Below are 144179 nucleotides of genomic sequence, written 5' to 3' on the forward strand. Positions count from 1 at the left end.
GTATGTGTGTATAATGTGTATACTATGTGTGTATAATATGTGTGTGTATAATATAGAGATGAGCGGTTCGGATTCTGTGGAATCCGAACCGCTCCGAACATTGGGGATCCGAGTCCACCCGAACCCTGTTCGGGTGTTCACCGCCTGACTCGGATCCCCGTTCGGGGCCGAACGGCGGCCGCCTGATGTCGGATTCTCACTAGAGAATCCGACATCAGGTCTCCTCGCGTGTAGGGCAGAGCGCAGTGATAGCGCTCTGCCCTACACAGACACAGACACACAGCCGCCAGCGGCAGCTGTGTGTTTGTTACAGCAGCCAATGAGAGTCACACAGACTCTCATTGGCTGCTGCACGGAGGGAGCCGGCTGGAGCTCACACATGAGCTCCGTCTTCCGGCTCCCTCCTCAGCGTGTGACAGAGCGGACGGCGCGGGAGCGGGGATACAGGTAAGTTTTATTTTTTTTATTTTTTTACTTGTCAAAGGTCCGGGGGCGCTACTGGGGGGGGGGGTCTGCACTACTGGGGGGGTCTGCTACTGGGGGGGGGCTATACTACTGGGGGGGCCATACTACAGAGGGGCCTGCTACTGGGGGGGCTATACTACTGGGGGGGGTCTGCACTACTGGGGGGGGTCTGCTACTGGGGGAGGCAATACTACTGGGGGGGCCATACTACAGAGGGGCCTGCTACTGGGGGGGCTATACTACTGGGGGGGGGTCTGCTACTGGGGGGCCATACTACTGGGGGGGATCTGCACTATTGGGGGGCCATACTACAGAGGGGCCTGCTACTGGGGGGGGGCTATACTACTGGGGGGGTCTGCACTACTGGGGGGGGTCTGCTACTGGGCAGGGCTATACTACTGGGGGGCCATACTACAGAGGGGCCTGCTACTGGGGGGGGGCTATACTACTGGGGGGGGTCTGCTACTGGGGGGGCCATACTACTGAGGGGCCTGCTACTGGGGGGGGCCATACTACTGGGGGGGCCTACTACAGGGGGGGCCATACTACAGGGGGGGCCCATACTACAGGGGGGGCTACTACTGGAGCAGCCTACTACTGGGGGGGCCTGCTACTGGGGGAGCCATACTACTGGGGGAGCCATACTACAGGGGGGGCCCATACTACAGGGGGGCTACTACTGGGGGGGCCTGCTACTGGGGGAGCCATACTACTGGGGGAGCCATACTACTGGGGGGGCATACTACTGGGTGGCATGCTAATGGGGGGCATACTACTGGGGGGGCCTGCTAATGGGGGACATACTACTGGGGGGGCCTGCTAATGGGGGGCATACTACTGGGGAGCATTCAACTGGGGGCACTGCATAGTGGACCGTACTACTAAGGGGACTGCATAGGGGGCACCACTGCTGGGGGACATTGTGTAAGGGACACCGCTACTGTGGGCATTGTGTAAAAGGGTCACTACTGTGGGCATTGTGTAAAAGGGGCACTACTGTGTGTCGTAACATAAATAAGAGACACTACTTTATGGTGTAATGTGAATCAGGCCCTATGTGCGGTGTAATGCTAATAAGATTGTGCACTGTGACTCCTAGGGCCGTAGCCCACTTTGTAAACAAGTACTGTGACTCTGCTGGCCGTACCCCACTGGGTGGGTGCACTACTTTTCATTTCTGCCACTGCTGTGTGGCAATGTGTCATAGATGTGCTTTATACTGTGGTGTCTGTGTCGTTGTGCCGCTGCTTTGTCGCTTAGTAACCAGTCAGCTCACTGCAACCTTTGGCCAATAATGTTGAAAACAATATTATAAGCTGTGATATGGTCTAAATTGACTGGAAATTAATGTTATTGAGGTTAATAATACTCTAGGAAGAAAAAAAAGACCAATTTATGTGATTTTAGCTTTTTTTGTCAATTTTTGTAAAAAAATCCAAATCCAAATCCAAATCCAAATCCAAAGCCAGTCACCGCAGTTTGGCAAATCCAAATCCAAATCCAAAGCCGGACGACGAATTAGAACCAAATCCAAATCCAAATCCGTCAAAAATGGTCCGGCGCACATCCCTAGTATATACAGGCAAACACATATTATACACACACATATTATACACATTATACGCACATACTGTATATTATACACACACATATTATACACATTATACGCACATACTGTATGTTATACACACATATATTATACACACATATACACACATACAGTATATACAGGCACACACATATTATACACACACATATTATACACATGATATGCACATACTGTATATTATACACACACATTATACGCACATACTGTATATTATACACACATATATTATACACACATATACACACATACAGTATATACAGGCACACACATATTATACACACACATATTATACACATTATATGCACATACTGTATATTATACACACAAATATTATACACACATACAGTATATACAGGCAAACACATATTATACACACACATATTATACACATTATACGCACATACTGTATATTATACACACACATATTATACACATTATACGCACATACTGTATATTATACACACACATATTATACACATTATACGCACATACTGTATATTATACACAAATATATTATACACACATATACACACATACAGTATATACAGGCACACACATATTATACACACACATATTATACACATTATATGCACATACTGTATATTATACACACAAATATTATACACATTATACACACATACTGTATATTATACACCAGGGTTGCCTACCTTTAATATTCTCTTCCCGGGAGAAGCCCGGGTAAGAGAAGCAGCAGGGGGCCGACGGGGGCGGGGCTTGACAATTCGCGTCATTAAGCCCCGCCCCCTCATGGTAAAATTGCAGCGATTGGGGACAATTTACTTAGGGCGCGGGGCCAAATGCTGTGATTCATGCAGAATCACAGCTTAAGCCCCGCCCCCTTCACAGAGACCCGCGATTGCTTCGGGAATTCTCCTAATTCTTCCCACTTCACTAGGAAGTGGGCAGAATGCGGGAGAAATGCCTACCCTTCCAGGTGTGCGGGGGGTTACCCGAAAAATCGGGAGCCTCCCGCGAAAACCGGGAGGGTAGGCATGTATGTTATACACACACATATTATACACACATACTGTATATTATATACACAAATATTATACACACATACTGTATATTATATCATACTTGATGACAATCAGCTCCAGCCTTCCAGGAGGGAGCCAATTGTTGGCTAACAGTGGGGGTGGCCATTGACATCACATTGGGCGCGTAGTTGCGTGATTGCGTCATCGTGGCCTTGCCCCCTCTTCACAATGCCGTTATTTTCGGCATTGTAAAACAGGGGGCGGGCCACAATGACGCTACACAGCGTGAATCACGTCACCCCCCCACTGCGGTGGTTTATATTTTTTTCTGGGGGGAGGACGGGACGGTCGCAGGCTTCCAGGAGGCTTGCCTGCCTTTCCGAGGGGCCGGGAGCGGCACCTGAAAATCGGGAGGCTTCTGGCCAAATCAGGAGGGTAGGCAAGCCTGTATTATACACAAACATATTATACACACATACTGCATATTATACACACACATATTATTCACACATACTGTATATTATACACACATACTGCATATTATACACACACATATTATACACACACATATTATACACACATACTGTATATTATACACACACTACTATACACACACATACACAATCATATTATACACACACATATTATTCACACATACTGTATATTATACACACATACTGCATATTATACACACACATATTATACACACACATATTATACACACATACTGTATATTATACACACACTACTATACACACACATACACAATCATATTATACACACATACTGTATATTATACACACACATATTATACACACATACTGTATATTATACACACACTACTATACACACACATACACAATCATATTATACACACATACTGCATATTATACACACACATATTATACACACATACTGCATATTATACACACACATATTATGCACACTCATTATTCACACATACTGTATATTATACACACACATATTATACACACTCATATTATTCACACATACTGTATATTATACACACACATATTATACACATACTGCATATTATACACACACATATACACATTATACACACATACTGTATATTATACACACACTACTATACACACACATACACAATCATATTATACACACATACTGTATATTATACACACACATATTATACACACATACTGCATATTATACACACATACTGTATATTATACACACACTACTATACACACACATATTATACACACATACTGTATATTATACCCACACATATTATATACACATACTGCATATTATACACACATATACACATTATACACACATACTGTATATTATACACACCCTACTATACACACACATACACAATCATATTATACACACATACTGTATATTATACACACATATATTATACACACATACTGCATATTATACACACACATATTATACACATACTGTATATTATACACACACATATTATACACACTCATATTATTCACACATACTGTATATTATACCCACACATATTATACACACATACTGCATATTATACACACATATAGACATTATACACACCTACTGTATATTATACACACACATACACACTCATATTATACACACATACTGTATATTATACACACATACTGTATATTATACACACACATATTATACACATACATACACACTCATATTATACACATATACTGTATATTATACACACATACTATATATTTTACACACACATACACACTCATATTATACTCATATTATACACACACACACACACACATATTATACACATATACTGTATATTTCACACACACATATTATACACACATACTGTATATTATACACACACATATTATACACACTCATATTACAGACCCTCCAACATGACCCCTGCCATCCGGTACAAAATGCTCTGCTCCTGGACTTCCTTCTTAATTGATGACTCCAGACACCTGTGGTGAAACACCTGTCTCATCTATTACCTAGTTAAACACAGGTGACTGCAATCATACATTAGGTGGGAAGTCCAGGAGCAGAGTGTTTTGTACCTGATGGAAGGGGTCATGTTGGAGGGTAGGTAATATGTGTGTATAATATGAGTGTGTATAATATGTGAATGTGTATAATATGAGTGTGTATAATATACAGTATGTGTATATAATATGAGTGTGTATAATATACAGTATGTGTATATAATATGAGTGTGTATAATATGAGTGTGTATAATGAGTGTGTATAATATGTGAATGTGTATAATATGAGTGTGTATAATATACAGTATGTGTATATAATATGAGTGTGTATAATATACAGTATGTGTATATAATATGAGTGTGTATAATATGACTGTGTGTATAATATGAGTGTGTATAATGAGTGTGTATAATATGTGAATGTGTATAATATGAGTGTGTATAATATACAGTATGTGTATATGAGTGTGTATAATATACAGTATGTGTATATAATATGAGTGTGTATAATATACAGTATGTGTATATAATATGAGTGTGTATAATATACAGTATGTGTATATAATATGAGTGTGTATAATATACAGTATGTGTATATAATATGAGTGTGTATAATATGAGTGTGTATAATATGACTGTGTGTATAATATGAGTGTGTATAATATGTGAATGTGTATAATATGAGTGTGTATAATATACAGTATGTGTATATAATATGAGTGTGTATAATATACAGTATGTGTATATAATATGAGTGTGTATAATATGAGTGTGTATAATGAGTGTGTATAATATGTGAATGTGTATAATATGAGTGTGTATAATATACAGTATGTGTATATAATATGAGTGTGTATAATATACAGTATGTGTATATAATATGAGTGTGTATAATATGACTGTGTGTATAATATGAGTGTGTATAATGAGTGTGTATAATATGTGAATGTGTATAATATGAGTGTGTATAATATACAGTATGTGTATATGAGTGTGTATAATATACAGTATGTGTATATAATATGAGTGTGTATAATATACAGTATGTGTATATAATATGAGTGTGTATAATATACAGTATGTGTATATAATATGAGTGTGTATAATATACAGTATGTGTATATAATATGAGTGTGTATAATATGAGTGTGTATAATATGACTGTGTGTATAATATGAGTGTGTATAATGAGTGTGTATAATATGTGAATGTGTATAATATGAGTGTGTATAATATACAGTATGTGTATATAATATGAGTGTGTATAATATACAGTATGTGTATATAATATGAGTGTGTATAATATGACTGTGTGTATAATATGAGTGTGTATAATGAGTGTGTATAATATGTGAATGTGTATAATATGAGTGTGTATAATATACAGTATGTGTATATGAGTGTGTATAATATACAGTATGTGTATATAATATGAGTGTGTATAATATACAGTATGTGTATATAATATGAGTGTGTATAATATACAGTATGTGTATATAATATGAGTGTGTATAATATACAGTATGTGTATATAATATGAGTGTGTATATGTAGATGTGACAGTGACAGATAGACCATGTGGCAGAAGATCAGGACATGCTCAGAGCAGCAAAGTCTGTTTCTCTGTTTCCTGCTAATAAAGCTGATTGAACAGTGTGACCACTCATAGGAAGTGATGTCAGCAGTGGTCACATGACTCTTTAGGGAGAGAAGAAATTTCTTGTGATGGTAATGTATAATGTATATAGTGTGTGTATAATGTATATAGTGTGTGTATAATGTATATAATGTATATAGTGTGTGTGTATAATGTATATAACAATGTGTATAATATATATAATGTGTATAGTGTGTGTATAATGTATATAGTGTGTGTATAGTGTATATAGTGTGTGTATAATGTATATAACAATGTGTATAATATATATAATGTGTATAGTGTGTGTATAATGTATAGTGTGTGTATAGTGTATATAGTGTGTGTATAATGTATATAATGTATATAGTGTGTGTGTATAATGTATATAACAATGTGTATAATATATATAATGTGTATAGTGTGTGTATAATGTATAGTGTGTGTATAGTGTATATAGTGTGTGTATAATGTATATAATGTATATAGTGTGTGTGTATAATGTATATAACAATGTGTATAATATATATAATGTGTATAGTGTGTGTATAATGTATAGTGTGTGTATAGTGTATATAGTGTGTGTATAATGTATATAATGTATATAGTGTGTGTGTATAATGTATATAACAATGTGTATAATATATATAATGTGTATAGTGTGTGTATAATGTATAGTGTGTGTATAGTGTATATAGTGTGTGTATAATGTATATAATGTATATAGTGTGTGTGTATAATGTATATAACAATGTGTATAATATATATAATGTGTATAGTGTGTGTATAATGTATAGTGTGTGTATAGTGTATATAGTGTGTGTATAATGTATATAATGTATAGTGTGTGTGTGTATAATGTATATAACAATGTGTATAATATATATAATGTGTATAGTGTGTGTATAATGTATAGTGTATATAGTGTGTGTATAATGTATATAATGTATATAGTGTGTGTGTATAATGTATATAACAATGTGTATAATATATATAATGTGTATAGTGTGTGTATAATGTATAGTGTGTGTATAGTGTATATAGTGTGTGTATAATGTATATAATGTATATAGTGTGTGTGTATAATGTGTATAATATATATAATGTGTATAGTGTGTGTATAATGTATAGTGTGTGTATAGTGTATATAGTGTGTGTATAATGTATATAATGTATATAGTGTGTGTGTATAATGTATATAACAATGTGTATAATATATATAATGTGTATAGTGTGTGTATAATGTATAGTGTGTGTATAGTGTATATAGTGTGTGTATAATGTATATAATGTATATAGTGTGTGTGTATAATGTATATAACAATGTGTATAATATATATAATGTGTATAGTGTGTGTATAATGTATAGTGTGTGTATAGTGTATATAGTGTGTGTATAATGTATATAATGTATAGTGTGTGTGTGTATAATGTATATAACAATGTATATAATATATATAATGTGTATAGTGTGTGTATAATGTATAGTGTGTGTATAGTGTATATAGTGTGTGTATAATGTATATAATGTATATAGTGTGTGTGTATAATGTATATAACAATGTGTATAATATATATAATGTGTATAGTGTGTGTATAATGTATAGTGTGTGTATAGTGTATATAGTGTGTGTATAATGTATATAATGTATAGTGTGTGTGTGTATAATGTATATAACAATGTGTATAATATATATAATGTGTATAGTGTGTGTATAATGTATAGTGTGTGTATAGTGTATATAGTGTGTGTATAATGTATATAATGTATAGTGTGTGTGTATAATGTATATAACAATGTGTATAATATATATAATGTGTATAGTGTGTGTATAATGTATAGTGTGTGTATAGTGTATATAGTGTGTGTATAATGTATATAATGTATATAGTGTGTGTGTATAATGTATATAACAATGTGTATAATATATATAATGTGTATAGTGTGTGTATAATGTATAGTGTGTGTATAGTGTATATAGTGTGTGTATAATGTATATAATGTATAGTGTGTGTGTGTATAATGTATATAACAATGTGTATAATATATATAATGTGTATAGTGTGTGTATAATGTATAGTGTGTGTATAGTGTATATAGTGTGTGTATAATGTATATAATGTATATAGTGTGTGTGTATAATGTATATAACAATGTGTATAATATATATAATGTGTATAGTGTGTGTATAATGTATAGTGTGTGTATAGTGTATATAATGTATAGTGTGTGTGTGTATAATGTATATAACAATGTGTATAATATATATAATGTGTATAGTGTGTGTATAATGTATAGTGTGTGTATAGTGTATATAGTGTGTATATAATGTATATAGTGTGTGTGGATAATGTATATAACAATGTGTATAATATATATAATGTGTATAGTGTGTGTATAATGTATAGTGTGTGTATAGTGTATATAGTGTGTGTATAATGTATATAATGTATATAGTGTGTGTGTATAATGTATATAACAATGTGTATAATATATATAATGTGTATAGTGTGTGTATAATGTATAGTGTGTGTATAGTGTATATAGTGTGTGTGTATAATGTATATAACAATGTGTATAATATAATGTGTATAGTGTGTATAGTGTGTGTGTATAATGTATATAACAATGTGTATAATATATATAATGTATATAGTGTGTGTGTATAATGTATATAACAATGTGTATAATATATATAATGTGTATAGTGTGTGTATAATGTATATAGTGTGTATAATGTATATAGTGTGTGTGTATAATGTATATAACAATGTGTATAATATATATAATGTGTATAGTGTGTATAATGTGTGTATAATGTAATGTATATAACAATGTGTATAATATATATAATGTGTATAATGTGTATAGTGTGTGTATAGTGTATATAGTGTGTGTATAATGTATAGTGTGTGTATAGTGTATATAGTGTGTGTATAATGTATATAGTGTGTGTATAATGTATATAGTGTGTGTATAATGTATATAGTGTGTATATGTATATAGTGTGTGTGTATAATGTAATGTATATAACAATGTGTATAATATGTATAATGTATATAGTGTGTATATGTATATAGTGTGTGTGTATAATGTAATGTATATAACAATGTGTATAATATATAGTGTATAGTGTGTGTATAATGTATAGTGTGTGTATAATGTATAGTGTGTGTGTGTATAATGTATATAGTGTGTATATGTATATAGTGTGTGTGTATAATGTAATGTATATAACAATGTGTATAATATATATAATGTGTATAGTGTGTGTATAATGTATAGTGTGTGTATAGTGTATATAGTGTGTGTATAATGTATGTGTGTATAATGTATAGTGTATGTATAAAGTATAGTGTGTGTGTATAATGTATATAGTGTGTATATAATGTATAGTGTGTGTGTATAATGTATAGTGTGTGTATAGTGTATAATGTATATAGTGTGTGTATAATGTATAGTGTAAATGGGTATAATGTTTAGTGTGTGTATATGTATATAGTGTGTGTATAATGTATAGTGTAAATGGGTATAATGTATAGTGTGTGTATATGTATATAGTGTGTGTATAATGTATAGTGTGTGTGTATAATGTATAGTGTGTGTGTATAATGTATAGTGTAAATGGGTATAATGTATAGTGTGTGTATAATGTATATAGTGTGTGTGTATAATGTAATGTATATAACAATGTGTATAATATATATAATGTGTATAGTGTGTGTATAATGTATAGTGTGTGTATAGTGTATATAGTGTGTGTATAATGTATGTGTGTATAAAGTATAGTGTGTGTGTATAATGTATATAGTGTGTATATAATGTATAGTGTGTGTGTATAATGTATAGTGTGTGTATAGTGTATAATGTATATAGTGTGTGTATAATGTATAGTGTAAATGGGTATAATGTTTAGTGTGTGTATATGTATATAGTGTGTGTATAATGTATAGTGTAAATGGGTATAATGTATAGTGTGTGTATATGTATATAGTGTGTGTATAATGTATAGTGTGTGTGTATAATGTATAGTGTAAATGGGTATAATGTATAGTGTGTGTATAATGTATATAGTGTGTGTGTATAATGTAATGTATATAACAATGTGTATAATATATATAATGTGTACAGTGTGTGTATATGTATATAGTGTGTGTGTATAATGTATATAGTGTGTGTGTATAATGTATAGTGTATAATGTATATAATGTAATGTATATAACAATGTGTATAATATATATTATGTGTATAATGTATAGTGTGTGTATAATGTAATGTGTATAATGTATAGTGTGTGTGTATAATGTATAGTGTGTATAATGTAATGTATATAACAATGTGTATAATGTATATAGTGTGTGTATAATGTATAGTGTGTGTGTATAATGTATAGTGTGTATAATGTAATGTATATAACAATGTGTATAATGTATAGTGTGTATAATGTGTGTATAATGTATAGTGTGTGTATAATGTATATAGTGTGTATAATGTAATGTATATAACAGTGTATAATATGTGTATATATAATATATATATATAATGTGTGTGTATAATGTATATAGTGTGTTTATACTGTATAGTGTATATAATGTAATGTATATAACAATGTGTATAATGTATAGTGTGTGTGTGTATAATGTATAGTGTGTGTATAATGTATATAGTGTCTGTGTATAATGTATAGTGTATATAATGTAATGTATATAACAATGTGTATATAATGTATAGTGTGTGTATAATGTATATAGTGTGTGTGTATAATGTATAGTATATATAATGTAATGTATATAACAATGTGTATATATAATGTGTGTGTATAATGTATATAGTGTGTGTATAATGTATAGTGTGTGTATAATATGTGTATATATAGTGTGTATAATGTATAGTGTGTGTGTATAATGTATAGTGTGTGTGTGTTTAATGTATATAGTGTATGTGTATAATGTATATAGTGTGTGTATAATGTAGTGTATGTGTATAATGTATGTAATGTGTATAATATGTATATATATAATGTGTATAGTGTATGTAATGTATAATATGTGTATATATAATGTATATAGTGTGTATAATGTATATATAGTGTGTAGAATGTATATAGTGTGTGTATAATGTATGCATATAGTGTGTACAATGTATATAGTGTATTTATAATGTATATATAGTGTGTAATGCATATAGTGTGTATAATGTATACAGTTTGTGTATAATGTATATATTGTGTGTGTGTGTGTGTATAATGTATATATTGTATTTATACTGTATAGTGTGTGTATAATGTATATAGCGTGTATATAATATATAGTGTGTCTAATGTATATAGTGTGTGTATGTGTAGTGTTCCCTCTAGCTCCGGCGGCAGGCAGGGCGCCGGAACTGGAGAGGGCAATCTTGTGCGCGCGCCGAAGGCGTGCGTACCCGAAAAGGGGGCATGGTTATGAAAAGGGGGCGTGTCTATAATACACATCCCCTTTTCGTCATACTTGGGGGCGTGCCCGGCGCTTACGGACATGCCGGGCAGCCCCCAAGCGCTGCAGAAAGGGAGAATAGATGCCGGGCGCATGCGCCCGGCGTCTATTCTCCGGCGGTGACCGGATCACCGCATGTTTGTCCACCCGCGGGACACTGCGTCCCGCGGGTGAGAACGGCTCCCGCAGGCTGTAAGGGCAGGGCGCTTTTTGCCCTCCAGAAGGAGGGCAGGGCGCCGTGCCCCGCTAAAACAGCCTAGCGGGAACGCTATATGTGTAGTGTGTGTGTATAATGTATACAGTGTGTACAATGTATATAGTGTGTGTATAATGTATACAGTGTGTGTTTAATGTATATATGGTGTATAATAATAATAATTATTATTATTATCGTTTATTTATATGGTGCCACAAGTGTTCCGCAGCACCTTACAGAGTACATAACCAAAAAGTGACAGTAAAATACTATACAATGAAGGACAGGGACATGGATAATATACATTGATACGTAGGTGGCCATAACACCCAATTAAGCAACAAAGCATAGGCACCAAGTGTTAGGTGTTCTAGTGGTGAGTAAGAAGTAGATGAACATAAAGTAAGGAGAAGCACAAGAGGATAGAGGGCCCTGCTCGTAAGAGCTTACATTCTCAAGGGGAGGGGCAGACAGATGGGGAAGACAGGGAGGAGGGAGCATGTAGCAGCAAGTTAGGATGAGAGCTGGAAAGTATTAAAGTAGGGGGTCTTGAGAGCCCGTTTGAAGGATTGTAGAGAGGTGGAGAGTCTGATGGGGAGGGGGGAGAGTTCCAGAGGTGGGGAGCAGCACGGGCAATCAGTTGGCATGAGAGGCAGTGTGCATAATGTATATAGTGTGTGTGTAGTGTATATAGTGTGTATAATGTATATAGTGTGTATATATAATATATAGTGGGTGTATAATGTATATAATGTGTGTATAATGTATATATAGTGGGTGTATAATGTGTATATAGTATACATAATGTGTATATAGTGTGTGTATATAATATATAGTGTGTGTAGTGTATGTATAATGTATATAGTGTGTGTGTATAATGTATATAGTGTGTGTAGTGTATATAATGTATACAGTGTGTGTAGTGTATATAATGTATATAGTGTGTGTATAATGTATATATAATATATATAGTGTGTGTAGTGTATATAGTGGGTGTATAATTTATATAATGTGTATATATAGTGGGTGTATAATGTATATAGTATACATAATGTGTGTGTGTGTGTGTATGTATGTATATATATATATATATATATATATATATATATATATAATTAGTGTGTGTAGTGTATGTATAATGTATATAGTTTGTGTATAATTGTGATAGAAGGACTGGAGAAGTTTGGGATGGCATGTATATGTATCCCAGATTCCTTTAATATGTATCTTAACCCCCAGGAAGAGTCTGTTTTACAAACAGATCTGAGTGTTGGCTTTAGATAGAAGCCGGAGAATGGAGCCTGGGGGTGTGGATGTGAGAGAGAAGGGAGGGCTCCATCCACAGGCCATTTCAGGTGTTAGGCCTTCCAGCCTGTGAGTAGGCTAATTAAGGGATACACCTGGAAGTGGCTTATAAGAGCTGTGTAGAGTTTTGATGCAGTGTCTCACACACCCTGGGGGAGAACAGACATTGAGGTTTTGTTCTGTGACACTGGTATGTAATATGTTTGTGGTAAGGCAGAAGGCTCTGTCATATGTAGAGAGGGAGTTACCTGTCTAGTTAGAGCCCAGATGGGCTAGGCTTTATTTTTATGTTTTGTTTGTTTGATCATTGGTGTCACGCAATAGAAACTGGTGCCGACCAGCTTACTTGAAAATCCACGACTAGCGCTGTTTCCTGGCTGCTGTGTGTAAGGAGGTGTCCACCTACCCCAGGAGAGGGACCCCTATCCCGACTGTGTCACAATAATGTATATAATGTGTGTATAATGTATATATAGTGTGTGTGTATAATGTATATAGTGTGTGTGTAATGTATATAGTGTGTGTAAATATGTGTATAATGTAATATATTTAATGTGTGTAGTATATAATGTGTAGTGTGTATATATAAAGTGTGTGTGTACACTACTGTAAGTTTGGGGTCACCCAGACAATTTCGTGTTTCACATGAAAACTGACTTTTATTTATCAAATGAGTTGCAAAATGAATAGACCTTTGGCACCTAGCTGTTACTTTGGGGAGGTAATCTGTAGAAATGTCACCCCACGCTTCCTGAAGCACCTCCCACAAGTTGGATTGGCTTGATGGGCACTTCTTGTGTACGATACGGTCAGGCTGCTCCCACAACAGCTCAATGGGGTTGAGATCTGGTGACTGCTCTGGCCACTCCATTACAGACAGAATACCAGCTGCCTGCTTCTTCCCTAAATAGTTCTTGTATAATTTGGAGGTGTGCTTTGGGTCATTGTCCTGTTGGGGGAGGAAATTGGCTCCAATCAAGTGCTGTCCACAGGGTATGGCATGGCGTTGCAAAATGGAGTGATAGCCTTCCGTATTCAATTCCCTTTTACCTTGTACAAATCTCCCACTTTACCAGCACCAAAGCAGCCCCAGACCATCATATTACCTCCACCATGCTTGTCAGCTGGTGTCAGGCACTCTTCCAGCATCTTTTCACTTGTTCTGCGTCCAGGGCCGGTGCAAGGTTCCAGGCGCCCTAGGCAACATTTCACCAAATGCCCCTGCTCCCTTCAATTTATAATATGCCTTGCATAAGTCTCCCCAGTTAAATATCATGCCATACAGCAGTGTCCAAAATTCATAATATATCATATAGAATAATACACACAGCAGAGCACCAAAATCATATTGTACCTCATAACACTGCTGCAAATTCATAACATGCCACAGAGCTGTGCCACAGATTCATTCTATGTCACTCAGCCATGAATTATGCCATTAATTTTTTTTTTCTTTGTGGGCTCAGCGGTGCCCTCCAGTGGCTGGTGGCTGACTAAGGGTGCCTAATGGTAGCACCGCCCCTGTCTGCATCTCACAAATGTTCTTCTGTGTGATCCAAACACCTCAAACTTCCATTCGTCTGTCCATAACACGTTTTTCCAATCTTCCTCTGTCTAATGTCTGTGTTCTTTTGCCCATATTAGAGACTCTAATGTACTTGTCTTCTTGCACAGTTGTGCACCGGGGCCTCCCACTTCTTTTTCTACTTTGGTTAGAGTCTGTTTGTGCTGTTCTCTGAAGGGAGTAGTACTCACCGTTGTAGGAAGTGTTCAATTTCTTGGCAATTTCTCGCATGGAATAGTCTTCATTTCTAAGAGCAAGAATAGACTGTTGAGTTTCACATGAAAGTTCTCTTTTTCTGGCCATTTGGAGAGTATAATCGAAACCCACAAATGTGATGCTCCAGATACTCAACTAGCTCAAAGGAAGGCCAGTTTTATAACTTCTCTAACGAGCAAACCTATTTTCAGCTGCGCTAACATAATTGCACAAGGGTTTTCTGATCATCCATTAGTCTTCTAACACGCTTAGCAAACACAATGTACCATTAGAACACTGGAGTGATGGTTGCTGGAAATGGGCTTCTATACGGGAAACAGTCGGAAAGCCAGCAGACAAAATCCTGACCGCTGGCTTCCCGACTTTCTCATCCCGGCAAGTGTCTAATGACAGGCGTCGAAATCCCAACGCCTGTCATTAGACCTACGCCGGGAGCCCGACACCCGGCTCACCGAATGAAGGTAAGCTGGGCGTGGACAGCTGCAGGGGGGGAGGGTTAGGTTAGGGACTCCTGGGGGGGACCTAGGGTTATGCACCCCCCTGAGAGGTTAGGGCTAGGCTAGGGGAAGGGGGGTTAGGGTTAGGCACCCCTGGGGGGGAGTTAGGGTTAGGCACCCCCCTGGAAGACAGGTTTAGACAGCATTGAAGGGGGGGGTAGGTTTAGGCACTTAGAGGGGGGTTAGACACTTAGGGGTGCCTAACCCTAATCTCCCTCCCCCCCAAGAATAAATGGAAAATAAACTTCACTGCTGGGCTTCCGCTGTCGGGATTTGAACTGTGTGGCCGGCGGTAAATTGTACCGATTCCCTCTATACACCTATGTACATATTCTTTTAAAAACCAGACGTTTGCAGCTAGTATAGTCATTTACCACATTAACAATGTATAGTGTATTTCTGATTAATTTAATGTTATCAGTGCTTTTCTTTCAAAAATAAGGAAACTTCTAAGTGATCCCAAACTTTTGAATGGCAGTGTATATAATGTGTGTGTATAATGTATATAATATATTTGTAGTGTATATAATGTAATGTATGTAGTGCATACAGTATGTGTATTTAATGTGTGTAGTGCATATGTGTATATAATGTGTGTATACTATATATAACGTGAGCATATAGTATGTGTGTGTATAGCGTGTAGTGCATGTGTATTTAATGTATATAATGTGTATAATATATAGGATGTGTGTAGTGCATATGTGTGTATACTGTATATAATGTATGTAGTGTGTGTGTATAATATACTGTATATAATGTGTGTATGTGTAATGTATATAATTAGTGTTCCTGCTAGGCTGTTTTAGCGGGGTGCCACACCCTGCCCTTTTTGTAAAGGGCAAAAAGCACCCTGTCCTCTGGCGTGGTAACCCGTTGAAACAGCCTGTGGGCGCCGTCCCCTCCCATGGGTCATGAAAACTGTGCTTATGCCCGGCATCCATTCACACTAACAGCAGAGCTTGGGGGCAGCCCTGCATGTCCGTTAGTGCCAGGCACGCCCCCAAGAGTGATGAAAATTATAGTTATGGTAGACTTACCTAGATAACTCCTTTTCTTCAAGGTTCAAAGGGATACCATGGGAAATATTATGGTTGGAAGACTAGGTGCAAAACAGTTAAAGCTTCTGCTCCCAGAATGCCCCGGGTCCTTCCCCATATATACCCTAGCCATAGGATTTCTGTTTAGTTAACAAGCCTCAAGGCAGGAGAAGAAAGACAAATCGTACACCAGAAACACTTACATAAGATGAGGGAATCTGTGACTGAAAGAATATAACCCAATGAATCGAAGTGCATCAGGGTTGGTGCCCTGTGGACCCTATGGACATCAAAGAAAAGGAGATATCTAGGTTAGTGTACCATAACTCTAATTTTCATTGGTGTCCATAGGATACCATGGATTGTCATAAAGCAGTTCTCCTAAGGAGGGAGACACTCCTGAGCAGAAAGAACTCGTTGCACAAAGGAAGCATCCTGAGGGCCAAAGGCATAAAGAAAAGGGTGGACAGAAGACCAAGTGGCTGCCTTACACAACTGTTTAGCGGAGGCACCATGACTAAATGCCCATGATGGCCCTACAAACCGAGAAGAATGTGCTGTCACTGTGATTGGGACAGGGAGATCAGCCTGTGTGTACACCTGAGAGATAGTCATGCGTAGCCATCTCACCACAGTCGGCTTATTAGCTGGACATCCTTGTTTGTGAAAACTATATAATATAAAAAAGAGCATCTCATTTTCGAAAAGAGTTTGAATGATACACATAGATACAGCGAGCACTAGCTACAACCAGGGAGGCTTCACCTACAGAAAGGTCTGGAGCCTGAAAAGCTGGAACAACAATCTCTTCATTCACATGAAAACGGGTCACTACCTTAGGAAGGTAACCCTCCCTAGTATGAAGAACAGCTTTATCTGGTGAAAAATAAAAAATGGGGGGTGACAAGAGCTCTGCCAAATCAGTGACTCTGCGAGCAGAAGAAATGGCAAGAAGGAAAAGTGTCTTGGCTGTTAACCACTTCAAATCAAGAGAGTCCAAATGTTTAAATGGGGAAGTTTATAGTTCCTTAAGAACCAAAGACGAATCTCATGGTGCTACCGGTGGAACAAAAGGAGGCTGAATTCGCTAAACTCCTTGGAAAAAAATTCTAACATCTGGTAATGAAGCAATCATCTTCTGAAACCACACTGAATGTGCAGTCTCAAAGTGGCCAGGCGTAGACCCTTGTCTAATCCTGCCTGAAGAAAAGCCAGTACCCTGGAATTCCTGAATATCTTAGGATCATACTTCCTACGGGAACACCACTGACCAAAAGAATATCAAACTCTGTAATAGATGCGGACAGGGGAAGGCTTCCATGCCCTAATCATCATTTGAGTCACAGAACTGGAAAAACCTTTCGCTCTTAGGATGGAAGATTCAAGAGCCAAGCCGTCAAAGCCAGATGGGGTAAGACTGGATGTCGGCAGGGACCCTGCTCTAGGAGATCCTGCCAAAGAGGAAGAGGGTATGGACTGTCTATGGACAGATTCTGGATGTCGTTGAACCAATGACATCTGGGCAAAGCCGGAGCCACCAGTATTACCATTCTGCCTTCCTGTTTGAATTTCTGTGATCTCTTGGGAGTAGAGAAATCAGAGGAAAGAGATACGCCAACTTGAAATCCCATCTCTCTGCCAGTGTGTCCATGAAGGCTGCTAATGGGTCTCTGGACCTGTACCTGGGGTCCTTGTGGTTGTGGCATGATGCTATGAAATCTATCTCTGGCAGACCCCATTTTTTTACCAAGAGCTGAAACACTCCCAGATGGAGAGACCACTCACCAGAGTATATGTCCTGGTGACTTAGAAAGTCTGCTTCCCAATTGAGTTCTCCCAGTATGAATATTGCTGAGATGGCTGGAAGATGACGATCTGCCCAAAAAGGAACATTTGTCACTTCCTTCATGGCTGCATATCTTCTTGTGCCTCCCTGATGATTGAGGTAGACCACTGTAGTCGCGTTGTCTGACTGGATCTGGACAGGACTGCCCTGGAGCAGGTCCTGTGCCATAACAAGAGCTCTGTATACTGCTCGCAGTTCCAGAATATTTATTAGCATATGACTTTCTTGATATTTTCATCTTCCCTGAAAGGTGTGATGACCTGTCACTGCACCCCATCCACGAAGGCTGGCATCCATGGCGAGAAGCACCCAATTTGGAATCCAGAACGGATGCCCTTTGTTTAGATGATCCTTTCTCAGCCACCACTGGATGGAGTGATGAACCTCTGGAGTGAGAAGGATCCTCTGAGACCTTATAAAATGATGCTGTTTGTTCCACCTGGAGAGAACCAATCTTTGTAGAGGCCTGGAATGGAACTGAGCATACCCCACCATGTCGACGGTGGATACCATTGATCCAAGGACCTGCATTGCCAACAGAATAGATATCCTTCTCTTGTGTAGCAGCTTGCATATTCGTAATGATAGATCCACAATATTGTCCTCTGGCAGAAACACTCTTTGTGCCCGAGAATCCAGAAATGCTCCCAGATGTACCATCTGCTGTGTTGGAGAAAGTGACAATTTATTCCAATTATCCAGCTGTGCCCTTGTAGGCTATGGTTATATGAAGATGGTTTTGTAATATAACCAGAATCTGTGCCAATATCAGATGGTCGTCCAGATATGACAGAATTCTGACACTTGAGAGAAGCCGTCATGACTGCCATTATTTTGGTAAATACCCGGGGAGCCGTAGATAGGCCAAAGGGTAGAGCCTGAAATTGGTTATGATGCTGATGGACAGCAAACCATAGGAATTGTTGGTGGGATGGTATAACAGGAACATGCAGATATGCATCCTGAATGTCCAGAGAAACCATGTAATCTCCTGGCTCCATTGCCAAAATAATTAACAGGAGAGTTTCCATATGGAACTTGGGCACATGAATAAACCTGTTGAGGGTTTTAAGATTTAGTATAGAGTGATTAGCCCCATTTGGTTTCTAAAACAGAAACAGATTGGAATAATAACCCCTTCACCGTTGAGACACAGGAATTGGGATTATTACCCCTGCCTGCAGCAGGGAGTAAATTGCTTCCTGAAGGGCCAAGGCCTTGACTGCATCTGATGAAAGATATTTGTGCAAAAAGCCTTATGGTGGGGGATGTCTCCTAAAAGTGAGGGCATAACCCTGAGATACCAATTCATCGCACCCAGGCATCTGTAGTTGTCTGATGCCAATAATCCACAAACTGAAGAAGTCAGCCTTCCACCATGGGATCCCCCAGGAGAAGGCCGCTTCATCAGGGCAAGGGCTTGTTTTCTGGCTCAGAAGCTGGACGTCTTGCTGGGCCAGACCTCTTAGTTTGTCACTTTGACTTGCAGAAACTATTTGGCCTAGAGGAAGGCTGTTCCTTTGCTCGTCCCTGAGGACGGAAGGACTGGAAAGAAACCTGCCTAAATCTAGTCTTTGATGTAGATGGCAAACCTGCAGATTTTGAAGCCGCCAGAGTAGTGATTATTTTATCCAACTCTGCTCCAAAAAGTACTTTTCAATAGAAGGGTAAAACTTCCAGCGCCCTCTTTGATCCTGTATCCGCTTTTCCAAGATCTTAACCAAAGGGCCCATACGAGCCACTATTGATGCTGCTGATGCCCTAGAAGCTAAAATTCCAGCATCCACTGCAGCTCCTCACAGATAGGAGGCCGCTTCTCGTATATGGGAGATAGTCATCATCTGTTCTCTAGTAGCATCTGGTAGAGTGTTTTCCAATGCCCCTATCCGTTCTACAACAGCTGTGGCTATTCAGGCTCCAGTCATAGCTGGATGAGTAAACGCTTCAGATGAAGGAAATATTGCTTTATCACAGGTTTCAATCTTTTTATCTGTGGAATCCTTAGCATTTCTAATTAAATGTGTTACATGAGCATCCACAGTAGGAGGTACCTCCCATTTTGTACATAAGGTGGAAACTAATTCAATGATGTTTATTCTTTTATTCACATAAAACTGTTTATCAGAGTTACCCCATGCCTCCTCAATAAGCTCTGTAAGCTGATCAGACACAGGGAACTCTGTTTTGACCACCTTATGGTGGTGACTAAACATTGGAGCCTTCTTACTATGAGCTGGTTCATCATCCTGAATATCTAGGACTGATTTAACCGCCCTCACCAAAGAACATCTTGTGGATGGATGATCCTCCTCCCCCGAGCTAGATCCTGGAGAGGAACACTGCACATCATCTGATTCTCCTTATGATGTGTCCAAATCCATATGTTGGACAGACTGACAAAAAGATAACTTGCGTTTAGGCACTTTGGTCACTACCGGTCTGTTATCAACATTAGATGGTGCCATACTCTGACTAGAATGGCCATAAATATCCTTCCATGAAGTTCACATAGGAGGTGCAAACATAGTATACTGTGAACACCCATCCAAGGAGGCATCATAGGAGCAGCCATACGATCCACAACCTTCATCATAAGCTGGGACAAAGAGGAAAGCCAAGATGGTTCTTGAGCAGGGACAGATAAACTGGATTGGTAAGGTGACTCTTTATAACAGACAACACACAAACCATCCTTTACATCCTGCATGGACACACAGGTCATACATGACTTACATGGAACCAGCACAGACGGCCCCTCCTCCTGTTTACCTTTATCTTTTGACATGGTCAATAAAGGCAATAATTGCAATGTTATGTGACAGCCTTCACACAATCTCAATGAATGCGATGTACTCAGAGAAAAACCTCAAGAGGATGGAGAGAAAACACCGTGGACAATCCCGGGCCCTGACAGCAGCGGTTTTTGGTGCATCTCTGATAGACAGAAGCAAGGACTGCCATGTGCGATTCCTCATAAGCGAGGTATCGCCTTAGCTGACATCTCTGATCATCCGGTGCAGTCCAGGTCACAGCATTGCTGCTAGCTAAGCTCAGCTGTGTGTATTGCGGCCCGGTGGAAGCAGATGGAGTCGTATTATCTAGATCTTAATACAGACACGGAGTACTGCTGACTCAAACATAATAAAACATAACAAATATAAAAGCTTAGCACTGCCAGAGCAGTCCTGTTACAAAGGTGCGGTTTGATCCTGCCGCACCAAACAAACAACTGAAGTTCTATGGCTATGGTGGGTATATATGGGGAAGGACCTGGGGCATTCTGGGAGCAGAAGCTTTAACTGTTTGGTGCCTGTTCTTCCAACCATAATATTCCCCATGGTATCCCTGTGGATCACTATGGACCCCGAAGAAAAAAGGGGATGCATCTTAAAGACACGCCCCTTTTTCCTTAACCATGCCCCCTTTTAAGGTGCATGCCTAGACCTAGAGTGAACACTAAATAATGTGTGTATGAATAATGTATACAGATGGGTCCTCGTACATCTAGCCTCCTTGCATGTTAAACAGCCTTTCTAATCATGCCATGCCGAGGTGAGACTTGGTAGTGCCGAGCATCTTTTTGTGCATCGTATTCACATAGTGATATACATATGTAGCACAAGCAGCTAATGCTGATTACAATGATATACAGCATGCCTATGATCTCTGTGTGACTGTGGGTGTATCTGCATGTGAAATGCTACGTTAGCGTTAAAGCCGCTGACCGTGTAGCATAGCGTTTAGCATGCAGATACACCCGCAGTCACACACAGAACATAGGCATGCTACATATCATATTACTCAGCAGCAGCTGTAACACTAACGTTTAGCATGCAGATACACCCGCAGTCACACACAGAACATAGACATGCTACATATCATATTACTCAGCAGCAGCTGTAACACTGTAACGTTTAGCATGTATATACACCCGCAGTCACACAGAACATAGGCATGCTGTATATCATATTACTCAGCAGCAGCTGTAACACTGTAACGTTTAGCATGTAGATACACCCGCAGTCACACACAGAACATAGGCATGCTGTATATCATATTACTCAGCAGCAGCTGTAACACTGTAACGTTTAGCATGTATATACACCCGCAGTCACACAGAACATAGACATGCTACATATCATATTACTAAGCAGCAGCTGTAACACTGTAACGTTTAGCATGCAGATACACCTGCAGTCACACACAGAACATAGACATGCTGTATATCATATTACTCAGCAGCAGCTGTAACACTGTAACGTTTAGCATGCAGATACACCTGCAGTCACACACAGAACATAGGCATGCTGTATATCATATTACTCAGCAGCAGCTGTAACACTGTAACGTTTAGCATGTATATACACCGGCAGTCATACACAGAACATAGGCATGCTGTATATCATATTACTCAGCAGCAGCTGTAACACTGTAACGTTTAGCATGTATATACTCCCGCAGTCACACACAGAACATAGACATGCTACATATCATATTTCTCAGCACCAGCTGTAACACTGTAACATTTAGCATGCATATATACCCGCAGTCATACACAGAACATAGGCATGCTACATATCATATTACTCAGCACCAGCTGTAACACTGTAACATTTAGCATGCATATATACCCGCAGTAATACACACAACATAGACATGCTACATATCATATTACTCAGCAGCTGTAACACTGTAACGTTTAGCATGTATATACACCCGCAGTCACGCACAGAACATAGGCATGCTACATATCATATTTCTCAGCAGCGGCTGTAACACTGTAACGTTTAGCATGCATATATACCCGCATTGACACAGAACATAGACATGCTATATATCATATTACTCAGCAGCAGCTGTAACACTGTAACGTTTAGCATGTAGATACACCCGCAGCCACACACAGAACATAGGCATGCTGTATATCATATTACTCAGCAGCAGCTGTAACACTGTAACGTTTAGCATGTAGATACACCCGCAGTCACACACAGAACATAGGCATGCTGTATATCATATTACTCAGCAGCAGCTGTAACACTGTAACGTTTAGCATGTATATACACCCGCAATCACACACAGAACATAGGCATGCTACATATCATATTACTCAGCAGCAGCTGTAACACTAACGTTTAGCATGCAGATACACCCGCAGTCACACACAGAACATAGACATGCTACATATCATATTACTCAGCAGCAGCTGTAACACTGTAACGTTTAGCATGTATATACACCCGCAGTCACACAGAACATAGGCATGCTGTATATCATATTACTCAGCAGCAGCTGTAACACTGTAACGTTTAGCATGTATATACACCCGCAGTCACACACAGAACATAGGCATGCTGTATATCATATTACTCAGTAGCAGCTGTAACACTAATGTTTAGCATGTAGATACACCCGCAGTCACACACAGAACATAGACATGCTGTATATCATATTACTCAGCAGCAGCTGTAACACTGTAACGTTTAGCATGTATATACACCTGCAGTCACACACAGAACATAGACATGCTGTATATCATATTACTCAGCAGCAGCTGCAACACTGTAACGTTTAGCATGCAGATACACCCGCAGTCACACACAGAACATAGACATGCTACATATCATATTACTCAGCAGCAGCTGTAACACTGTAACGTTTAGCATGTATATACACCTGCAGTCACACACAGAACATAGACATGCTGTATATCATATTACTCAGCAGCAGCTGTAACACTGTAACGTTTAGCATGTAGATACACCCGCAGTCACACACAGAACATAGACATGCTACATATCATATTACTCAGCAGCAGCTGTAATACTGTAATGTTTAGCATGCAGATACACCCGCAGTCACACACAGAACATAGACATGCTACATATCATATTACTCAGCAGCAGCTGTAACACTGTAACGTTTAGCATGTAGATACACCCGCAGTCACACACAGAACATAGGCATGCTGTATATCATATTACTCAGCAGCAGCTGTAACACTGTAACGATTAGCATGTAGATACACCCGCAGTCACACACAGAACATAGGCATGCTGTATATCATATTACTCAGCAGCAGCTGTAACACTGTAACGTTTAGCATGCAGATACACCTGCAGTCACACACAGAACATAGACATGCTGTATATCATATTACTCAGCAGCAGCTGTAACACTGTAACGTTTAGCATGTATATACACCCGCAGTCACACACAGAACATAGGCATGCTGTATATCATATTACTCAGTAGCAGCTGTAACACTAATGTTTAGCATGTAGATACACCCGCAGTCACACACAGAACATAGACATGCTGTATATCATATTACTCAGCAGCAGCTGTAACACTGTAACGTTTAGCATGTATATACACCTGCAGTCACACACAGAACATAGACATGCTGTATATCATATTACTCAGCAGCAGCTGTAACACTGTAACGTTTAGCATGCAGATACACCCGCAGTCACACACAGAACATAGACATGCTACATATCATATTACTCAGCAGCAGCTGTAACACTGTAACGTTTAGCATGTATATACACCTGCAGTCACACACAGAACATAGACATGCTGTATATCATATTACTCAGCAGCAGCTGTAACACTGTAACGTTTAGCATGTAGATACACCCGCAGTCACACACAGAACATAGACATGCTACATATCATATTACTCAGCAGCAGCTGTAATACTGTAATGTTTAGCATGCAGATACACCCGCAGTCACACACAGAACATAGACATGCTACATATCATATTACTCAGCAGCAGCTGTAACACTGTAACGTTTAGCATGTAGATACACCCGCAGTCACACACAGAACATAGGCATGCTGTATATCATATTACTCAGCAGCAGCTGTAACACTGTAACGATTAGCATGTAGATACACCCGCAGTCACACACAGAACATAGACATGCTACATATCATATTACTCAGCAGCAGCTGTAACACTGTAATGTTTAGCATGTATATACACCGGCAGTCACACACAGAACATAGACATGCTACATATCATATTACTCAGCAGCAGCTGTAACACTGTAATGTTTAGCATGCATATATACCCACAGTCACACAGAACATAGACATGCTACATATCATATTACTCATCAGCAGCTGTAACACTGTAACGTTTAGCATGTAGATACACCCGCAGTCACACACAGAACATAGACATGCTACATATCATATTACTCAGCAGCAGCTGTAACACTGTAACGTTTAGCATGTATATACACCCGCAGTCACACACAGAACATAGGCATGCTGTATATCATATTACTGAGCAGCAGCTGTAACACTGTAACGTTTAGCATGTAGATACACCTGCAGTCACACACAGAACATAGACATGCTACATATCATATTACTCAGCAGCAGCTGTAACACTGTAATGTTTAGCATGTAGATACACCCGCAGTCACACAGAACATAGACATGCTACATATCATATTACTCAGCAGCAGCTGTAACACTGTAACGTTTAGCATGTATATACACCCGCAGTCACACACAGAACATAGGCATGCTGTATATCATATTACTCAGCACCAGCTGTAACACTGTAACATTTAGCATGTATATACACCCGTAGTCACACACAAACATAGACATGCTGTATATCATATTACTCAGCAGCAGCTGTAACACTAACGTTTAGCATGTATATACACCCGCAGTCACACACAGAACATAGACATGCTGTATATCATATTACTCAGCAGCAGCTGTAACACTAACGTTTAGCATGTATATACACCCGCAGTCAAACACAGAACATAGGCATGCTACATATCATATTACTCAGCAGCTGTAACACTGTAACGTTTAGCATGCAGATACACCCGCAGTCACACACAGTACATAGGCATGCTACATATCATATTACTCAGCACCAGCTGTAACACTGTAACATTTAGCATGCAGATACACCCGCAGTCACACAGAACATAGACATGCTACATATCATATTACTCAACACCAGCTGTAACACTGTAACATTTAGCATGCAGATACACCCGCAGTCACACAGAACATAGACGTGCTACATATCATATTACTCAGCAGCGGCTGTAACACTGTAACGTTTAGCATGTAGATACACCCGCAGTCACACACAGAACATAGGCATGCTGTATATCATATTACTCAGCACCAGCTGTAACACTGTAACGTTTAGCATGTAGATACACCCGCAGTCACGCAGAACATAGGCATGCTGTATATCATATTACTCAGCACCAGCTGTAACACTGTAACGTTTAGCATGTAGATACACCCGCAGTCACACACAGAACATAGGCATGCTACATATCATATTACTCAGCAGCAGCTGTAACACTGTAACGTTTAGCATGTATATACTCCCGCAGTCACACACAGAACATAGACATGCTACATATCATATTTCTCAGCACCAGCTGTAACACTGTAACATTTAGCATGTATATATACCCGCAGTCATACACAGAACATAGGCATGCTACATATCATATTACTCAGCACCAGCTGTAACACTGTAACATTTAGCATGCATATATACCCGCAGTAATACACACAACATAGACATGCTACATATCATATTACTCAGCAGCTGTAACACTGTAACGTTTAGCATGTATATACACCCGCAGTCACGCACAGAACATAGGCATGCTACATATCATATTTCTCAGCAGCGGCTGTAACACTGTAACGTTTAGCATGCATATATACCCGCATTGACACAGAACATAGACATGCTATATATCATATTACTCAGCAGCAGCTGTAACACTGTAACGTTTAGCATGTAGATACACCCGCAGTCACACACAGAACATAGGCATGCTGTATATCATATTACTCAGCAGCAGCTGTAACACTGTAACGTTTAGCATGTAGATACACCCGCAGTCACACACAGAACATAGGCATGCTGTATATCATATTACTCAGCAGCAGCTGTAACACTGTAACGTTTAGCATGTATATACACCCGCAATCACACACAGAACATAGGCATGCTACATATCATATTACTCAGCAGCAGCTGTAACACTAACGTTTAGTATGTATATACACCTGCAGTCACACAGAACATAGACATGCTACATATCATATTACTAAGCAGCAGCTGTAACACTGTAACGTTTAGCATGTAGATACACCCGCAGTCACACACAGAACATACACATGCTACATATCATATTACTCAGCAGCAGCTGTAACACTAACGTTTAGCATGCAGATACACCCGCAGTCACACACAGAACATAGACATGCTACATATCATATTACTCAGCAGCAGCTGTAACACTGTAACGTTTAGCATGTATATACACCCGCAGTCACACAGAACATAGGCATGCTGTATATCATATTACTCAGCAGCAGCTGTAACACTGTAACGTTTAGCATGTAGATACACCCGCAGTCACACACAGAACATAGGCATGCTGTATATCATATTACTCAGCAGCAGCTGTAACACTGTAACGTTTAGCATGTATATACACCCGCAGTCACACAGAACATAGACATGCTACATATCATATTACTAAGCAGCAGCTGTAACACTGTAACGTTTAGCATGCAGATACACCTGCAGTCACACACAGAACATAGACATGCTGTATATCATATTACTCAGCAGCAGCTGTAACACTGTAACGTTTAGCATGTATATACTCCCGCAGTAACACACAGAACATAGACATGCTACATATCATATTACTCAGCAGCTGTAACACTAACGTTTAGCATGTATATACACCCGCAGTCACACACAGAACATAGACATGCTACATATCATATTACTCAGCAGCAGCTGTAACACTGTAACGTTTAGCATGTATATACACCCGCAGTCACGCACACAACATAGACATGCTACATATCATATTACTCAGCAGCAGCTGTAACACTGTAACGTTTAGCATGCAGATACACCCGCAGTCACATACAGAACATAGGCATGCTACATATCATATTACTCAGCAGCAGCTGTAACACTAACGTTTAGCATGCATATATACCCGCAGTCACACACAGAACATAGACATGCTACATATCATATTACTCAGCAGCAGCTGTAACACTAACGTTTAGCATGCATATATACCCGCAGTCACACACAGAACATAGACATGCTACATATCATATTACTCAGCAGCAGCTGTAACACTAACGTTTAGCATGTAGATACACCCGCAGTCATACACAGAACATAGACATGCTACATATCATATTACTCAGCAGCAGCTGTAACACTGTAACGTTTAGCATGTATATACACCCGCAGTCACACAGAACATAGACATGCTGTATATCATATTACTCAGCAGCAGCTATAACACTGTAACGTTTAGCATGCATATACACCGGCAGTCACACACAGAACATAGGCATGCTACATATCATATTACTCAGCAGCTGTAACACTGTAACGTTTAGCATGTATATACACCCGCAGTCACGCACAGAACATAGACATGCTACATATCATATTACTCAGCAGCAGCTGTAACACTGTAACGTTTAGCATGTATATACACCCGCAGTCACGCAGAACATAGGCATGCTGTATATCATATTACTCAGCAGCTGTAACACTGTAACGTTTAGCATGTATATACACCCGCAGTCACGCACAGAACATAGACATGCTACATATCATATTACTCAGCAGCAGCTGTAACACTGTAACGTTTAGCATGTATATACACCCGCAATCACACACAGAACATAGCCATGCTACATATCATATTACTCAGCAGCTGTAACACTGTAACGTTTAGCATGTATATACACCCGCAGTCACGCACAGAACATAGGCATGCTACATATCATATTACTCAGCAGCTGTAACACTGTAACGTTTAGCATGCATATATACCCGCAGTCATACACAGAACATAGACATGCTACATATCATATTACTCAGCAGCTGTAACACTGTAACGTTTAGCATGTATATACACCCGCAGTCACACACAGAACATAGACATGCTACATATCATATTACTCAGCAGCGGCTGTAACACTAACGTTTAGCATGTATATACACCGGCAGTCACACACAGAACATAGACATGCTACATATCATATTACTCAGCAGCTGTAACACTGTAACGTTTAGCATGTATATACACCCGCAGTCACGCACAGAACATAGGCATGCTACATATCATATTACTCAGCAGCTGTAACACTGTAACGTTTAGCATGTATATACACCCGCAGTCACGCAGAACATAGGCATGCTACATATCATATTACTCAGCAGCAGCTGTAACACTGTAACGTTTAGCATGTATATACACCCGCAGTCACACACAGAACATAGACATGCTACATATCATATTACTCAGCAGCGGCTGTAACACTAACGTTTAGCATGTATATACACCGGCAGTCACACACAGAACATAGACATGCTACATATCATATTTCTCAGCAGCGGCTGTAACACTGTAACATTTAGCATGTATATACACCCGCAGTCACGCACAGAACATAGACATGCTGTATATCATATTTCTCAGCAGCGGCTGTAACACTGTAACGTTTAGCATGTATATACACCCGCAGTCACGCACAGAACATAGGCATGCTACATATCATATTACTCAGCAGCTGTAACACTGTAACGTTTAGCATGTATATACACCTGCAGTCACACAGAACATAGGCATGCTACATATCATATTACTAAGCAGCAGCTGTAACACTGTAACGTTTAGCATGCATATATACCCGCAGTCACACACAGAACATAGACATGCTGTATATCATATTACTCAGCAGCAGCTGTAACACTAACGTTTAGCATGTAGATACACCCGCAGTCACACACAGAACATAGACATGCTACATATCATATTACTCAGCAGCGGCTGTAACACTAACGTTTAGCATGTATATACACCGGCAGTCACACACAGAACATAGACATGCTACATATCATATTTCTCAGCAGCGGCTGTAACACTGTAACATTTAGCATGCAGATACACCCGCAGTCACACACAGAACATAGGCATGCTGTATATCATATTTCTCAGCAGCGGCTGTAACACTGTAACGTTTAGCATGTATATACACTCGCAGTGACACAGAACATAGACATGCTACATATCATATTACTCAGCAGCAGCTGTAACACTGTAACGTTTAGCATGCAGATACACCCGCAGTCACACACAGAACATAGACATGCTACATATCATATTACTCAGCAGCAGCTGTAACACTGTAACGTTTAGCATGTATATACACCCGCAATCATACACAGAACATAGGCATGCTGTATATCATATTACTCAGCAGCAGCTGTAACACTAATGTTTAGCATGTATATACACCGGCAGTCACACACAGAACATAGGCATGCTACATATCATATTACGCAGCAGCAGCTGTAACGTTTAGCATGCAGATACACCCGCAGACACACACAGAACATAGACATGCTACATATCATATTACTCAGCAGCAGCTGTAATACTGTAACGTTTAGCATGCAGATACATGCGCAGTCATACACAGAACATAGACATGCTACATATCATATTACTCAGCAGCAGCTGTAACACTGTAACGTTTAGCATGCAGATACACCCGCAGTCACACACAGAACATAGGCATGCTGTATATCATATTACTCAGCAGCAGCTGTAACACTGTAACGTTTAGCATGTATATACACCCGCAATCACACACAGAACATAGGCATGCTACATATCATATTACTCAGCAGCAGCTGTAACACTAACGTTTAGCATGCAGATACACCCGCAGTCACACACAGAACATAGACATGCTACATATCATATTACTCAGCAGCAGCTGTAACACTGTAACGTTTAGCATGTATATACACCCGCAGTCACACAGAACATAGGCATGCTGTATATCATATTACTCAGCAGCAGCTGTAACACTGTAACGTTTAGCATGTAGATACACCCGCAGTCACACACAGAACATAGGCATGCTGTATATCATATTACTCAGCAGCAGCTGTAACACTGTAACGTTTAGCATGTATATACACCCGCAGTCACACAGAACATAGACATGCTACATATCATATTACTAAGCAGCAGCTGTAACACTGTAACGTTTAGCATGCAGATACACCTGCAGTCACACACAGAACATAGACATGCTGTATATCATATTACTCAGCAGCAGCTGTAACACTGTAACGTTTAGCATGCAGATACACCTGCAGTCACACACAGAACATAGGCATGCTGTATATCATATTACTCAGCAGCAGCTGTAACACTGTAACGTTTAGCATGTATATACACCGGCAGTCATACACAGAACATAGGCATGCTGTATATCATATTACTCAGCAGCAGCTGTAACATTGTAACGTTTAGCATGTATATACTCCCGCAGTCACACACAGAACATAGACATGCTACATATCATATTTCTCAGCACCAGCTGTAACACTGTAACGTTTAGCATGCATATATACCCGCATTGACACAGAACATAGACATGCTGTATATCATATTACTCAGCAGCAGCTGTAACACTGTAACGTTTAGCATGTATATACACCCGCAGTAATACACACAACATAGACATGCTACATATCATATTACTCAGCAGCTGTAACACTGTAACGTTTAGCATGTATATACACCCGCAGTCACGCACAGAACATAGGCATGCTACATATCATATTTCTCAGCAGCGGCTGTAACACTGTAACGTTTAGCATGCATATATACCCGCATTGACACAGAACATAGACATGCTATATATCATATTACTCAGCAGCAGCTGTAACACTGTAACGTTTAGCATGTAGATACACCCGCAGTCACACACAGAACATAGGCATGCTGTATATCATATTACTCAGCAGCAGCTGTAACACTGTAACGTTTAGCATGTAGATACACCCGCAGTCACACACAGAACATAGGCATGCTGTATATCATATTACTCAGCAGCAGCTGTAGCACTGTAACGTTTAGCATGTATATACACCCGCAATCACACACAGAACATAGGCATGCTACATATCATATTACTCAGCAGCAGCTGTAACACTAACGTTTAGCATGCAGATACACCCGCAGTCACACACAGAACATAGACATGCTACATATCATATTACTCAGCAGCAGCTGTAACACTGTAACGTTTAGCATGTATATACACCCGCAGTCACACAGAACATAGGCATGCTGTATATCATATTACTCAGCAGCAGCTGTAACACTGTAACGTTTAGCATGTATATACACCTGCAGTCACACACAGAACATAGACATGCTGTATATCATATTACTCAGCAGCAGCTGTAACACTGTAACGTTTAGCATGCAGATACACCCGCAGTCACACACAGAACATAGACATGCTACATATCATATTACTCAGCAGCAGCTGTAACACTGTAACGTTTAGCATGTATATACACCTGCAGTCACACACAGAACATAGACATGCTGTATATCATATTACTCAGCAGCAGCTGTAACACTGTAACGTTTAGCATGTAGATACACCCGCAGTCACACACAGAACATAGACATGCTACATATCATATTACTCAGCAGCAGCTGTAATACTGTAATGTTTAGCATGCAGATACACCCGCAGTCACACACAGAACATAGACATGCTACATATCATATTACTCAGCAGCAGCTGTAACACTGTAACGTTTAGCATGTAGATACACCCGCAGTCACACACAGAACATAGGCATGCTGTATATCATATTACTCAGCAGCAGCTGTAACACTGTAACGATTAGCATGTAGATACACCCGCAGTCACACACAGAACATAGGCATGCTGTATATCATATTACTCAGCAGCAGCTGTAACACTGTAACGTTTAGCATGTATATACACCCGCAGTCACACAGAACATGGACATGCTACATATCATATTACTAAGCAGCAGCTGTAATACTGTAATGTTTAGCATGCAGATACACCCGCAGTCACACACAGAACATAGGCATGCTGTATATCATATTACTCAGCACAAGCTGTAACACTGTAACGTTTAGCATGTATATACACCCGCAGTCACACACAGAACATAGACATGCTACATATCATATTACTCAGCAGCAGCTGTAACACTGTAACGTTTAGCATGTATATACACCCGCAGTCACACACAGAACATAGACATGCTACATATCATATTACTCAGCAGCAGCTGTAACACTGTAACGTTTAGCATGTATATACACCGGCAGTCACACACAGAACATAGACATGCTACATATCATATTACTCAGCAGCAGCTGTAACACTGTAATGTTTAGCATGTATATACACCGGCAGTCACACACAGAACATATACATGCTACATATCATATTACTCAGCAGCAGCTGTAACACTGTAATGTTTAGCATGCATATATACCCACAGTCACACAGAACATAGACATGCTACATATCATATTACTCATCAGCAGCTGTAACACTGTAACGTTTAGCATGTAGATACACCCGCAGTCACACACAGAACATAGACATGCTACATATCATATTACTCAGCAGCAGCTGTAACACTGTAACGTTTAGCATGTATATACACCCGCAGTCACACACAGAACATAGGCATGCTGTATATCATATTACTCAGCAGCAGCTGTAACACTGTAACGTTTAGCATGTAGATACACCTGCAGTCACACACAGAACATAGACATGCTACATATCATATTACTCAGCAGCAGCTGTAACACTGTAACGTTTAGCATGTAGATACACCCGCAGTCACACAGAACATAGACATGCTACATATCATATTACTCAGCAGCAGCTGTAACACTGTAACGTTTAGCATGTATATACACCCGCAGTCACACACAGAACATAGGCATGCTGTATATCATATTACTCAGCACCAGCAGTAACACTGTAACGTTTAGCATGTATATACACCCGTAGTCACACACAAACATAGACATGCTGTATATCATATTACTCAGCAGCAGCTGTAACACTAACGTTTAGCATGTATATACACCCGCAGTCACACACAGAACATAGACATGCTGTATATCATATTACTCAGCAGCAGCTGTAACACTAACGTTTAGCATGTATATACACCCGCAGTCACACACAGAACATAGACATGCTGTATATCATATTACTCAGCAGCAGCTGTAACACTAACGTTTAGCATGTATATACACCCGCAGTCAAACACAGAACATAGGCATGCTACATATCATATTACTCAGCAGCTGTAACACTGTAACGTTTAGCATGCAGATACACCCGCAGTCACACACAGTACATAGGCATGCTACATATCATATTACTCAGCACCAGCTGTAACACTGTAACATTTAGCATGCAGATACACCCGCAGTCACACAGAACATAGACATGCTACATATCATATTACTCAGCACCAGCAGTAACACTGTAACGTTTAGCATGTATATACTCCCGCAGTCACACACAGAACATAGACATGCTACATATCATATTTCTCAGCACCAGCTGTAACACTGTAACATTTAGCATGTATATATACCCGCAGTCATACACAGAACATAGGCATGCTACATATCATATTACTCAGCACCAGCTGTAACACTGTAACATTTAGCATGCATATATACCCGCAGTAATACACACAACATAGACATGCTACATATCATATTACTCAGCAGCTGTAACACTGTAACGTTTAGCATGTATATACACCCGCAGTCACGCACAGAACATAGGCATGCTACATATCATATTTCTCAGCAGCGGCTGTAACACTGTAACGTTTAGCATGCATATATACCCGCATTGACACAGAACATAGACATGCTATATATCATATTACTCAGCAGCAGCTGTAACACTGTAACGTTTAGCATGTAGATACACCCGCAGTCACACACAGAACATAGGCATGCTGTGTATCATATTACTCAGCAGCAGCTGTAACACTGTAACGTTTAGCATGTAGATACACCCGCAGTCACACACAGAACATAGGCATGCTGTATATCATATTACTCAGCAGCAGCTGTAACACTGTAACGTTTAGCATGTATATACACCCGCAATCACACACAGAACATAGGCATGCTACATATCATATTACTCAGCAGCAGCTGTAACACTAACGTTTAGTATGTATATACACCTGCAGTCACACAGAACATAGACATGCTACATATCATATTACTAAGCAGCAGCTGTAACACTGTAACGTTTAGCATGTAGATACACCCGCAGTCACACACAGAACATAGGCATGCTGTATATCATATTACTCAGCAGCAGCTGTAACACTGTAACGTTTAGCATGTATATACACCCGCAGTCACACAGAACATAGACATGCTACATATCATATTACTAAGCAGCAGCTGTAACACTGTAACGTTTAGCATGCAGATACACCTGCAGTCACACACAGAACATAGACATGCTGTATATCATATTACTCAGCAGCAGCTGTAACACTGTAACGTTTAGCATGTATATACACCCGCAGTCACACACAGAACATAGGCATGCTGTATATCATATTACTCAGTAGCAGCTGTAACACTAATGTTTAGCATGTAGATACACCCGCAGTCACACACAGAACATAGACATGCTGTATATCATATTACTCAGCAGCAGCTGTAACACTGTAACGTTTAGCATGTATATACACCTGCAGTCACACACAGAACATAGACATGCTGTATATCATATTACTCAGCAGCAGCTGTAACACTGTAACGTTTAGCTTGCAGATACACCCGCAGTCACACACAGAACATAGACATGCTACATATCATATTACTCAGCACCAGCTGTAACACTGTAACATTTAGCATGCAGATACACCCGCAGTCACACAGAACATAGACATGCTACATATCATATTACTCAGCACCAGCAGTAACACTGTAACGTTTAGCATGTATATACTCCCGCAGTCACACACAGAACATAGACATGCTACATATCATATTTCTCAGCACCAGCTGTAACACTGTAACATTTAGCATGTATATATACCCGCAGTCATACACAGAACATAGGCATGCTACATATCATATTACTCAGCACCAGCTGTAACACTGTAACATTTAGCATGCATATATACCCGCAGTAATACACACAACATAGACATGCTACATATCATATTACTCAGCAGCTGTAACACTGTAACGTTTAGCATGTATATACACCCGCAGTCACGCACAGAACATAGGCATGCTACATATCATATTTCTCAGCAGCGGCTGTAACACTGTAACGTTTAGCATGCATATATACCCGCATTGACACAGAACATAGACATGCTATATATCATATTACTCAGCAGCAGCTGTAACACTGTAACGTTTAGCATGTAGATACACCCGCAGTCACACACAGAACATAGGCATGCTGTATATCATATTACTCAGCAGCAGCTGTAACACTGTAACGTTTAGCATGTAGATACACCCGCAGTCACACACAGAACACAGGCATGCTGTATATCATATTACTCAGCAGCAGCTGTAACACTGTAACGTTTAGCATGTATATACACCCGCAATCACACACAGAACATAGGCATGCTACATATCATATTACTCAGCAGCAGCTGTAACACTAACGTTTAGTATGTATATACACCTGCAGTCACACAGAACATAGACATGCTACATATCATATTACTAAGCAGCAGCTGTAACACTGTAACGTTTAGCATGTAGATACACCCGCAGTCACACACAGAACATAGACATGCTACATATCATATTACTCAGCAGCAGCTGTAACACTAACGTTTAGCATGCAGATACACCCGCAGTCACACACAGAACATAGACATGCTACATATCATATTACTCAGCAGCAGCTGTAACACTGTAACGTTTAGCATGTATATACACCCGCAGTCACACAGAACATAGGCATGCTGTATATCATATTACTCAGCAGCAGCTGTAACACTGTAACGTTTAGCATGTAGATACACCCGCAGTCACACACAGAACATAGGCATGCTGTATATCATATTACTCAGCAGCAGCTGTAACACTGTAACGTTTAGCATGTATATACACCCGCAGTCACACAGAACATAGACATGCTACATATCATATTACTAAGCAGCAGCTGTAACACTGTAACGTTTAGCATGCAGATACACCTGCAGTCACACACAGAACATAGACATGCTGTATATCATATTACTCAGCAGCAGCTGTAACACTGTAACGTTTAGCATGTATATACACCCGCAGTCACACACAGAACATAGGCATGCTGTATATCATATTACTCAGTAGCAGCTGTAACACTAATGTTTAGCATGTAGATACACCCGCAGTCACACACAGAACATAGACATGCTGTATATCATATTACTCAGCAGCAGCTGTAACACTGTAACGTTTAGCATGTATATACACCTGCAGTCACACACAGAACATAGACATGCTGTATATCATATTACTCAGCAGCAGCTGTAACACTGTAACGTTTAGCATGCAGATACACCCGCAGTCACACACAGAACATAGACATGCTACATATCATATTACTCAGCAGCAGCTGTAACACTGTAACGTTTAGCATGTATATACACCTGCAGTCACACACAGAACATAGACATGCTGTATATCATATTACTCAGCAGCAGCTGTAACACTGTAACGTTTAGCATGTAGATACACCCGCAGTCACACACAGAACATAGACATGCTACATATCATATTACTCAGCAGCAGCTGTAATACTGTAATGTTTAGCATGCAGATACACCCGCAGTCACACACAGAACATAGACATGCTACATATCATATTACTCAGCAGCAGCTGTAACACTGTAACGTTTAGCATGTAGATACACCCGCAGTCACACACAGAACATAGGCATGCTGTATATCATATTACTCAGCAGCAGCTGTAACACTGTAACGTTTAGCATGTATATACACCCGCAGTCACACAGAACATAGACATGCTACATATCATATTACTAAGCAGCAGCTGTAATACTGTAATGTTTAGCATGCAGATACACCCGCAGTCACACACAGAACATAGGCATGCTGTATATCATATTACTCAGCAGCAGCTGTAACACTGTAACGTTTAGCATGTATATACACCCGCAGTCACACACAGAACATAGACATGCTACATATCATATTACTCAGCAGCAGCTGTAACACTGTAACGTTTAGCATGTATATACACCCGCAGTCACACACAGAACATAGACATGCTACATATCATATTACTCAGCAGCAGCTGTAACACTGTAACGTTTAGCATGTATATACACCGGCAGTCACACACAGAACATAGACATGCTACATATCATATTACTCAGCAGCAGCTGTAACACTGTAATGTTTAGCATGTATATACACCGGCAGTCACACACAGAACATAGACATGCTACATATCATATTACTCAGCAGCAGCTGTAACACTGTAATGTTTAGCATGCATATATACCCACAGTCACACAGAACATAGACATGCTACATATCATATTACTCATCAGCAACTGTAACGTTTAGCATGTAGATACACCCGCAGTCACACACAGAACATAGACATGCTACATATCATATTACTCAGCAGCAGCTGTAACACTGTAACGTTTAGCATGTATATACACCTGCAGTCACACACAGAACATAGACATGCTACATATCATATTACTCAGCAGCAGCTGTAACACTGTAACGTTTAGCATGTAGATACACCCGCAGTCACATAGAACATAGACATGCTACATATCATATTACTCAGCAGCAGCTGTAACACTGTAACGTTTAGCATGTAGATACACCCGCAGTCACACAGAACATAGACATGCTACATATCATATTACTCAGCAGCAGCTGTAACACTGTAACGTTTAGCATGTATATACACCCGCAGTCACACACAGAACATAGGCATGCTGTATATCATATTACTCAGCACCAGCTGTAACACTGTAACGTTTAGCATGTATATACACCCGTAGTCACACACAGAACATAGACATGCTGTATATCATATTACTCAGCAGCAGCTGTAACACTAACGTTTAGCATGTATATACACCCGCAGTCAAACACAGAACATAGGCATGCTACATATCATATTACTCAGCAGCTGTAACACTGTAATGTTTAGCATGCAGATACACCCGCAGTCACACACAGTACATAGGCATGCTACATATCATATTACTCAGCACCAGCTGTAACACTGTAACATTTAGCATGCAGATACACCCGCAGTCACACAGAACATAGACATGCTACATATCATATTACTCAGCACCAGCTGTAACACTGTAACATTTAGCATGCATATATACCCGCAGTCATACACAGAACATAGACGTGCTACATATCATATTACTCAGCAGCGGCTGTAACACTGTAACGTTTAGCATGTAGATACACCCGCAGTCATACACAGAACATAGACATGCTACATATCATATTACTCAGCAGCAGCTGTAACACTGTAACGTTTAGCATGTAGATACACCCGCAGTCACACACAGAATATAGGCATGCTGTATATCATATTACTCAGCACCAGCTGTAACACTGTAACGTTTAGCATGTAGATACACCCGCAGTCACACAGAACATAGGCATGCTGTATATCATATTACTCAGCACCAGCTGTAACACTGTAACGTTTAGCATGTAGATACACCGGCAGTCACACACAGAACATAGGCATGCTACATATCATATTACTCAGCAGCAGCTGTAACACTGTAACGTTTAGCATGTATATACTCCCGCAGTCACACACAGAACATAGACATGCTACATATCATATTTCTCAGCACCAGCTGTAACACTGTAACATTTAGCATGTATATATACCCGCAGTCATACACAGAACATAGGCATGCTACATATCATATTACTCAGCACCAGCTGTAACACTGTAACATTTAGCATGCATATATGCCCGCAGTAATACACACAACATAGACATGCTACATATCATATTACTCAGCAGCTGTAACACTGTAACGTTTAGCATGTAGATACACCCGCAGTCACGCACAGAACATAGGCATGCTACATATCATATTTCTCAGCAGCGGCTGTAACACTGTAACGTTTAGCATGCATATATACCCGCATTGACACAGAACATAGACATGCTATATATCATATTACTCAGCAGCAGCTGTAACACTGTAACGTTTAGCATGTAGATACACCCGCAGTCACACACAGAACATAGGCATGCTGTATATCATATTACTCAGCAGCAGCTGTAACACTGTAACGTTTAGCATGTATATACACCCGCAATCACACACAGAACATAGGCTTGCTACATATCATATTACTCAGCAGCAGCTGTAACACTAACGTTTAGTATGTATATACACCTGCAGTCACACAGAACATAGACATGCTACATATCATATTACTAAGCAGCAGCTGTAACACTGTAACGTTTAGCATGTAGATACACCCGCAGTCACACACAGAACATAGACATGCTACATATCATATTACTCAGCAGCAGCTGTAACACTGTAACGTTTAGCATGTATATACACCCGCAGTCACACAGAACATAGGCATGCTGTATATCATATTACTCAGCAGCAGCTGTAACACTGTAACGTTTAGCATGTATATACACCCGCAGTCACACACAGAACATAGACATGCTACATATCATATTACTCAGCAGCAGCTGTAACACTGTAACGTTTAGCATGTATATACACCGGCAGTCACACACAGAACATAGACATGCTACATATCATATTACTCAGCAGCAGCTGTAACACTGTAATGTTTAGCATGTATATACACCGGCAGTCACACACAGAACATAGACATGCTACATATCATATTACTCAGCAGCAGCTGTAACACTGTAATGTTTAGCATGCATATATACCCACAGTCACACAGAACATAGACATGCTACATATCATATTACTCATCAGCAGCTGTAACACTGTAACGTTTAGCATGTAGATACACCCGCAGTCACACACAGAACATAGACATGCTACATATCATATTACTCAGCAGCAGCTGTAACACTGTAACGTTTAGCATGTATATACACCCGCAGTCACACACAGAACATAGGCATGCTGTATATCATATTACTCAGCACCAGCTGTAACACTGTAACGTTTAGCATGTATATACACCCGTAGTCACACACAGAACATAGACATGCTGTATATCATATTACTCAGCAGCAGCTGTAACACTAACGTTTAGCATGTATATACACCCGCAGTCAAACACAGAACATAGGCATGCTACATATCATATTACTCAGCAGCTGTAACACTGTAATGTTTAGCATGCAGATACACCCGCAGTCACACACAGTACATAGGCATGCTACATATCATATTACTCAGCACCAGCTGTAACACTGTAACATTTAGCATGCAGATACACCCGCAGTCACACAGAACATAGACATGCTACATATCATATTACTCAGCACCAGCTGTAACACTGTAACATTTAGCATGCATATATACCCGCAGTCATACACAGAACATAGACGTGCTACATATCATATTACTCAGCAGCGGCTGTAACACTGTAACGTTTAGCATGTAGATACACCCGCAGTCATACACAGAACATAGACATGCTACATATCATATTACTCAGCAGCAGCTGTAACACTGTAACGTTTAGCATGTAGATACACCCGCAGTCACACACAGAACATAGGCATGCTGTATATCATATTACTCAGCACCAGCTGTAACACTGTAACGGTTAGCATGTAGATACACTCGCAGTCACACAGAACATAGGCATGCTGTATATCATATTACTCAGCACCAGCTGTAACACTGTAACGTTTAGCATGTAGATACACCCGCAGTCACACACAGAACATAGGCATGCTACATATCATATTACTCAGCAGCAGCTGTAACACTAACGTTTAGCATGTAGATACACCTGCAGTCACACACAGAACATAGGCATGCTGTATATCATATTACTCAGCAGCAGCTGTAACACTGTAACGTTTAGCATGTAGATACACCCGCAGTCACACAGAACATAGACATGCTACATATCATATTACTCAGCACCAGCTGTAACACTGTAACGTTTAGCTGTAGATACACCTGCAGTCACACAGAACATAGACATGCTACATATCATATTACTCAGCACCAGCTGTAACACTGTAACGTTTAGCTGTAGATACACCTGCAGTCACACACACAGAACATAGGCATGCTGTATATCATATTACTCAGCAGCGGCTGTAACACTGTAACGTTTAGCATTGGGAGTGAGGAAGGCATAGGATTCCCTACATCGGGAGTGAGGAAGGCGTAGGATTCCCTACATCGGGAGTGAGGAAGGCGTAGGATTCCCTACATAGGGAGTGAGAAAGGCGTAGGATTCCCTACATAGGGAGTGAGGAAGGCGTAGGATTCCCTACATCGGGAGTGTGGAAGGCGTAGGATTCCCTACATAGGGAGTGAGAAAGGCGTAGGATTCCCTACATAGGGAGTGAGGAAGGCGTAGGATTCCCTACATCGGGAGTGAGGAAGGCGTAGGATTCCCTACATCGGGAGTGAGGAAGGCATAGGATTCCCTACATCGGGAGTGAGGAAGGCGTAGGATTCCCTACATCGGGAGTGAGGAAGGCGTAGGATTCCCTACAACATAGGGATGGTATGTTATATAGTGCCTATGCGGCTGGTATGTTATATAGTGCCTATGCGGCTGGTATGTTTATATAGTGCCTATGCGGCTGGTATGTTATATAGTGCCTATGCGGCTGGTATGTTATATAGTGCCTATACGGCTGGTATGTTTGTTATATAGTGCCTATACGGCTGGTATGTTATATAGTGCCTATACGGCTGGTATGTTATATGGTGCCTATACGGCTGGTATGTTATATAGTGCCTATACGGCTGGTATGTTATATAGTGCCTATATAGCTGGTATGTTATATAGTGCCTATACGGCTGGTATATACGGCTTGTTTGTTTATATAGTGCCTATACGGCTGGTATGTTTATATAGTGCCTATACTGGTATGTTATATAGTGCCTATACGGCTGGTATGTTTATATAGTGCCTATACGGCTGGTATGTTTATATAGTGCCTATACGGCTGGTATGTTATATAGTGCCTATACGGCTGGTATGTTATATAGTGCCTATACGGCTGGTATGTTATATAGTGCCTATATGGCTGGTATGTTTATATAGTGCCTATACGGCTGGTATGTTTATATAGTGCCTATACGGCTGGTATGTTATATAGTGCCTATGCGGCTGGTATGTTTATATAGTGCCTATGCGGCTGGTATGTTATATAGTGCCTATACGGCTGGTATGTTTATATAGTGCCTATACGGCTGGTATGTTTGTTATATAGTGCCTATACGGCTGGTATGTTATATAGTGCCTATACGGCTGGTATGTTATATGGTGCCTATACGGCTGGTATGTTATATAGTGCCTATACGGCTGGTATGTTATATAGTGCCTATATAGCTGGTATGTTATATAGTGCCTATACGGCTGGTATATACGGCTTGTTTGTTTATATAGTGCCTATACGGCTGGTATGTTTATATAGTGCCTATACTGGTATGTTATATAGTGCCTATACGGCTGGTATGTTTATATAGTGCCTATACGGCTGGTATGTTTATATAGTGCCTATACGGCTGGTATGTTATATAGTGCCTATACGGCTGGTATGTTATATAGTGCCTATACGGCTGGTATGTTATATAGTGCCTATACGGCTGGTATGTTATATAGTGCCTATACGGCTGGTATGTTATATAGTGCCTATATAGCTGGTATGTTATATAGTTCCTATACGGCTGGTATATACGGCTGGTTTGTTTATATAGTGCCTATACGGCTGGTATGTTATATAGTGCCTATACGGCTGGTATGTTATATAGTGCCTATACGGCTGGTATGTTATATAGTGCCTATACGGCTGGTAAGTTATATAGTGCCTATACGGCTGGTATGTTTATATAGTGCCTATACGGCTGGTATGTTATATAGTGCCTATACGGCTGGTATGTTATATAGTGCCTATGCGGCTGGTATGTTATATAGTGCCTATGCGGCTGGTATGTTATATAGTGCCTATACGGCTGGTATGTTATATAGTGCCTATACGGCTGGTATGTTATATAGTGCCTATACGGCTGGTATGTTATATAGTGCCTATACGGCTGGTATGTTATATATTGCCTATACGGCTGGTATGTTATACAGTGCCTATACGGCTGGTATGTTATATAGTGCCTATACGGCTGGTATATACGGCTGGTATGTTATATAGTGCCTATACGGCTGGTATGTTATATAGTGCCTATACGGCTGGTATGTTATATAGTGCCTATATGGCTGGTATGTTATATAGTGCCTATACGGCTGGTATGTTATATAGTGCCTATACGGCTGGTATGTTATATAGTGCCTATATGGCTGGTATGTTATATAGTGCCTATACGGCTGGTATGTTATATAGTGCCTATACAGCTGGTATGTTATATAGTGCCTATATAGCTGGTATGTTATATAGTGCCTATATGGCTGGTATGTTATATAGTGCCTATACGGCTGGTATGTTATATAGTGCCTAAACGGCTGGTATGTTATATAGTGCCTATACGGCTGGTATGTTATATAGTGCCTATACGGCTGGTATGTTATATAGTGCCTATATGGCTGGTATGTTATATAGTGCCTATACGGCTGGTATGTTTATATAGTGCCTATATGGCTGGTATGTTATATAGTGCCTATACGGCTGGTTTGTTATATAGTGCCTATTCGTCTGGTATGTTATATAGTGCCTGTCAGTCCTATAACATAAGAACACGTTTTGTCTCTGCAGTGATCACATGAAGCTGTAGCAGTACCAGGAGTATGCAGGACGCAGAGGAGCCTGGGGAGAGGACCTCGGAGGGCTTATGCACTGGTTGGTATATTATTGTCTTTATTTCTTGCTACGGGTTTCGCCACCTGCTGATTACATTGCATGATGGTCAGTTCCCTTGTGTAGTGTTCATTCTAGCACCCTGCACCTATCACATCCCGTGCAGCTCCACTTTCCTGCCTGGGGTGGCGCTCTCTGCTCTCGTACTTCTAGCACACTCTGGTCTTTATCTCAACAGTTTGTTGAATCAACTGAGTGTGCTAGAAGCACCAGAGCAGAGAGCAGACACCCCAGGCAGGAAAGAGGATCTGCACGGGCAGTAAGAGGTGCAGGGTCCTAGAATGATCACTACTTGTGAAATCTGTGCATCTGCATTTCTGTCTTGATTTTATTTATTATTTTCTGTATTTCAGTTTTTGATATTTCCACAGATTATGGAGACACAAAGCACAGTGTCCTGTAAGAGTGCATAGCGTGACAGTGATAGCTACTGTATAGCGTGACAGTGATAGCTACTGTATAGCGTGACAGTGATAGCTACTGTATAGCGTGACAGTGATGGCTACTGTATAACGTGACAGGGATAGCTACTGTATAGCGTGACAGTGGTAGCTACTGTATAGCGTGACAGTGATGGCTACTGTATAGCGTGACAGTGATGGCTACTGTATAGCGTGACAGGGATAGCTACTGTATAGCGTGACAGTGGTAGCTACTGTATAGCGTGACAGTGGTAGCTACTGTATAGCGTGACAGTGGTAGCTACTGTATAGCGTGACAGTGGTAGCTACTGTATAGCGTGACAGTGATAGCTACTGTATAGCGTGACAGTGATAGCTATATGTCCATTATAGAAAATAATGCGGATATTGGAGGTAGCAACAGGAAAAGGAAAACGCCTCTGGGAGTAACGTCAATGGGAAGAGTCTCAAAATACTATAATATCTTACTTTTTAGCTGTTAACACAGGAGCACACGTTCTCACCCAAACAGGGCATGTTTTCCAGGAATCCCCAGAATCACAAGTGAAATATTTACACATGTGAATCTTTTCACCTGCTGGGTGACCCTGAATTGTGTCAGTGAGTAATGAGTACAGTTGTGCACCTGCTGGGTGGCCTGGGAAATGTCAGTGAGTAATGATTACACCTGTGCACCTGCTGGGTGACCTGGGAAATGTGTCCGTGAGTAATGAATACACCTGTCACCTGCTGGGTGGCCTGGGAAATGTCAGTGAGTAATGATTACACCTGTCACCTGCTGGGTGGCCTGGGAAATGTCAGTGAGTAATGATTACACCTGTGCACCTGCTGGGTGACCTGGGAAATGTGTCAGTGAGTAATGATTACACCTGTACACCTGCTGGGTGACCTGGGAAATGTGTCAGTGAGTAATGATTACAGCTGTGCTCCTGCTGGGTGACCTGGGAAATGTGTCAGTGAGTAATGAATACACCTGTGCTCCTGCTGGGTGACCTGGGAAATGTGTCAGTGAGTAATGAATACACCTGTGCTCCTGCTGGGTGACCTGGGAAATGTGTCAGTGGGTAATGATTACACCTGTTCCCCTGCTGGGTGGCCTGGGAAATGTCAGTGAGTAATGATTACACCTGTGCACCTGCTGGGTGACCTGGGAAATGTGTCCGTGAGTAATGAATACACCTGTGCACCTGCTGGGTGACCTGGGAAATGTGTCAGTGAGTAATGATTACACCTGTGCTCCTGCTGGGTGACCTGGGAAATGTGTCAGTGAGTAATGATTACACCTGTGCACCTGCCGGGTGACCTGGGAAATGTGTCAGTGAGTAATGAATACACCTGTACACCTGCCGGGTGACCTGGGAAATGTGTCAGTGAGTAATGACTACCCCTTTGCACCTGCTGGGTGACCTGGGAAATGTGTCAGTGATTAATGATTACACCTGTGCTCCTGCTGGGTGACCTGGGAAATGTGTCAGTGAGTAATGAGTACACCTGTCACCTGCTGGGTGGCCTGGGAAATGTCAGTGAGTAATGATTACACCTGTCACCTGCTGGGTGGCCTGGGAAATGTCAGTGAGTAATGATTACACCTGTGCTCCTGCTGGGTGACCTGGGAAATGTGTCAGTGAGTAATGATTACACCTGTACACCTGCTGGGTGACCTGGGAAATGTGTCAGTGAGTAATGATTACAGCTGTGCTCCTGCTGGGTGACCTGGGAAATGTGTCAGTGAGTAATGATTACACCTGTGCACCTGCTGGGTGACCTGGGAAATGTGTCAGTGAGTAATGATTACACCTGTACTCCTGCTGGGTGACCTGGGAAATGTGTCAGTCAGTAATGATTACACCTGTACACCTGCTGGGTGACCTGGGAAATGTGTCAGTGAGTAATGATTACACCTGCTGGGTGACCTGGGAAATGTGTCAGTGAGTGATGAGTACACCTGTGCACCTGCTGGGTGACCTGGGAAATGTGTCAGTGAGTAATGATTACAGCTGTGCACCTGCTGGGTGACCTGGGAAATGTGTCAGTGAGTAATGACTACACCTGTGCACCTGCTGGGTGACCTGGGAAATGTGTCAGTGAGTTATGAGGTACACCTGTGCACCTGCTGGGTGACCTGGGAAATGTGTCAGTGAGTTATGAGTACACCTGTGCACCTGCTGGGTGACCTGGGAAATGTGTCAGTGAGTTATGAGTACACCTGTGCACCAGACTTCCTCCGTTTTCTGCCAGAGTATTAGATCTCCTTTACCCTCCTGTGTACTTGTCCTGGGGGTTGATTCTCTTATTATATCTTCGCCTGTGACCTTGACCTTAGACTTCTCCTGTTTTTAGATTTTGTACCTTATCTGCCTGACCAGTAATAAACCAAATACACTGACACTCTATATTGGCTTTTGTCTCATGAAGCTCTTATGCCAGGAACCTGGGCAGGGGTACAGATGTGTCCTCATACATGTAGGCTCAATACGCAACGCAGCGCAACTTTTCCTGCCGTTAATGAGTTACCAGGTCCCGTGCTACACTGCTAGTGTCGGGCCTCTTTCTTTGCAGGAAATGCATCGAAGTCACATTGTGAAATGACGAAGATGCACCAGCAAACTGTGCTGATTAATTTCTTATATATATGTGATATTTGATACTGTAGGTTTGCTAGGTGGCTACTTTAATGTATGGAGAGGGGAAAAGACTAAGGCCCTGATTCAGAGCCGGACGCTCTGACCAGAGCGCTCGCTCTGAATCAGGGCCCACCTCCATTAATATGGAGCGTCCTCCTGGATGCTCGTATAGCTGTGGGTCACCACCCACAGCATATACGAGCGTGCAAAATGATGGTCGCGATGGTCTTGACCATCGCGACCATCGGAACTGTGAGTAAAAGCCTGCGGTTGAGTTTCTCAACCACAAGGCCAGGAGTGATTTTGGCTCTATCAGAGCCAAAATCACTCCCATTGACATCACTAGTGATGTCAGTGGGGCCGGCTTCTGACGGTAGGCGTTCCCTTGGGAATGCCTCCATCTGGCAGGCACGCCCACCAAAGGGTGCGTGCTGTCAGTCACCATCCGAGGAAAGTTCTTCGCTCGTCGGGTCTCGCGCATGCACACGACGGAGCTCCCTCCGTCGTGCGCATGCGCAGTGGGGAACATCGACCCACTTGCGAGCGTACTGCCGCTCGCAAGTGGGTCTGAATGACCCCCTAAATTAGCTGTTTTCCCAAAATAAGTTAATCTGACCATTAGTGGTATATAGGTGTATAGGTGTATAGGTGTATAGGTGTATCAGTGTATAGGTGTATCAGTGTATAGGTGTATCAGTGTATAGGTGTATCAGTGTATAGGTGTATCAGTGTATAGGTGTATCAGTGTATAGGTGTATCAGTGTATAGGTGTATCAGTGTATAGGTGTATCAGTGTATAGGTGTATCAGTGTATAGGTGTATCAGTGTATAGGTGTATCAGTGTATAGGTGTATCAGTGTATAGGTGTATCAGTGTATAGGTGTATCAGTGTATAGGTGTATCAGTGTATAGGTGTATCAGTGTATAGGTGTATCAGTGTATAGGTGTATCAGTGTATAGGTGTATCAGTGTATAGGTGTATCAGTGTATAGGTGTATCAGTGTATAGGTGTATCAGTGTATAGGTGTATCAGTGTATAGGTGTATCAGTGTATAGGTGTATCAGTGTATAGGTGTATCAGTGTATAGGTGTATCAGTGTATAGGTGTATCAGTGTATAGGTGTATCAGTGTATAGGTGTATCAGTGTATAGGTGTATCAGTGTATAGGTGTATCAGTGTATAGGTGTATCAGTGTATAGGTGTATCAGTGTATAGGTGTATCAGTGTATAGGTGTATCAGTGTATAGGTGTATCAGTGTATAGGTGTATCAGTGTATAGGTGTATCAGTGTATAGGTGTATCAGTGTATAGGTGTATCAGTGTATAGGTGTATCAGTGTATAGGTGTATCAGTGTATAGGTGTATCAGTGTATAGGTGTATCAGTGTATAGGTGTATCAGTGTATAGGTGTATCAGTGTATAGGTGTATCAGTGTATAGGTGTATCAGTGTATAGGTGTATCAGTGTATAGGTGTATCAGTGTATAGGTGTATCAGTGTATAGGTGTATCAGTGTATAGGTGTATCAGTGTATAGGTGTATCAGTGTATAGGTGTATCAGTGTATAGGTGTATCAGTGTATAGGTGTATCAGTGTATAGGTGTATCAGTGTATAGGTGTATCAGTGTATAGGTGTATCAGTGTATAGGTGTATCAGTGTATAGGTGTATCAGTGTATAGGTGTATCAGTGTATAGGTGTATCAGTGTATAGGTGTATCAGTGTATAGGTGTATCAGTGTATAGGTGTATCAGTGTATAGGTGTATCAGTGTATAGGTGTATCAGTGTATAGGTGTATCAGTGTATAGGTGTATCAGTGTATAGGTGTATCAGTGTATAGGTGTATCAGTGTATAGGTGTATCAGTGTATAGGTGTATCAGTGTATAGGTGTATCAGTGTATAGGTGTATCAGTGTATAGGTGTATCAGTGTATAGGTGTATCAGTGTATAGGTGTATCAGTGTATAGGTGTATCAGTGTATAGGTGTATCAGTGTATAGGTGTATCAGTGTATAGGTGTATCAGTGTATAGGTGTATCAGTGTATAGGTGTATCAGTGTATAGGTGTATCAGTGTATAGGTGTATCAGTGTATAGGTGTATCAGTGTATAGGTGTATCAGTGTATAGGTGTATCAGTGTATAGGTGTATCAGTGTATAGGTGTATCAGTGTATAGGTGTATCAGTGTATAGGTGTATCAGTGTATAGGTGTATCAGTGTATAGGTGTATCAGTGTATAGGTGTATCAGTGTATAGGTGTATCAGTGTATAGGTGTATCAGTGTATAGGTGTATCAGTGTATAGGTGTATCAGTGTATAGGTGTATCAGTGTATAGGTGTATCAGTGTATAGGTGTATCAGTGTATAGGTGTATCAGTGTATAGGTGTATCAGTGTATAGGTGTATCAGTGTATAGGTGTATCAGTGTATAGGTGTATCAGTGTATAGGTGTATCAGTGTATAGGTGTATCAGTGTATAGGTGTATCAGTGTATAGGTGTATCAGTGTATAGGTGTATCAGTGTATAGGTGTATCAGTGTATAGGTGTATCAGTGTATAGGTGTATCAGTGTATAGGTGTATCAGTGTATAGGTGTATCAGTGTATAGGTGTATCAGTGTATAGGTGTATCAGTGTATAGGTGTATCAGTGTATAGGTGTATCAGTGTATAGGTGTATCAGTGTATAGGTGTATCAGTGTATAGGTGTATCAGTGTATAGGTGTATCAGTGTATAGGTGTATCAGTGTATAGGTGTATCAGTGTATAGGTGTATCAGTGTATAGGTGTATCAGTGTATAGGTGTATCAGTGTATAGGTGTATCAGTGTATAGGTGTATCAGTGTATAGGTGTATCAGTGTATAGGTGTATCAGTGTATAGGTGTATCAGTGTATAGGTGTATCAGTGTATAGGTGTATCAGTGTATAGGTGTATCAGTGTATAGGTGTATCAGTGTATAGGTGTAAAAGTTGTTGAATTCATCAATAAACCTTTTAATATATTCCTGCCTAAAACCTCTAAACAGAACGCTAATTGCATACGCAGTTTAACCGCAAATAAAGACAGGAGTGGAAATCTGTGGTTCCAACGCACAAGTATTATTCAGGTAAAAGTACAGTCAGTTACACGCAATCTATACATACACAAGTTAGGCGTAAAAGGAAATAATACAGACCCAAGTACGGTTATACATACGCTGCGCCTCTGGACCCAGAGATAGACTTCTGACTAGATATCCTCAGCTCACCCAAAATTCAGCATGAACTACCAAACCAGTGTTTGGACACATGTATTTATTCCCCCCCAGACTGAAACAGGACAAAGGGGGAACTTCCTGCTGATCTCATTGGTTCCCAGAGGAGAAGCATATGTATCGACACATTTAACAGGTTGTTTCAAATAGACTTTCCCTGCCTATAACAGCCGGAGTCTTTCTGGTAACGTCTCCTGTAACATTCCATCAACTAAACATTTTGTTGCTTGTAAGTTCTGCGATCCGTAACTTGAGTTTGCATGATGCGATCTCTCCACCGATAACACCGGGATTCTGTAAAAAGCGTACGCATCAGAACGAAACCAAACACACCTTGCTTATCATGTATAATACCTTAGATATCAAAAACCTCTATTTCTTAGCATTTAAACTAACTTAACCAACTTGAATCATACATTTTGATGCTAATGGAACCTTGTGTGCGAATATGTAGTGTGTGAGTATTCGGGGTTTGATATAAGGACGCTAGTTATTAATGGGTGAGATTTAAGTGCATAATTTCTCATACACAAAGTGAACATCCAGCAGTGTGGATGGCTGAGGGTTGTAGTTCTACATGCCCTCTGTCAGCAGGCCCCCACCTGTTGTGTGTTCAAAGGAAAACAAAACCTCTTTTGTTCTTACAGACTCTTGTGTGAAATGCAAATGTATTACCACCTCAAGCTGTGGAATTTGGGGCCATCCTGTCTAGGATTCAGACAAATCCAATTGTGTAGATATTATATTACAATTGCCACAACTATACTTTATCTGCATCCAGGGATTCCCAATTTGTATGTAAAAATACCCATTGTCTCTTCTTATTTACTTTTACTAAGACAGCTGGTTTTTGCAGTTACCCTTGGTAGGTTAACAAAAACATTGCCATCTGTTCTTAGCTCCTGAGTTATAACTTGAATTGACGCTGACCACAAAAATGGTGTCTTGCGATCTCATTTCCAAAATGGAGTCTTGCGGCCATTCGCAAGATGGCGTTGCCGCGATTACATTTTAAACTGAACTTGTCTCAGCCAATTATTCAGCTTCGACAAAGTGTATAGGTGTATCAGTGTATAGGTGTATCAGTGTATAGGTGTAAAAGTGTATGCCAATGTGAGTGTCTGTTGGGATGGCAGGAAGGGGTCTGGGGAGGAGAAAGTTAGGAACATGGACTGGTGAATGATAGTTTTAGGAAGAACCACATTATGTAATGTGGGGAACCCTCCTGATCATATCCTCTCCAGCAGACTTTACAGGAGGGGAATATATTTTATAATGATGAATAGGAACCAAATGCTAGTATTGGTAACATTTTATTTTCTCAAATATGAACTGAGGAAGCCGAGACAACAGGATTTGCACAACTTCTCTCCCAAGTCTCCAGGACAAGGGTCTCCCCCGAATCACAGACCGGAGCAATACAAGGAACCCAATACACTGGGCAGCCTTTCATCTAATGGTCCAAGTACCAATCAGGCCAGAGAACTACTCCAGGGACAAGAAGAAGCTGAACTCAAAACAGTATAGTACTGACAGTCTGGAACCGGGAACCAAGCCAGGAATCAGAGTCATATGTAACCAGAGAAGAACTAATGAAGCTATATACCTGGTACAGCTCTGACACAAGACCTGGACCATAATCCGGAAGGGGAACTCAGGATAGAGACACATCAGGCACACACAGTACTGAACACCTCAATGCTAAAAGACTGTGACCCGGTCCTGCCCTCCAGACCTGGAACCCCAGATAAGATGTGTGGCAACAGCAGATGGTATTCACTGCAGGTACACTGGCAGAACTGGAGCTGGAAGCGGTCTGTGAGCAGCGTGGTAGCTGCAGCTCTTTGTGCGGCGTGGAGGCCATGGCGCTGAGAGATGATACATTGCGGTAGATAGTATTCAGATAACAGCAAGCGCTCTGTGTGTGGCATGGAAGCCGCAGCGATGAGATGGTATACAACAGCGATGGTAAACTGTCCTGGTGGTTATCTGTATGCGGCATGGGAGCCGCAGTGATGAGATGGTATACAACAGCGATAGTACAAGTGGGTAACAAGAAAGGAGAGTATCCACAGGAGAAAGCTCTGGAAACACAGGAGACACTGAGCCTGGAATGATCCTCAGGAAGGAACACAGTGGTTCAGGCCATGTGTCTCTCCTAGGCCTGGAAATATATAGGGAGTGGTAACAAGTAATTGGTCTGGCTGACCAGGTGAGCGGTAATCACTGGGATGGTCTGTTGGAGATTTTAGACACAGCAATGAATGAATTTGCAGATATTGCTTTTTGTGAGCCACAAGATATCCAAGAAGCAGATATCCAAGAATGGAAAACCGCAATACACAAAGAAATAGCATTGCTGAATGATAATAATATGTGGATTGTTGTTATCAGGCTAAACACCGCAATATACTGTAGTCAAGAACGGGATGTCGTCAGAATCTCCATAGTCACAATACCAGATCTGGTACCCCAACAGTCATCATGATACTGACTCTGGTATCCCAACAGTCATCACAATACTGGCTCTGGTATCCCAACAGTCATCACAATACTGGCTCTGGTACCCCAACAGTCATCACAATACTGGCTCTGGTACCCCAACAGTCATCACAATACCGGCTCTGGTACCCCAACAGTCATCACAATGTCGGCTCTGGAATCCCAACAGTCATCACAATGCCGGCTCTGGAATCCCAACAGTCATCACAATGCCAGCTCTGGTATCCCAATGGCCATCACAATAACGGCTCTGGTATCCCAATAGTCATCACCATACCATCTCTGGTATCCCAATAGTCATCACAATGTCGGCTCTGGTATCCCAACAGTCATCACAATACCGGCTCTGGTATCCCAATAGTCATCAAAATGCCGGCTCTGGTATCCCAATAGCCATCACAATAACGGCTCTGGTATGCCAATAGTCATCACAATACCGGCTTTGGAATCCCAATAGTCATCACAATACCAGCTCTGGTATCCCAATAGCCATCACAATAATGGCTCTGGTATCCCAACAGTCAGAATCCTTATAGTGAGTGTTAGGGTTAGGCACTAGGGGGAGGGTTAGGTTTAGATTGCAGAAGGGGATGGTTAGGGTTAGACTGTGGGAGGGGTGGGCTAGGAGTAAGGTAAGAATACTCACCAACATGCATCAGGATTTTAACCATCAGGATTCCGGAGATGGGAATCCTCGGGATTCTTACTCAATCCTGAAGTACAAGTGGGTCTTTGTGAAAAGATGAATACAGGTAGAAACATTGCCCAGGAAAATCATCTCACCTGTTGCAAGGTACAGTACATTGTGTTTAGTCAATGCCAACTGTCATGCATGATTTACTGCTTTACCAGTTAGACTTTGACTCGGCTTTCTTAAATGGAGAGTTAATTGAAGAAATTTTATGTGGAACCTCCTAAGCATTATGATGAGGACATGTTCCAATAGGGGGAAGTCTGTATTATTGAACATTGTATGAAATGAAACAAAGTGGCCATTGTTGGTACATTAAGCTAAATACTGTATTATTAGAGATGGACCTTTTATGTTCAGAGACTGATCACTGTCTTTACAACAATAGACCATAAGACAATAGTTGTTTATTATAGTTATGTATGTGGAAAATATGTTGCTAGCAAGTCAGGAGAAACATAAACAGTGTCATGTATCTGTAAGAGCATAAATTAAAGTTAAAAGACATACAGGGGTATTCAATATGGGTGCGAAAACATCGTTTTTGCGTAATATTGCACTTATGACGTCATTATCGTAGGTTTTAGTTTTACACCGTATTCAATTTCAAAGACTTTTTGCAGGTTCGAAAAGTCTTTAATAAAAAACGGGGATAACTTTTCACCATTGAATAGGTGTCGAAAAAAAGTGCAGAATTTGGGGTTTAGGGGTGCAGGCTTAAAAAAAAAATAGCCTGCACCCCTGGGAATGACATTTAAAAAAGAACTGTGTTGAAAAAAAGTTTAAAAAAGAAATAGGGACACCCCAAAAAATTAATGTGAAAATTGGGGTGAAAAAAAAAAATAGGAAAAAATTGTTTAACAATAGGGAAATAGGTTCAGGGCTATTCTGCAAGTATGCGGCAGGTGTATTCTAGAATAGATTTATAGCGGCAGGTGTATTCTAGAATAGATTATTAGCGGCAGGTGTATTCTAGAATAGATTTATAGCGGCAGGTGCACAGTTGCAGAATTTTTAAAAACTTACTTTAGGGACTTAAAAATATGCTAGTACCCATTTTCATGTACCCCAAATTTGATGGGACCACTTAAAAAAATGAAAAAAAATAACCTAAGTGCTCTTCTGCAACAGTTCTTCAATGTCGGAAAAAAACACCTGCTGCGGCTATTTAAATCCCCGACTTTCATGTAAAGGCTAAAACGGGGGTACCCATAGTGATCCCCCATGGCTTTACAACTTTAGGGGGGTCCTACAATTTTTTTAAGGAAAAATTCGTAACTTTACGCAAATCCAACTTCGCAGGCTCCCGTTTTTGTTAATTTCATATTGAATACGGGGATAAGCGGGCGCATGCCCGATACATTAACGCAGGTAAAAGCTCCGATATGAAACGTTAACTTCGACAGCAAAGTTTACGTTTCATATTGAATACCCCTCCTAGAGCCTGTTAGGCTTGGGGAATCTTACAAAACTTGAATGCAGGAACTTTCACATTGATCAACAGGGATATATTGAAGCAATACTTACAGTATACAATGACAGATGCAAAACCAGTACTTCCATTGACAGATACACAAAATTAATAAAATACTTATCACCAGAAAGAGAGGCAGACATGGAGAATCTGAAGAAAGTGCCTTATTACAGTGCTGTTGGAAGATTAGTTTGTGCAAGTATTGTGACTCATCCAGACATTACATGATCAGTGAGAGACGGGTTAGCCAACTTGCCATTAATCCTGGGAAATAACACTGGACTACAGTAAAATACTTTAAGGGTTTAACTTCCTTGAAATTAGAGTTTTGGAATCTGGGAATAGTGAATTGAAATCTTTCTGTGATGCTGACTGGGGATTCGCTCATACGGAGAAAGCTACCCACTGTCGCCCTATCCACCACTGAGGAGGAATGCATGGCACTTACTGCTCAGGAAGCCTTATGCTTTAAAGGCTATTGTCTGAATTAAGTCTTTTGAGTCAAAATGAGATTATCAACATCGACTATGACAACAAGTGTTCAATTAACTTATCCTAAAGTACAAAGCACCATGGACTGTCTATGCTCATTGCTATTAGACATCACTTCATTCGATAGTGGAGAAGTCTATGAGAGTAACTTTTGTAGCAAGTGAAGATCATGTCACTGATCTGATACCAAAGGGACTGATGTCACAATTCCTAAATGTGTCCCTGAAAAATATGGACTGGAATGTGTTTGATATGTTTCACTGTTGTATTATTTTATTGCATAACCCCATGTCTTTGGTTACAGATGGACTTTGCTAAAAATATTTCACTTAAGTGTAAAGGTTTATTTGATTGGAGACAGCCCTGAGTAAGGGGAGGTGTCAGCGAGGAGTACACTGTCTCCGTCTCTCTGTAGCCATCGTCCTGCCGGGATGATATCACTGCTAATGTATGACCTGGCGCACACCGCTGTATTACCGCTCTTATTGCTAATGTATGACCTGGAGCACACCACTGTATTACCGCTCTTACTACTAATGTATGACCTGGCGCACACCGCTGTATTACCGCTCTTACTGCTAATGTATGACCTGGCGCACACCGCTGTATTACCGCTCTTACTACTAATGTATGACCTGGCACACACCGCTGTATTACCGCTCTTACTACTAATGTATGACCTGGCGCACACCGCTGTATTACCGCTCTTACTACTAATGTATGACCTGGCGCACACCGCTGTATTACCGCTCTTACTGCTAATGTATGACCTGGCGCACACCGCTGTATTACCGCTCTTACTACTAATGTATGACCTGGCACACACCGCTGTATTACCGCTCTTACTGCTAATGTATGACCTGGCGCACACCGCTGTATTACCGCTCTTACTACTAATGTATGACCTGGCACACACCGCTGTATTACCGCTCTTACTACTAATGTATGACCTGGCACACACCACTGTATTACCGCTCTTACTGCTAATGTATGACCTGGCGCACACCACTGTATTACCGCTCTTACTGCTAATGTATGACCTGGCGCACACCACTGTATTACCGCTCTTACTACTAATGTATGACCTGGCGCACACCGCTGTATTACCGCTCTTACTACTAATGTATGACCTGACCCACACCACTGTATTACCGCTCTTACTACTAATGTATGACCTGGTGCACACCACTGTATTACCGCTCTTACTGCTAATGTATGACCTGGCGCACACCACTGTATTACCGCTCTTACTGCTAATGTATGACCTGGCGCACACCACTGTATTACCGCTCTTACTACTAATGTATGACCTGGCGCACACCGCTGTATTACCGCTCTTACTACTAATGTATGACCTGGCACACACCGCTGTATTACCGCTCTTACTACTAATGTATGACCTGGCACACACCACTGTATTACCGCTCTTACTACTAATGTATGACCTGGCGCACACCGCTGTATTACCGCTCTTACTGCTAATGTATGACCTGGCACACACCACTGTATTACCGCTCTCACTACTAATGTATGACCTGGCGCACACCACTGTATTACCGCTCTTACTACTAATGTATGACCTGGCGCACACCACTGTATTACCGCTCTTACTACTAATGTATGACCTGGCGCACACCACTGTATTACCGCTCTTACTACTAATGTGTGACCTGGCGCACACCGCTGTATTACCGCTCTTACTACTAATGTATGACCTGGCGCACACCACTGTATTACCGCTCTCACTACTAATGTATGACCTGGCGCACACCACTGTATTACCGCTCTTACTACTAATGTGTGACCTGGCGCACACCACTGTATTACCGCTCTCACTACTAATGTATGACCTGGCGCACACCACTGTATTACCGCTCTCACTACTAATGTATGACCTGGCGCACACCACTGTATTACCGCTCTTACTACTAATGTGTGACCTGGCGCACACCACTGTATTACAGTGCCCAGTAACTCAGACTATAACCAGAATGAATGTGGATAGGGGGCCCTAGACTGCACACCCTGATTATATATATAACGGGAGGAGACTATTGTTGCAAACATAAAAAAAGATTTACAGATGCACAACCCCAGCATTACACATTATATATAATATTACATATTACAATAGCATTTTGCAAATTATAAAAGAGGTTTTGGCATAATCCTGGCCATGGTTATGGGCCTACCCACCGCACCCAGGTAACCTCTTAGGGTATGTACCTAACATACTGGGGTTGAAATCCAGAGCGCAGGACACCCCCAAACCTGCCCAGAGGGATATGGCATTTTGACGGCACAATCTAGGTAAGTGCTACAAATATTTATAAATAAATACACTGTGGGAACAGATATAAAGCGCTCTAAGCCCCTAATTACATTGGTGTGTGCCAATGTCAGTGTGGAACTGACTATACAATGTAAAGGTGTATCTGAATAGACAAGACAAGTATTACTGATAAAGGCTTTACTGGAAATTTTCAATAATACACACAACTAAAAATATCTGTACTGCCTAAGTGCACATAATCTGAAGATGGAGGACAAAAATAAAATAATAAACAATGATGAACACTGTCCAAATAAAGTCAATGCTGAAAATGAGTTCGGTAGATACCATTGGACAATAAGAGGTGAGAGAAAAAAAGGAAAATTAAATATATAAGGAAAATCCCAAAAATAGGAAATAGTCAATTGCGGAGTCTGGGTTGATGTGTGAGCGAGACCTAAATACCCTGGAGTTCCTAGTCGGGATAAATAGATATGTGGAGGTAAGTATGTTTGTAGGTGCGGCATCCCGCACTTGGATAGCAGAGGATTGCTGTGGGTTTATTCTGGGCACTGACAAGGGTGGTGTTCACGGGGTAAGCAGTACGGGGGACTGTGGGAGTATAGGAAGGTGTAGTACCAATCCCATGTCTGGCAGTCCGGGGGCGTGACAGAGATCGCCCGGGGTCACCAGGCAACCTCCGGCTTGTCCCGTCGGCCGACAGCTGGGTGCGCGGGAGGCGGTGTTACGGTGGTGGCGTGTGAGACCAGATGCCGTACTCCCCTCCCAGACTGTGGACTCACCTCCTAGGGACTCGGCAGGACCCACTCTTACCCCTAGCCGGCTTGCTGCGGTCTAACTCCTCTTCCTGTCTGCGCATCTTTCCGGGTCTTCGGGTAGATGAAACAACTCGTCAAGTGCCGCTGGAACAGATGGTCACAGGGTATACTTCAGGTAACTCGCTTGGTAGTAAATGTGGCCAACGCATTTCGACCCACATAGGGGTCTTCCTCTAGGTAAAATGCTTGAAGTGGCTATGTCTCAGGTGTGCTTAAATTGGTATGCCCCGGCCATGTCTCAGCGGGGATTGGTGGATGAAAGTAGGGGCGTGGTGAAGCATCTAACATAGGCTGAAGGGATTGTCAATCAGCCATAACTAACAGCTGGAGTGAAGAAATGCAAATGATGAATACATGGCCAGAGGCAAAGAGAATGCTAAGTCCAGCATTATTATACAGATAAGCTCTACTAGTTACTGTTTCATATTCTGTATATCTATATTCAAATCACATATAGAATATACTGATAGACATCTACTCAAACTACATGTGATTTCATATAAACTCTAAATGCATAATAGTATCAGAAAACTGTTGGTTATAATAAGTGATTATTTCATGTGCAGTATGTAGATGATTATCAGAGACATGTTTCCCTAATAGCCAAGTTAATATAGGTCTAGACCTTTCATATGATGCAAAAATATAATAATTGATACCTGGCATCTTGTTAGGTATAATGTATCAGAATAGATGTACTGTGTCTTTGATCTATTATGCAGGAGAAGTTTGGGTGTAAAACCCGGTCGCTATAGGTAACAGAGACCTATAAATTCATAGAAAGGCGAATGGTTCAGTCTCAATTTATTGAAATATATGTATATGAGGGGGCGTGGCCTGGCAAGCAGTCGCAGCAGACACCTTTAATGGAGGCTCTGGCATTTTGACCCCTAAGAGGGCTTCTTTCTGCCCCCTTGCTTGCCCAAAATACTGCAGCATACCGAGCCGCTCTTGCTGCGACCCTCTGCCAGCGAGGAGACGGGATCCCGGAGCTGGGAGGTGCGCGGTGGCTGATCCCGGGTACTGTGGCCAAGTCCCTGCTCACAAGCCGGGGACTCAATTTATGGTAACTGCCGCGCGCCTTGCCGCCTGCATCGGAGCTGGATATTCCCCTCCACTGCCACACATACCTTACCTGTGGCCGCCGCTTGACCCCTCACCACACCGCTCACTGCTGGGGACTGCCTGCTGCGGCCAGAATTACCCGCGGAGGCGGACGCTGCCGCTTCCATCTGCCGGTGCAATTCGGACCTGATCTCCCGCCCTCCACACTTCTCTGGTGAAGAGAATCAGCGGGGGACACCCAGGCTGTGCTGTCTCCTGGGACACCTAAGAGTGGACCTGCCCGCATTCTGGTGGCCTACATTTCCTGCCTGGACACACAGTGAGTGACCCTGCCTCCAGCACCACATATCTAGCCCTGCACTGGCCAGGACACAACAACCTTTACTGGCTTCCACTCATCACTGTATATACCCATGTTTGCCTGGGCTGCTGGGTCCTCTATTTCTCTCCCAAGTGACTATGTTCATTTGTTCTGCAATTATTACTAATTAGCCTTCTGTACCTAGCCTGGGCTATTGAATTACAAGGCTTTTCTTTCCATTTCTGAGGATCTGACTCCCTCTGGTGGTGGAGAGAAGTAACTTCACTATGTAAACTACTGATCTCTAAAGGCGGCTCCATGCTTGCTATGTGACCATATCCTCGGGACTGTAACCCTTTCTGTCCACTCATTCATGATGATATATTAAAGTGTAATATCCGTTTACTTCTCTTCCTAATGGGAAAACCAAAAAAAGATACACAGAAAAAGGACCCCAGGACGCCACGTCCTAATCCATCCCAAACAAATCTTTGTTCATATTTTTCTATTTCCCAGTCGGCTGATTCTTCTACATTGACCTTGGATTCGATCCCATCAACTCCGACTAATATGGCTCAACCCCCCTTGCCCAGTGACTTTCAAGTTCAGATGTCACAACTACGGAGCGAAATTACAGAAGTCCTGACTCATGTCCGCTCACTCTCCTCTAAACAGGACATCCAGGATCTAGAGTCCAGAATCCAAGACTCGTTCCAATCCCAGATCTCTATAGTGCAGGAGGACGTCAAACAGCTGGGATCCCGCGTAGTGGTCCTCGAGGATGAAAGAATTGTCCAACCTACACACCTTGGTCTCTCAGCAGTCCTCTAGCATGCAGATCCTCTAGTCTAAACTTGACGACCTTGATAACAGAGAGCGTAGAAACAATATTCGAGTCAGAGGTCTTCCTGAGGATATCCCACCTTCTGGCCTGCTTGACGCCTTGAATAAAATTTTTGGAGCGTTACTCGAACTTGACCCTTGTGAACCCATCGAGTTTGATCGGGCACATAGAGCACTGCATCCTAGGGGCCTGGCGTCTGAATACCCGAGAGATGTTATATGTAGACTTCATTATTTTTCGCAAAAAGAGGACATTCTTCGCAAAGTCCGTACCCTAGAGGCAGTGGAGTTTAACAAATCTGCAAATATTTCCAGACCTCTCCTGGCATACCCTTCAACAACGTCGACTGGTGAAGCCCTTGACAGAATCTCTTCGCAAACATGACCTCAAATACAGATGGGGTTTTCCTTTTTCTCTTCAAGTATCTCATGCTGGCAAGCTTCTATCTCTGCAAACACCATTAGATCTACCAGATTTTTGTTCTTCCTTGGGTCTAGATCCTGTTGCCCTCCCGGATTGGCAGGCCTTTCTGTCACCATCTCCTACCACCCAAAGTCGGCCCAAAAGAAATCAATGGCATACGATGCAGAAACAGAAGAAACCAAAACGGAATGAATCTACCACTGACACTGATCCTACCTGAAGCTAGTTTACTATATTTCTCAGTGCCACTTATTTATTACTGTGTTTCTAATGTTGAAATTAATTTTATACATATATACGAATATCATAGTTGAGGTTTGTTTATATCTCAGACTGTCTATTTGTGTATTCAAGTTTCACTGTTTCTTTTCACTTCCCCTGGAAGAAGCTTGGAAGTGGTTTTCCCTTATATTTTCCCTTTTTTTTCGGAAAATATCATTGTTAAATGTTTATATCTTTATATACTGTCGGAGCGGTTTATATTCTTTTAGCATCTTAATATGTGTGTATGTATGTATGTATATGTATATATATATATATATATATATAATATATATATATAATATATATATGTGTATGTATATATATATATATTTTTTTTTCAAATAGGATGTTAGGGTTACTACCCCCCTGTGTGCCCCTTGCCGCTAATTTTTCTCCCGAGACATGGGAGCCCTGGTGGCACTCTTTGTCCGGTAGCGTTTTTTTTGTGCTCTATACTACCACATTATTGTATATATATATGTGATTGATTTATACTACTGCTATTGTATGTCCCCCTTCTCCCCTCTGGTTCTATTTCCTCTTTTTTTCATTTCTCTTTTTTTTATTTTTTATTTTCCGCTGCTTTTAAAGTTTCTGCTGCTTCTGTCTAAGGGCTGATACACAATCTAGGTTCATGTCCTCTTTCCCCATGACTGCTCCGTTTCGCATAGTATCTATTAACGCGAGAGGATTGAATGTCCCCGAGAAACGAGCCCAAGCCCTTCGATCCTTCCACTCTGAAGGTGCAGACGTGGTGCTTGTACAGGAGACCCACTTTCGTCACTCTTCTACTCCTATGAAACTAAGTAATCACAGGTACCCTACTGCATTTTATTCTAATTTTTCCTTGTCTAAATCTAAGGGTGTTGCTATTTTGTTTGCTAGACATTTGCCAATTGTGAGCCCGGAGGTGCACTGTCTGGAGGAGGGGAGAGGTTTATTGGTTAAATGTTCCATTTTCAACCATCTTTTTACTTTTGGCAATATTTACGCCCCTAATCATGGTCAACCTTCCTTCCTCGAGAGGGTTGTGGACCGGGCGGATGATCTTCAGCAGAGAACTTTGATAGTTGGTGGCGATTTTAATTGGGTCCTTGATCCCTCTCAGGATACTTCAACCGGTTGTCTTCAACCCTCCGTCCCATATCGTTCGCTGAGAAAGGTAAGGCGTTTATTATACGCTCACCAGTTGTCTGATATCTGGAGGATATATCATCCCTCTGATAGGGACTACTCCCATTATTCTAGCTGCCACAATCCTACTCTAGAATTGACTATATACTTATTAGCCACCTCCATCTCCATCTGTTCCAGGCTACTGTGATTGGTGTCACTACATGGTCTGATCACGCCCCTATTAATGTTGACCTTTCTCTTGTCTCCTCTAGTCCTACTTTTAGGTCGTGGCGTTTTAATGAATCACTGCTGACTGATGACTATTGTAGAGCACAGGTTTTAGAGGCACTAGATGTATATATTGAATGTAATAATAATCCTGATACCTCTAATCTTACCATATGGGAGGCACATAAATGTGTCTTGAGGGGAAAATGTATACAATTGGGCTCTTTTCTAAAAAAAAAAAAACAACGTCTCGGCCAAATAGACTCCCTTTTGCAAAAAATTCATCAATTGGAATCTGTCCATAAATCTTCCCTATCCCCTGATGTTTTTATAGAACTAACTCAGACTCGCTCTGCTTTAAATAAACTTTTATTGGAGAAAGTTAGATACTCTATCCGGAAGTGTAGAAGCCGCTATTTCCACTGGGGTAATAAACCTGGGAAAATGTTGGCTCGTGCTCTTCGGACCCAAAGAATGCGTTCGTTTGTCTCTTCTGTCAAAGATGTCGGAGGCCAGACTCTTCATGACACCGAAGCAATAGCAGGAGCCTTTTGTTCGTACTACTCCTCACTTTATAATTTACCAGCCTCTGTGGCATTCCCAGATGCCGACGGGAAGCGCCGAGCTATTGAAACTTATCTTTCCAAAGTAGGTTTTCCTAAACTCGATGTCCTGGTCAGAGATGAATTAGAGACACCAGTTACCCTTCTGGAACTGGAGGAGGTTATCAAGTCCACCCCTTCTGGTAAGAGCCCTGGCCCTGATGGCTTTACTATTAATTACTACAAAGCTTTCCGAGACAAACTAGCCCCCCTGCTCCTAAAAGCTTTTAACAATATTTCAGATGATTCACCCTTTTCTAAACAATCTATGGAGGCCCATATCACAGTAATCCCTAAAGATGGTAAGGACCCCTCTCTTTGCCCCAGCTACCGACCAATTTCCCTTCTTAATGTTGATGTCAAACTATTCGCAAAGCTTCTCGCAAATAGACTAAAACATTCCCTACCTTCTCTCATTCATAGTGACCAGGTGGGGTTTGTACCGGGACGTGAAGCCAGAGATAATACCTCCAAACTTATAGCTCTGATCCACCATATATCCTCGATGGACACCCCAGCAATTCTGCTGTCTACCGACGCTGAATAGGCGTTCGATCGTGTTGATTGGGATTTTATGTCAGGGGTTTTGAGGCACTTGGGATTGGGATCTGTTTGTCTACAACGTATTCTTGCATTAAATAGGTCTCCATCTGCAAGAATCAGATTTAACGGCTCCCTTTCAAATTCTTTTCCCATAAGGAATGGAACCAGACAGGGATGCCCATTGTCTCCCCCGATTTTTGTGCTTTCTATGGAAGCTCTGGCACGATCTATTCGCTCAAATTTAGATATATCAGGTTTCAGAGTAAGCAGAGAGGAATATAAATTGGCTCTGTTTGCCGATGATCTATTGGCCACAATTACGAACCCTATAGTTTCACTCCCAAATCTATTAGAAGAGTTTAAGATCTTCGGAGACCTTTCTAATTTTAAAATTAAATATTCGAAATATGTTGCTTTAAATATCACTGCCCCTTCCCAGATGGTAGCTGGTCTCAAATCTTCATTCCCCTTTGCCTGGCATACAACTCATTTAAAATATCTTGGTGTTACCCTAACTAGAAACCTTGCACACCTATTTGAATCTAACTTTGTCCCTTTATTAACAAAACTCCGTTCAGATTTACAGATATGGAAAACCAAACCTTTTTCGTGGTTTGGAAGACTAGGTGTGTTAAAGATGAACTTTTTACCTAGGATCCTATACCTCCTGCAAACTCTCCCGATCAAACTATCACCTAAGTGGCTACTAGATGGCCAAACTTTAATTAGAGACTTATTTGGAAGGGATGTAGACCCTGTTTGAAATTAGACCTGATGTCCCGTCCCAAGGATAGAGGCGGTATTTGCCTTCCAAATTTTAACAGATACCATCAAGCATGCCTCCTACGCCGCGTTTTAGAATGGACTAGATCTGACTCCCCTAAACAATGTATACGTATAGAACAACAAGCACTTGAGATCCCCCTGTCTATAGCTCCGTGGCTTCCTGTCCTCCCTAATATCACTTACCCCACTATTGGTCCTACATTCTCCTGTTGGAAGACCATGAGGAGATCCCCTTCGATATCTGCTCCTAATTCTCCTCTGACACCGCTCCTCTATAATGTAAGTTTCCCTCCGGGAATTGACCATATTGCCTTCCATCCTTGGATGAGAGTAGGCCTCTTTAGGGTCGGACAATTGTTTAGTGATGGTAATGTACTATCTTTTGCAGAAATATGTGAGCGTTGGAAGCTGCAGGCAAATGAATATTGGCACTATTTTCAGGTTCGCCACTTTTTACAGTCCTTGGGAACACCTCAAACTCTGAATAGGGTTTGTACTCCCTTCGAACGCCTATGCACAAGTCCCACACCACCTACCCATACTAATTCATTACTTTATAGCTCTCTTTCCTCAGATTCTAGCATCTCCCTCCCCAGCTTCACTGACAAATGGAATCGCGACCTTGGTTCCAGTCTAGATGAAACTCGTTGGAGAAAAATATTTACACTAGCACATGCTTGCTCCAAGATTACCTCCGTTGTGGAGACTCAATACAAATTAATTTTGAGATGGTACAGATGTCCAGTTACACTTTCTAAAATGGGGATTGGTGTACTCAATATATGTTGGCGCTGCTCGAACGCCCCGGGTAACCCTTTCCATATCTGGTGGCAATGCCCGCTTCTTCGGCCTTTTTGGTCAGAAGTGATTCGCCTGTCAGCTATAATTCTTGGTGAACCGGTTCCCACAGACCCCCTGTTCTGGTTATTCCATTTGTCGTCCGGGACCCTCTCGAGGTACAAGAGGTCTTTATTATGTCACTTGAATAACGCAGCGAAGGCTGTCATCCCGGTAAGATGGCGTTCCTCCTCTCCTCCTACGGTTGCTGATTGGTTCACGAGATTGGACTTGTATATGGAAATGGATGATTTGATAACCTCCGCTGATGGCGATTACGAATCCTTTAGGGTTACTTGGTACTGCTGGATGGACTTTAAGGACTCTGTGTCCTATAGAAACATTCTCTGTAGCCAACCTACACCTGTATAAATTATATATATATCTCCTGATTGGGCCCTATTTGACCTAACGGAGCCAATATACACGTTCAACAATTGTAGTAGCCTCATTTTTGGTTTATACTCCAATCATGCAGCAACTCTTTTTCCTTTCTCTCCGCTTTCTTATATTCCTCCCTTTTTTTTTTTTTTCTCTCTCTCTCTCTTTGGATGCTTTTGTATCTTCCCCTTCCCCCCCTGCTACCCATTTGTTCTGTCTCTCCCCCAAAATATTACAGTCTCTAATTAATGTCCCAATATTCAATATTTCTATTTTCATTTATAGAGATGTTTTCTTTTACTATGACCAGGAATTTTGTTTTTTCTAGGATTTGATCGAAATTATATTCTGCAAGTTCATTCCAGATTATTAATTTGGAAAATGTTTTCTTTGCTTTGTTTGCATTGACTTATGTCTGTATTGATTTGATATTATTCAATAAAAACAATTTGCTATAAGAAAATAAAAAAGAAATAAATATATATATATGTATATATGTGGGACAAATGTCCTGTTTGCAAGGATGGATTTAAATTATATCAACAAGTGACAGGGTATTGTTAATATTGTACCAGGTCACTCTAGTCGCACACAATGGACCTAATCTCATTATCCAGATTAAGTCCTCTCGGGTGGAGGGTGCCCATGTAGATCATCGTTCTCAGTTCCTCTGTATTGATTTGTTTATTGATTTGTTTGATGTAGTCATCCCCCTGCCAGTTACGCCTTATTGCTTTGAGTGCAGTAAACTTAAGGTGTGTTGGGTCTGATTGATGAAATTGTTTGAAGTGTATCTAGAGGGGATGATTATCATAGCCCTTTGTTATGTTATTGGGATGTTCTTGCACTCTTATTTTTAAAGGGTGAATGGTTCTGCCGATATATTGTTTGTTGCAGGGGCATTGTAATAAGTATATGACCCCGTCACGCGCCCGGACTGCCAGACACGGGATTGGTACTACACCTTACTATACTCCCACAGTCCCCCGTACTGCTTACCCCGTGAACCCCACCCTTGTCAGTGCCCAGAATAAACCCACAGCAATCATCTGCTATCCAAGTCCATTGTATGCGACCAGAGTGACCTGTACCACATATATATATATATATATATATATATATATATATATCAATAAATTGGGACTGAACCATTCGCCTTTCTATGAATTTATAGGTCTCTGTTACCTATAGCGACCGGGTTTTACACCCAAACTTCTCCTGCATAATAGATCAAAGACACAGTACATCTATTCTGATACATTATACCTAACAAGATGCCAGGTATCAATTATTATATTTTTGCATGAAAGGTCTAGACCTATATTAACTTGGCTATTAGGGAAACATGTCTCTGATAATCATCTACATACTGCACATGAAATAATCACTTATTATAACCAACAGTTTTCTGATACTATTATGCATTTAGAGTTTATATGAAATCACATGTAGTTTGAGTAGATGTCTATCAGTATATTCTATATGTGATTTGAATATAGATATACAGAATATGAAACAGTAACTAGTAGAGCTTATCTGTATAATAATGCTGGACTTAGCATTCTCTTTGCCTCTGGCCATGTATTCATCATTTGCATTTCTTCACTCCAGCTGTTAGTTATGGCTGATTGACAATCCCTTCAGCCTATGTTAGATGCTTCACCACGCCCCTACTTTCATCCACCAATCCCCGCTGAGACATGGCCGGGGCATACCAATTTAAGCACACCTGAGACATAGCCACTTCAAGCATTTTACCTCGAGGAAGACCCCTATGTGGGTCGAAACGCGTTGGCCACATTTACTACCAAGCAAGTTACCTGAAGTATACCCTGTGACCATCTGTTCCAGCGGCACTTGACGAGTTGTTTCATCTACCCGAGGACCCGGAAAGATGCGCAGACAGGAAGAGGAGTTAGACCGCAGCAAGCTGGCTAGGGGTAAGAGTGGGTCCTGCCGAGTCCCTCGGAGGTGAGTCCACAGTCTGGGAGGGGAGTACGGCATCTGGTCTCACACGCCACCACCGTAACACCGCCTCCCGCGCACCCAGCTGTCGGCCGACGGGACAAGCCGGAGGTTGCCTGGTGACCCCGGGCGATCTCTGTCACGCGCCCGGACTGCCAGACATGGGATTGGTACTACACCTTCCTATACTCCCACAGTCCCCCGTACTGCTTACCCCGTGAACACCACCCTTGTCAGTGCCCAGAATAAACCCACAGCAATCCTCTGCTATCCAAGTGCGGGACGCCGCACCTACAAACATACTTACCTCCACATATCTATTTATCCCGACTAGGAACTCCAGGGTATTTAGGTCTCGCTCACACATCAACCCAGACTCCGCAATTGACTATTTCCTATTTTTGGGATTTTCCTTATATATTTAATTTTCCTTTTTTTCTCTCACCTCTTATTGTCCAATGGTATCTACCTAACTCATTTTCAGCATTGACTTTATTTGGACAGTGTTCATCATTGTTTATTATTTTATTTTTGTCCTCCATCTTCAGATTATGTGCACTTAGGCAGTACAGATATTTTTAGTTGTGTGTATTATTGAAAATTTCCAGTAAAGCCTTTATCAGTAATACTTGTCTTGTCTATTCAGATACACCTTTACATTGTATAGTCAGTTCCACACTGACATTGGCACACACCAATGTAATTAGGGGCTTAGAGCGCTTTATATCTGTTCCCACAGTGTATTTATTTATAAATATTTGTAGCACTTACCTAGATTGTGCCGTCAAAATGCCATATCCCTCTGGGCAGGTTTGGGGGTGTCCTGCGCTCTGGATTTCAACCCCAGTATGTTAGGTACATACCCTAAGAGGTTACCTGGGTGCGGTGGGTAGGCCCATAACCATGGCCAGGATTATGCCAAAACCTTTTGCAAAATGCTATTGTAATTAGGGGTGTGCACCGGCCACTTTTCGTGTTTTGTGTTTTGGTTTTGGATCTGGATCTTTCTTCGTGTTTTGGATCTGGATTGGTTTTGCCAAAACCACCCTTCCGTGTTTTGGGTTCTGGGTTTTGTGTTTTGGATCTGTATTTTTTTGAAAAAAAGCATAAAAACAGCTAAAATCACAGAATTTGTAGGTTTTTCTGCTCCTATGCTATTATTAACCTCAATAACCTTAATTTCCACTCATTTCCAGTCTATTCTGAACACCTCACACCTCACAATAGTGTTTTTATGTCCAAAAGGTTGCACCGAGGTAGCTGGATGACTATGCTAAGCGACACGAGTGGGCGGCACAAACACGTGACCCATCTAGGAGTGACACTGCAGTGGCAGACAGGATGGCAGTTAGAAAAACTAGGCCCCAAACTGTACATAATGCAAAGAAAAAAAGAGGTGCAAGATGGAATTGTCCTTGGGCCCTCCCACCCACCCTTATGTTGTATAAACAGGACATGCACACTTTAACAAATCAATCATTTCAGCGCCAGGGTCTGCCACACAACTGTGGCTGAAATGATTGGTTCGTTTGGGCCCCCACAAAACAAGCTGGCAATTAATGTGTCCCTGCACAAACTGGCTCTACGGAGGCAAGATGTCATCCTCATCCTCCTCATCCACCGATTCCTCACCCTCTTCAGTGTGTACATCCTCATCCTCACAAAGTATTAACTCGTCCCCACTTGAATCCACCACCACAGGTCCCTCTGTACGTTCTGGAGGCTGGTCTCCCTGGAAGAGCTGATAATTCATTTTGATGAACATCATCTTCTCCACATTCTGTGGAAGCAACCTCCTATGCCTTTCGCTGACAAGGTTCCCGGCTGCACTAAACACTCTTTCGGAGTACACACTGGAGGGGGGGCAACTCAGGTAAAATAGAGCCAGTTTGTACAGGGGCCTCCAAATTGCCTCTTTTTCCTGCCAGTACAGGTATGGACTGTCTGACATGCCTACTTGGATGCTGTCACCGATGTAATCCTCCACCATTCTGTCAATGGTGACAGTATCATATGCAGTGACAGTAGACATGTCAGAAATTGTTGCCAGGTCCTTCAGTCCGGACCAGATGTCCAAACTTGGTCCTGCCTGCCCTGCATCACCGCCAGCGGGTTGCTTAGGATACCTAAGTTTTTTCCTGGCAGCCCCAGTTGCGGGAGAAAATGAAGAAGGAGCCGTTGACGTGTCACGTTCCGCTTCAGCTGACAGTGTGTTCACCAGCAGGTCTTTGCACCTCTGCAGGCTTGTGTCGGCCGGAAAGAGAGACACCACATAGGCTTTAAACCTAGGATCGAGCACGGTGGCCAAAATGTAGTGGTCTGATTTCAACAGATTGACCACCCTGGAATCCTGGCAAAGCGAATGAAGGGCTTCATCCACAAGTCCCACATGCCGAGCGGAATCGCTCCGTCTTAGCTCCTCCTTCACTTTCTCCAGCTGCTTCTGCAAAAGCCTGATGAGGGGAATGACCTGACTCAAGCTGGCAGTGTCTGAACTGACTTCACGTGTGGCAAGTTCGAAGGGCTGAAGAACCTTGCACAACACGGAAATCATTCTCCACTGCGCTTGAGTCAGGTGCATACCCCCTCCTTTGCCTATGTCATAGGTGGATGTATAGGCTTGTATGGCCTTTTGCTGCTCCTCCATCCTCTGAAGCATATAGAGGGTTGAGTTCCACCGCGTCACAACCTCTTGCTTCAGGTGATGGCGGGGCAGGTTCAAGAGTGTTTGCTGGCGCTCCAGTCTTCGGCACGCAGTCGCTGAATGGCGAAAGTGGCCAGAAATTTTTCGGGCCACCCAAAGCGTCTCCTGCACGCCCCTGTCGCTTTTCAGAAAATTCTGCACCACCAAGTTTATTGTGTGAGCAAAACATGGGACGTGCTGGAATTTGCCCAGATGTAATGCCCGCACAATATTGGTGGCGTTGTCAGATATCACAAATCCCCAGGAGAGTCTAAGTGGGGTAAGCCACTGGGCGATGATTTCCCTCAGTTTCTCTAAGAGGTTGTCGGCGGTGTGCCTCTTACTGAAACCGGTGATACACAGCGTAGCCTGCCTTGTAACGAGCTGGCGTTTCTGAGATGCTGCTACTGGTGACGCTGCTGCTGTTGCTGCGTAAGGTGATACATCTACCCAGTGGGCTGTCACAGTCATATAGTCCTTAGTCTGCCCTGTTCCACTTGTCCACATGTCCGTGGTTAAGTGGACATTGTGTACAACGGCATTTTTCAGGACACTGAGGACACTTTTTCTGATGTTTCTGTACAGTCTCGGTATCGCCTGCCTAGTGAAGTGGAATCTAGACGGGATTTGGAACCGGGGACACACTACCTCCATCAATTGTCTAAATCCCACTGCACTAATGGCGGATACCGGACGCACGTCTAACACCAACATAGCAGTCAAGGCCTCAGTTATACGTTTTGCTTCAGGATGACTGCTGTCGTACTTCATCCTCCTCGCTAAGGACTGTTGGAGGGTCAATTGTTTAGTAAAAGTAGTGGTGTTCCTACTTCCTCTCTGGGATGATGAACGACTCCCAGCAGCAGCAGCAACAGCAGCAGCGGCAGCAGTAGGCGTAGCAATGCAGGATCCTCCGGAGGAATCCCGGATAGGAGAGTCAGTCATGCCAATGATATGGCCTGCAGGACTACTTCCGATCCTGACTAAGGAGGAAATTGATGAGGAGGGAGTTGACGGTGTGGTTTGCAGGCGCTTGGATACAACAGGACAACGGGATTTAGGTGTCCCTGGACTGCTTACGGTCTGAGCCAAAGTTTCTGAACTTGACAGTAACTTTTTATGAACGCGCTGCAGGTGCCGTATAAGGGAGGATGTTCCTAGGTGGTTGACGTCCCTACCCCTACTTATTTCACCTTTACATATGGTACATATGGCAAGACAGTTGTTGTCCGGATTTGGATAGAAATATTGCCAGACCAAAGAGGTGGAATGTTTGGTCTTCTGCCCAGGCATGACCGTGATGGGCTTTTTCATCCCACGGACAACAACTGTCTCCCCCGGAGCCTGATTTAAACAAACCACATCACCATCAGAATCCTCCTCGCCAACTTCCTCCTCAGCGCCAGCTACACCAGTATCCTCATCCTGTTGTACTTCAACAGTGACATCTTCAATTTGCATATCAGCAAGTGGACTGTGGGTGCTCCTTTCAGCACTTGCAGGGGGCGTGCAAATGGTGGAAAGAGCCACCTCTTCCCGTCCAGTGCTGGGAAGGTCAGGCATCGCAACCACCACCACACTTGGACTCTCCTTGGGGATTTGTGATATCTTCTTAGAAAGCACAGTTCTTCGCTGTGCTTTTGCCAGCTTAACTCTTTTGATTTTTTTAGTGGGAGGAGTGCTTCCATCGTCATGTGAAGCTGAACCACTAGTCATGAACATACTAGGGATCGACCTTAGCCGTTCCTTGCCACTCCGTGTCGTAAATGGCATATTGGCAAGTTTACGTTTCTCTTCAGCTGATTTAAATGTCTTTTTCAAGGTCATTTTCCTGAACTTTGCCATTTGGGATTGTATGTGCCCTCTACTATGACATTGGGCATCGGCCTTGGCAGACGACGTTGATGGCATGTTATCGTCTATGTCATGACTAGTGGCAGCAGCTTCAGCACTAGGAGGAAGTGGTTCTTGATCTTTCTCTATTTTATTTTTATCGGAGAAAGTTTGGTCCTCCATTTATGTTATATCGATTTGATATATACGTGCGGCTAAACACAGAAAATAATTTTTTTTTTGGTTTGGACTGGAGTGTACTTTGTGGGTTACAGCACCCTTTAACGGTCAAGCCAGCCGGCCCTTTACTTATGACACAGGCGCACTCTTGGCACTACTTTGTTGATGCACGTGCGGCTACTGCGCACACAATTCACAAACACAGAAAATAATTTTTTTTTGGTTTGGACTGGAGTGTACTTTGGGGGTTACAGCACCCTTTAACGGTCAAGCCAGCCGGCCCTTTACTTATGACACAGGCGCACGCTTGGCACTACTTTGTTGATGCACGTGCGGCTACTGCGCACACAATTCACAAACACAGAAAATAATTTTTTTTTGGTTTGGACTGGAGTGTACTTTCGGGGGTTACAGCACCCTTTAACGGTCAAGCCAGCCGGCCCTTTACTTATGACACAGGCGCACGCTTGGCACTACTTTGTTGATGCACGTGCGGCTACTGCGCACACAATTCACAAACACAGAAAATAATTTTTTTTTGGTTTGGACTGGAGTGTACTTTCGGGGGTTACAGCACCCTTTAACGGTCAAGCCAGCCGGCCCTTTACTTATGACACAGGCGCACGCTTGGCACTACTTTGTTGATGCACGTGCGGCTACTGCGCACACAATTCACAAACACAGAAAATAATTTTTTTTTTGGTTTGGACTGGAGTGTACTTTCGGGGGTTACAGCACCCTTAACGGTCAAGCCAGCCGGCCCTTTACTTATGACACAGGCGCACGTTTGGCACTACTTTGTTGATGCACGTGCGGCTACTGCGCACACAATTCACAAACACAGAAAATAATTTTTTTTTTGGTTTGGACTGGAGTGTACTTTCGGGGGTTACAGCACCCTTAACGATCAAGCCAGCCGGCCCTTTACTTATGACACAGGCGCACGCTTGGCACTACTTTGTTGATGCACGTGCGGCTACTGCGCACACAATTCACAAACACAGAAAATAATTTTTTTTTGGTTTGGACTGGAGTGTACTTTCGGGGGTTACAGCACCCTTTAACGGTCAAGCCAGCCGGCCCTTTACTTATGACACAGGCGCACGCTTGGCACTACTTTGTTGATGCACGTGCGGCTACTGCGCACACAATTCACAAACACAGAAAATATATTATTTTTTTAGCACTTGGGGGGAGCACCCCTGATGGACAGAGCACCCCCTGGACAACACTACAGCACCCCTTTAGGACTGGGACACTGCACAGGACTTTGGAGTGGACACAGCCCCTATGGAGAACTGACTGCACAACACAGTCCAGCCAGCCCCTATGGACTTTGAAGTAGTGGACACAGCCCCTATTAACAACAGCAGCACAGCACAACACAGCCAGCCCCTATGGACTTTGAAGTAGTGGACAACAGCAGCACTACACTACACTACACTGCACAGCACTAACTCCCACCCTCCCTCTTCACTGTCCACAGCCGAGTGAGAAAATGGCGCCGACGCGGGTACCTTATATAGGATCCAAAACCCGCGAGACTCGGAAGGCGGGATGATGACGTTTTGCCTCGATGTCAGATCCGAGTCAGGCGGGAAAAGTCGAGCCTGACTCGGATCGGACTCGGATCGGGGGGGCTCGGGGGGGTTCGGATTTCAGAAATCCGAACCCGCTCACCCCTAATTGTAATATGTAGTATTATATATAATGAGTAATGCTGGGGTTGTGCATCTGTAAATCTTTTTTGTATAACCAGAATTAATGCTGCTACTGGCATCAGAAGTGACCACCACTGTACTTCTGTATTACCGCTCTAACTGCTATGTGAATTACCCTACATTTTACACCCTCTAACACCCATAGAAACCACCAATATATCCTATCAATAAATGACCTCCTACCTCACAATACCTACAGCATGCAGGGGATTGGCTGTGGATAGGCTGTACACCAAGACAAAGGACAGCTCAGAAATTTAAAGTATGTTCAAAAGAAAAGTTTAAACTAGAGTTTCGCAAACTTCTTGGAGTCACGGCCCCCTAGAGTCTCTGCATGTTTTACTGCACACCTCGGCCAATAGTTACTGATTGAGAAATTCTGCAATCATTATTAAATTATGGAAGTTGTGCTTACATGTCATCCTTAGGTCAGTTCTGTGCTGGTGGACAGGGTTGTGCTTACATGTCATCCTTAGGTCAGTTCTGTGCTGGTGGACAGGGCTGTAGTTACGTGTCATCCTTAGGTCAGTTCTGTGCTGGTGGACAGGGTAGTGCTTACATGTCATCCTTAGGTCAGTTCTGTGCTGGTGGACAGGGTTGTACTTATATGTCATCCTTAGGTCAGTTCTGTGCTGGTGGACAGGGTTGTGCTTACATGTCATCCTTAGGTCAGTTCTGTGCTGGTGGACAGGGTTGTACTTACATGTCATCCTTAGGTCAGTTCTGTGCTGGTGGACAGGGTTGTACTTACATGTCATCCTTAGGTCAGTTCTGTGCTGGTGGACAGGGTTGTACTTAAATGTCATCCTTAGGTCAATTCTGTGCTGGTGGACAGGGTTGTGCTTACATGACATCCTTAGGTCAGTTCTGTGCTGGTGGACAGGGTTGTACTTAAATGTCATCCTTAGGTCAATTCTGTGCTGGTGGACAGGGTTGTGCTTACATGTCATCCTTAGGTCAGTTCTGTGCTGGTGGACAGGGTTGTACTTAAATGTCATCCTTAGGTCAATTCTGTGCTGGTGGACAGGGTTGTGCTTACATGACATCCTTAGGTCAGTTCTGTGCTGGTGGACAGGGTTGTGCTTACATGTCATCCTTAGGTCAGTTCTGTGCTGGTGGACAGGGTTGTGCTTACATGTCATCCTTAGGTCAGTTCTGTGCTGGTGGACAGGGTTGTACTTACATGTCATCCTTAGGTCAGTTCTGTGCTGGTGGACAGGGTTGTACTTACATGTCATCCTTAGGTCAGTTCTGTGCTGGTGGACAGGGTTGTACTTACATGTCATCCTTAGGTCAGTTCTGTGCTGGTGGACAGCGTTGTGCTTACATGTCATCCTTAGGTCAGTTCTGTGCTGGTGGACAGGGTTGTACTTACATGTCATCCTTGGGTCAGTTCTGTGCTGGTGGACAGGGTTGTACTTACATGTCATCCTTAGGTCAGTTCTGTGCTGGTGGACAGGGTTGTACTTACATGTCATCCTTAGGTCAGTTCTGTGCTGGTGGACAGCGTTGTGCTTACATGTCATCCTTAGGTCAGTTCTGTGCTGGTGGACAGGGTTGTACTTACATGTCATCCGTAGGTCAGTTCTGTGCTGGTGGACAGGGTTGTACTTACATGTCATCCTTAGGTCAGTTCTATGCTGGTGGACAGGGTAGTACTTGCATGTCATCCTTAGGTCAGTTCTGTGCTGGTGGACAGGGTTGTACTTAAATGTCATCCTTAGGTCAATTCTGTGCTGGTGGACAGGGTTGTGCTTACATGTCATCCTTAGGTCAGTTCTGTGCTGGTGGACAGGGTTGTACTTAAATGTCATCCTTAGGTCAATTCTGTGCTGGTGGACAGGGTTGTGCTTACATGACATCCTTAGGTCAGTTCTGTGCTGGTGGACAGGGTTGTACTTACATGACATCCTTAGGTCAGTTCTGTGCTGGTGGACAGGGTTGTGCTTACATGTCATCCTTAGGTCAGTTCTGTGCTGGTGGACAGGGTTGTGCTTACATGTCATCCTTAGGTCAGTTCTGTGCTGTTGGACAGGGTTGTGCTTACATGTCATCCTTAGGTCAGTTCTGTGCTGGTGGACAGGGTTGTGCTTACATGTCATCCTTAGGTCAGTTCTGTGCTGGTGGACAGGGTTGTGCTTACATGTCATCCTTAGGTCAGTTCTGTGCTGGTGGACAGGGTTGTGCTTACATATCATCCTTAGGTCAGTTCTGTGCTGGTGGACAGGGTTGTGCTTACATGTCATCCTTGGGTCAGTTCTGTGCTGGTGGACAGGGTTGTGCTTACATGTCATCCTTAGGTCAGTTCTGTGCTGGTGGACAGGGTTGTGCTTACATGACATCCTTAGGTCAGTTCTGTGCTGGTGGACAGGGCTGTAGTTACGTGTCATCCTTAGGTCAGTTCTGTGCTTGTGGATAGGGCTGTAGTTACGTGTCATCCTTAGGTCAGTTCTGTTCTGGTGGTCAGGGCTGTAGTTACATGTCATCCTTAGGTCAGTTCTGTGCTGGTGGACAGGGCTGTAGTTACATGTCATCCTTGGGTCAGTTCTGTTCTGGTGGACAGGGCTGTAGTTACATGTCATCCTTGGGTCAGTTCTGTGCTGGTGGACAGGGTTGTGCTTACATGACATCCTTAGGTCAGTTCTGTGCTGTTGGACAGGGTTGTGCTTACATGTCATCCTTAGGTCAGTTCTGTTCTGGTGGACAGGGCTGTAGTTACGTGTCATCCTTAGGTCAGTTCTGTTCTGGTGGACAGGGCTGTAGTTACGTGTCATCCTTAGGTCAGTTCTGTTCTGGTGGACAGGGCTGTAGTTACGTGTCATCCTTAGGTCAGTTCTGTGCTGGTGGACAGGGTTGCGTTTCTGTTTTTCTACATATTTTATGATTGGCAGCCACCACCTCTGGTTCTGCCACATGGACCAAAAAAATTTGTAATTTGGTCCGGGACCCACCAACCCATGGCACCCCTATAAGAGCCCTGCAGCACCTAGTTTGGGAACCACTGTCTTGGCTGAATTAGCAGGGGCCACGTTTCTTGAGTTCCAGTCCCACTAAACACATTAGTGTGTTTTTTGCTGCTTGTCTGTGATATCGGTGTAAATGTAATATCCTGTGCGTTGCTGGTTCTCAGAGTCTCAAAGTCTACCATGATGTTTTAAAAGGACAATAATTTAACAGGAATAAATCAGACAGGACTCATACGATGTATGAGATACCCCACCTGGTGGTTAGAGGGACTATCACAGAAGCCTTTTCTGTCTAGTGTTATGTCTCAGGTAGCATAAGGGACAGATAATGTATGAGGTGTCCTGTGTGTGATAACGGCAGGGATAGATAATGATAGTAGATTATGTGGGCGGTGTCCTGTGTGTGATAACGGCAGGGATAGATAATGATAGTATATTATGTGGGCGGTGTCCTGTGTGTGATAACGGCAGGGATAGATAATGATAGTATATTATGTGGGCGGTGTCCTGTGTGTGATAACGGCAGGGATAGATAATGATAGTATATTATGTGGGTGGTGTCCTGTGTGTGATAACGGCAGGGATAGATAATGATAGTATATTATGTGGGCGGTGTCCTGTGTGTGATAACGGCAGGGATAGATAATGATAGTAGATTATGTGGGTGGTGTCCTGTGTGTGATAACGGCAGGGATAGATAATGATAGTATATTATGTGGGTGGTGTCCTGTGTGTGATAACGGCAGGGATAGATAATGATAGTATATTATGTGGGTGGTGTCCTGTGTGTGATAACGGCAGGGATAGATAGTGATAGTAGATTATGTGGGCGGTGTCCTGTGTGTGATAATGGCAGGGATAGATAATGATAGTATATTATGTGGGCGGTGTCCTGTGTGTGATAACGGCAGGGATAGATAATGATAGTAGATTATGTGGGCGGTGTCCTGTGTGTGATAACGGCAGGGATAGATAATGATAGTATATTATGTGGGTGGTGTCCTGTGTGTGATAACGGCAGGGATAGATAATGATAGTAGATTATGTGGGCGGTGTCCTGTGTGTGATAACGGCAGGGATAGATAATGATAGTAGATTATGTGGGCGGTGTCCTGTGTGTGATAACGGCAGGGATAGATAATGATAGTAGATTATGTGGGTGGTGTCCTGTGTGTGATAACGGCAGGGATAGATAATGATAGTATATTATGTGGGCGGTGTCCTGTGTGTGATAACTGCAGGGATAGATAATGATAGTAGATTATGTGGGTGGTGTCCTGTGTGTGATAACGGCAGGGATAGATAATGATAGTATATTATGTGGGCGGTGTCCTGTGTGTGATAACGGCAGGGATAGATAATGATAGTATATTATGTGGGCGGTGTCCTGTGTGTGATAACGGCAGGGATAGATAATGATAGTATATTATGTGGGCGGTGTCCTGTGTGTGATAACGGCAGGGATAGATAATGATAGTATATTATGTGGGCGGTGTCCTGTGTGTGATAACGGCAGGGATAGATAATGATAGTAGATTATGTGGGCGGTGTCCTGTGTGTGATAACGGCAGGGATAGATAATGATAGTAGATTATGTGGGCGGTGTCCTGTGTGTGATAACGGCAGGGATAGATAATGATAGTAGATTATGTGGGCGGTGTCCTGTGTGTGATAACGGCAGGGATAGATAATGATAGTAGATTATGTGGGCGGTGTCCTGTGTGTGATAACGGCAGGGATAGATAATGATAGTAGATTATGTGGGTGGTGTCCTGTGTGTGATAACGGCAGGGATAGATAATGATAGTATATTATGTGGGTGGTGTCCTGTGTGTGATAACGGCAGGGATAGATAATGATAGTATATGATGTGGGCGGTGTCCTGTGTGTGATAACGGCAGGGATAGATAATGATAGTATATTATGTGGGCGGTGTCCTGTGTGTGATAACTGCAGGGATAGATAATGATAGTATATTATGGGGGTGGTGTCCTGTGTGTGATAATGGCAGGGATAGATAATGATAGTATATTATGGGGGTGGTGTCCTGTGTGTGATAATGGCAGGGATAGATAATGATAGTAGATTATGTGGGTGGTGTCCTGTGTGTGATAACGGCAGGGATAGATAATGATAGTAGATTATGGGGGTGGTGTCCTGTGTGTGATAACGGCAGGGATAGATAATGATAGTATATTATGTGGGTGGTGTCCTGTGTGTGATAACGGCAGGGATAGATAATGATAGTATATTATGTGGGCGGTGTCCTGTGTGTGATAACGGCAGGGATAGATAATGATAGTATATTATGGGGGTGGTGTCCTGTGTGTGATAACGGCAGGGATAGATAATGATAGTATATTATGTGGACGGTGTCCTGTGTGTGATAACGGCAGGGATAGATAGTGATAGTAGATTATGTGGGCGGTGTCCTGTGTGTGATAACGGCAGGGATAGATAATGATAGTATATTATGTGGGCGGTGTCCTGTGTGTGATAACGGCAGGGATAGATAATGATAGTATATTATGTGGGCGGTGTCCTGTGTGTGATAACGGCAGGGATAGATAATGATAGTAGATTATGTGGACGGTGTCCTGTGTGTGATAACGGCAGGGATAGATAGTGATAGTAGATTATGTGGGCGGTGTCCTGTGTGTGATAACGGCAGGGATAGATAATGATAGTAGATTATGTGGGTGGTGTCCTGTGTGTGATAACGGCAGGGATAGATAATGATAGTATATTATGTGGGTGGTGTCCTGTGTGTGATAACGGCAGGTATAGATAATAATAGTATATTATGTGGGCGGTGTCCTGTGTGATAACGGCAGGGATAGATAATGATAGTAGATTATGTGGGCGGTGTCCTGTGTGTGATAACGGCAGGGATAGATAATGATAGTAGATTATGTGGGCGGTGTCCTGTGTGTGATAACGGCAGGGATAGATAATGATAGTATATTATGTGGGTGGTGTCCTGTGTGTGATAACGGCAGGGATAGATAATGATAGTAGATTATGTGGACGGTGTCCTGTGTGTGATAACGGCAGGGATAGATAATGATAGTAGATTATGTGGGCGGTGTCCTGTGTGTGATAACGGCAGGGATAGATAATGATAGTATATTATGTGGGTGGTGTCCTGTGTGTGATAACGGCAGGTATAGATAATAATAGTATATTATGTGGGCGGTGTCCTGTGTGTGATAACGGCAGGATAGATAATGATAGTATATTATGTGGGCGGTGTCCTGTGTGTGATAACGGCAGGGATAGATAATGATAGTATATTATGTGGGCGGTGTCCTGTGTGTGATAACGGCAGGGATAGATAATGATAGTAGATTATGTGGTCGGTGTCCTGTGTGTGATAACGGCAGGGATAGATAATGATAGTATATTATGTGGGCGGTGTCCTGTGTGTGATAACGGCAGGGATAGATAATGATAGTAGATTATGTGGGCGGTGTCCTGTGTGTGATAACGGCAGGGATAGATAATGATAGTATATTATGTGGGTGGTGTCCTGTGTGTGATAACGGCAGGGATAGATAATGATAGTATATTATGTGGGTGGTGTCCTGTGTGTGATAACGGCAGGGATAGATAATGATAGTATATTATGTGGTCGGTGTCCTGTGTGTGATAATGGCAGGGATAGATAATGATAGTAGATTATGTGGGTGGTGTCCTGTGTGTGATAACGGCAGGGATAGATAATGATAGTATATTATGTGGGCGGTGTCCTGTGTGTGATAACGGCAGGGATAGATAATGATAGTAGATTATGTGGGCGGTGTCCTGTGTGTGATAACGGCAGGGATAGATAATGATAGTAGATTATGTGGGTGGTGTCCTGTGTGTGATAACGGCAGGGATAGATAATGATAGTAGATTATGTGGACGGTGTCCTGTGTGTGATAACGGCAGGGATAGATAATGATAGTATATTATGTGGTCGGTGTCCTGTGTGTGATAATGGCAGGGATAGATAATGATAGTAGATTATGTGGGTGGTGTCCTGTGTGTGATAACGGCAGGGATAGATAATGATAGTAGATTATGTGGGCGGTGTCCTGTGTGTGATAACGGCAGGGATAGATAATGATAGTAGATTATGTGGGCGGTGTCCTGTGTGTGATAACGGCAGGGATAGATAATGATAGTATATTATGTGGGTGGTGTCCTGTGTGTGATAACGGCAGGGATAGATAGTGATAGTAGATTATGTGGGTGGTGTCCTGTGTGTGATAACGGCAGGGATAGATAATGATAGTAGATTATGTGGACGGTGTCCTGTGTGTGATAACGGCAGCGATAGATAGTGATAGTAGATTATGTGGACGGTGTCCTGTGTGTGATAACGGCAGGGATAGATAATGATAGTAGATTATGTGGGCGGTGTCCTGTGTGTGATAACGGCAGGGATAGATAATGATAGTAGATTATGTGGGTGGTGTCCTGTGTGTGATAACGGCAGGGATAGATAATGATAGTAGATTATGTGGGCGGTGTCCTGTGTGTGATAACGGCAGGGATAGATAATGATAGTATATTATGTGGGCGGTGTCCTGTGTGTGATAACGGCAGGGATAGATAATGATAGTATATTATGTGGGCGGTGTCCTGTGTGTGATAACGGTAGGGATAGATAATGATAGTATATTATGGGGGTGGTGTCCTGTGTGTGATAACGGCAGGGATAGATAATGTTAGTAGATTATGTGGGTGGTGTCCTGTGTGTGATAACGGCAGGGATAGATAATGATAGTATATTATGTGGGCGGTGTCCTGTGTGTGATAACTGCAGGGATAGATAATGATAGTATATTATGTGGGTGGTGTCCTGTGTGTGATAACGGCAGGGATAGATAATGATAGTATATTATGTGGGCGGTGTCCTGTGTGTGATAACGGCAGGGATAGATAATGATAGTATATTATGTGGGCGGTGTCCTGTGTGTGATAACGGCAGGGATAGATAATGATAGTATATTATGTGGGCGGTGTCCTGTGTGTGATAACGGCAGGGATAGATAATGATAGTATATTATGTGGGCGGTGTCCTGTGTGTGATAACGGCAGGGATAGATAATGATAGTATATTATGTGGGCGGTGTCCTGTGTGTGATAACGGCAGGGATAGATAATGATAGTAGATTATGTGGGCGGTGTCCTGTGTGTGATAACGGCAGGGATAGATAATGATAGTAGATTATGTGGGCGGTGTCCTGTGTGTGATAACGGCAGGGATAGATAATGATAGTAGATTATGTGGGCGGTGTCCTGTGTGTGATAACGGCAGGGATAGATAATGATAGTAGATTATGTGGGTGGTGTCCTGTGTGTGATAACGGCAGGGATAGATAATGATAGTATATGATGTGGGCGGTGTCCTGTGTGTGATAATGGCAGGGATAGATAATGATAGTATATTATGTGGGCGGTGTCCTGTGTGTGATAACTGCAGGGATAGATAATGATAGTATATTATGGGGGTGGTGTCCTGTGTGTGATAATGGCAGGGATAGATAATGATAGTATATTATGGGGGTGGTGTCCTATGTGTGATAATGGCAGGGATAGATAATGATAGTAGATTATGTGGGTGGTGTCCTGTGTGTGATAACGGCAGGGATAGATAATGATAGTAGATTATGGGGGTGGTGTCCTGTGTGTGATAACGGCAGGGATAGATAATGATAGTATATTATGTGGGTGGTGTCCTGTGTGTGATAACGGCAGGGATAGATAATGATAGTATATTATGTGGGCGGTGTCCTGTGTGTGATAACGGCAGGGATAGATAATGATAGTATATTATGGGGGTGGTGTCCTGTGTGTGATAACGGCAGGGATAGATAATGATAGTATATTATGTGGACGGTGTCCTGTGTGTGATAACGGCAGGGATAGATAGTGATAGTAGATTATGTGGGCGGTGTCCTGTGTGTGATAACGGCAGGGATAGATAATGATAGTATATTATGTGGGCGGTGTCCTGTGTGTGATAACGGCAGGGATAGATAATGATAGTATATTATGTGGGCGGTGTCCTGTGTGTGATAACGGCAGGGATAGATAATGATAGTAGATTATGTGGACGGTGTCCTGTGTGTGATAACGGCAGGGATAGATAGTGATAGTAGATTATGTGGGCGGTGTCCTGTGTGTGATAACGGCAGGGATAGATAATGATAGTAGATTATGTGGGTGGTGTCCTGTGTGTGATAACGGCAGGGATAGATAATGATAGTATATTATGTGGGTGGTGTCCTGTGTGTGATAACGGCAGGTATAGATAATAATAGTATATTATGTGGGCGGTGTCCTGTGTGATAACGGCAGGGATAGATAATGATAGTAGATTATGTGGGCGGTGTCCTGTGTGTGATAACGGCAGGGATAGATAATGATAGTAGATTATGTGGGCGGTGTCCTGTGTGTGATAACGGCAGGGATAGATAATGATAGTATATTATGTGGGTGGTGTCCTGTGTGTGATAACGGCAGGGATAGATAATGATAGTAGATTATGTGGACGGTGTCCTGTGTGTGATAACGGCAGGGATAGATAATGATAGTAGATTATGTGGGCGGTGTCCTGTGTGTGATAACGGCAGGGATAGATAATGATAGTATATTATGTGGGTGGTGTCCTGTGTGTGATAACGGCAGGTATAGATAATAATAGTATATTATGTGGGCGGTGTCCTGTGTGTGATAACGGCAGGGATAGATAATGATAGTATATTATGTGGGCGGTGTCCTGTGTGTGATAACGGCAGGGATAGATAATGATAGTATATTATGTGGGCGGTGTCCTGTGTGTGATAACGGCAGGGATAGATAATGATAGTAGATTATGTGGTCGGTGTCCTGTGTGTGATAACGGCAGGGATAGATAATGATAGTATATTATGTGGGCGGTGTCCTGTGTGTGATAACGGCAGGGATAGATAATGATAGTAGATTATGTGGGCGGTGTCCTGTGTGTGATAACGGCAGGGATAGATAATGATAGTATATTATGTGGGTGGTGTCCTGTGTGTGATAACGGCAGGGATAGATAATGATAGTATATTATGTGGGTGGTGTCCTGTGTGTGATAACGGCAGGGATAGATAATGATAGTATATTATGTGGTCGGTGTCCTGTGTGTGATAATGGCAGGGATAGATAATGATAGTAGATTATGTGGGTGGTGTCCTGTGTGTGATAACGGCAGGGATAGATAATGATAGTATATTATGTGGGCGGTGTCCTGTGTGTGATAACGGCAGGGATAGATAATGATAGTAGATTATGTGGGCGGTGTCCTGTGTGTGATAACGGCAGGGATAGATAATGATAGTAGATTATGTGGGTGGTGTCCTGTGTGTGATAACGGCAGGGATAGATAATGATAGTAGATTATGTGGACGGTGTCCTGTGTGTGATAACGGCAGGGATAGATAATGATAGTATATTATGTGGTCGGTGTCCTGTGTGTGATAATGGCAGGGATAGATAATGATAGTAGATTATGTGGGTGGTGTCCTGTGTGTGATAACGGCAGGGATAGATAATGATAGTATATTATGTGGGCGGTGTCCTGTGTGTGATAACGGCAGGGATAGATAATGATAGTAGATTATGTGGGCGGTGTCCTGTGTGTGATAACGGCAGGGATAGATAATGATAGTATATTATGTGGGTGGTGTCCTGTGTGTGATAACGGCAGGGATAGATAGTGATAGTAGATTATGTGGGTGGTGTCCTGTGTGTGATAACGGCAGGGATAGATAATGATAGTAGATTATGTGGACGGTGTCCTGTGTGTGATAACGGCAGCGATAGATAGTGATAGTAGATTATGTGGACGGTGTCCTGTGTGTGATAACGGCAGGGATAGATAATGATAGTATATTATGTGGGCGGTGTCCTGTGTGTGATAACGGCAGGGATAGATAATGATAGTAGATTATGTGGGTGGTGTCCTGTGTGTGATAACGGCTGGGATAGATAATGATAGTAGATTATGTGGGCGGTGTCCTGTGTGTGATAACGGCAGGGATAGATAATGATAGTATATTATGTGGGCGGTGTCCTGTGTGTGATAACGGCAGGGATAGATAATGATAGTATATTATGTGGGCGGTGTCCTGTGTGTGATAATGGTAGGGATAGATAATGATAGTATATTATGGGGGTGGTGTCCTGTGTGTGATAACGGCAGGGATAGATAATGTTAGTAGATTATGTGGGTGGTGTCCTGTGTGTGATAACGGCAGGGATAGATAATGATAGTATATTATGTGGGCGGTGTCCTGTGTGTGATAACGGCAGGGATAGATAATGATAGTATATTATGTGGTCGGTGTCCTGTGTGTGATAACGGTAGGGATAGATAATGATAATATATTATGTGGGTGGTGTCCTGTGTGTGATAACGGCAGGGATAGATAGTGATAGTAGATTATGTGGGCGGTGTCCTGTGTGTGATAACGGCAGGGATAGATAATGATAGTATATTATGTGGGCGGTGTCCTGTGTGTGATAACGGCAGGGATAGATAATGATAGTATATTATGTGGGTGGTGTCCTGTGTGTGATAACGGCAGGGATAGATAATGATAGTATATTATGTGGGCGGTGTCCTGTGTGTGATAACGGCAGGGATAGATAATGATAGTATATTATGTGGGCGGTGTCCTGTGTGTGATAACTGCAGGGATAGATAATGATAGTAGATTATGTGGGTGGTGTCCTGTGTGTGATAACGGCAGGGATAGATAATGATAGTATATTATGTGGGCGGTGTCCTGTGTGTGATAACGGCAGGGATAGATAATGATAGTATATTATGTGGGCGGTGTCCTGTGTGTGATAACGGCAGGGATAGATAATGATAGTATATTATGTGGGCGGTGTCCTGTGTGTGATAACGGCAGGGATAGATAATGATAGTATATTATGTGGGCGGTGTCCTGTGTGTGATAACGGCAGGGATAGATAATGATAGTAGATTATGTGGGCGGTGTCCTGTGTGTGATAACGGCAGGGATAGATAATGATAGTAGATTATGTGGGCGGTGTCCTGTGTGTGATAACGGCAGGGATAGATAATGATAGTAGATTATGTGGGCGGTGTCCTGTGTGTGATAACGGCAGGGATAGATAATGATAGTATATTATGTGGGCGGTGTCCTGTGTGTGATAACGGCAGGGATAGATAATGATAGTATATTATGTGGGCGGTGTCCTGTGTGTGATAACGGCAGGGATAGATAATGTTAGTAGATTATGTGGGTGGTGTCCTGTGTGTGATAACGGCAGGGATAGATAATGATAGTATATTATGGGGGTGGTGTCCTGTGTGTGATAATGGCAGGGATAGATAATGATAGTAGATTATGTGGGTGGTGTCCTGTGTGTGATAACGGCAGGGATAGATAATGATAGTATATGATGTGGGCGGTGTCCTGTGTGTGATAACGGCAGGGATAGATAATGATAGTATATTATGTGGGCGGTGTCCTGTGTGTGATAACTGCAGGGATAGATAATGATAGTATATTATGGGGGTGGTGTCCTGTGTGTGATAATGGCAGGGATAGATAATGATAGTATATTATGGGGGTGGTGTCCTGTGTGTGATAATGGCAGGGATAGATAATGATAGTAGATTATGTGGGTGGTGTCCTGTGTGTGATAACGGCAGGGATAGATAATGATAGTAGATTATGGGGGTGGTGTCCTGTGTGTGATAACGGCAGGGATAGATAATGATAGTATATTATGTGGGTGGTGTCCTGTGTGTGATAACGGCAGGGATAGATAATGATAGTATATTATGTGGGCGGTGTCCTGTGTGTGATAACGGCAGGGATAGATAATGATAGTATATTATGGGGGTGGTGTCCTGTGTGTGATAACGGCAGGGATAGATAATGATAGTATATTATGTGGACGGTGTCCTGTGTGTGATAACGGCAGGGATAGATAGTGATAGTAGATTATGTGGGCGGTGTCCTGTGTGTGATAACGGCAGGGATAGATAATGATAGTATATTATGTGGGCGGTGTCCTGTGTGTGATAACGGCAGGGATAGATAATGATAGTAGATTATGTGGACGGTGTCCTGTGTGTGATAACGGCAGGGATAGATAATGATAGTAGATTATGTGGGTGGTGTCCTGTGTGTGATAACGGCAGGGATAGATAATGATAGTATATTATGTGGGTGGTGTCCTGTGTGTGATAACGGCAGGTATAGATAATAATAGTATATTATGTGGGCGGTGTCCTGTGTGATAACGGCAGGGATAGATAATGATAGTAGATTATGTGGGCGGTGTCCTGTGTGTGATAACGGCAGGGATAGATAATGATAGTAGATTATGTGGGCGGTGTCCTGTGTGTGATAACGGCAGGGATAGATAATGATAGTATATTATGTGGGTGGTGTCCTGTGTGTGATAACGGCAGGGATAGATAATGATAGTAGATTATGTGGACGGTGTCCTGTGTGTGATAACGGCAGGGATAGATAATGATAGTAGATTATGTGGGCGGTGTCCTGTGTGTGATAACGGCAGGGATAGATAATGATAGTATATTATGTGGGTGGTGTCCTGTGTGTGATAACGGCAGGTATAGATAATAATAGTATATTATGTGGGCGGTGTCCTGTGTGTGATAACGGCAGGGATAGATAATGATAGTATATTATGTGGGCGGTGTCCTGTGTGTGATAACGGCAGGGATAGATAATGATAGTATATTATGTGGGCGGTGTCCTGTGTGTGATAACGGCAGGGATAGATAATGATAGTAGATTATGTGGTCGGTGTCCTGTGTGTGATAACGGCAGGGATAGATAATGATAGTATATTATGTGGGCGGTGTCCTGTGTGTGATAACGGCAGGGATAGATAATGATAGTAGATTATGTGGGCGGTGTCCTGTGTGTGATAACGGCAGGGATAGATAATGATAGTATATTATGTGGGTGGTGTCCTGTGTGTGATAACGGCAGGGATAGATAATGATAGTATATTATGTGGGTGGTGTCCTGTGTGTGATAACGGCAGGGATAGATAATGATAGTATATTATGTGGTCGGTGTCCTGTGTGTGATAATGGCAGGGATAGATAATGATAGTAGATTATGTGGGTGGTGTCCTGTGTGTGATAACGGCAGGGATAGATAATGATAGTATATTATGTGGGCGGTGTCCTGTGTGTGATAACGGCAGGGATAGATAATGATAGTAGATTATGTGGGCGGTGTCCTGTGTGTGATAACGGCAGGGATAGATAATGATAGTAGATTATGTGGGTGGTGTCCTGTGTGTGATAACGGCAGGGATAGATAATGATAGTAGATTATGTGGACGGTGTCCTGTGTGTGATAACGGCAGGGATAGATAATGATAGTATATTATGTGGTCGGTGTCCTGTGTGTGATAATGGCAGGGATAGATAATGATAGTAGATTATGTGGGTGGTGTCCTGTGTGTGATAACGGCAGGGATAGATAATGATAGTATATTATGTGGGCGGTGTCCTGTGTGTGATAACGGCAGGGATAGATAATGATAGTAGATTATGTGGGCGGTGTCCTGTGTGTGATAACGGCAGGGATAGATAATGATAGTATATTATGTGGGTGGTGTCCTGTGTGTGATAACGGCAGGGATAGATAGTGATAGTAGATTATGTGGGTGGTGTCCTGTGTGTGATAACGGCAGGGATAGATAATGATAGTAGATTATGTGGACGGTGTCCTGTGTGTGATAACGGCAGCGATAGATAGTGATAGTAGATTATGTGGACGGTGTCCTGTGTGTGATAACGGCAGGGATAGATAATGATAGTATATTATGTGGGCGGTGTCCTGTGTGTGATAACGGCAGGGATAGATAATGATAGTATATTATGTGGACGGTGTCCTGTGTGTGATAACGGCAGGGATAGATAATGATAGTATATTATGGGGGTGGTGTCCTGTGTGTGATAACGGCAGGGATAGATAATGTTAGTAGATTATGTGGGTGGTGTCCTGTGTGTGATAACGGCAGGGATAGATAATGATAGTATATTATGTGGGCGGTGTCCTGTGTGTGATAACGGCAGGGATAGATAATGATAGTATATTATGTGGGTGGTGTCCTGTCTGTGATAACGGCAGGGATAGATAATGATAGTATATTATGTGGGCGGTGTCCTGTGTGTGATAATGGCAGGGATAGATAATGATAGTATATTATGTGGGCGGTGTCCTGTGTGTGATAACGGCAGGGATAGATAATGATAGTATATTATGTGGGCGGTGTCCTGTGTGTGATAACGGCAGGGATAGATAATGATAGTATATTATGTGGTCGGTGTCCTGTGTGTGATAACGGTAGGGATAGATAATGATAATATATTATGTGGGTGGTGTCCTGTGTGTGATAACGGCAGGGATAGATAATGATAGTATATTATGTGGGCGGTGTCCTGTGTGTGATAACGGCAGGGATAGATAATGATAGTATATTATGTGGGCGGTGTCCTGTGTGTGATAACGGCAGGGATAGATAATGATAGTATATTATGTGGGCGGTGTCCTGTGTGTGATAACGGCAGGGATAGATAATGATAGTATATTATGTGGGCGGTGTCCTGTGTGTGATAACGGCAGGGATAGATAATGATAGTATATTATGTGGGCGGTGTCCTGTGTGTGATAACGGCAGGGATAGATAATGATAGTAGATTATGTGGGTGGTGTCCTGTGTGTGATAACGGCAGGGATAGATAATGATAGTATATTATGTGGGCGGTGTCCTGTGTGTGATAACGGCAGGGATAGATAATGATAGTATATTATGTGGGCGGTGTCCTGTGTGTGATAACTGCAGGGATAGATAATGATAGTATATTATGTGGGTGGTGTCCTGTGTGTGATAACGGCAGGGATAGATAATGATAGTATATTATGTGGGTAGTGTCCTGTGTGTGATAATGGCAGGGATAGATAATGATAGTAGATTATGGGGGTGGTGTCCTGTGTGTGATAACGGCAGGGATAGATAATGATAGTAGATTATGGGGGTGGTGTCCTGTGTGTGATAACGGCAGGGATAGATAGTGATAGTAGATTATGTGGGTGGTGTCCTGTGTGTGATAACGGCAGGGATAGATAATGATAGTAGATTATGTGGGCGGTGTCCTGTGTGTGATAACGGCAGGGATAGATAATGATAGTATATTATGTGGGCGGTGTCCTGTGTGTGATAACGGCAGGGATAGATAATGATAGTATATTATGTGGGCGGTGTCCTGTGTGTGATAACGGCAGCGATAGATAGTGATAGTAGATTATGTGGACGGTGTCCTGTGTGTGATAACGGCAGGGATAGATAATGATAGTATATTATGTGGGCGGTGTCCTGTGTGTGATAACGGCAGGGATAGATAATGATAGTAGATTATGTGGGCGGTGTCCTGTGTGTGATAACGGCAGGGATAGATAATGATAGTATATTATGTGGGCGGTGTCCTGTGTGTGATAACGGCAGGGATAGATAATGATAGTAGATTATGTGGGCGGTGTCCTGTGTGTGATAACGGCAGGGATAGATAATGATAGTAGATTATGTGGGCGGTGTCCTGTCTGTGATAACGGCAGGGATAGATAATGATAGTAGATTATGTGGGTGGTGTCCTGTGTGTGATAACGGCAGGGATAGATAATGATAGTATATTATGTGGGCGGTGTCCTGTGTGTGATAACGGCAGGGATAGATAATGATAGTATATTATGTGGGCGGTGTCCTGTCTGTGATAACGGCAGGGATAGATAATGATAGTATATTATGTGGGTAGTGTCCTGTGTGTGATAATGGCAGGGATAGATAGTGATAGTAGATTATGTGGGTGGTGTCCTGTGTGTGATAACGGCAGGGATAGATAATGATAGTATATTATGTGGGTGGTGTCCTGTGTGTGATAATGGCAGGGATAGATAATGATAGTATATTATGTGGGCGGTGTCCTGTGTGTGATAACGGCAGGGATAGATAGTGATAGTATATTATGTGGGTGGTGTCCTGTGTGTGATAACGGCAGGGATAGATAGTGATAGTAGATTATGTGGGTGGTGTCCTGTGTGTGATAACGGTAGGGATAGATAATGATAGTATATTATGTGGGCGGTGTCCTGTGTGTGATAATGGCAGGGATAGATAATGATAGTATATTATGTGGGCGGTGTCCTGTCTGTGATAACGGCAGGGATAGATAATGATAGTATATTATGTGGGTAGTGTCCTGTGTGTGATAATGGCAGGGATAGATAATGATAGTATATTATGTGGGTAGTGTCCTGTGTGTGATAACGGCAGGGATAGATAATGATAGTATATTATGTGGGTAGTGTCCTGTGTGTGATAACGGCAGGGATAGATAATGTGAGGTTACCTGTCTCAGGTAGAATATGGGACATATAATTTGGGAGGTTATCAGCAGTGATAGATAATGTTGGGATGTCACCTCTCGTGTATATATATTGAATGTATATTGTGAAGTGAGGATAGGAGCACTTCAGTTCCATTTCTCAGTCTAATGTCTTCTGTTATTTATCCCACAGAGGTCCATCCAATTCTTACACCATGTCGGGAGAGAACTGTTGCCAGATACAACTCTGTGGAGACCCCCAGACGTCGTAGAAAACCCACCAAAACACGTCGGAATCCAATATCGAGTTCACCAGAAAGACTTTCTCTAAACATTTTAAGCTGTAGTGACTTTATTGCGTGTCCACAAGGTAATGACACGTATGTGAAATGTGAGCCTTCTCATGAAAACTTTCTTGAGCTTATGCATCTGGACGGAAACGCAACTGCTATTGAGGACTCATCTGTAACGTCTCCCAAGGTTCACAAAGTATCTGTAAGAGCTGAGACAAACAGCAATGAAGATTCTATGCCATCAGGTTTGCCAAAATATTCATCAGACAGACGCATGGGTTCTCAGAAGAGAAACAGCACAAAGGCAAAGCCATTTCTGTGCACAGTGTGTGGGAAGAGATTCAGCCAGAAATCTCTGCTTATTCAGCATCACCGGAACCACACCGGAGAGAGGCCCTATCCATGCAAGGAATGTGGAAAAAGCTTCACCTCCTGCTCTCTGCTGATCCGCCACCACAAAATCCACACCGGGGAGAAGCCCTTTGCGTGCTCAGACTGTGGCAAATGTTTCAGTGAGAGTTCCCAACTTGTACGACATCAAAGAACTCACACTGGCGAACGGCCTTACACGTGTATAGAGTGTGGAAAAAGCTTCAGTGAAAGCTCCAAGTTGGTCATACACCAGAGAACACATACAGGGGAGCGGCCATATTTATGCAGTGACTGTGGGAAGAGCTTCAGCGTCCGCTCGCATCTCATCACGCATAAAAGAACTCACACCGGGGAAAGGCCGTACACCTGTAATGAGTGTGGCAAGAGCTTCAGTGAGAGCTCCAAGCTGGTAATGCACCAGAGAATACATACCGGAGAGAAGCCTTACACCTGTACAGCTTGTGGAAAGAGCTTTAGTCAGAGGTCCGTGCTGGTGACACACCAGCGGATTCACACCGGAGAGAAGCCTTACACCTGCCCAGAATGTGGCAAATGTTTTATAGATAAGGTGGGATGTGACAGACATCGTGTCACCCACAGTAATGAAAAGCCTTTCCAGTGCCTGCTTTGCGGCAAAAACTTTAGCCGCAATTCCGATTATAACAAGCACCAGAGGACACATACTGGAGAGAAGCCGTATTCTTGCATGCAGTGTGGGAAAAACTTTAGCTGGAGTTATCAGCTTGCACGACACCAACGGGTCCACACTGGGGAGAAGCCATACACTTGCATTGAGTGTGGTCGGAGCTTTTGTTGGAGCTATCAGCTTGTGACACATCAAAGATCACACATGGTGGAAAACTCATACATGTAGACCCCTGGCTGTGCAGTGTTATGGTGTAAACTGAAGTAGTAACACTCTGTATCCTCCAAACTGGGAGCAGCAACCAACAGATCGCAGCATGGTCCATCTAATGGTAATTAGTCCCCACACCAAGGAGAGCACTTTCACAGTCTTCTCAGAAGCTAAAGTTATCATGTACGAAGTACATTGTGCTTAACGTTTCCAGCAGATGCAGAATGCAGGAACAAATGGGAGCACCATGGAAATCTTCTGTAATGTGGCTGTTACTCATTATGTGCATGCTACAAAGACGACGGGATTCTCTGTCCTTATTAATAATGAGCCTGAATCTTGTTGTGAACTTGAAGGTTGATGACATTTTAGATTCCCCTGAGACCCTTGATCCCAGTTTCAGGGGTGTTTGCTTTCTGTGTTGGACACTCATGGTGTCATTGATAACTCCAGTGGTTATAATAACCTATCAGACTGTTTATAATACTATATGTGTTGATTCTGGTTTCTTTTGTATGTTTCAGGTTGTTTACACTCTGAGCTAGTATTGACCCGAAATATCATGAATTGACAAAATTTGCAATTAATTGTCTGTAAACTTGAGAAGATGCTCAAGACCCCCCACCCAAATATTAGTTGAAAAGGCTGCTCAGATAGTTGGGTCAGATATGTTGAGATGCAATCGAGCTGGTGGGCTGAAATACATATTTTCAGTATGTTCCTAATGCATATTAAAGTACAATTCTAGATGTTTTAAGGGTCCTAGCCGTGCCCGTACTATTGGTAAATGCAGAGGTCAGCTATTACTTATAAGTGCTTCAACCCCCCAATACCTGAGACCTCATATCGCCTCCTCAGCAGCCTAATCAATGTGCAGCTCCTTCCAGTGTAACCAGGAGCAGATTGCCCCTGCTGGAGGGAAGGTGCTATCCATAACTATAACAAGGGTATGGCGGGCATGTGCTATCCACATCTATAACAAGGGTATGGTGGGCAGGTGCTATCCATTTCTATAACAAGGGTATAGCGGGCATGTGCTATCCATATCTATAACAAGGGTATGGCGGGCAGGTGCTATCCATATCTATAACAAGGGTATGGCGGGCATGTGCTATCCACATCTATAACAAGGGTATGGCGGGCAGGTGCTATCCATTTCTATAACAAGGGTATAGCGGGCATGTGCTATCCATATCTATAACAAGGGTATGGCGGGCATGTGGTATCCATATCTATAACAAGGGTATGGCGGGCAGGTACTATCTATATCTATAACAAGGGTATGGCGGGCAGGTGCTATCCATATCTATAACAAGGGTATGGCGGGCATGTGCTTTCCATATCTATAACAAGGGTATGGCGGGCATGTGCTTTCCATATCTATAACAAGGGTATTGCGGGCAGGTGCTATCCATATCTATAACAAGGGTGTGGCGGGCAGCTGGTATCCATATCTATAACCAGGGTGTGGCGGGCAGCTGGTATCCATATCTATAACAAGGGTATGGCGGGCAGGTGCTATCCATATCTATAACAAGGGTATGGGCGGATACTTGTTACATATAGATTTCAACACTTAATCGGATTGCAAATTGTATTACTGTGTATGTAGTAATGCATGTTGTTCTGCTGTACTGACTTCTGTGTTCTGATATTAGTCCTCATTATTAATCATTTTTATTTTTTAATGGTAAAGAAATATTCAGCATTCTAACAGTGCATGTCTATAATTGAATGACTTTTATTTCCTTACTATAAAATGTGTTAAACTATATAATTATGTATCTGCATTTACAGTTAATTATGTCAAAATAAAGTGTAGGTGTATATAAATGTAATATGGTGAGGGGTGCAGTAGTATAAAATAGGGGTGTGCACCGGCCACTTTTCGTGTTTTGGTTTTGGATCTGGATCTTTCTTCGTGTTTTGGATCTGGATTGGTTTTGCCAAAACCACCCTTCCGTGTTTTGGGTTCTGGGTTTTGTGTTTTGGATCTGTATTTTTTTTTAAAAAAGCATAAAAACAGCTAAAATCACAGAATTTGTAGGTTTTTCTGCTCCTATGCTATTATTAACCTCAATAACCTTAATTTCCACTCATTTCCAGTCTATTCTGAACACCTCACACCTCACAATAGTGTTTTTATGTCCAAAACGTTGCACCGAGGTAGCTGGATGACTATGCTAAGCGACACGAGTGGGCGGCACAAACACGTGACCCATCTAGGAGTGACACTGCAGTGGCAGACAGGATGGCAGTTAGAAAAACTAGGCCCCAAACTGTACATAATGCAAAGAAAAAAAGAGGTGCAAGATGGAATTGTCCTTGGGCCCTCCCACCCACCCTTATGTTGTATAAACAGGACATGCACACTTTAACAAATCAATCATTTCAGCGCCAGGGTCTGCCACACAACTGTGGCTGAAATGATTGGTTCGTTTGGGCCCCCACAAAACAAGCTGGCAATTAATGTGTCCCTGCACAAACTGGCTCTATGGAGGCAAGATGTCATCCTCATCCTCCTCATCCACCGATTCCTCTTCAGTGTGTACATCCTCATCCTCACAAAGTATTAACTCGTCCCCACTTGAATCCACCACCACAGGTCCCTCTGTACCTTCTGGAGGCTGGTCTCCCTGGAAGAGCTGATAATTCATTTTGATGAACATCATCTTCTCCACATTCTGTGGAAGCAACCTCCTACGCCTTTCGCTGACAAGGTTCCCGGCTGCACTAAACACTCTTTCGGAGTACACACTGGAGGGGGGGCAACTCAGGTAAAATAGAGCCAGTTTGTACAGGGGCCTCCAAATTGCCTCTTTTTCCTGCCAGTACAGGTATGGACTGTCTGCCATGCCTACTTGGATGCTGTCACCGATGTAATCCTCCACCATTCTGTCAATGGTGACAATATCATATGCAGTGACAGTAGACATGTCAGAAATTGTTGCCAGGTCCTTCAGTCCGGACCAGATGTCCAAACTTGGTCCTGCCTGCCCTGCATCACCGCCAGCGGGTTGCTTAGGATACCTAAGTTTTTTCCTGGCAGCCCCAGTTGCAGGAGAAAATGAAGAAGGAGCCGTTGACGTGTCACGTTCCGCTTCAGCTGACAGTGTGTTCACCAGCAGGTCTTTGCACCTCTGCAGGCTTGTGTCGGCCGGAAAGAGAGACACCACATAGGCTTTAAACCTAGGATCGAGCACGGTGGCCAAAACGTAGTGGTCTGATTTCAACAGATTGACCACCCTGGAATCCTGGCAAAGCGAATGAAGGGCTTCATCCACAAGTCCCAAATGCCGAGCGGAATCGCTCCGTCTTAGCTCCTCCTTCACTTTCTCCAGCTGCTTCTGCAAAAGCCTGATGAGGGGAATGACCTGACTCAAGCTGGCAGTGTCTGAACTGACTTCACGTGTGGCAAGTTCGAAGGGCTGGAGAACCTTGCACAACACGGAAATCATTCTCCACTGCGCTTGAGTCAGGTGCATACCCCCTCCTTTGCCTATGTCATAGGTGGATGTATAGGCTTGTATGGCCTTTTGCTGCTCCTCCATCCTCTGAAGCATATAGAGGGTTGAGTTCCACCGCGTCACAACCTCTTGCTTCAGGTGATGGCGGGGCAGGTTCAAGAGTGTTTGCTGGCGCTCCAGTCTTCGGCACGCAGTCGCTGAATGGCGAAAGTGGCCAGAAATTTTTCGGGCCACCCAAAGCGTCTCCTGCACGCCCCTGTCGCTTTTCAGAAAATTCTGCACCACCAAGTTTATTGTGTGAGCAAAACATGGGACGTGCTGGAATTTGCCCAGATGTAATGCCCACACAATATTGGTGGCGTTGTCAGATATCACAAATCCCCAGGAGAGTCTAAGTGGGGTAAGCCACTGGGCGATGATTTCCCTCAGTTTCTCTAAGAGGTTGTCGGCGGTGTGCCTCTTACTGAAACCGGTGATACACAGCGTAGCCTGCCTTGTAACGAGCTGGCATTTCTGAGATGCTGCTACTGGTGACGCTGCTGCTGTTGCTGCGTAAGGTGATACATCTACCCAGTGGGCTGTCACAGTCATATAGTCCTTAGTCTGCCCTGTTCCACTTGTCCACATGTCCGTGGTTAAGTGGACATTGTGTACAACGGCATTTTTCAGGACACTGAGGACACTTTTTCTGACGTTTCTGTACAGTCTCGGTATCGCCTGCCTAGTGAAGTGGAATCTAGACGGGATTTGGAACCGGGGACACACTACCTCCATCAATTGTCTAAATCCCACTGCACTAATGGCGGATACCGGACGCACGTCTAACACCAACATAGCAGTCAAGGCCTCAGTTATACGTTTTGCTTCAGGATGACTGCTGTCGTACTTCATCCTCCTCGCTAAGGACTGTTGGAGGGTCAATTGTTTAGTAAAAGTAGTGGTGTTCCTACTTCCTCTCTGGGATGATGAACGACTCCCAGCAGCAGCAACAGCAGCAGCGGCAGCAGTAGGCGTAGCAATGCAGGATCCTCCAGAGGAATCCCGGATAGGAGAGTCAGTCATGCCAGTGACATGGCCTGCAGGACTACTTCCGATCCTGACTAAGGAGGAAATTGACGAGGAGGGAGTTGACGGTGTGGTTTGCAGGCGCTTGGATACAACAGGACAACGGGATTTAGGTGTCCCTGGACTGCTTACGGTCTTAGCCAAAGTTTCTGAACTTGACAGTAACTTTTTATGAACGCGCTGCAGGTGCCGTATAAGGGAGGATGTTCCTAGGTGGTTGACGTCCCTACCCCTACTTATTTCACCTTTACATATGGTACATATGGCAAGACAGTTGTTGTCCGGATTTGGATAGAAATATTGCCAGACCAAAGAGGTGGAATGTTTGGTCTTCTGCCCAGGCATGACCGTGATGGGCTTTTTCATCCCACGGACAACAACTGTCTCCCCCGGAGCCTGATTTAAACAAACCACATCACCATCAGAATCCTCCTCGCCAACTTCCTCCTCAGCGCCAGCTACACCAGTATCCTCATCCTGTTGTACTTCAACAGTGACATCTTCAATTTGCATATCAGCAAGTGGACTGTGGGTGCTCCTTTCAGCACTTGCAGGGGGCGTGCAAATGGTGGAAAGAGCCACCTCTTCCCGTCCAGTGCTGGGAAGGTCAGGCATCGCAACCACCACCACACTTGGACTCTCCTTGGGGATTTGTGATATCTTCTTAGAAAGCACAGTTCTTCGCTGTGCTTTTGCCAGCTTAACTCTTTTGATTTTTTTAGTGGGAGGAGTGCTTCCATCGTCATGTGAAGCTGAACCACTAGTCATGAACATACTAGGGATCGACCTTAGCCGTTCCTTGCCACTCCGTGTCGTAAATGGCATATTGGCAAGTTTACGTTTCTCTTCAGCTGATTTAAATGTCTTTTTCAAGGTCATTTTCCTGAACTTTGCCATTTGGGATTGTATGTGCCCTCTACTATGACATTGGGCATCGGCCTTGGCAGACGACGTTGATGGCATGTTATCGTCTATGTCATGACTAGTGGCAGCAGCTTCAGCACTAGGAGGAAGTGGTTCTTGATCTTTCTCTATTTTATTTTTATCGGAGAAAGTTTGGTCCTCCATTTATGTTATATCGATTTGATATATACGTGCGGCTAAACACAGAAAATAATTTTTTTTTTGGTTTGGACTGGAGTGTACTTTGTGGGTTACAGCACCCTTAACGGTCAAGCCAGCCGGCCCTTTACTTATGACACAGGCGCACGCTTGGCACTACTTTGTTGATGCACGTGCGGCTACTGCGCACACAATTCACAAACACAGAAAATAATTTTTTTTTTGGTTTGGACTGGAGTGTACTTTCGGGGGTTACAGCACCCTTAACGGTCAAGCCAGCCGGCCCTTTACTTATGACACAGGCGCACGCTTGGCACTACTTTGTTGATGCACGTGCGGCTACTGCGCACACAATTCACAAACACAGAAAATATTTTTTTTTTTGGTTTGGACTGGAGTGTACTTTCGGGGGTTACAGCACCCTTTAACGGTCAAGCCAGCCGGCCCTTTACTTATGACACAGGCGCACGCTTGGCACTACTTTGTTGATGCACGTGCGGCTACTGCGCACACAATTCACAAACACAGAAAATAAATTTTTTTTGGTTTGGACTGGAGTGTACTTTCGGGGGTTACAGCACCCTTTAACGGTCAAGCCAGCCGGCCCTTTACTTATGACACAGGCGCACGCTTGGCACTACTTTGTTGATGCACGTGCGGCTACTGCGCACACAATTCACAAACACAGAAAATAATTTTTTTTTGGTTTGGACTGGAGTGTACTTTGGGGGTTACAGCACCCTTTAACGGTCAAGCCAGCCGGCCCTTTACTTATGACACAGGCGCACGCTTGGCACTACTTTGTTGATGCACGTGCGGCTACTGCGCACACAATTCACAAACACAGAAAATAATTTTTTTTTTGGTTTGGACTGGAGTGTACTTTCGGGGGTTACAGCACCCTTAGCGGTCAAGCCAGCCGGCCCTTTACTTATGACACAGGTGCACGCTTGGCACTACTTTGTTGATGCACGTGCGGCTACTGCGCACACAATTCACAAACACAGAAAATAATTTTTTTTTGGTTTGGACTGGAGTGTACTTTCGGGGGTTACAGCACCCTTTAACGGTCAAGCCAGCCGGCCCTTTACTTATGACACAGGCGCACGCTTGGCACTACTTTGTTGATGCACGTGCGGCTACTGCGCACACAATTCACAAACACAGAAAATAATTTTTTTTTGGTTTGGACTGGAGTGTACTTTCGGGGGTTACAGCACCCTTTAACGGTCAAGCCAGCCGGCCCTTTACTTATGACACAGGCGCACGCTTGGCACTACTTTGTTGATGCACGTGCGGCTACTGCGCACACAATTCACAAACACAGAAAATAATTTTTTTTTGGTTTGGACTGGAGTGTACTTTCGGGGGTTACAGCACCCTTTAACGGTCAAGCCAGCCGGCCCTTTACTTATGACACAAGCGCACGCTTGGCTCTACTTTGTTGATGCACGTGCGGCTACTGCGCACACAATTCACAAACACAGAAAATAATTTTTTTTTGGTTTGGACTGGAGTGTACTTTCGGGGGTTACAGCACCCTTTAACGGTCAAGCCAGCCGGCCCTTTACTTATGACACAGGCGCACGCTTGGCACTACTTTGTTGATGCACGTGCGGCTACTGCGCACACAATTCACAAACAGAAAATAATTTTTTTTTGGTTTGGACTGGAGTGTACTTTCGGGGGTTACAGCACCCTTAACGGTCAAGCCAGCCGGCCCTTTACTTATGACACAGGCGCACGCTTGGCACTACTTTGTTGATGCACGTGCGGCTACTGCGCACACAATTCACAAACACAGAAAATAATTTTTTTTTGGTTTGGACTGGAGTGTACTTTCGGGGGTTACAGCACCCTTTAACGGTCAAGCCAGCCGGCCCTTTACTTATGACACAGGCGCACGCTTGGCACTACTTTGTTGATGCACGTGCGGCTACTGCGCACACAATTCACAAACACAGAAAATAATTTTTTTTTTGGTTTGGACTGGAGTGTACTTTCGGGGGTTACAGCACCCTTAACGGTCAAGCCAGCCGGCCCTTTACTTATGACACAGGCGCACGCTTGGCACTACTTTGTTGATGCACGTGCGGCTACTGCGCACACAATTCACAAACACAGAAAATAATTTTTTTTTGGTTTGGACTGGAGTGTACTTTCGGGGGTTACAGCACCCTTTAACGGTCAAGCCAGCCGGCCCTTTACTTATGACACAGGCGCACGCTTGGCACTACTTTGTTGATGCACGTGCGGCTACTGCGCACACAATTCACAAACACAGAAAATAATTTTTTTTTTGGTTTGGACTGGAGTGTACTTTGGGGGTTACAGCACCCTTTAACGGTCAAGCCAGCCGGCCCTTTACTTATGACACAGGCGCACGCTTGGCACTACTTTTGTTGATGCACGTGCGGCTACTGCGCACACAATTCACAAACACAGAAAATAATTTTTTTTTTGGTTTGGACTGGAGTGTACTTTCGGGGGTTACAGCACCCTTAACGGTCAAGCCAGCCGGCCCTTTACTTATGACACAGGTGCACGCTTGGCACTACTTTGTTGATGCACGTGCGGCTACTGCGCACACAATTCACAAACACAGAAAATAATTTTTTTTTTGGTTTGGACTGGAGTGTACTTTCGGGGGTTACAGCACCCTTAACGGTCAAGCCAGCCGGCCCTTTACTTATGACACAGGCGCACGCTTGGCACTACTTTGTTGATGCACGTGCGGCTACTGCGCACACAATTCACAAACACAGAAAATAATTTTTTTTTTGGTTTGGACTGGAGTGTACTTTCGGGGGTTACAGCACCCTTAACGGTCAAGCCAGCCGGCCCTTTACTTATGACACAGACGCACGCTTGGCACTACTTTGTTGATGCACGTGCGGCTACTGCGCACACAATTCACAAACACAGAAAATAATTTTTTTTTGGTTTGGACTGGAGTGTACTTTCGGGGGTTACAGCACCCTTAACGGTCAAGCCTGCCGGCCCTTTACTTATGACACAGGCGCACGCTTGGCACTACTTTGTTGATGCACGTGCGGCTACTGCGCACACAATTCACAAACACAGAAAATATATTATTTTTTTAGCACTTGGGGGGAGCACCCCTGATGGACAGAGCACCCCCTGGACAACACTACAGCACTCCTTTAGGACTGGGACACTGCACAGGACTTTGGAGTGGACACAGCCCCTATGGAGAACTGACTGCACAACACAGTCCAGCCAGCCCCTATGGACTTTGAAGTAGTGGACACAGCCCCTATTAACAACAGCAGCACAGCACAACACAGCCAGCCCCTATGGACTTTGAAGTAGTGGACAACAGCAGCACTACACTACACTACACTACACAGCCCTAACTCCCACCCTCCCTCTTCACTGTCCACAGCCGAGTGAGAAAATGGCGCCGACGCGGGTACCTTATATAGGATCCAAAACCCGCGAGACTCGGAAGGCGGGATGATGACGTTTTGCCTCGATTTCAGATCCGAGTCAGGCGGGAAAAGTCGAGCCTGACTCAGATCGGACTCGGATCGGGGGGGCTCGGGGGGGTTCGGATTTCAGAAATCCGAACCCGCTCACCCCTAGTATAAAACTATATTACTGGTTGTTTATTGGCCTGTGTAAGTGGAATATATAGTCTGGGAGTGTAACATGGTGGGATGGGGATATATGAGTCTGTGTAAGTGGGATATATAGTCTGGGAGTATAACACGGTGGGATGGGGGTGTATGAGTCTGTGTAAGTGGAATATACAGTATAGTCTGGGAGTATAACACGGTGGGATGGGGATATATGAGTCTGTGTAAGTGGGATATATAGTCTGGGAGTATAACACGGTGGGATGGGGGTGTACGAGTCTGTGTAAGTGGAATATATAGTCTGGGAGTATAACACGGTGGGATGGGGATATATGAGTCTGTGTAAGTGGAATATATAGTCTGGGAGTATAACACGGTGGGATGGGGATGTACGAGTCTGTGTAAGTGGGATATATAGTCTGGGAGTATAACACGGTGGGATGGGGGTGTACGAGTCTGTGTAAGTGGGATATATAGTCTGGGAGTGTAACATGGTGGGATGAGGGTGTAGGAGTTGTGTAAGTGGAATATATAGTCTGGGAGTGTAACACGGAGGGATGGGGGTGTACGAGTCTGTGTAAGTGGAATATATAGTCTGGGAGTGTAACACGGAGGGATGGGGGTGTACGAGTCTGTGTAAGTGGAATATATAGTCTGGGAGAATAACACGGTGGGATGGGGGTGTACGAGTCTGTGTAAGTGAGATATATATTCTGGGAGTATAACGGTGGGATGGGGGTGTACGAGTCTGTGTAAGTGGAATATATAGTATGGGAGTATAACACGGTGGGATGGGGGTGTACGAGTCTGTGTAAGTGAGATATATATTCTGGGAGTATAACGGTGGGATGGGGGTGTACGAGTCTGTGTAAGTGGAATATATATTCTGGGAGTATAACATGGTGGGATGGGGGTGTACGAGTCTGTGTAAGTGGAATATATAGTCTGGGAGTATAACACGGTGGGATGGGGATATATGAGTCTGTGTAAGTGGAATATATAGTCTGGGAGTGTAACACGGAGGGATGGGGATGTACGAGTCTGTGTAAGTGGGATATATAGTCTGGGAGTATAACACGGTGGGATGGGGGTGTACGAGTCTGTGTAAGTGGGATATATAGTCTGGGAGTATAACACGGTGGGATGGGGATATATGAGTCTGTGTAAGTGGAATATATAGTCTGGGAGTGTAACACGGAGGGATGGGGATGTACGAGTCTGTGTAAGTGGAATATATAGTCTGGGAGTATAACACGGTGGGATGGGGAAGTATGAGTCTGTGTAAGTGGAATATATAGTCTGGGAGTGTAACACGGTGGGATGGGGATGTACAAGTCTGTGTAAGTGGAATATATAGTCTGGGAGTATAACACGGTGGGATGGGGGTGTATGAGTCTGTGTAAGTGGAATATATAGTCTGGGAGTGTAACACGGTGGGATGGGGATGTAGGAGTCTATGTAAGTGGAATATATAGTCTGGGAGTGTAACACGGTGGGATGGGGATGTAGGAGTCTATGTAAGTGGAATATATAGTCTGGGAGTGTAACACGGTGGGATGGGGTGTAGGAGTCTGTGTAAGTGAGATATATAGTCTGGGAGTATAACACGGTGGGATGGGGATGTACGAGTCTGTGTAAGTGGAATATATAGTCTGGGAGTATAACATGGTGAGATGGGGATGTACTAGTCTGTGTAAGTGGAATATATAGTCTGGGAGTATAACACGGTGGGATGGGGATGTACGAGTCTGTGTAAGTGGAATATATAGTCTGGGAGTAGAACATGGTGGGATGGGGATATATGAGTCTGTGTAAGTGGAATATATAGTCTGGGAGTATAACACGGTGGGATGGGGGTGTACGAGTCTGTGTAAGTGAGATATATATTCTGGGAGTATAACGGTGGGATGGGGGTGTACGAGTCTGTGTAAGTGGAATATATAGTCTGGGAGTGTAACACGGTGGGATGGGGTGTAGGAGTCTGTGTAAGTGAGATATATAGTCTGGGAGTATAACACGGTGGGATGGGGATGTACGAGTCTGTGTAAGTGGAATATATATTCTGGGATTATAACATGGTGGGATGGGGGTGTACGAGTCTGTGTAAGTGGAATATATAGTCTGGGAGTATAACACGGTGGGATGGGGGTGTACGAGTCTGTGTAAGTGGAATATATAGTCTGGGAGTATTACACGGTGCGATTGGGGTGTACGAGTCTGTAAGTGGAATATATAGTCTGGGAGTATAACACGGTGGGATGGGGGAGTATGAGTCTGTGTAAGTGGAATATATAGTCTGGGAGTATAACACGGTGGGATGGGGATGTACGAGTCTGTGTAAGTGGAATATATAGTCTGGGAGTATAACACGGTGGGATGGGGATGTACGAGTCTGTGTAAGTGGAATATATAGTCTGAGAGTATAACACGGTGGGATGGGGATGTACGAGTCTGTGTAAGTGGAATATATAGTCTGGGAGTATAACACGGTGGGATGGGGGTGTACGAGTCTGTGTAAGTGAGATATATATTCTGGGAGTATAACGGTGGGATGGGGGTGTACGAGTCTGTGTAAGTGGAATATATAGTCTGGGAGTGTAACACGGTGGGATGGGGGTGTACGAGTCTGTGTAAGTGGAATATATATTCTGGGATTATAACATGGTGGGATGGGGGTGTACGAGTCTGTGTAAGTGGAATATATAGTCTGGGAGTATAACACGGTGGGATGGGGGTGTACGAGTCTGTGTAAGTGGAATATATAGTCTGGGAGTATAACACGGTGGGATTGGGGTGTACGAGTCTGTAAGTGGAATATATAGTCTGGGAGTATAACACGGTGGGATGGGGGAGTATGAGTCTGTGTAAGTGGAATATATAGTCTGGGAGTATAACACGGTGGGATGGGGATGTACGAGTCTGTGTAAGTGGAATATATAGTCTGAGAGTATAACACGGTGGGATGGGGATGTACAAGTCTGTGTAAGTGGAATATATAGTCTGGGAGTATAACACGGTGGGATGGGGGTGTATGAGTCTGTGTAAGTGGAATATATAGTCTGGGAGTGTAACACGGTGGGATGGGGATGTAGGAGTCTATGTAAGTGGAATATATAGTCTGGGAGTGTAACACGGTGGGATGGGGATGTAGGAGTCTATGTAAGTGGAATATATAGTCTGGGAGTGTAACACGGTGGGATGGGGTGTAGGAGTCTGTGTAAGTGAGATATATAGTCTGGGAGTATAACACGGTGGGATGGGGATGTACGAGTCTGTGTAAGTGGAATATATAGTCTGGGAGTATAACATGGTGAGATGGGGATGTACTAGTCTGTGTAAGTGGAATATATAGTCTGGGAGTATAACACGGTGGGATGGGGATGTACGAGTCTGTGTAAGTGGAATATATAGTCTTGGAGTAGAACATGGTGGGATGGGGATATATGAGTCTGTGTAAGTGGAATATATAGTCTGGGAGTATAACACGGTGGGATGGGGGTGTACGAGTCTGTGTAAGTGAGATATATATTCTGGGAGTATAACGGTGGGATGGGGGTGTACGAGTCTGTGTAAGTGGAATATATAGTCTGGGAGTGTAACACGGTGGGATGGGGTGTAGGAGTCTGTGTAAGTGAGATATATAGTCTGGGAGTATAACACGGTGGGATGGGGATGTACGAGTCTGTGTAAGTGGAATATATATTCTGGGATTATAACATGGTGGGATGGGGGTGTACGAGTCTGTGTAAGTGGAACATATAGTCTGGGAGTATAACACGGTGGGATGGGGATGTATGAGTCTGTGTAAGTGGAATATATAGTCTGGGAGTGTAACATGGTGGGATGGGGGAGTACGAGTCTGTGTAAGTGGAATATATAGTCTGGGAGTATAACACGGTGGGATGGGGATGTACGAGTCTGTGTAAGTGGAATATATAGTCTGGGAGTATAACACGGTGGGATGGGGGTGTACGAGTCTGTGTAAGTGGAATATATAGTCTGGGAGTATAACACGGTGGGATGGGGGTGTACGAGTCTGTGTAAGTGGAATATATAGTCTGGGAGTATAACACGGTGGGATTGGGGTGTACGAGTCTGTAAGTGGAATATATAGTCTGGGAGTATAACACGGTGGGATGGGGGAGTATGAGTCTGTGTAAGTGGAATATATAGTCTGGGAGTATAACACGGTGGGATGGGGATGTACGAGTCTGTGTAAGTGGAATATATAGTCTGGGAGTATAACACGGTGGGATGGGGATGTACGAGTCTGTGTAAGTGGAATATATAGTCTGAGAGTATAACACGGTGGGATGGGGGAGTATGAGTCTGTAAGTGGAATATATAGTCTGGGAGTATAACACGGTGGGATGGGGATATTTGGGTCTTTGTAAGTGGAATATATAGTCTGGGAGTGTAACACGGTGGGATGGGGGTGTACGAGTCTGTGTAAGTGGAATATATAGTCTGGAAGTGTAACACGGTGGGATGGGGGTATACGAGTCTGTGTAAGTGGAATATATAGTTTGGGAGTATAACACGGTGGGATGGGGATATATGAGTCTGTGTAAGTGGAATATATAGTCTGGGAGTATAACACGGTGGGATGGCGATGTATGAGTTTGTAAGTGGAATATATAGTCTGGGAGTATAACACGGTGGGATGGGGATGTACGAGTCTGTGTAAGTGGAATATATAGTCTGGGAATATAACATGGTGGGATGGGGGAGTACGAGTCTGTGTAAGTGGAATATATAGTGTGGGAGTGTAACACGGTGGAATGGGGGTGTACGAGTCTGTGTAAGTGGAATATATAGTTTGGGAGTGTAACATGGTGGGATGGGGGTGTACGAGTCTGTGTAAGTGGAATATGTAGTCTGGGAGTATTACACGGTGGGATGGGGGTGTACGAGTCTGTGTAAGTGGAATATATAGTCTGGGAGTGTAGCACGGTGGGATGGGGGTGTACGAGTCTGTGTAAGTGGAATATATAGTCTGGGAGTGTAACATGGTGGGATGGGGGTGTATGAGTCTGTGTAAGTGGAATATACAGTATAGTCTGGGAGTTTAACACGGTGGGATGGGGATATATGAGTCTGTGTAAGTGTGATATATAGTCTGGGAGTATAACACGGTGGGATGGGGGTGTACGAGTCTGTGTAAGTGGAATATATAGTCTGGGAGTATAACACGGTGGGATGGGGGTGTATGAGTCTGTGTAAGTGGGATATATAGTCTGGGAGTATAACACGGTGGGATGGGGGTGTACGAGTCTGTGTAAGTGGAATATATAGTCTGGGAGTATAACACGGTGGGATGGGGATGTACGAGTCTGTGTAAGTGGGATATATAGTCTGGGAGTATAACACGGTGGGATGGGGGTGTACGAGTCTGTAAGTGGGATATATAGTCTGGGAGTGTAACATGGTGGGATGAGGGTGTAGGAGTCTGTGTAAGTGGAATATATAGTCTGGGAGTGTAACACGGAGGGATGGGGATGTACGAGTCTGTGTAAGTGGAATATATAGTCTGGGAGTATAACACGGTGGGATGGGGATGTAGGAGTCTATGTAAGTGGAATATATAGTCTGGGAGTGTAACACGGTGGGATGGGGATGTAGGAGTCTGTGTAAGTGAGATATATAGTCTGGGAGTATAACACGGTGGGATGGGGATGTACTAGTCTGTGTAAGTGGAATATATAGTCTGGGAATATAACATGGTGAGATGGGGATGTACTAGTCTGTGTAAGTGGAATATATAGTCTGGGAATATAACATGGTGGGATGGGGATGTACGAGTCTGTGTAAGTGGAATATAACATGGTGGGATGGGGATGTACGAGTCTGTGTAAGTGGAATATATAGTCTGGGAGTGTAACACGGTGGGATGGGGATGTACGAGTCTGTGTAAGTGGAATATATAGTCTGGGAGTAGAACATGGTGGGATGGGGATATATGAGTCTGTGTAAGTGGAATATATAGTCTGGGAGTATAACTCGGTTGGATGGGGGTGTACGAGTCTGTGTAAGTGAGATATATATTCTGGGAGTATAACGGTGGGATGGGGGTGTACGAGTCTGTGTAAGTGGAATATATAGTCTGGTGGTATAACACGGTGGGATGGGGGTGTACGAGTCTGTGTAAGTGAGATATATAGTCTGGGAAAATAACATGGTGGGATGGGGATGTACGAGTCTGTGTAAGTGGAATATATAGTCAGGGAGTATAACACGGTGGGATGGGGGTATATGAGTCTGTGTAAGTGGAATATATAGTCTGGGAGTATAACACGGTGGGATGGGGATGTACGAGTCTGTGTAAGTGAGATATATATTCTGGGAGTATAACGGTGGGATGGGGGTGTACGAGTCTGTGTAAGTGGAATATATAGTCTGGGAGTATAACGGTGGGATGGGGGTATACGAGTCTGTGTAAGTGGAATATATATTCTGGGAGTATAACATGGTGGGATGGGGGTGTACGAGTCTGTGTAAGTGGAATATATAGTCTGGGAGTATAACACGGTGGGATGGGGATGTACGAGTCTGTGTAAGTGGAATATATAGTCTGGGAGTATAACACGGTGGGATGGGGATGTATGAGTCTGTGTAAGTGGAATATATATTCTGGGAGTATAACATGGTGGGATGGGGGTGTACGAGTCTGTGTAAGTGGAATATATATTCTGGGATTATAACATGGTGGGATGGGGGTGTACGAGTCTGTGTAAGTGGAACATATAGTGTTTGAGTATAACATGGTGGGATGGGGATGTATGAGTCTGTATAATTGGAATATATAGTCTGGGAGTGTAACACGGTGGGATGGGGGTTGCATGAGTCTGTGTAAGTGGAATATATAGTCTGGGAGTATAACACGGTGGGATGGGGGAGTACGAGTCTGTGTAAGTGGAATATATAGTCTGGGAGTATAACACGGTGGGATGGGGATGTATGAGTCTGTGTAATTGGAATATATAGTCTGGGAGTGTAACACGGTGGGATGGGGGTTGCATGAGTCTGTGTAAGTGGAATATATAGTCTGGGAGTATAACACGGTGGGATGGGGATGTACGAGTCTGTGTAAGTGGAATATATAGTCTGGGAGTATAACACGGTGGGATGGGGGTGTACGAGTCTGTGTAAGTGGAATATATAGTCTGGGAGTATAACACGGTGGGATGGGGGTGTACGAGTCTGTGTAAGTGGAATATATAGTTTGGGAGTATAACACGGTGGTATTGGGGTGTACGAGTCTGTGTAAGTGGAATATATAGTCTGGGAGTATAACACGGTGGGATGGGGGAGTATGAGTCTGTGTAAGTGGAATATACAGTCTGGGAGTATAACACGGTGGGATGGGGATGTACGAGTCTGTGTAAGTGGAATATATAGTCTGGGAGTATAACATGGTGGGATGGGGATATATGAGTCTGTGTAAGTGGAATATGTAGTCTGGGAGTATAACACGGTGGGATGGAGATGTATGAGTCTGTGTAAGTGGAATATATATTCTGGGAGTATAACATGGTGGGATGGGGGTGTACGAGTCTGTGTAAGTGGAATATATAGTCTGGGAGTATAACACGGTGGGATGGGGATGTATGAGCCTGTGTAAGTGGAATATATAGTCTGGCAGTATAACACGGTGGGATGGGGGAGTACGAGTCTGTGTAAGTGGAATATATAGTCTGGGAGTATAACACGGTGGGATGGGGGTGTACGAGTCTGTAAGTGGAATATATAGTCTGGGAGTATAACACGGTGGGGTGGGGGTGTACGAGTCTGTGTAAGTGGAATATATAGTCTGGGAGTATAACGGTGGGATGGGGGTGTACGAGTCTGTGTAAGTGGAATATATATTCTGGGAGTATAACATGGTGGGATGGGGGTGTACGAGTCTGTGTAAGTGGAATATATAGTCTGGGAGTATAACACGGTGGGATGGGGATGTACGAGTCTGTGTAAGTGGAATATATAGTCTGGGAGTATAACACGGTGGGATGGGGATGTATGAGTCTGTGTAAGTGGAATATATATTCTGGGAGTATAACATGGTGGGATGGGGGTGTACGAGTCTGTGTAAGTGGAATATATATTCTGGGATTATAACATGGTGGGATGGGGGTGTACGAGTCTGTGTAAGTGGAACATATAGTGTTTGAGTATAACATGGTGGGATGGGGATGTATGAGTCTGTGTAATTGGAATATATAGTCTGGGAGTGTAACACGGTGGGATGGGGGTTGCACGAGTCTGTGTAAGTGGAATATATAGTCTGGGAGTATAACACGGTGGGATGGGGGAGTACGAGTCTGTGTAAGTGGAATATATAGTCTGGGAGTGTAACACGGTGGGATGGGGATGTACAAGTCTGTGTAAGTGGAATATATAGTCTGGGAGTATAACACGGTGGGATGGGGGTGTATGAGTCTGTGTAAGTGGAATATATAGTCTGGGAGTGTAACACGGTGGGATGGGGATGTAGGAGTCTATGTAAGTGGAATATATAGTCTGGGAGTGTAACACGGTGGGATGGGGATGTAGGAGTCTATGTAAGTGGAATATATAGTCTGGGAGTGTAACACGGTGGGATGGGGTGTAGGAGTCTGTGTAAGTGAGATATATAGTCTGGGAGTATAACACGGTGGGATGGGGATGTACGAGTCTGTGTAAGTGGAATATATAGTCTGGGAGTATAACATGGTGAGATGGGGATGTACTAGTCTGTGTAAGTGGAATATATAGTCTGGGAGTATAACACGGTGGGATGGGGATGTACGAGTCTGTGTAAGTGGAATATATAGTCTGGGAGTAGAACATGGTGGGATGGGGATATATGAGTCTGTGTAAGTGGAATATATAGTCTGGGAGTATAACACGGTGGGATGGGGGTGTACGAGTCTGTGTAAGTGAGATATATATTCTGGGAGTATAACGGTGGGATGGGGGTGTACGAGTCTGTGTAAGTGGAATATATAGTCTGGGAGTGTAACACGGTGGGATGGGGTGTAGGAGTCTGTGTAAGTGAGATATATAGTCTGGGAGTATAACACGGTGGGATGGGGATGTACGAGTCTGTGTAAGTGGAATATATATTCTGGGATTATAACATGGTGGGATGGGGGTGTACGAGTCTGTGTAAGTGGAATATATAGTCTGGGAGTATAACACGGTGGGATGGGGGTGTACGAGTCTGTGTAAGTGGAATATATAGTCTGGGAGTATTACACGGTGCGATTGGGGTGTACGAGTCTGTAAGTGGAATATATAGTCTGGGAGTATAACACGGTGGGATGGGGGAGTATGAGTCTGTGTAAGTGGAATATATAGTCTGGGAGTATAACACGGTGGGATGGGGATGTACGAGTCTGTGTAAGTGGAATATATAGTCTGGGAGTATAACACGGTGGGATGGGGATGTACGAGTCTGTGTAAGTGGAATATATAGTCTGAGAGTATAACACGGTGGGATGGGGATGTACGAGTCTGTGTAAGTGGAATATATAGTCTGGGAGTATAACACGGTGGGATGGGGGTGTACGAGTCTGTGTAAGTGAGATATATATTCTGGGAGTATAACGGTGGGATGGGGGTGTACGAGTCTGTGTAAGTGGAATATATAGTCTGGGAGTGTAACACGGTGGGATGGGGGTGTACGAGTCTGTGTAAGTGGAATATATATTCTGGGATTATAACATGGTGGGATGGGGGTGTACGAGTCTGTGTAAGTGGAATATATAGTCTGGGAGTATAACACGGTGGGATGGGGGTGTACGAGTCTGTGTAAGTGGAATATATAGTCTGGGAGTATAACACGGTGGGATTGGGGTGTACGAGTCTGTAAGTGGAATATATAGTCTGGGAGTATAACACGGTGGGATGGGGGAGTATGAGTCTGTGTAAGTGGAATATATAGTCTGGGAGTATAACACGGTGGGATGGGGATGTACGAGTCTGTGTAAGTGGAATATATAGTCTGAGAGTATAACACGGTGGGATGGGGATGTACAAGTCTGTGTAAGTGGAATATATAGTCTGGGAGTATAACACGGTGGGATGGGGGTGTATGAGTCTGTGTAAGTGGAATATATAGTCTGGGAGTGTAACACGGTGGGATGGGGATGTAGGAGTCTATGTAAGTGGAATATATAGTCTGGGAGTGTAACACGGTGGGATGGGGATGTAGGAGTCTATGTAAGTGGAATATATAGTCTGGGAGTGTAACACGGTGGGATGGGGTGTAGGAGTCTGTGTAAGTGAGATATATAGTCTGGGAGTATAACACGGTGGGATGGGGATGTACGAGTCTGTGTAAGTGGAATATATAGTCTGGGAGTATAACATGGTGAGATGGGGATGTACTAGTCTGTGTAAGTGGAATATATAGTCTGGGAGTATAACACGGTGGGATGGGGATGTACGAGTCTGTGTAAGTGGAATATATAGTCTTGGAGTAGAACATGGTGGGATGGGGATATATGAGTCTGTGTAAGTGGAATATATAGTCTGGGAGTATAACACGGTGGGATGGGGGTGTACGAGTCTGTGTAAGTGAGATATATATTCTGGGAGTATAACGGTGGGATGGGGGTGTACGAGTCTGTGTAAGTGGAATATATAGTCTGGGAGTGTAACACGGTGGGATGGGGTGTAGGAGTCTGTGTAAGTGAGATATATAGTCTGGGAGTATAACACGGTGGGATGGGGATGTACGAGTCTGTGTAAGTGGAATATATATTCTGGGATTATAACATGGTGGGATGGGGGTGTACGAGTCTGTGTAAGTGGAACATATAGTCTGGGAGTATAACACGGTGGGATGGGGATGTATGAGTCTGTGTAAGTGGAATATATAGTCTGGGAGTGTAACATGGTGGGATGGGGGAGTACGAGTCTGTGTAAGTGGAATATATAGTCTGGGAGTATAACACGGTGGGATGGGGATGTACGAGTCTGTGTAAGTGGAATATATAGTCTGGGAGTATAACACGGTGGGATGGGGGTGTACGAGTCTGTGTAAGTGGAATATATAGTCTGGGAGTATAACACGGTGGGATGGGGGTGTACGAGTCTGTGTAAGTGGAATATATAGTCTGGGAGTATAACACGGTGGGATTGGGGTGTACGAGTCTGTAAGTGGAATATATAGTCTGGGAGTATAACACGGTGGGATGGGGGAGTATGAGTCTGTGTAAGTGGAATATATAGTCTGGGAGTATAACACGGTGGGATGGGGATGTACGAGTCTGTGTAAGTGGAATATATAGTCTGGGAGTATAACACGGTGGGATGGGGATGTACGAGTCTGTGTAAGTGGAATATATAGTCTGAGAGTATAACACGGTGGGATGGGGGAGTATGAGTCTGTAAGTGGAATATATAGTCTGGGAGTATAACACGGTGGGATGGGGATATTTGGGTCTTTGTAAGTGGAATATATAGTCTGGGAGTGTAACACGGTGGGATGGGGGTGTACGAGTCTGTGTAAGTGGAATATATAGTCTGGAAGTGTAACACGGTGGGATGGGGGTATACGAGTCTGTGTAAGTGGAATATATAGTTTGGGAGTATAACACGGTGGGATGGGGATATATGAGTCTGTGTAAGTGGAATATATAGTCTGGGAGTATAACACGGTGGGATGGCGATGTATGAGTTTGTAAGTGGAATATATAGTCTGGGAGTATAACACGGTGGGATGGGGATGTACGAGTCTGTGTAAGTGGAATATATAGTCTGGGAATATAACATGGTGGGATGGGGGAGTACGAGTCTGTGTAAGTGGAATATATAGTGTGGGAGTGTAACACGGTGGAATGGGGGTGTACGAGTCTGTGTAAGTGGAATATATAGTTTGGGAGTGTAACATGGTGGGATGGGGGTGTACGAGTCTGTGTAAGTGGAATATGTAGTCTGGGAGTATTACACGGTGGGATGGGGGTGTACGAGTCTGTGTAAGTGGAATATATAGTCTGGGAGTGTAGCACGGTGGGATGGGGGTGTACGAGTCTGTGTAAGTGGAATATATAGTCTGGGAGTGTAACATGGTGGGATGGGGGTGTATGAGTCTGTGTAAGTGGAATATACAGTATAGTCTGGGAGTTTAACACGGTGGGATGGGGATATATGAGTCTGTGTAAGTGTGATATATAGTCTGGGAGTATAACACGGTGGGATGGGGGTGTACGAGTCTGTGTAAGTGGAATATATAGTCTGGGAGTATAACACGGTGGGATGGGGGTGTATGAGTCTGTGTAAGTGGGATATATAGTCTGGGAGTATAACACGGTGGGATGGGGGTGTACGAGTCTGTGTAAGTGGAATATATAGTCTGGGAGTATAACACGGTGGGATGGGGATGTACGAGTCTGTGTAAGTGGGATATATAGTCTGGGAGTATAACACGGTGGGATGGGGGTGTACGAGTCTGTAAGTGGGATATATAGTCTGGGAGTGTAACATGGTGGGATGAGGGTGTAGGAGTCTGTGTAAGTGGAATATATAGTCTGGGAGTGTAACACGGAGGGATGGGGATGTACGAGTCTGTGTAAGTGGAATATATAGTCTGGGAGTATAACACGGTGGGATGGGGATGTAGGAGTCTATGTAAGTGGAATATATAGTCTGGGAGTGTAACACGGTGGGATGGGGATGTAGGAGTCTGTGTAAGTGAGATATATAGTCTGGGAGTATAACACGGTGGGATGGGGATGTACTAGTCTGTGTAAGTGGAATATATAGTCTGGGAATATAACATGGTGAGATGGGGATGTACTAGTCTGTGTAAGTGGAATATATAGTCTGGGAATATAACATGGTGGGATGGGGATGTACGAGTCTGTGTAAGTGGAATATAACATGGTGGGATGGGGATGTACGAGTCTGTGTAAGTGGAATATATAGTCTGGGAGTGTAACACGGTGGGATGGGGATGTACGAGTCTGTGTAAGTGGAATATATAGTCTGGGAGTAGAACATGGTGGGATGGGGATATATGAGTCTGTGTAAGTGGAATATATAGTCTGGGAGTATAACTCGGTTGGATGGGGGTGTACGAGTCTGTGTAAGTGAGATATATATTCTGGGAGTATAACGGTGGGATGGGGGTGTACGAGTCTGTGTAAGTGGAATATATAGTCTGGTGGTATAACACGGTGGGATGGGGGTGTACGAGTCTGTGTAAGTGAGATATATAGTCTGGGAAAATAACATGGTGGGATGGGGATGTACGAGTCTGTGTAAGTGGAATATATAGTCAGGGAGTATAACACGGTGGGATGGGGGTATATGAGTCTGTGTAAGTGGAATATATAGTCTGGGAGTATAACACGGTGGGATGGGGATGTACGAGTCTGTGTAAGTGAGATATATATTCTGGGAGTATAACGGTGGGATGGGGGTGTACGAGTCTGTGTAAGTGGAATATATAGTCTGGGAGTATAACGGTGGGATGGGGGTATACGAGTCTGTGTAAGTGGAATATATATTCTGGGAGTATAACATGGTGGGATGGGGGTGTACGAGTCTGTGTAAGTGGAATATATAGTCTGGGAGTATAACACGGTGGGATGGGGATGTACGAGTCTGTGTAAGTGGAATATATAGTCTGGGAGTATAACACGGTGGGATGGGGATGTATGAGTCTGTGTAAGTGGAATATATATTCTGGGAGTATAACATGGTGGGATGGGGGTGTACGAGTCTGTGTAAGTGGAATATATATTCTGGGATTATAACATGGTGGGATGGGGGTGTACGAGTCTGTGTAAGTGGAACATATAGTGTTTGAGTATAACATGGTGGGATGGGGATGTATGAGTCTGTATAATTGGAATATATAGTCTGGGAGTGTAACACGGTGGGATGGGGGTTGCATGAGTCTGTGTAAGTGGAATATATAGTCTGGGAGTATAACACGGTGGGATGGGGGAGTACGAGTCTGTGTAAGTGGAATATATAGTCTGGGAGTATAACACGGTGGGATGGGGATGTATGAGTCTGTGTAATTGGAATATATAGTCTGGGAGTGTAACACGGTGGGATGGGGGTTGCATGAGTCTGTGTAAGTGGAATATATAGTCTGGGAGTATAACACGGTGGGATGGGGATGTACGAGTCTGTGTAAGTGGAATATATAGTCTGGGAGTATAACACGGTGGGATGGGGGTGTACGAGTCTGTGTAAGTGGAATATATAGTCTGGGAGTATAACACGGTGGGATGGGGGTGTACGAGTCTGTGTAAGTGGAATATATAGTTTGGGAGTATAACACGGTGGTATTGGGGTGTACGAGTCTGTGTAAGTGGAATATATAGTCTGGGAGTATAACACGGTGGGATGGGGGAGTATGAGTCTGTGTAAGTGGAATATACAGTCTGGGAGTATAACACGGTGGGATGGGGATGTACGAGTCTGTGTAAGTGGAATATATAGTCTGGGAGTATAACATGGTGGGATGGGGATATATGAGTCTGTGTAAGTGGAATATGTAGTCTGGGAGTATAACACGGTGGGATGGAGATGTATGAGTCTGTGTAAGTGGAATATATATTCTGGGAGTATAACATGGTGGGATGGGGGTGTACGAGTCTGTGTAAGTGGAATATATAGTCTGGGAGTATAACACGGTGGGATGGGGATGTATGAGCCTGTGTAAGTGGAATATATAGTCTGGCAGTATAACACGGTGGGATGGGGGAGTACGAGTCTGTGTAAGTGGAATATATAGTCTGGGAGTATAACACGGTGGGATGGGGGTGTACGAGTCTGTAAGTGGAATATATAGTCTGGGAGTATAACACGGTGGGGTGGGGGTGTACGAGTCTGTGTAAGTGGAATATATAGTCTGGGAGTATAACGGTGGGATGGGGGTGTACGAGTCTGTGTAAGTGGAATATATATTCTGGGAGTATAACATGGTGGGATGGGGGTGTACGAGTCTGTGTAAGTGGAATATATAGTCTGGGAGTATAACACGGTGGGATGGGGATGTACGAGTCTGTGTAAGTGGAATATATAGTCTGGGAGTATAACACGGTGGGATGGGGATGTATGAGTCTGTGTAAGTGGAATATATATTCTGGGAGTATAACATGGTGGGATGGGGGTGTACGAGTCTGTGTAAGTGGAATATATATTCTGGGATTATAACATGGTGGGATGGGGGTGTACGAGTCTGTGTAAGTGGAACATATAGTGTTTGAGTATAACATGGTGGGATGGGGATGTATGAGTCTGTGTAATTGGAATATATAGTCTGGGAGTGTAACACGGTGGGATGGGGGTTGCACGAGTCTGTGTAAGTGGAATATATAGTCTGGGAGTATAACACGGTGGGATGGGGGAGTACGAGTCTGTGTAAGTGGAATATATAGTCTGGGAGTATAACACGGTGGGATGGGGGTTGCACGAGTCTGTGTAAGTGGAATATATAGTCTGGGAGTATAACACGGTGGTATTGGGGTGTACGAGTCTGTGTAAGTGGAATATATAGTCTGGGAGTATAACACGGTGGGATGGGGGAGTATGAGTCTGTGTAAGTGGAATATATAGTCTGGGAGTATAACACGGTGGGATGGGGATGTACGAGTCTGTGTAAGTGGAATATATAGTCTGGGAGTATAACATGGTGGGATGGGGATATATGAGTCTGTGTAAGTGGAATATGTAGTCTGGGAGTATAACACTGTGGGATGGAGATGTATGAGTCTGTGTAAGTGGAATATATATTCTGGGAGTATAACATGGTGGGATGGGGGTGTACGAGTCTGTGTAAGTGGAATATATAGTCTGGGAGTATAACACGGTGGGATGGGGATGTATGAGTCTGTGTAAGTGGAATATATAGTCTGGGAGTATAACACAGTGGAATGGGGATGTATGAGCCTGTGTAAGTGGAATATATAGTCTGGCAGTATAACACGGTGGGATGGGGGAGTACGAGTCTGTGTAAGTGGAATATATAGTCTGGGAGTATAACACGGTGGGATGGGGGTGTACGAGTCTGTAAGTGGAATATATAGTCTGGGAGTATAACACGGTGGGGTGGGGGTGTACGAGTCTGTGTAAGTGGAATATATAGTCTGGGAGTATAAGACGGTGGGGTGGGGGTGTATGAGTCTGTGTAAGTGGAATATATAGTCTGGGAGTATAACACGGTGGGATGGGGGTGTATGAGTCTGTGTAAGTGGAATATATAGTCTGGGAGTATAACACGGTGGGATGGGGATGTACGAGTCTGTGTAAATGGAATATATAGTCTGCGAGTATAACACGGTGGGATGGGGATGGACTAGTCTGTGTGTGGAATATATAGTCTGGGAGTGTAACACGGTGGGATGGGGGTGTACGAGTCTGTAAGTGGAATATATAGTCTGGGAGTGTAACATGGTGGGATGGGGATGTACGAGTCTGTGTAAGTGGAATATATAGTCTGGGAGTATAACACGGTGGGATGGGGATGTACGAGTCTGTGTAAGTGGAATATATAGTCTGGGAGTATAACACGGTGAGATGGGGATGTATAAGTTTGTAAGTGGAATATATAGTCTGGGAGTATAACACGGTGAGATGGGGATGTACGAGTCTGTGTAAGTGGGATATATAGTCTGGGAGTATAACACGGTGGGATGGGGGTGAGTCTGTGTAAGTGGAATATATAGTCTGGGAGTATAACACGGTGAGATGGGGATGTCTGAGTTTGTAAGTGGAATATATAGTCTGGGAGTATAACACGGTGGGATGGGGGTGTATGAGTCTGTGTAAGTGGGATATATAGTCTGGGAGTATAACACGGTGAGATGGGGATATATGAGTCTGTGTAAGTGGAATATATAGTCTGGGAGTATAACACGGTGGGATGGGGGTTTACGAGTCTGTGTAAGTGGAATATATAGTCTGGGAGTGTAACACGGTGGGATGGGGGTGTATGAGTCTGTGTAAGTGGAATATATAGTCTGGGAGTGTAACATGGTGGGATGGGGATATACGAGTCTGTAAGTGGAATATATAGTCTGGGAGTATAACACGGTGGGATGGGGATATTTGGGTCTTTGTAAGTGGAATATATAGTCTGGGAGTATAACACGGTGGGATGGGGATATATGAGTCTGTGTAAGTGGAATATATAGTCTGGGAGTGTAACATGGTGGGATGGGGGTGTACAAGTCTGTGTAAGTGGAATATGTAGTCTGGGAGTATTACACGGTGGGATGGGGGTGTACGAGTCTGTGTAAGTGGAATATATAGTCTGGGAGTGTAGCACGGTGGGATGGGGGTGTACGAGTGTGTAAGTGGAATATATAGTCTGGGAGTGTAGCATGGTGGGATGGGCATGTACGAGTCTGTGTATGTGGAATATATAGTCTGGGAGTATAACACGGTGGGATGGGGATGTACGAGTCTGTGTAAATGGAATATATAGTCTGCGAGTATAACACGGTGGGATGGGGATGGACTAGTCTGTGTGTGGAATATATAGTCTGGGAGTGTAACACGGTGGGATGGGGATGTATGAGTCTGTGTAAGTGGAATATATAGTCTGGGAGTGTAACACGGTGGGATGTGGATGTACAAGTATATGTAAGTGGAATATATAGTCTGGAAGTATAACACGGTGAGATGGGGATGTACGAGTCTGTGTAAGTGGGATATATAGTCTGTGAGTATAACACGGTGAGATGGGGATGTACGAGTCTGTGTAAGTGGGATATATAGTCTGGGAGTGTAACACGGTGGGATGGGGGTGTACGAGTCTGTGTAAGTGGAATATATAGTCTTGGGATGTATGAGTCTGTGTAAGTGGAATATATAGTCTGGGAGTGTAACACGGTGGGATGGGGATATACGAGTCTGTAAGTGGAATATATAGTCTGGGAGTATAACACGGTGGGATGGGGGTATACGAGTCTGTGTAAGTGGAATATATAGTTTGGGAGTATAACACGGTGGGATGGGGATATATGAGTCTGTGTAAGTGGAATATATAGTCTGGGAGTATAACACGGTGGGATGGGGGTGTATGAGTCTGTGTAAGTGGAATATATAGTCTGGGGGTATAACACGGTGGGATGGCGATGTATGAGTTTGTAAGTGGAATATATAGTCTGGGGGTATAACACGTTGGGATGGCGATGTATGAGTTTGTAAGTGGAATATATAGTCTGGGAGTATAACACGGTGGGATGGGGGGTGTACGAGTCTGTGTAAGTGGAATATATAGTCTGGAAGTGTTACATGGTGGGATGGGGGTGTACGAGTTTATAAGTGGAATATATAGTCTGGGAATGTAACACGGTGGGATGGGGGTGTACGAGTCTGTGTAAGTGGAATATATAGTCTGGGGATATATGAGTCTGTGTAAGTGGGATATATATTCTGGGAGTATAACACGGTGGGATGGCGATGTATGAGTTTGTAAGTGGAATATATAGTCTGGGGGTATAACACGGTGGGATGGCGATGTATGAGTCTGTGTAAGTGGGATATATAGTCTGGGAGTATAACACGGTGGGATGGGGGTGTATGAGTCTGTGTAAGTGGAATATACAGTATAGTCTGGGAGTATAACACGGTGGGATGGGGATATATGAGTCTGTGTAAGTGGGATATATAGTCTGGGAGTATAACACGGTGGGATGGGGGTGTACGAGTCTGTGTAAGTGGAATATATAGTCTGGGAGTATAACACGGTGGGATGGGGATATATGAGTCTGTGTAAGTGGAATATATAGTCTGGGAGTATAACACGGTGGGATGGGGATGTACGAGTCTGTGTAAGTGGGATATATAGTCTGGGAGTATAACACGGTGGGATGGGGGTGTACGAGTCTGTGTAAGTGGGATATATAGTCTGGGAGTGTAACATGGTGGGATGAGGGTGTAGGAGTCTGTGTAAGTGGAATATATAGTCTGGGAGTGTAACACGGAGGGATGGGGGTGTACGAGTCTGTGTAAGTGGAATATATAGTCTGGGAGTATAACACGGTGCGATGGGGGTGTACGAGTCTGTGTAAGTGAGATATATATTCTGGGAGTATAACGGTGGGATGGGGGTGTACGAGTCTGTGTAAGTGGAATATATAGTATGGGAGTATAACACGGTGGGATGGGGGTGTACGAGTCTGTGTAAGTGAGATATATATTCTGGGAGTATAACGGTGGGATGGGGGTGTACGAGTCTGTGTAAGTGGAATATATATTCTGGGAGTATAACATGGTGGGATGGGGGTGTACGAGTCTGTGTAAGTGGAATATATAGTCTGGGAGTGTAACACGGAGGGATGGGGATGTACGAGTCTGTGTAAGTGGAATATATAGTCTGGGAGTATAACACGGTGGGATGGGGAAGTATGAGTCTGTGTAAGTGGAATATATAGTCTGGGAGTGTAACACGGTGGGATGGGGATGTACAAGTCTGTGTAAGTGGAATATATAGTCTGGGAGTATAACACGGTGGGATGGGGGTGTATGAGTCTGTGTAAGTGGAATATATAGTCTGGGAGTGTAACACGGTGGGATGGGGATGTAGGAGTCTATGTAAGTGGAATATATAGTCTGGGAGTGTAACACGGTGGGATGGGGATGTAGGAGTCTATGTAAGTGGAATATATAGTCTGGGAGTGTAACACGGTGGGATGGGGTGTAGGAGTCTGTGTAAGTGAGATATATAGTCTGGGAGTATAACACGGTGGGATGGGGATGTACGAGTCTGTGTAAGTGGAATATATAGTCTGGGAGTATAACATGGTGAGATGGGGGTGTACGAGTCTGTGTAAGTGGAATATATATTCTGGGATTATAACATGGTGGGATGGGGGTGTACGAGTCTGTGTAAGTGGAATATATATTCTGGGATTATAACATGGTGGGATGGGGGTGTACGAGTCTGTGTAAGTGGAACATATAGTCTGGGATTATAACACGGTGGGATGGGGATGTATGAGTCTGTGTAAGTGGAATATATAGTCTGGGAGTGTAACACGGTGGGATGGGGGTTGCACGAGTCTGTGTAAATGGAATATATAGTCTGGGAGTATAACACGGTGGGATGGGGGAGTACGAGTCTGTGTAAGTGGAATATATAGTCTGGGAGTATAACACGGTGGGATGGGGATGTATGAGTCTGTGTAAGTGGAATATATAGTCTGGGAGTATAACACGGTGGGATGGGGGTGTACGAGTCTGTGTAAGTGGAATATATAGTCTGGGAGTATAACACGGTGGGATGGGGATGTACGAGTCTGTGTAAGTGGAATATATAGTCTGGGAGTATAACACGGTGGGATGGGGGTGTACGAGTCTGTGTAAGTGGAATATATAGTCTGGGAGTATAACACGGTGGGATTGGGGTGTACGAGTCTGTAAGTGGAATATATAGTCTGGGAGTATAACACGGTGGGATGGGGGAGTATGAGTCTGTGTAAGTGGAATATATAGTCTGGGAGTATAACACGGTGGGATGGGGATGTACGAGTCTGTGTAAGTGGAATATATAGTCTGGGAGTATAACACGGTGGGATGGGGATGTACAAGTCTGTGTAAGTGGAATATATAGTCTGAGAGTATAACACGGTGGGATGGGGGAGTATGAGTCTGTGTAAGTGGAATATATAGTCTGGGAGTATAACATGGTGGGATGGGGATATATGAGTCTGTGTAAGTGGAATATGTAGTCTGGGAGTATAACACGGTGGGATGGAGATGTATGAGTCTGTGTAAGTGGAATATATATTCTGGGAGTATATCATGGTGGGATGGGGGTGTACGAGTCTGTGTAAGTGGAATATATAGTCTGGGAGTATAACACGGTGGGATGGGGATGTATGAGTCTGTGTAAGTGGAATATATAGTCTGGGAGTATAACATGGTGGGATGGAGATGTATGAGTCTGTGTAAGTGGAATATATATTCTGGGAGTATAACATGGTGGGATGGGGGTGTACGAGTCTGTGTAAGTGGAATATATAGTCTGGGAGTATAACACAGTGGAATGGGGATGTATGAGTCTGTGTAAGTGGAATATATAGTCTGGCAGTATAACACGGTGGGATGGGGGAGTACGAGTCTGTGTAAGTGGAATATATAGTCTGGGAGTATAACACGGTGGGATGGGGGTGTACGAGTCTGTAAGTGGAATATATAGTCTGGGAGTATAACACGGTGGGATGGGGGTGTATGAGTCTGTGTAAGTGGAATATATAGTCTGGGAGTATAACACGGTGGGATGGGGATATTTGGGTCTTTGTAAGTGGAATATATAGTCTGTGAGTGTAACACGGTGGGATGGGGGTGTACGAGTCTGTGTAAGTGGAATATATAGTCTGGAAGTGTAACACGGTGGGATGGGGGTATACGAGTCTGTGTAAGTGGAATATATAGTTTGGGAGTATAACACGGTGGGATGGGGATATATGAGTCTGTGTAAGTGGAATATATAGTCTGGGAGTATAACATGGTGGGATGGCGATGTATGAGTTTGTAAGTGGAATATATAGTCTGGGAGTATAACACGGTGGGATGGGGGGTGTACGATTCTGTGTAAGTGGAATATATAGTCTGGGAGTGTTACATGGTGGGATGGGGATGTATGAGTTTGTAAGTGGAATATATAGTCTGGGAGTATAACACGGTGGTATTGGGGTGTACGAGTTTGTAAGTGGAATATATAGTCTGGGAATGTAACACGGTGGGATGGGGATGTAAGAGTCTGTGTAAGTGGAATATATAGTATGGGAGTATAACACGGTGGGATGGGGATGTACGAGTCTGTGTAAGTGGAATATATAGTCTGGGAGTATAACACGGTGGGATGGGGATGTACGAGTCTGTGTAAGTGGAATATATAGTCTGGGAATATAACATGGTGGGATGGGGGAGTACGAGTCTGTGTAAGTGGAATATATAGTGTGGGAGTGTAACACGGTGGGATGGGGGTGTACGAGTCTGTGTAAGTGGAATATATAGTTTGGGAGTGTAACATGGTGGGATGGGGGTGTACGAGTCTGTGTAAGTGGAATATGTAGTCTGGGAGTATTACACGGTGGGATGGGGGTGTACGAGTCTGTGTAAGTGGAATATATAGTCTGGGAGTGTAGCACGGTGGGATGGGGGTGTACGAGTCTGTGTAAGTGGAATATATAGTCTGGGAGTGTAACATGGTGGGATGGGGGTGTATGAGTCTGTGTAAGTGGAATATACAATATAGTCTGGGAGTATAACACGGTGGGATGGGGATATATGAGTCTGTGTAAGTGGGATATATAGTCTGGGAGTATAACACGGTGGGATGGGGGTGTACGAGTCTGTGTAAGTGGAATATATAGTCTGGGAGTATAACACGGTGGGATGGGGATGTACGAGTCTGTGTAAGTGGGATATATAGTCTGGGAGTATAACACGGTGGGATGGGGGTGTACGAGTCTGTGTAAGTGGGATATATAGTCTGGGAGTGTAACATGGTGGGATGAGGGTGTAGGAGTCTGTGTAAGTGGAATATATAGTCTGGGAGTGTAACACGGAGGGATGGGGATGTACGAGTCTGTGTAAGTGGAATATATAGTCTGGGAGTATAACACGGTGGGATGGGGATGTAGGAGTCTATGTAAGTGGAATATATAGTCTGGGAGTGTAACACGGTGGGATGGGGATGTAGGAGTCTGTGTAAGTGAGATATATAGTCTGGGAGTATAACACGGTGGGATGGGGATGTACTAGTCTGTGTAAGTGGAATATATAGTCTGGGAATATAACATGGTGAGATGGGGATGTACGAGTCTGTGTAAGTGGAATATAACATGGTGGGATGGGGATGTACGAGTCTGTGTAAGTGGAATATATAGTCTGGGAGTGTAACACGGTGGGATGGGGATGTAGGAGTCTGTGTAAGTGGAATATATAGTCTGGGAATATAACATGGTGGGATGGGGATGTACGAGTCTGTGTAAGTGGAATATAACATGGTGGGATGGGGATGTACGAGTCTGTGTAAGTGGAATATATAGTCTGGGAGTGTAACAGGGTGGGATGGGGATGTACGAGTCTGTGTAAGTGGAATATATAGTCTGGGAGTAGAACATGGTGGGATGGGGATATATGAGTCTGTGTAAGTGGAATATATAGTCTGGGAGTATAACACGGTTGGATGGGGGTGTACGAGTCTGTGTAAGTGAGATATATATTCTGGGAGTATAACGGTGGGATGGGGGTGTACGAGTCTGTGTAAGTGGAATATATAGTCTGGGAGTATAACACGGTGGGATGGGGGTGTACGAGTCTGTGTAAGTGAGATATATATTCTGGGAGTATAACGGTGGGATGGGGGTGTACGAGTCTGTGTAAGTGGAATATATATTCTGGGAGTATAACATGGTGGGATGGGGGTGTACGAGTCTGTGTAAGTGGAATATATAGTCTGGGAGTATAACACGGTGGGATGGGGATATATGAGTCTGTGTAAGTGGAATATATAGTCTGGGAGTGTAACACGGAGGGATGGGGATGTACGAGTCTGTGTAAGTGGAATATATAGTCTGGGAGTATAACACGGTGGGATGGGGAAGTATGAGTCTGTAAGTGGAATATATAGTCTGGGAGTATAACACGGTGGGATGGGGGTGTATGAGTCTGTGTAAGTGGAATATATAGTCTGGGAGTGTAACACGGTGGGATGGGGATGTACAAGTCTGTGTAAGTGGAATATATAGTCTGGGAGTATAACACGGTGGGATGGGGGTGTTTGAGTCTGTGTAAGTGGAATATATAGTCTGGGAGTGTAACACGGTGGGATGGGGATGTAGGAGTCTATGTAAGTGGAATATATAGTCTGGGAGTGTAACACGGTGGGATGGGGATGTAGGAGTCTATGTAAGTGGAATATATAGTCTGGGAGTGTAACACGGTGGGATGGGGGTGTAGGAGTCTGTGTAAGTGAGATATATAGTCTAGGAGTATAACACGGTGGGATGGGGATGTACGAGTCTGTGTAAGTGGAATATATAGTCTGGGAGTATAACATGGTGAGATGGGGATGTACTAGTCTGTGTAAGTGGAATATATAGTCTGGGAAAATAACATGGTGGGATGGGGATGTACGAGTCTGTGTAAGTGGAATATATAGTCTGGGAGTATAACACGGTGGGATGGGGATGTACGACTCTGTGTAAGTGGAATATATAGTCTGGGAGTAGAACATGGTGGGATGGGGATATATGAGTCTGTGTAAGTGGAATATATAGTCTGGGAGTATAACACGGTGGGATGGGGATGTACGAGTCTGTGTAAGTGAGATATATATTCTGGGAGTATAACGGTGGGATGGGGGTGTACGAGTCTGTGTAAGTGGAATATATAGTCTGGGAGTATAACGGTGGGATGGGGGTGTACGAGTCTGTGTAAGTGGAATATATATTCTGGGAGTATAACATGGTGGGATGGGGGTGTACGAGTCTGTGTAAGTGGAATATATAGTCTGGGAGTATAACACGGTGGGATGGGGATGTACGAGTCTGTGTAAGTGGAATATATAGTCTGGGAGTATAACACGGTGGGATGGGGATGTATGAGTCTGTGTAAGTGGAATATATAGTCTGGGAGTATAACACGGTGGGATGGGGGTGTACGAGTCTGTGTAAGTGGAATATATAGTCTGGGAGTATAACACGGTGGGATGGGGGAGTATGAGTCTGTGTAAGTGGAATATATAGTCTGGGAGTATAACACGGTGGGATGGGGGTGTACGAGTCTGTGTAAGTGGAATATATAGTCTGGGAGTATAACACGGTGGGATTGGGGTGTACGAGTCTGTAAGTGGAATATATAGTCTGGGAGTATAACACGGTGGGATGGGGGAGTATGAGTCTGTGTAAGTGGAATATATAGTCTGGGAGTATAACACGGTGGGATGGGGATGTACGAGTCTGTGTAAGTGGAATATATAGTCTGGGAGTATAACACGGTGGGATGGGGATGTACGAGTCTGTGTAAGTGGAATATATAGTCTGAGAGTATAACACGGTGGGATGGGGGAGTATGAGTCTGTAAGTGGAATATATAGTCTGGGAGTATAACACGGTGGGATGGGGATATTTGGGTCTTTGTAAGTGGAATATATAGTCTGGGAGTGTAACACGGTGGGATGGGGGTGTACGAGTCTGTGTAAGTGGAATATATAGTCTGGAAGTGTAACACGGTGGGATGGGGGTATACGAGTCTGTGTAAGTGGAATATATAGTTTGGGAGTATAACACGGTGGGATGGGGATATATGAGTCTGTGTAAGTGGAATATATAGTCTGGGAGTATAACACGGTGGGATGGCGATGTATGAGTTTGTAAGTGGAATATATAGTCTGGGAGTATAACACGGTGGGATGGGGATGTACGAGTCTGTGTAAGTGGAATATATAGTCTGGGAATATAACATGGTGGGATGGGGGAGTACGAGTCTGTGTAAGTGGAATATATAGTGTGGGAGTGTAACACGGTGGAATGGGGGTGTACGAGTCTGTGTAAGTGGAATATATAGTTTGGGAGTGTAACATGGTGGGATGGGGGTGTACGAGTCTGTGTAAGTGGAATATGTAGTCTGGGAGTATTACACGGTGGGATGGGGGTGTACGAGTCTGTGTAAGTGGAATATATAGTCTGGGAGTGTAGCACGGTGGGATGGGGGTGTACGAGTCTGTGTAAGTGGAATATATAGTCTGGGAGTGTAACATGGTGGGATGGGGGTGTATGAGTCTGTGTAAGTGGAATATACAGTATAGTCTGGGAGTTTAACACGGTGGGATGGGGATATATGAGTCTGTGTAAGTGTGATATATAGTCTGGGAGTATAACACGGTGGGATGGGGGTGTACGAGGTCTGTGTAAGTGGAATATATAGTCTGGGAGTATAACACGGTGGGATGGGGATATATGAGTCTGTGTAAGTGGGATATATAGTCTGGGAGTATAACACGGTGGGATGGGGGTGTACGAGTCTGTGTAAGTGGAATATATAGTCTGGGAGTATAACACGGTGGGATGGGGATGTACGAGTCTGTGTAAGTGGGATATATAGTCTGGGAGTATAACACGGTGAAATGGGGGTGTACGAGTCTGTGTAAGTGGGATATATAGTCTGGGAGTGTAACATGGTGGGATGAGGGTGTAGGAGTCTGTGTAAGTGGAATATATAGTCTGGGAGTGTAACACGGAGGGATGGGGATGTACGAGTCTGTGTAAGTGGAATATATAGTCTGGGAGTATAACACGGTGGGATGGGGATGTAGGAGTCTATGTAAGTGGAATATATAGTCTGGGAGTGTAACACGGTGGGATGGGGATGTAGGAGTCTGTGTAAGTGAGATATATAGTCTGGGAGTATAACACGGTGGGATGGGGATGTACTAGTCTGTGTAAGTGGAATATATAGTCTGGGAATATAACATGGTGAGATGGGGATGTACTAGTCTGTGTAAGTGGAATATATAGTCTGGGAATATAACATGGTGGGATGGGGATGTACGAGTCTGTGTAAGTGGAATATAACATGGTGGGATGGGGATGTACGAGTCTGTGTAAGTGGAATATATAGTCTGGGAGTGTAACACGGTGGGATGGGGATGTACGAGTCTGTGTAAGTGGAATATATAGTCTGGGAGTAGAACATGGTGGGATGGGGATATATGAGTCTGTGTAAGTGGAATATATAGTCTGGGAGTATAACTCGGTTGGATGGGGGTGTACGAGTCTGTGTAAGTGGAATATATATTCTGGGAGTATAACATGGTGGGATGGGGGTGTACGAGTCTGTGTAAGTGGAATATATGGTCTGGTGGTATAACACGGTGGGATGGGGGTGTACGAGTCTGTGTAAGTGAGATATATAGTCTGGGAAAATAACATGGTGGGATGGGGATGTACGAGTCTGTGTAAGTGGAATATATAGTCAGGGAGTATAACACGGTGGGATGGGGATGTACGACTCTGTGTAAGTGGAATATATAGTCTGGGAGTAGAACATGGTGGGATGGGGATATATGAGTCTGTGTAAGTGGAATATATAGTCTGGGAGTATAACACGGTGGGATGGGGATGTACGAGTCTGTGTAAGTGAGATATATATTCTGGGAGTATAACGGTGGGATGGGGGTGTACGAGTCTGTGTAAGTGGAATATATAGTCTGGGAGTATAACGGTGGGATGGGGGTATACGAGTCTGTGTAAGTGGAATATATATTCTGGGAGTATAACATGGTGGGATGGGGGTGTACGAGTCTGTGTAAGTGGAATATATGGTCTGGGAGTATAACACGGTGGGATGGGGATGTACGAGTCTGTGTAAGTGGAATATATAGTCTGGGAGTATAACACGGTGGGATGGGGATGTATGAGTCTGTGTAAGTGGAATATATATTCTGGGAGTATAACATGGTGGGATGGGGGTGTACGAGTCTGTGTAAGTGGAATATATATTCTGGGATTATAACATGGTGGGATGGGGGTGTACGAGTCTGTGTAAGTGGAACATATAGTGTTTGAGTATAACATGGTGGGATGGGGATGTATGAGTCTGTGTAATTGGAATATATAGTCTGGGAGTGTAACACGGTGGGATGGGGGTTGCATGAGTCTGTGTAAGTGGAATATATAGTCTGGGAGTATAACACGGTGGGATGGGGGAGTACGAGTCTGTGTAAGTGGAATATATAGTCTGGGAGTATAACACGGTGGGATGGGGATGTATGAGTCTGTGTAATTGGAATATATAGTCTGGGAGTGTAACACGGTGGGATGGGGGTTGCATGAGTCTGTGTAAGTGGAATATATAGTCTGGGAGTATAACACGGTGGGATGGGGGTGTACGAGTCTGTGTAAGTGGAATATATAGTCTGGGAGTATAACACGGTGGGATGGGGGTGTACGAGTCTGTGTAAGTGGAATATATAGTCTGGGAGTATAACACGGTGGGATGGGGGTGTACGAGTCTGTGTAAGTGGAATATATAGTCTGGGAGTATAACACGGTGGTATTGGGGTGTACGAGTCTGTGTAAGTGGAATATATAGTCTGGGAGTATAACACGGTGGGATGGGGGAGTATGAGTCTGTGTAAGTGGAATATACAGTCTGGGAGTATAACACGGTGGGATGGGGATGTACGAGTCTGTGTAAGTGGAATATATAGTCTGGGAGTATAACATGGTGGGATGGGGATATATGAGTCTGTGTAAGTGGAATATGTAGTCTGGGAGTATAACACGGTGGGATGGAGATGTATGAGTCTGTGTAAGTGGAATATATATTCTGGGAGTATAACATGGTGGGATGGGGGTGTACGAGTCTGTGTAAGTGGAATATATAGTCTGGGAGTATAACACGGTGGGATGGGGATGTATGAGCCTGTGTAAGTGGAATATATAGTCTGGCAGTATAACACGGTGGGATGGGGGAGTACGAGTCTGTGTAAGTGGAATATATAGTCTGGGAGTATAACACGGTGGGATGGGGGTGTACGAGTCTGTAAGTGGAATATATAGTCTGGGAGTATAACACGGTGGGGTGGGGGTGTACGAGTCTGTGTAAGTGGAATATATAGTCTGGGAGTATAACGGTGGGATGGGGGTGTACGAGTCTGTGTAAGTGGAATATATATTCTGGGAGTATAACATGGTGGGATGGGGGTGTACGAGTCTGTGTAAGTGGAATATATAGTCTGGGAGTATAACACGGTGGGATGGGGATGTACGAGTCTGTGTAAGTGGAATATATAGTCTGGGAGTATAACACGGTGGGATGGGGATGTATGAGTCTGTGTAAGTGGAATATATATTCTGGGAGTATAACATGGTGGGATGGGGGTGTACGAGTCTGTGTAAGTGGAATATATATTCTGGGATTATAACATGGTGGGATGGGGGTGTACGAGTCTGTGTAAGTGGAACATATACCATGTTTGAGTATAACATGGTGGGATGGGGATGTATGAGTCTGTGTAATTGGAATATATAGTCTGGGAGTGTAACACGGTGGGATGGGGGTTGCACGAGTCTGTGTAAGTGGAATATATAGTCTGGGAGTATAACACGGTGGGATGGGGGAGTACGAGTCTGTGTAAGTGGAATATATAGTCTGGGAGTATAACACGGTGGGATGGGGGTTGCACGAGTCTGTGTAAGTGGAATATATAGTCTGGGAGTATAACACGGTGGTATTGGGGTGTACGAGTCTGTGTAAGTGGAATATATAGTCTGGGAGTATAACACGGTGGGATGGGGGAGTATGAGTCTGTGTAAGTGGAATATATAGTCTGGGAGTATAACACGGTGGGATGGGGATGTACGAGTCTGTGTAAGTGGAATATATAGTCTGGGAGTATAACATGGTGGGATGGGGATATATGAGTCTGTGTAAGTGGAATATGTAGTCTGGGAGTATAACACTGTGGGATGGAGATGTATGAGTCTGTGTAAGTGGAATATATATTCTGGGAGTATAACATGGTGGGATGGGGGTGTACGAGTCTGTGTAAGTGGAATATATAGTCTGGGAGTATAACACGGTGGGATGGGGATGTATGAGTCTGTGTAAGTGGAATATATAGTCTGGGAGTATAACACAGTGGAATGGGGATGTATGAGCCTGTGTAAGTGGAATATATAGTCTGGCAGTATAACACGGTGGGATGGGGGAGTACGAGTCTGTGTAAGTGGAATATATAGTCTGGGAGTATAACACGGTGGGATGGGGGTGTACGAGTCTGTAAGTGGAATATATAGTCTGGGAGTATAACACGGTGGGGTGGGGGTGTACGAGTCTGTGTAAGTGGAATATATAGTCTGGGAGTATAACACGGTGGGATGGGGATGTATGAGTCTGTGTAAGTGGAATATATAGTCTGGGAGTATAACACAGTGGAATGGGGATGTATGAGCCTGTGTAAGTGGAATATATAGTCTGGCAGTATAACACGGTGGGATGGGGGAGTACGAGTCTGTGTAAGTGGAATATATAGTCTGGGAGTATAACACGGTGGGATGGGGGTGTACGAGTCTGTAAGTGGAATATATAGTCTGGGAGTATAACACGGTGGGGTGGGGGTGTATGAGTCTGTGTAAGTGGAATATATAGTCTGGGAGTATAACACGGTGGGATGGGGGTGTATGAGTCTGTGTAAGTGGAATATATAGTCTGGGAGTATAACACGGTGGGATGGGGATGTACGAGTCTGTGTAAATGGAATATATAGTCTGCGAGTATAACACGGTGGGATGGGGATGGACTAGTCTGTGTGTGGAATATATAGTCTGGGAGTGTAACACGGTGGGATGGGGGTGTACGAGTCTGTAAGTGGAATATATAGTCTGGGAGTGTAACATGGTGGGATGGGGATGTACGAGTCTGTGTAAGTGGAATATATAGTCTGGGAGTATAACACGGTGGGATGGGGATGTACGAGTCTGTGTAAGTGGAATATATAGTCTGGGAGTATAACACGGTGAGATGGGGATGTATAAGTTTGTAAGTGGAATATATAGTCTGGGAGTATAACACGGTGAGATGGGGATGTACGAGTCTGTGTAAGTGGGATATATAGTCTGGGAGTATAACACGGTGGGATGGGGGTGAGTCTGTGTAAGTGGAATATATAGTCTGGGAGTATAACACGGTGAGATGGGGATGTCTGAGTTTGTAAGTGGAATATATAGTCTGGGAGTATAACACGGTGGGATGGGGGAGTATGAGTCTGTGTAAGTGGGATATATAGTCTGGGAGTATAACACGGTGAGATGGGGATATATGAGTCTGTGTAAGTGGAATATATAGTCTGGGAGTATAACACGGTGGGATGGGGGTTTACGAGTCTGTGTAAGTGGAATATATAGTCTGGGAGTGTAACACGGTGGGATGGGGGTGTATGAGTCTGTGTAAGTGGAATATATAGTCTGGGAGTGTAACATGGTGGGATGGGGATATACGAGTCTGTAAGTGGAATATATAGTCTGGGAGTATAACACGGTGGGATGGGGATATTTGGGTCTTTGTAAGTGGAATATATAGTCTGGGAGTATAACACGGTGGGATGGGGATATATGAGTCTGTGTAAGTGGAATATATAGTCTGGGAGTGTAACATGGTGGGATGGGGGTGTACAAGTCTGTGTAAGTGGAATATGTAGTCTGGGAGTATTACACGGTGGGATGGGGGTGTACGAGTCTGTGTAAGTGGAATATATAGTCTGGGAGTGTAGCACGGTGGGATGGGGGTGTACGAGTGTGTAAGTGGAATATATAGTCTGGGAGTGTAGCATGGTGGGATGGGCATGTACGAGTCTGTGTAAGTGGAATATATAGTCTGGGAGTATAACACGGTGGGATGGGGATGTACGAGTCTGTGTATGTGGAATATATAGTCTGGGAGTATAACACGGTGGGATGGGGATGTACGAGTCTGTGTAAATGGAATATATAGTCTGCGAGTATAACACGGTGGGATGGGGATGGACTAGTCTGTGTGTGGAATATATAGTCTGGGAGTGTAACACGGTGGGATGGGGATGTATGAGTCTGTGTAAGTGGAATATATAGTCTGGGAGTGTAACACGGTGGGATGGGGATGTACAAGTATATGTAAGTGGAATATATAGTCTGGGAGTATAACACGGTGGGATGGGGATGTATGAGTTTGTAAGTGGAATATATAGTCTGGGAGTATAACACGGTGAGATGGGGATGTACGAGTCTGTGTAAGTGGGATATATAGTCTGTGAGTATAACACGGTGAGATGGGGATGTACGAGTCTGTGTAAGTGGGATATATAGTCTGGGAGTGTAACACGGTGGGATGGGGGTGTACGAGTCTGTGTAAGTGGAATATATAGTCTTGGGATGTATGAGTCTGTGTAAGTGGAATATATAGTCTGGGAGTGTAACACGGTGGGATGGGGATATACGAGTCTGTAAGTGGAATATATAGTCTGGGAGTATAACACGGTGGGATGGGGGTATACGAGTCTGTGTAAGTGGAATATATAGTTTGGGAGTATAACACGGTGGGATGGTGATATATGAGTCTGTGTAAGTGGAATATATAGTCTGGGAGTATAACACGGTGGGATGGGGGTGTATGAGTCTGTGTAAGTGGAATATATAGTCTGGGGGTATAACACGGTGGGATGGCGATGTATGAGTTTGTAAGTGGAATATATAGTCTGGGGGTATAACACGTTGGGATGGCGATGTATGAGTTTGTAAGTGGAATATATAGTCTGGGAGTATAACACGGTGGGATGGGGGGTGTACGAGTCTGTGTAAGTGGAATATATAGTCTGGAAGTGTTACATGGTGGGATGGGGGTGTACGAGTTTATAAGTGGAATATATAGTCTGGGAATGTAACACGGTGGGATGGGGGTGTACGAGTCTGTGTAAGTGGAATATATAGTCTGGGGATATATGAGTCTGTGTAAGTGGAATATATAGTCTGGGGATATATGAGTCTGTGTAAGTGGAATATATAGTCTGGGGGTATAACACGGTGGGATGGCGATGTATGAGTTTGTAAGTGGAATATATAGTCTGGGGGTATAACACGGTGGGATGGCGATGTATGAGTCTGTGTAAGTGGGATATATAGTCTGGGAGTATAACACGGTGGGATGGGGGTGTATGAGTCTGTGTAAGTGGAATATACAGTATAGTCTGGGAGTATAACACGGTGGGATGGGGATATATGAGTCTGTGTAAGTGGGATATATAGTCTGGGAGTATAACACGGTGGGATGGGGGTGTACGAGTCTGTGTAAGTGGAATATATAGTCTGGGAGTATAACACGGTGGGATGGGGATATATGAGTCTGTGTAAGTGGAATATATAGTCTGGGAGTATAACACGGTGGGATGGGGATGTACGAGTCTGTGTAAGTGGGATATATAGTCTGGGAGTATAACACGGTGGGATGGGGGTGTACGAGTCTGTGTAAGTGGGATATATAGTCTGGGAGTGTAACATGGTGGGATGAGGGTGTAGGAGTCTGTGTAAGTGGAATATATAGTCTGGGAGTGTAACACGGAGGGATGGGGGTGTACGAGTCTGTGTAAGTGGAATATATAGTCTGGGAGTGTAACACGGAGGGATGGGGGTGTACGAGTCTGTGTAAGTGGAATATATAGTCTGGGAGTATAACACGGTGCGATGGGGGTGTACGAGTCTGTGTAAGTGAGATATATATTCTGGGAGTATAACGGTGGGATGGGGGTGTACGAGTCTGTGTAAGTGGAATATATAGTATGGGAGTATAACACGGTGGGATGGGGGTGTACGAGTCTGTATAAGTGAGATATATATTCTGGGAGTATAACGGTGGGATGGGGGTGTACGAGTCTGTGTAAGTGGAATATATATTCTGGGAGTATAACATGGTGGGATGGGGGTGTACGAGTCTGTGTAAGTGGAATATATAGTCTGGGAGTGTAACACGGAGGGATGGGGATGTACGAGTCTGTGTAAGTGGAATATATAGTCTGGGAGTATAACACGGTGGGATGGGGAAGTATGAGTCTGTGTAAGTGGAATATATAGTCTGGGAGTGTAACACGGTGGGATGGGGATGTACAAGTCTGTGTAAGTGGAATATATAGTCTGGGAGTATAACACGGTGGGATGGGGGTGTATGAGTCTGTGTAAGTGGAATATATAGTCTGGGAGTGTAACACGGTGGGATGGGGATGTAGGAGTCTATGTAAGTGGAATATATAGTCTGGGAGTGTAACACGGTGGGATGGGGATGTAGGAGTCTATGTAAGTGGAATATATAGTCTGGGAGTGTAACACGGTGGGATGGGGTGTAGGAGTCTGTGTAAGTGAGATATATAGTCTGGGAGTATAACACGGTGGGATGGGGATGTACGAGTCTGTGTAAGTGGAATATATAGTCTGGGAGTATAACATGGTGAGATGGGGGTGTACGAGTCTGTGTAAGTGGAATATATATTCTGGGATTATAACATGGTGGGATGGGGGTGTACGAGTCTGTGTAAGTGGAATATATATTCTGGGATTATAACATGGTGGGATGGGGGTGTACGAGTCTGTGTAAGTGGAACATATAGTCTGGGATTATAACACGGTGGGATGGGGATGTATGAGTCTGTGTAAGTGGAATATATAGTCTGGGAGTGTAACACGGTGGGATGGGGGTTGCACGAGTCTGTGTAAATGGAATATATAGTCTGGGAGTATAACACGGTGGGATGGGGGAGTACGAGTCTGTGTAAGTGGAATATATAGTCTGGGAGTATAACACGGTGGGATGGGGATGTATGAGTCTGTGTAAGTGGAATATATAGTCTGGGAGTATAACACGGTGGGATGGGGGTGTACGAGTCTGTGTAAGTGGAATATATAGTCTGGGAGTATAACACGGTGGGATGGGGATGTACGAGTCTGTGTAAGTGGAATATATAGTCTGGGAGTATAACACGGTGGGATGGGGGTGTACGAGTCTGTGTAAGTGGAATATATAGTCTGGGAGTATAACACGGTGGGATTGGGGTGTACGAGTCTGTAAGTGGAATATATAGTCTGGGAGTATAACACGGTGGGATGGGGGAGTATGAGTCTGTGTAAGTGGAATATATAGTCTGGGAGTATAACACGGTGGGATGGGGATGTACGAGTCTGTGTAAGTGGAATATATAGTCTGGGAGTATAACACGGTGGGATGGGGATGTACAAGTCTGTGTAAGTGGAATATATAGTCTGAGAGTATAACACGGTGGGATGGGGGAGTATGAGTCTGTGTAAGTGGAATATATAGTCTGGGAGTATAACATGGTGGGATGGGGATATATGAGTCTGTGTAAGTGGAATATGTAGTCTGGGAGTATAACACGGTGGGATGGAGATGTATGAGTCTGTGTAAGTGGAATATATATTCTGGGAGTATATCATGGTGGGATGGGGGTGTACGAGTCTGTGTAAGTGGAATATATAGTCTGGGAGTATAACACGGTGGGATGGGGATGTATGAGTCTGTGTAAGTGGAATATATAGTCTGGGAGTATAACATGGTGGGATGGAGATGTATGAGTCTGTGTAAGTAGAATATATATTCTGGGAGTATAACATGGTGGGATGGGGGTGTACGAGTCTGTGTAAGTGGAATATATAGTCTGGGACTATAACACAGTGGAATGGGGATGTATGAGTCTGTGTAAGTGGAATATATAGTCTGGCAGTATAACACGGTGGGATGGGGGAGTACGAGTCTGTGTAAGTGGAATATATAGTCTGGGAGTATAACACGGTGGGATGGGGGTGTACGAGTCTGTAAGTGGAATATATAGTCTGGGAGTATAACACGGTGGGATGGGGGTGTATGAGTCTGTGTAAGTGGAATATATAGTCTGGGAGTATAACACGGTGGGATGGGGATATTTGGGTCTTTGTAAGTGGAATATATAGTCTGTGAGTGTAACACGGTGGGATGGGGGTGTACGAGTCTGTGTAAGTGGAATATATAGTCTGGAAGTGTAACACGGTGGGATGGGGGTATACGAGTCTGTGTAAGTGGAATATATAGTTTGGGAGTATAACACGGTGGGATGGGGATATATGAGTCTGTGTAAGTGGAATATATAGTCTGGGAGTATAACATGGTGGGATGGCGATGTATGAGTTTGTAAGTGGAATATATAGTCTGGGAGTATAACACGGTGGGATGGGGGGTGTACGATTCTGTGTAAGTGGAATATATAGTCTGGGAGTGTTACATGGTGGGATGGGGATGTATGAGTTTGTAAGTGGAATATATAGTCTGGGAGTATAACACGGTGGTATTGGGGTGTACGAGTTTGTAAGTGGAATATATAGTCTGGGAATGTAACACGGTGGGATGGGGATGTAAGAGTCTGTGTAAGTGGAATATATAGTATGGGAGTATAACACGGTGGGATGGGGATGTACGAGTCTGTGTAAGTGGAATATATAGTCTGGGAGTATAACACGGTGGGATGGGGATGTACGAGTCTGTGTAAGTGGAATATATAGTCTGGGAATATAACATGGTGGGATGGGGGAGTACGAGTCTGTGTAAGTGGAATATATAGTGTGGGAGTGTAACACGGTGGGATGGGGGTGTACGAGTCTGTGTAAGTGGAATATATAGTTTGGGAGTGTAACATGGTGGGATGGGGGTGTACGAGTCTGTGTAAGTGGAATATGTAGTCTGGGAGTATTACACGGTGGGATGGGGGTGTACGAGTCTGTGTAAGTGGAATATATAGTCTGGGAGTGTAGCACGGTGGGATGGGGGTGTACGAGTCTGTGTAAGTGGAATATATAGTCTGGGAGTGTAACATGGTGGGATGGGGGTGTATGAGTCTGTGTAAGTGGAATATACAATATAGTCTGGGAGTATAACACGGTGGGATGGGGATATATGAGTCTGTGTAAGTGGGATATATAGTCTGGGAGTATAACACGGTGGGATGGGGATGTACGAGTCTGTGTAAGTGGGATATATAGTCTGGGAGTATAACACGGTGGGATGGGGGTGTACGAGTCTGTGTAAGTGGGATATATAGTCTGGGAGTGTAACATGGTGGGATGAGGGTGTAGGAGTCTGTGTAAGTGGAATATATAGTCTGGGAGTGTAACACGGAGGGATGGGGATGTACGAGTCTGTGTAAGTGGAATATATAGTCTGGGAGTATAACACGGTGGGATGGGGATGTAGGAGTCTATGTAAGTGGAATATATAGTCTGGGAGTGTAACACGGTGGGATGGGGATGTAGGAGTCTGTGTAAGTGAGATATATAGTCTGGGAGTATAACACGGTGGGATGGGGATGTACTAGTCTGTGTAAGTGGAATATATAGTCTGGGAGTATAACACGGTGGGATGGGGATGTACGAGTCTGTGTAAGTGGAATATATAGTCTGGGAGTGTAACACGGTGGGATGGGGATGTAGAAGTCTGTGTAAGTGGAATATATAGTCTGGGAATATAACATGGTGGGATGGGGATGTACGAGTCTGTGTAAGTGGAATATAACATGGTGGGATGGGGATGTACGAGTCTGTGTAAGTGGAATATATAGTCTGGGAGTGTAACAGGGTGGGATGGGGATGTACGAGTCTGTGTAAGTGGAATATATAGTCTGGGAGTAGAACATGGTGGGATGGGGATATATGAGTCTGTGTAAGTGGAATATATAGTCTGGGAGTATAACACGGTTGGATGGGGGTGTACGAGTCTGTGTAAGTGAGATATATATTCTGGGAGTATAACGGTGGGATGGGGGTGTACGAGTCTGTGTAAGTGGAATATATATTCTGGGAGTATAACATGGTGGGATGGGGGTGTACGAGTCTGTGTAAGTGGAATATATAGTCTGGGAGTATAACACGGTGGGATGGGGGTGTACGAGTCTGTGTAAGTGAGATATATATTCTGGGAGTATAACGGTGGGATGGGGGTGTACGAGTCTGTGTAAGTGGAATATATATTCTGGGAGTATAACATGGTGGGATGGGGGTGTACGAGTCTGTGTAAGTGGAATATATAGTCTGGGAGTATAACACGGTGGGATGGGGATATATGAGTCTGTGTAAGTGGAATATATAGTCTGGGAGTGTAACACAGAGGGATGGGGATGTACGAGTCTGTGTAAGTGGGATATATAGTCTGGGAGTATAACACGGTGGGATGGGGGTGTACGAGTCTGTGTAAGTGGGATATATAGTCTGGGAGTGTAACACGGAGGGATGGGGATGTACGAGTCTGTGTAAGTGGAATATATAGTCTGGGAGTATAACACGGTGGGATGGGGAAGTATGAGTCTGTAAGTGGAATATATAGTCTGGGAGTGTAACACGGTGGGATGGGGGTGTTTGAGTCTGTGTAAGTGGAATATATAGTCTGGGAGTGTAACACGGTGGGATGGGGATGTACAAGTCTGTGTAAGTGGAATATATAGTCTGGGAGTATAACACGGTGGGATGGGGGTGTTTGAGTCTGTGTAAGTGGAATATATAGTCTGGGAGTGTAACACGGTGGGATGGGGATGTAGGAGTCTATGTAAGTGGAATATATAGTCTGGGAGTGTAACACGGTGGGATGGGGATGTAGGAGTCTATGTAAGTGGAATATATAGTCTGGGAGTGTAACACGGTGGGATGGGGGTGTAGGAGTCTGTGTAAGTGAGATATATAGTCTAGGAGTATAACACGGTGGGATGGGGATGTACGAGTCTGTGTAAGTGGAATATATAGTCTGGGAGTATAACATGGTGAGATGGGGATGTACTAGTCTGTGTAAGTGGAATATATAGTCTGGGAAAATAACATGGTGGGATGGGGATGTACGAGTCTGTGTAAGTGGAATATATAGTCTGGGAGTATAACACGGTGGGATGGGGATGTACGACTCTGTGTAAGTGGAATATATAGTCTGGGAGTAGAACATGGTGGGATGGGGATATATGAGTCTGTGTAAGTGGAATATATAGTCTGGGAGTATAACACGGTGGGATGGGGATGTACGAGTCTGTGTAAGTGAGATATATATTCTGGGAGTATAACGGTGGGATGGGGGTGTACGAGTCTGTGTAAGTGGAATATATAGTCTGGGAGTATAACGGTGGGATGGGGGTGTACGAGTCTGTGTAAGTGGAATATATATTCTGGGAGTATAACATGGTGGGATGGGGGTGTACGAGTCTGTGTAAGTGGAATATATAGTCTGGGAGTATAACACGGTGGGATGGGGATGTACGAGTCTGTGTAAGTGGAATATATAGTCTGGGAGTATAACACGGTGGGATGGGGATGTATGAGTCTGTGTAAGTGGAATATATATTCTGGGAGTATAACACGGTGGGATGGGGGTGTACGAGTCTGTGTAAGTGGAATATATAGTCTGGGAGTATAACACGGTGGGATGGGGGTGTACGAGTCTGTGTAAGTGGAATATATAGTCTGGGAGTATAACACGGTGGTATTGGGGTGTACGAGTCTGTGTAAGTGGAATATGTAGTCTGGGAGTATAACATGGTGGGATGGGGGTGTACGAGTCTGTGTAAGTGGAATATATAGTCTGGGAGTATAACACGGTGGGATGGAGATGTATGAGTCTGTGTAAGTGGAATATATATTCTGGGAGTATAACATGGTGGGATGGGGGTGTACGAGTCTGTGTAAGTGGAATATATAGTCTGGGAGTATAACACGGTGGGATGGGGATGTATGAGTCTGTGTAAGTGGAATATATAGTCTGGGAGTATAACACAGTGGAATGGGGATGTATGAGCCTGTGTAAGTGGAATATATAGTCTGGCAGTATAACACGGTGGGATGGGGGAGTACGAGTCTGTGTAAGTGGAATATATAGTCTGGGAGTATAACACGGTGGGATGGGGGTGTACGAGTCTGTAAGTGGAATATATAGTCTGGGAGTATAACACGGTGGGGTGGGGGTGTACGAGTCTGTGTAAGTGGAATATATAGTCTGGGAGTATAACACGGTGGGGTGGGGGTGTACGAGTCTGTGTAAGTGGAATATATAGTCTGGGAGTATAACACGGTGGGATGGGGGTGTATGAGTCTGTGTAAGTGGAATATATAGTCTGGGAGTATAACACGGTGGGATGGGGATGGACTAGTCTGTGTGTGGAATATATAGTCTGGGAGTGTAACACGGTGGGATGGGGATATATGAGAGTGTGTAAGTGGAATATATAGTCTGGGAGTGTAACACGGTGGGATGGGGCTGTACGAGTCTGTGTAAGTGGAATATATAGTCTGGGAGTGTAACATGGTGGGATGGGGATGTACGAGTCTGTGTAAGTGGAATATATAGTCTGGGAGTATAACACGGTGGGATGGGGATGTACGAGTCTGTGTAAGTGGAATATATAGTCTGGGAGTATAAC

The 144179-nt window shown here is 43.3% G+C and overlaps 1 protein-coding gene across 1 annotated transcript; it reads left to right on the forward strand.

Moving 5' to 3' along the window:
• Window positions 1-6699: 6699 nt before the first annotated feature.
• LOC148474223 (uncharacterized) lies at window positions 6700-95653 on the forward strand. Its single transcript, XM_088458916.1, has 3 exons — window positions 6700-6782; window positions 45710-45793; window positions 93743-95653. Exons 2-3 carry the CDS (start codon window positions 45742-45744, stop codon window positions 95086-95088), a joined length of 1398 nt encoding a protein of 465 aa, XP_088315042.1. The 5' UTR covers window positions 6700-6782; window positions 45710-45741; the 3' UTR covers window positions 95089-95653.
• Window positions 95654-144179: the final 48526 nt, after the last annotated feature.

This window comes from Taudactylus pleione, unplaced genomic scaffold, assembly GCF_031769625.1.
Source record: "Taudactylus pleione unplaced genomic scaffold, aTauple2 ptg000867l, whole genome shotgun sequence".
Classification (NCBI taxonomy): domain Eukaryota; kingdom Metazoa; phylum Chordata; class Amphibia; order Anura; family Myobatrachidae; genus Taudactylus; species Taudactylus pleione.

Excerpts from the sequence above, each read along its gene's own strand:
- LOC148474223 (XM_088458916.1), top strand. The coding sequence starts at position 45,742 with ATGCAGGACGCAGAGGAGCCTGGGGAGAGGACCTCGGAGGGCTTATGC. Across the intron at positions 45,794-93,742 it reads CTCGGAGGGCTTATGCACTG|AGGTCCATCCAATTCTTACA; the intron begins GTTGGTATATTA and ends TTTATCCCACAG.